The sequence below is a fragment of the Neovison vison genome, chromosome 2 (genome assembly GCF_020171115.1).
Source record: "Neovison vison isolate M4711 chromosome 2, ASM_NN_V1, whole genome shotgun sequence".
Classification (NCBI taxonomy): Eukaryota; Metazoa; Chordata; class Mammalia; order Carnivora; family Mustelidae; genus Neogale; species Neogale vison.
Window position 1 is genome coordinate 12422779 of NC_058092.1, and position 139525 is coordinate 12562303.

General features: G+C 56.9%; 1 protein-coding gene across 6 annotated transcripts; it reads left to right on the forward strand.

Moving 5' to 3' along the window:
* The first annotated feature begins 3990 nt into the window (after positions 1–3990).
* Positions 3991–104786, forward strand: ARHGEF10L (Rho guanine nucleotide exchange factor 10 like). Of its 6 annotated transcripts, XM_044237273.1 has the most exons (28): positions 3991–4071; positions 8866–9054; positions 9853–9886; positions 21165–21256; positions 22905–22988; positions 26901–27070; positions 32858–32974; positions 35704–35812; positions 38275–38381; positions 40446–40523; positions 41454–41633; positions 42645–42761; positions 43294–43386; positions 44130–44303; positions 48239–48384; positions 49969–49983; positions 50230–50411; positions 53616–53731; positions 54282–54409; positions 55792–55892; positions 63666–63787; positions 68517–68603; positions 70705–70925; positions 71341–71495; positions 75740–75888; positions 95516–95690; positions 102437–102559; positions 103766–104786. In XM_044237273.1, the coding sequence occupies exons 1-28, from the start codon at positions 4035–4037 to the stop codon at positions 104305–104307; spliced, it is 3843 nt and encodes a 1280-aa protein (XP_044093208.1). In that variant the 5' UTR covers positions 3991–4034; the 3' UTR covers positions 104308–104786. The 6 variants fall into 6 exon arrangements, with proteins under 6 accessions (XP_044093208.1, XP_044093209.1, XP_044093210.1 ...); XM_044237274.1 differs by lacking the exon at positions 49969–49983; XM_044237275.1 differs by lacking the exon at positions 32858–32974.
* The last annotated feature ends 34739 nt before the right edge of the window (positions 104787–139525 follow it).

Genomic DNA, 139525 nt, shown 5'->3' on the forward strand with positions numbered 1-139525 from the left:
TCTGCAGAAGGAGAGTTGCGGGCCCTTCCCTCCCAGGCTTGGCTTCCGCACCTGAAAAGCCAGAGTCCTGTTCAGCGTAAAGGCTTCCTGGTTCTGACCTGCTATGATGTTTTTGCCTTAATGTTCTTATTTATTTATTTTATTATTTTTTAAAGATTTTATTTATTTATTCGAGAGAGAGACAGTGAGAGAGAGCAAGAGAGGCGAGAAGGTCAGAGGGAGAAGCAGACTCTCCATGGAGCTGGGAGCGCGATGCAGGACTCGATCCCGGGACCCCGGGACCGTGACCCGAGCCGAAGGCAGTTGCTCAACCAACTGAGCCACCCAGGCGCCCTAATGTTCTTTTTTAAAACCTGGGAGCGGTTATTTTTGTTGTCCTTTCTTATAATGCTCACATTGTGAGCCCAACAGCCCTGCCATCTGCGGGGGTCTCCTTCCGGGCCTTTTCCTCTGTGCACTTTTCAGTCCACGTGGCTTCGGTACTCTGGGGGCTCCCTTTGGTTTCCCACTGGCTTGCCTTCAGCAGCCCGAAGGCGTCTTTTGCCAGAGACTGTCGTGGCAGGACGAGCCTTTTCAGAGGGACCCTCGTTTCAGAGAGCCTCACAACACCTTTCTTCTTGCTCAGACTCCCACCTTGAGAGCGCCAGACCATGCTTAGCTCAAGGAAGACTTAAAAAAAATAAAAATAAAAAAAAGGAAATAGCCAAGTGACTGCACCTGTTTGCTTAAGCACGTTCACGCCTCTGACCTGGCTCCTTGCTTGTGGCAGCCTGGGGGGAGGGTCTGCATGGGAGCCGTCCTGCCCATTTTACAGAGGGGAAGCCCGAGACTGGGAGAGGCTGAGGTCGCACTGAGAGGAGAGACAGTGCCCAGCCGCTTTCCCCAGGTCCCCGTAGTGAGCCTCCCCCCACTCCCGGGGCCCCCTCTCTCTTTTAGGGAGAGAGAGGCAGAGTCCGGGGTGGGGCAGAGAGAGAGAGGAAGAGAGAGAATCTTAAGCAGAGTCCATGTCCAGCGCAGATCCTGACGTGGGGCTCTGTCTCATGACCCTGAGATTATGACATGAGCCAAAATCAAAATCAAGAGTTGGACATTTAAAAAAAAGATTTTACTTATTTACTTGACATACAGAGTAAGCAGGAACACAAGCAGGGGGAGTGGGAGAGGGAGAAGCAGGCTCCCCACTGAGCAGGGATCCTGATGTGGGGCTCAATCCCAGGACCCCCGGGATCATGACCTGAGCCAAAGGCAGATGCTTAAGGACTGAGCCACCCAGGCGTCCCAAGAGTTGGACATTTAACCGACTGAGCCATCCAGGTGCCTGAGGTATCTACCTATTAGTCCCCATTTTGCAGATGAGTAAACTGAGGGCCAGACATGGGGGCTAAGTGATTCATCCAAGGTGTCACAGCTCCTGAGTGGGGAGACCAACATGGCGTCAGGTAGCCTGAACTTTCTCCTAACTGTTGGGCCATGAGGGTGTCTAGTGGCAGTGATGGTTGCCCTGAGAGACCCCTACTCCCTCCCCAGCACCCTTCTGAGGCTAGGGGCATGTGTGTACAAATGGTGACCACAGGGCTATGGACGTGCACGGAGCTTGCGGGTCCGTGTCCTCGCCTGGAGACCTCACTGCCCCAGATTAGCCTGAAGCAAACGCCCCCAGATTCCAGCGCCAAAGTCCGGAGAGGCGGTGTGGTTAAAGGGGGGAGAGAAGGGCTTAGAGCCAAGGCTCCTGCTGAATCCCCGTGTTATCACCTGTTCCCTTGCCTCTGGGACTTCAGGCAGATCCCTCCTTCTCTGTGCCTTGGTTTCCTCATCTGTAAATGCAGGCAGGCAGGTAAAGCTCTGGGCTCCATACATGCTGGGGTCTCTCTTCTTTCCTGGGGAAAGCCTTGGGCTTGGAACAGGGGATAGGAATCAACCCTAAAAGGCGAAGAAAAAGGGGAGGACAGCTTTCTGGGCTGGAGGGAAAGGATCCTGGGTTTCTGCATTATCAAAAAATTGTATCTGAGCAGCAGTTTGCATACGGGCTGGGACTAGGCACCTCTCTTTTCCCTCCTGTAAAATGGGCGTCAGTCTTCCTGTTCCTTCCTCAGTGGTTCCAAATGAGCCCCAGGGAGGAGGGGCCCTGCGTGAGGAGGGCTGTGTGGCTGTTGTGGGATCTTTTGACTCGCAAGGGAATTTGCAGACATTTTCGTTTGTTTCCCAAAGCCCTTTGCCGAAGATAAAATTTTAGTCTTGACAGTTCTGAGTTCGGGGCTACAGGGCACTGCCCCCTATGTAGTGGAAAGTGATTTGCGTCCAGCCAAAATGCAAATTGCATTCTCTTTGACCCAGCGATCCACTTCCAGGCTCGTGCCCCAGAGGCTCATGTATCCATTTGCTCAAGGCCCTGTGTATGGGGGACATGAGTCACTGCCTTGTTCAGATGGTCAAAACCCTGGGGACCCCTCGGCGTCCAGTGGTAGAGTTACATCAGTTACGATGGAGCCAAAACCAAAAAACAAAACAAAACAAAAAACCCCAAAACCCTGTACTACGCAGCCGTTCAGAAGAGTGAGGCTGATGTCTGTGTCCTGGTGTGAACTCATCACCACGGTTCTTAAGCTTAAAAAAAAAGGCAAGTGGATCACAGCAGGTGCAGTGCGCCCCTTCCCCCCGAAGTGGGAAACAAGACGGGGATGCAGGTACAGGGATAAGCAGGACACCCATGGAACATTCAGGACTCCTAAGGACCTAGTGAGGGCCGTCGCTTTGGGGGATTGGGGCAGACTGGGCGTACTTAAGTCGTCTGGGGTTTGAGAGGCCCTAGAGCGTGATGACCTAATGAGCATGGTGTCAGGGGCCCACGGCCTGTGTTCGAACCCCGGCTCTGCCACTCAGTAGATGTGTGATCTTGGGCGACTTAACCACTCTGGGCCTCATTTTCTTGTGGTTTGGATTAATAGCTGTTAATATTTATAAAGTGCTGAGAACAGCATCTGAGCCATGGTAGACGCTATGGGAACGTTTGCTGTTATTAATTAATTGCCATTTACATGCGTTTTACATTTTTTAGGAAGCCAGTTTAAAAAAAAAAAAAATAAAGGCTTTAGGATTGGAGAGGAAAGCAGGCATGTAGCCAGTGTGTGTCGGGGGCTGATTGGACTGGAGGGCTCCTGCTTTGCCTCCAGGACTGGCTCTCCTCTCCTCAGAAAGGCCTAGAAGGACAGCCCCTAGCTCAGGATGAGGGGTGCCAGGAATGAGTGGGAAGAGCCTTTCCCTCACTGCTGGGACTTTTGGCAAGGCTGGTGAAGCCCCCATTTCCAGGCCAGGAAACACTGGGCTCCCAGTCCAAGCTTTGGGATTCTGCCCCTTTCTCTGGCCATCTGCCTCTCTGCATCCCTTCACTTCCTATACACCCATGTGCCAAGGCCAGTGGCCCCTCACCAGCTGGTCAACCCGATGGGGCTGGACGGGGAGAGACAAAGAGAGAGTAAATATCCTTCGGTGGGGCTGCAGGTGGGGCTGGTGTGAGAGGCCCGACTCCGGGGAGCTGTGGTCACTGGGGGGAGCCGGGATGAGGATGTGTTCGGCCACGTCCGTGACAGTTCAGGCGTGATCCAGCTTCTGGAACACAGGGGCCAGAGCATAAGCCCGACCTCTGGGGCTGGAGTTCATCTGCAGGCCAGAAGGGAAGAAGGGGGTTATCCTAGTGGGCCCACCAGCGTCCCCAGGGTCTCTGGGCACTGAGCCAAGGGGAAGGTCTGTGGTGGCACAGGTTTTCTGGGAAGATGGGGTTATAGCTCTGCAGTTGCTGGTTTTCTGGGTTAATGATTTATGGGGGATGGGGGCTGGGCTTTTTCCGGCGCCTTCCTGCGCTCGGGCAGCTGCTGGGGAAGGCGTGGGAGAGTGGGTGAGCTGGAGTGCACAGACTGAGCCAATGACCCCTCTCTGCTTGTTGAAACTTTGCCCTCGAACTCCATCTAATTAGGTTTCTGGCCTTTTTTCACAGGTGAGCGGCTGGGACGGTGCTGGTTTGAGCTGGACCCTGTCTGATGGCTTCCTCCAGCCCTCCTCCGCAGACTGCTACAGGTACCGTACCCCAGGTTTCCTGCGCGGCCCTCCTCAGGTCGGGCCGCGGGGCTGGTGGTGGGCACAAGTTCTGGAGCAGGCTGAGCCTGCCTGTGAATCCTGCTCTGCCACCGGCTAGCTGTGCCCCCTTGGGCAGGTGACTGCCTCCTGCTGCCTCAGTTTCCTTGTCTGCAACATGGAAGTCATAATCTCCTTCTCCAAGAGGAGGCTGTAGACGAGGGATGGTTCTTTACCTGAGATCCCCTGGAGATTTTAAGCTTTTTTTTTTTTTAATTTTATTTATTTATTTGAGAGGGTGGGCGAGAGAGAGAGAGCACAAGCAGGGGCAGGGACACGGAGAGGGAGAAGCAGATTCCCCACTGAGCTGGGAGCCTGATGCGGGGCTCGATCCCAGGACCTCGAGATCGTGATATGAGCTAAAGGCAGAGGCTTAACGGACTGAGCCTCCCAGGCGGCCCTGCAGATTTTAAACTTTTAAGAGCACAACCCACAGACATGACAACAGGAGTGACGTGCTTGGGGGTGGTGAGGGTTGCGGGGAAGGGCCGGGTCATCAGCAGGGCAGTGTTGTCAGAGTTATGGGCCGCCTGACTTTGGATCGTCCTCTGGGGGCGCGGAGAGCAGACAGGTGGCCAGTAAAGGCTTTTCCACCAGCACAGCCCTGCTGCCGACACTGTGCACTTAGTCGAGCGACTTGGTGTCTGCATGGCTTTGCTTCCTCGCCCATAAACATGGGGACAGTAATGACACCCTCTGGGGTGCTATCGCAAGGCTTAACCACGGAAAGTGCTGGTGTGTGGTAATCAATTGCTCCATGAACAGGAGCTGTTATGCCTGTGGGTGTCGCAGGACAGGGGGCTGATGCTCTGCTCTGAGCCCGGGGCGGAGACCATGAGGGGCCCACTTTCTCCCCGAGCCTTCGTGTTCTTCTCCGAAGGGTGGGGGACCCACACAGTGAAGTCGTCTTCATGGCACACGGGTGGCTTCTCAGGTCTCCTGCCTCTGGGTTGGCTGTCCCTGGGCTGGGCCAGCTCTGGTCTAGCTGCCTGTCCAGATGGGCGGGAAGGGCTCAGTTCAGCCCTCAATTATCTAGGGAGGGAACTCCTGATTTTTCCTTCTGATAAGGAGCCTTGTCTGGACCGCCCAGTCTTAGGAGCACGGGAACAGAGCTGTGGGGAACAAGGGCATCTCCTGATGTGTGACTGTGACTTGGGTCCCAGGAGGCTCCCTGCTCTGTCTCCTGCTGTGGGCATTTTGCACCCTTTCTCCTATTCACCAAAAAGTGAGGGGCACCTGGGTGGCTCAGTGGGTTAAGCCTCTGCTTTCGGCTCAGTTCATGATCTCAGGGTCCTGGGATCGAGCCCCGCACTGGGCTCTCTGCCCAGCAGGGAGCCTGCTTCCCCTCTCTCTCTCTCTGCCAGCTTGTGATCTCTCCCTCTCTGTCAGATAAATAAATAAAATCTTAAAAAAAAAAAGTGAGAACAAAATGACCTTATGATTACATCAGCTCAGTTCCATTCAACAAACATCTGACCTTTATTGTTCCAGTTGTATTTGATATTGCTGGCTGGTATCATGTGCTTGAAAAGGGCTTTCTGCCATTTGCTGATGGTTGGAGAACTTCCTGCGGCCTTACCACGTAGAATTCAAATTCCCCCAAACACCTCTTCATGGTCCTACGGCTGCCAGCCTCTTTGCTTATCATGTCTTCGGCTCCCCTGGGTTCCAGGCCGCGTGTTCTCCCCTTCTGCTGTGGCTGCAGCCTGGGGTACCAGCCCCCGTCGTGAGCCTGGCAGACCTTTATTCATCCTGCGAGGCTCTGTGCAGGGGCGGCCCCGTGCCCAGCGTTGTGCCAGCCCCGGCCAGCGCAAGCCCCCGGATGTCCCTGGGCACAGCTCAGGCCCTGGGGTTCCAGGCTCATCTCTTGCCGTATTTGCCTGCCTCTCCCTGCAGTGAGCTCCTTGACACTGAGGGGCCGAGACTTACTCCTCTTTGAACCTCCTGGCCCTGGGGCCTGCTGGGAACAGTCCCCTGGATGCAGACGTGACTATGACCGTCTTGCCTGATGTCCCTCCACACAGTCCAGGGCCGGGGGCTCTGTGGCTGGGCCTGTGCCTGGGAAGGCCAGTGCATTTCCCCCAGAGCCCGGGTTGGGGCTCGGACTCATGGCAGTCACCATAATAATCGTAAGCATAACAAAGATAATGGTAACACCACGGCCGGCCCTGACAATGGGTGGGACCATTATTGGCAATGAGCCTGGGCCTCACACCTGGCTATCTCACGCTTCGCTCCCAACACCTGTTGGTTCATTCTGCCTTCTCCCTCCTGTCCCCTGTCTGGGCCTCCCAGCAAACCCGAGAGCCGGTCGCTATTCCTGTCCTCATTATAGGTCAGTAAGCTGCAGCCAGGGGGCTACTGAGACCCTGTGTTCATAGGTCGGCATCTAGGAGAGCTGGGGTTGGAGCCTGGTGGTCTGAATGACTCCCTGGTCACCACTTGATACCGGCCAGGCACATGGGGTCCCCACTGTGACTCAGGCCGATTTAAGTACGAGGGACCAAGGACACTGAGGCTCCTGGGGTCAGGGTGCATCTATGTGTGGTGTCAAGAAAATAATCGGTGGGGGACTTTGTAGTCTCATTCCACCATTTTTAAACTTATTTTGTTTTTGTTTTTTTTTTTTTTCAAGATTTAGAGTATGTGCGCGTGAGAGGGAGCTGGGGAGAGGGGCAGAGGGAGAGTGAGAGAAGCAGGCTCCCTGCTGAGTGGGGAGCCTGACGTAGGGCTCCATCCCAGGACCCTGAGATCCTGACCTGAGCCGAAACCAAGAGTTGGATGCTTCACCAACAGAGCCACCCCGGTGCTCCAGTGTTTTTAAACTTTTAAAACCACAACCCACAGGGGCGCCTGTGTGACTCCATTGGTTAACTGTCTGCCTTCAGCTCAGGTCATGATCCCGGGGTCCTAGGATTGAGCCCTGCATCAGGCCCCTTGCTCTGTGGGAAGCCTGCTTCTCCCTCTGCCTGCTGCTCCCCCTGCTTGTGTTCCTTCTCTCTCTCTCTCTGTCAAATGAATGAATGAAATCTTTAAAAAATAATAAAATAAAACCACAACCCACAGGCATGAGAACAGGAGTGTGCACACACATGTGTATGTGTGTGTGTGTGTGTGTGTTTTCAGCAAAGACTTACTGTGCACCTACCATGTGCCGCACACTGGAGTGTAACAGTGAGCAGGACAGACTGGAATCCTTCATGAGCTCACATTCTCGTTAGGACACAGTAAAATGCATGAAAGTGTCAGCCATCACCACTGACGAGGGCCATAGACAAAAGTAGAGTAGGCAGGGCCATCAGGGAGTCCAAGGGTGTCTCTGTGGGCTGTTTTGGTCATCTGGAGATGACCTAGAGTAAAGACCTGAAGGAGGTGAGAGCAGGAGAAGATCCCTGGGGAAGAGCATTCTGGACCTCAGGATGGAAGGTGCAAAGGTCCTGAGGCTAGAGCACATCTGGCACATTCATGGTGCACCAGGGAGACCAGTGTGGCTGCTGTGGCGTGAGCGAGGGGAGAGCGGTGGAAGATTCGACACCCCCTGTAGGTCACAAAAACAATTATTCCGGCTTCCAACTCAACCCCTGGATTTCCTTTATTAGTTCATCATCTCAGGGCCTGGTGTCCAAGGGCTCAGCCAGCTTCTGGAAGCAGCAGGGCTCAGTGGAGAATGTAGAATGGGAACGAAGACAGAACGAGCTCTGAGCTGGCTCCGCACTTACTCGATGTAAGATTGTGAGTGTGTCACTTCGCTGCTTGAATCTCTGTGGCCTCGTCTGTCCAGTGGGGGTGGTCGTGAGGCTTAGACCAGGAGATGCGTGGGGCTCATTTCAACCTTCTCAACCAGGGTTTGTGTCTCTGACTTGGGGAAGGAGCTTCAGCCACCGGCCACATCACTGTCTGTCGATGTTGGCCTGAGCTGTCCCCAGAGCTCCCAGGAGGAGAGGGGGGCCCCCACTCAGAGACCCCCATCTGGTGGGGAGGAAGCCTGAGCTCTGGGCTTCAGCTGCACTCCAGTAGCTGGGGAAGGGATCTGAGATCGGCCCAGGCATACAAACAAGCAAAAACACATTCTCACAGGTTATACGGGGAGGAATGGACACGTAGAAAACAAGGGGCTGCAACAGAGGGGGGCCATGGCGGGGGCGGGGCTCTGCTTCAGTTGAGCTTTGATGGACAGCAGGAGGGCACAGCTGGGCCTGGAATCTGGGGGCGCAGGCTCCTCGCCCCGCCCAGCAGGTCTGCGCCCTGGTCCCTGCAAAACGGCTTCCTTTGGGCTCCGAACACCCAGGCAGCTGTGTTTCATGTGGCTGGGCTGTGTGCAGGACAAGTGTGTACGCTCACTTACACGTGGGAAAAGCACGCAGGCACGCACACGAAGGGAAGGACGCACGCAGGTGTGTGCTCACGCACGCAGGTGTGTGCTCACACACACACGCGCAGGTGCAATGAAAAAGCCTCCTTGCTGACAAATGGGGAAAGAGGAAACATGAAAGGTGTACATCCAACCAGGATTTGCTCCCTTCTCTCGGTCTACTGCTGACCTCCTTAAAGCCCTCACCAACCACAGGTCACCCTTTAGAGAACAGGGAGGCCAGCCGGCCCGGGGAAGGGGTCTCCTCGAGTCCCTGGGAACTGCCGTCACGCTGTCCCTCAGGCCCACAGCAACTCCCCGTGGTAGCCATCGCCTTTGACCAAACCAAACCCCAGACCCTGCTTCTGCTAACTCCTCCCTTTCAGGAGATCAGCTGGTTCCGGGAGGCCCCGGCCCCTCCCCCGAGGCGGAGGACGACCCTGGAGAAGCTTTTGAGTTTGACGACAGTGACGATGACGAGGACACCAGCGCTGGCCTGGGTGTCCCAGGCGTTGCTCCAGAGAAGGACATCGAGGACGCCCCACTGATCCACTTGGACTCCGCCCCCATCACTGGTAAGGTGTTTTTGGGAGCCTTGGGTCCTCCCATTTCCGGGCCTCTGGGGCTACAGAAAGCCGCGAGCCTGGTGGAAGCTCCAGGCTCCCAGGGATGCCTCCCAGCCGCTCCACTGTCCCCAGAAGCAGGAAGGGAAAAACCACTGAGAAATTGCATTCCAAGGCTTCCCTCGGGAACTGGAGATTCCAAGCGTTCCTGCAGCGTCTGGCTTACTTTGACACATCAGTCATGGATGTGGTGGGCCCCTTGTTGGGCTTGGGGCACAGTCGCTGCCCAGGGCTTGTGTCTCCGAAGCCCCTCTTCCCTGGCAGCTTCTCCAAGGGAGTCACACCAGCTGGAGAAGCCAGCCCGCAGGCATCCAGGTGGCCCTAGGGGTGGGAGCGCCCTGATAAGGTGGTGTTAAATGGCAGCTTCTGGGCTCTTGGGTTGTGTCATCTGGGAGAGACTGGGGACCGGCCTGGCAGGAACTTCCTGCAGGCTTGGGGACAAGGGGCTCCTTGAGGAGCTGGGGGTGGGGGGCAGGGTCAGAGCAGGCAGGGCGGCTGATTCCGGTTGGAGTTGGGACGTGGGCCACAGTGGTGGGAGGGGAGGTGGTGCAGGTAGGACAGGTAGGGGAGCTTAATGACAGCGCAGTGGCGGGGGAGGGGGGAGGGAGACAGGAACCCAGCAGGCACCCAGGTTGGCCCAGGCCCCGTCTCCGGCACCCCAGGGAGGCTGGGAAAAGGGGGCGGGGATGGATTGAGTCCATAGGGACCAGCCTATGGTCTGACGGGCTCTTCTCTGCTCTCTTCCCACAGACCCAGACCCAGCAGCCTCACCACCCCAGACACAGTAAGTGAGCCTTCGCTTTGGTGATTGGAGAAAGAGGAGACAGGCAGGAGGTGTGGAGGAGGGTGGTGCTGTCCCCAGGATCACTCGGGCTTTGGCTGAAGCTCCATCAGCGCTTCTCTCCCTCTGTGGCCTCCTCAGCCAGCTTGGGGATGGGCTGCACGTCTGCGGCCTGGGCGCCGTAAAATCAGAGGCCTCTCAGGGTTTTGCTCACTGCTGCTTACTGCCTGGCTTTGGGGACCTGTGTGCTTAGAGAGTGGTGGGCCTGGCTTTAAATCCTGGCCACCCTGGCAGGGGAAGGGGGCTCCTTTGTCCCCTGGTGTGCTGAACCGGGGGGCCTGATTCTCAGGCTGGTGTCACCCAGCGGGAAAGCCCAGAAATGCAGTTTCCCGCCCCGGGTCCCTGGAGCCAAGGCAGATCTGGACTCTAGGGTCGGAGTCCCTGTATTTGCCATCTGGAGTGGGTGGGCCCTGGGAAGGTTTCTGCTGGGCCAGAGATAGGGATCGGCCTCTTGTCCCTGGCCGGGCCTGCCCACCTTCTCCTTGTGAGTCCTGGAGGCCAGGCTGGGTGTCTGGCTAGTGCTGGTGCAGTGCTGGGGTGGTCACTGATGGCTCGGAGAGCTGGGGTCATATCGTGCTGTTATTACCAGCCCTGCTGGTCAGATAGCTCAGAGAGTGTTTCTGGGAGAGGGGCACAGCCTCTGCCTTGAACCCACTGCCCACTCAGCTGTCCCTGGACTCGAGCTAGGGCAGCCCCAGCTCCCTTCCTGGCCACAGTGGGGTGTGAGCTCTGGAGGTTCAAATCCCCACCTAGCCCCTCCCTAGCTGGGTTGCTTTGGGCTGCCTGGGAACCTCTCTGAGCCCCAGTTTCCCTGTTTGTGTGATGGAAGTAATACCCATCTAGGAGCATTGTGGGGAGCGAGAGAGGCTGATCAAAGGACGAACCAGATGTGTACCCTGAGTTCATTTCCACTCCGCCTCCTGTCCTTACTGGGTGTTTCCAGTGATGGGGCAGGAGGGACGGAGTCCCTGTGCTTGGAGCGTCTGCCTCTCAGGGTCTGGATTGCAGGGTGGCTTGAATAAATGTACCTTTGAGTTCCCTTACTGGGCCAACACTGGATCTTGGCAGGAGTTCTCTGGAGCCTCCCTGCCTGCCTTTAGTTTCTCAGATGTGGAGATTGGGAGCAGGACTTGTCCAAGGCCACACGGTGAGATGCTGGCAGCCGTGGACTCCTCGTCCAGTGCTCTCTGTGTCTCCTGGCTGCACCCTTCCTCCCAGATCTCTGTTTACTTCAGTTCCAGCTTCTTCCCTGGGTGGTGATTTTCCACTCCGGAGTCTTCTGGGGGAAGAACCATTCAGATCTCCAGCCTTCTCCTTGTTATCCAAGAGAAAGGGAAACAAAAAAAATTGCTTTCTTTTCTTTTTCTTTTTTTAATTTTTTTTTCAGAGTTTCCTAAAGGTAGTCACTAAGCAAACACTGTTTTGAAAAAGCAAATCACCCACTGGAAGCCATTTCACCAAATCTTCCTGCATTTCCCCCCCTGGCCCCTGCCTGGAGGTTTGGAAGTGGCCCTGGCCTTTGCCTGGCTGCCTACCTGGCCTCTGGGGGCTCCTGATGATCCCAGATCTTGGCAGAGCTGCAGGCCCTGGGGGGTCTCACCCCCATCAGGACACTCACTCCCAGCTAGGGAGGGATGCAGGGTCGGTCGCATCCCACGTCCCCACAGGTGAGCCGCCAGGCAGGAGCATGTTGGGGAAGAGAGGCCTGGAGTCCGGGTCCTGGGACACCTGGGAACTTGGGCTCCGAGCCACAGGGAGCTGGCTTCAAGTCTTCCTCTGTGCTGGCTGCGCGTCTTTGAGCAAGTGGCTGCCTGTCCCGAGCCTCACTCCTGATCAGTAACGAGGGCATAATCAGCCTCCTTTCTTGCGGGACTCCGGGAGGCGTATGTGAGTTACTAGTTACCCCGCGCTCAGCTGGCCCGAGCCAGCTGCTCCAGATGTATTTGCTGTTGTTACTCTGGGTCCCGATTCAGATGTGGTTTTAGAGGGAGCTGCTTGGTACCCTAGTAGTCAGACAAACCCGGGTCTGACCTGGTTCTCGCGGCCGGCTGCCCCACCTCTCTGAGTCTGCCCAGGGAAGTGAGTCAGCCCTGTGGGGCGGCAGTGACGGGGCCGTCATAGGCTGACTGAACGTCCGGGTACCTCAGCAGGGGCATCGGGTCTGAGTCCAACTTTGAGGCCTGTGGACTCCGCTGTCCCTGTGCCTGCTCGGCTGGGGGAGGCAGCCAGGCTGCTGTGGGGCGTCTGTGAGGAGCCCCTGGGGTGATTTGAGGGTCAGGCCACACGGCTCAACTATCCAAGGAGCAAGCATGGCGGGGAGGTCACGTCCGTCCCTGCTGCTGGGCAAGGGAAACCTACCAAGGTGGCTTTCTCTTGGGTGCTTTCTCTTTCCGCAAGACACATCTGGTGCCAGGTAACAACAGCAACAGCAAAGATAATAGTAACGAGAATGATCGCGTTTACTCTGTCCCCCGGGGCTCCGTGCCCAGTCCCACAGATGCCTCTCTGCTGCCACATCCGTGGCACAGGTGGGGAAGCTGAGGCTCAGGGAGGCGTGGCGGCCAGGGTTCCATACGGAGAGGGCCCGTTCATTCAGAACAGGGGCTGGAACCTGGGCCTCTGTCCATGGGGGTGGGTGTTTGACTGCGGCGCTGCCCTCCAGGGACGTGCTGGGGACTCCCAGTCTGGACTCAGGACCTCAGACTTTGGCTCTTGGTGGGGGAGGGGTGCGGCCGGCTGCATAGGGACCATCGGGCTGTGTGTGTGTTTCCTGGGGGGAGCATTTTGCCTGCTAAGAGATTTAACTTTGCCTCCTACTTCTGAGGAGAGTCGTTTGCAAACAGTTGGTCAGAAACCCTAGAGCAGAGTGGCCTCAGCCTGTGATCCTGGGCGAGGCCCCTTCCCTTAAAATGGGAACAGAGTAGAAGCAGCCCCCTCTGCTCTGGGTGGAGCGCTTCCCCCCCACCCCGCCCCCGCACGCTGGCTCCCTGGAGCGCCCGTGTTTAGGGTAGGGGTGTGAGGTCTTATATTTGCTGCTGGTTTAGCACACTGCTTAGGGGAGTACCGAAGGCATTGTGTTGCATGAATCACGGGCCCTGGAGGACAGACGGACGAATGGGGTCTGTAAGGCAACTTCCAGTGTCTCTATGAAGAGGAGGAGGAGGAGGAACAGTGTGGAAATGGGGTCTCGGAACTCTGGCACTGATGGGGGCTGGGATGGAGGCCGGTGGGAGGCAGGCTCCTAGTGGCCGGATGGCCCGTCCCACCGATGCTGGCAGAGTCGGCGAGCTAAGAGCACGTGCTTGTGATCCTCTTTCCCGGCACCGCAGCCCCAAGAGATGGGGTGACCCGTCTTGCCACTGGAGCGTGGCCATGGGGGGCCGGTTGTGCCCTGGGGGACTCAGATGCGCATGCGCTCAAGCACTCTGCCCTCACGCTGGGGGCGTCTGGCTGGAGAAGCAGCCAGAGCACCAGCGGTTGCTGGAACGAGGGCGTGTGGGTCGCTGGCTTCCTGTGTTTTCCCTGGACTCAGGCCCGCATCTCTTCCCTCTGAGGGCACCGGCCCCCTCTGAAGTTGTTTGCTTTTCCTGTCCAGTTGTCCTGCCACCCCCAGAAGGCCCCCTGCAGCCTGAGTGTTTCCTGCCGGGTCAGGCTTCTGGCTCCTGTCCGGGCTGCAGGGATTCTTACCGGCTCCCGGGATGTGCCTGTCCTGCCCCGTCCTGGGTATCTAGCTAAGATGGGCTGGTCAGGGTCTCTCACCTGGGCCTGGACTCTGGGGAAGCAGCTGGGCAGTGGATTCCTGGAAGTGCCGAGAAGCCCTGTCCTCTCTGGACGCATCAGGCCCGGCTCAGGGAAGCAGCATTCGGACAGAATGGAAACAGAATGGAGGGCCTGTGGCTTCTGAGGCCCCTGGGTGTGGGGGGCATGTGGGTCTTGCGGGGGACAGCTGGACAGAGCCGGAGTGCCCCCAGCCCTGGAGGAACTTCTCGCTGGCAAAGTCAGTCACCGGCTTGTTACTCAGGGCTTTTCAGATGGCCAGAGCCCCAGCATGGAGTTGTTTGCAATCCCAGGCTTGCCCTTAATCTCACTGTTTCTGCCAATCTGGAGCATTTCTGGCCTCCTGTGTCCTGTCCTGGGGGCGGTCCATGTGGGGCCTGGATCTCTGCAGCCACAGGATGGTAAGCCGTAGCCTCAGCCATCCCTCATCCCTAGTGCCCGGCCCAAAGAAGTCCCAGTACTAATAGCTTACATGTGCATGACTTTATAGTTTCTCTGGTCCTTTCCACACATCTCACTGTGGGTCTCACAGCTGTGGTGGGCAGGGTAATGCAACCCCCTCCCACCCCTGCACCAAGTGCCATGTCCTAACCCCCAGCACCCGTGAACCTGTTACGGTCTATGGGAAAGGGATTTGGCAGATGCAAGATCTGAGAGGGGGAGATTGTCCTGGATTCTCCAGGTGGGCGCAGTGGAATCACATGGGTCCTTATGAGACAGGCAGGGGCGTCCATGTCAGAGGGAGATCGAAAGAGGCCATGCTGATGGCGTTGGAGATAGAGGAGGGGCCCTAAGTCAGGGGATACTGGCTGCTTCCGGAGGCTGGAAAAAGCCGAGGGAATGGCTTCTCCCCAGCGCCCCCCGAAGAGCAGAGCCCTGCCAACACCTTGCTTTTACCCTAGGGGAAACCGTTTTAAACGTCTGATCTCTACAACCACAGGATAATTCACCTGTGTTGTGATTTGTCGTAGTAGCAATAAGGAGACGAATGCAGCTGGAAAGGGGGCACTGTTATGGATCCTACTGTGCAGACCCAGAGGGGTGCAGCCCCTGGTGCGGGGCTGGTGGCCCCTGAGCTCACAGCCAGAGGACAGGGCTCCGTTTGCCCTCCCCCTGCAGCCCTCCTGGCCTGCCCAGGCTGGTGCCGGGGCCGCCCTTGGCCAGTATTCCACTGACTGGCTGGCTGGCTGGGAGCCCCTCGCCCTTCACCTCCGTCCTCCGTCGCTCCATCAGCTTTGCCGAGTGCCTCTGAGGCGCCAGGCCCCGCGGTGACCCAGCAGACGGTCCCTGCCCTTGGGGGAGGGGGCGCCCCCATTCTGTGCCTGGCTGTGTCATTTTTGTGGGTCCTGCCCCGTTCTTCAAGTTCTACGTGCCTTACCTCGTTTACCCTCAGGACACCCTCAGAGGCGGGCCCAGGGATAATGCCCGCTTCACAGATGCAAAACCAGGTCAGAGGGAACATGGTGTCAGCCTCGTGTCATCGCAGAGCTGAGGTGAGGCAGAGCCGGGCCTGAACCCACTAGGCTGGGCTTCCAGAACTGGTGTTTAACCCGCTGAGGTCTGCCTCACCGATCTGGTTTGGATCCCATCCGCCCTACACCTGAGCTCTGCAACCCGGGACGTGTGGGCGGCCTTACCTGCCTAACCCTCCCCTTCCTCCCTGTAAAGTGGGACAGACCAGCTGCCGGTGCCGTCAGGGGAGGAAATGAGACACAGGGACTGGATGCCTGGCCACAGAGCTGCTCTCCGTGGCTGTCCCCAAAGGGTGCTTGTATGTCTGGGGCCGACCCCAGGGCGCGCAGGACCCAGGCTGGCCAGCGTGCTGTTTAATGTTTCCAGAGATGCGTGTCCTTCCTCTTTTTCTTTCTTGGAACAGGCACACATATTTGTTGTAGAAAAATAAGAAAGTACAGAAGATGATTGACTCAGTCGAGCTTTAATCCCACGACGGTGCGTCCCTGTCGGGCTTCAGGGCTGTGCGGGTTCGGCAAGGACATATCGTTTTTTAGAACTGTGGTTTTATCGCACGTGCGGTTTCGTGGCTCGTTTTCTGTCCTCGTTGCAGATCATGAGCATTTTCCTGTGAGAACCTGCATGAATTAGTGCTGGGAGAGCGGTGCCTGCCACCATCTGACCTGAGCGCCGAGCCTGGGGTCCTCCAACGTCAGGGAGGCGCGTGCACCCCGGGGCGGAAGGCCAGAGGCAGGGTCTGGGTGGGTATCCGTGGCTGTGTGTCCAGAGGGGTGTCCCCTGGGGCCCTTGACGCTCGCTCCTCAGGGAGGACTGTGCTGTGGATAGCAAGTCGGGGGGCCCTCCCCAGACTTCCCCTGGCGTCACCTCACTACCCACTCAGGAAGTGGGTTTGTGACCATGTAGGGGGTGGCCCGGGACAGACGGACTGGGTCCCGGCACCCTTCGGTGGGAGGTGCATGGCCGGGCTGTGGCTGTGAGGAGACCCATGTGTGCAGACTGGGGGTGCTGCCATGTGCCCTTCCCCACCCCCCACTGGAGACCCTGTGCCTGGAGCAGGGATGGAGAGGAAGTAGCGTATCAAGAGCATGTGTCAAGCACCAGATCCCCTACTAAGTATTTCAAGTGCTTTCTTGATTTCCTCCTTAGCCGCACCCTGGGAGGGAGGCCGTGTTGCCCCATTTCACAGATGAGTTATCTCGTGAATCCTCACAGCAAGGAACAGAAGCTGTTACTCACCCCTCGGCACCTGTCCTGGCAGAGCCAAGGGGCAGAGCGGTGGTTTTGTCCCCGGTCTGTCCGCTCTGGAACAAAGTCTTCACCCCTCAATCCTGTGAGCCTGGTTCTTGACCCTGGCCTCACAGGGGGGCAGCGGGGTTTAGAAACACTGATCCAGGGCAGGTACCTCCCAACCACCGGCTCAGAATCTCAGGGCAGGGGCCCTGGCCGGTACCTGCTGGGAGCTTTTCGGGTGACGGCAGACACAGCTGCTTTGAGCCGTCTGACCAGACGATCTTTAAGGCCCTTCCAGCCTTCACGTGTTACGTAAACTGGAAAGCGGCCAGAGCTGAAAAGACATCTGGCAGTGGGGTTAATCTGGGTTTCATACTTGTCTTTCTTTTGTGTCTCTTGGACGTGGGGATAGTGGCAGATTTCTGGAGGGGTGACATTCTGCGTAGGACCGTCCTGGGCAAGCCCCGCTGTCCAGGCCTGATTCTGGTCCTTTCTCTTCCCCAAAGGTGGGATTTCTTCCTCCTTTACATTTTTCATTCCTTGTGCTGGAAAAGGCTCTGGGATGCCCCGTGTGTGCCTGAGGGTGTCCGGGTGCATGAGCACAGGGGTGTGAGCCCAACCTGCCAGGAATCCTCAGGCCGTTCGAGTTTGGGGGGTCGTCCCTGCTGTGTGGCCCCCAGGAAAGGCACCCTGTGGAATCTGCCATCCAGAAAGATTCACTAAGAAAATGGGGCCTGGACCAGCAGCTGTGGGGCTGGGGCACGGCTCTTCTCTGGACTGGAGCTTTCATCTAACACAGGCTAGGTTGGGCATCCGCCATCACTGAGTGTGGCTCCCGGAATGGGGCGGCCAGGACAGAGCGGGTCCCCACTCTCACAGGGTGTTCACTCCCCTCTCATCCCTGGCTTTTCCCTGTAGAGCAAGGAGGTGGGCACAGAGGGCACCTGGAGCTGCATGGTGGCCTTCCAGAGTGCTTGACCTCAGTCTGGTGGACAGGGGACACTGGTCTTGGGGGACCGGGAGGCATACTTTCTTCTGTCTCCCGTCCACTGGTTTTCAGCAAACTCCCTGTTTTCTGCTCCTCTCCGTGGGCTTGGCTCCTTTCCCCTGCATTTTGGGGGCAATGGGCTCACCTTGTGAGACTGCTGTCATCTCAGTGGCGGGCCTTATTCGGGTACGCCTGGAAGGTGCAGGAAGTCCAGATAAGCGTGAGATAAATGGCCTCTTAATGGCCTTTTCTGGCTCTTTGGTTATCGGGAACCTTTGGGGAGGCCCCCGGAGTGTGTGTTCTCAGCAGAATTGATGCCGGGCAGCAGCTGGGAGAGGCTGCCTTCTGGTGGATGTAAAGTGGGGCGGTGGCCTCGCTGGGCGGTGGGAAGGGGCAAGGGGAAGAAAGCGCCCCCAGCCTCATTGCTTGCCAAGTCCTGCTTTCCCTTGCCTGAGAGGTCTGTCTGCAGGGGAGACACCTGCTGGGGGCTGGGGGGCAGCGGAACCGCTTTTCCAGAGCTGGGCTTTGCAGGCCAGGCAGGCGACTTGGGGCAAGGCACTTTGCTCTTCTGGATCTCTGTTTTCTCCTCTGTAAAATAGTCACGATAATACATGCACTGGTGCTCACGGGTCCTCCTCGGGCGTTCAGCACGGCCCAGGGCCCAGGGCAGGTACCAGCCAAGTGTGGGGCAGGGGTGGGGGGTGGTCTGAGCCTGAGAAGGCCTGTGCACCTGTTGGCCCTGGCCCTTGCCTGCCCTCGGGGCTCCCCTTCTGTTTGTCTCAGCCATGGAGGCAGCGGGGGCTGTCACGAAGGTGGTTTCTCTGTGCTGTAAGATCCCCCACTCCTCAGCCCAGGACACCCAGACTAGCTTCTCTAATTGTGTAGCTGGTTCAGATCTACACTGTCCTCTTACAGTGGCCATTAGCCACAGGCGGCTATTTAAAATTAAATTACTTAAATAAAATAAAATCAGCTTCACTGTGATTTGGTGATGCTTAGCCTGGAGGCTCAGGTTTCAGCCACTCCCGGCTTTTAGTACGTCAGAAATTATTTCCAGATCCCTTCTAAAGCTGCCTGACCTCTCCTGAAAATACCCACTGCCCCTTGATGTCACCTTCAGAGTTTATTCAGGGCCTTCTCGAGAGTTCTCTGGTTGAACCGCACCACAGCCTTGGGGCTGGCTGTTAGGATTTCTCCTGGACAGAGACTTGAACTTGTGCATGCCCAGTATTATTTTTCTCCTTCCCTCTACAAAGAAGAATGTCTGAATAGCCAAGCAAGGTTCAGTGGCCTCGTGACACAGCAAATATGTGATGTGCTTGAATATATAAATGCCACCTCCCTCCTTCCAGGTGGTCTGGCTGGAAGATGACAGACTTTGTAGGCAGACAGCCTGGGCCGTAGGTCCCAGCTCCCTCTGATGCACTGAGTGAGCGAGTCTGGCTAAGCAGCTCCAAGTCTTTGTAAGTCTTCCTCCGTCTGTGGGATGAGGATGACAGTAACTGCCTCGTATGTGTTCCTGAAAATACAAAACAAAACAAGCGGCAAGGAATAGGTGCTTCTGAATGGTCCCAGATCGTCATGGGTGACCTGTCAGAGCAAAGAGAGCCAGTGGTTGGGACCAAGCTCATGTCAACTTGGGTTGGAAGGGCTCGGCTCTGTCTGAGTGGCTGGATTCAGCACCTTCAAGATGTCCGTGGGTGGGGTGCCTAGGTGCCTCAGGGGGTTAAAGCCTCTGCCTGTGGCTCAGATCATGATCCCAGAGTCCTGGGATGGAGCCCTACATAGGGCTCTCTGCTCAGCGGGAGGCCTGCTTCCCCCTCTCTCTCTACCTGCCCCTCTGCCTACTTGTGATCTGTGTCTATCGAATAAATAAATAAAATCTTTGGGAAAAAAAAAAAAAAAGATGTCCGTGGGTTGTGCCTGGGGGATGACATTGCTGACTCGGAAGTTTTCCTGCCGGAGCAGGAAAACCTGAGCAGAGATTTGCTCTGACAGTGGTGTAGGGCGACCAGACTGTCCTGTACGTGGCCACTAGCCACAGGTGGCTCTTGAAAATTAAATGACTTAAGGTGACACTATTCCAAATGAAGTTCTTTAGTGAGTTCCACTAATTAACTTCCACACGTTACATTCCAAGGGTGCAGTGGCCACACGTGGCTCAGGGGATGGCACAGACAGAATGTTTCCATCTTCCACCTGAGCTGCAGTTGGACGAGGCCCTCTGGGACCAGGCAGGCTGGCTTCTCGGTCTGGCTCTGCCATTCCGGCAGCGTGATCTTGGGCGGGCTCCTCTGCCCAACGCCAGCAGGTGGGAAGAAGGCAGGATCCACATTGTCCCAGCTGCTCATGGGAGATGCTCCCTGCTACCTGCACCCTCCTGGTGTGTGTCTCTCCCCCTCCTCTTGGGGCTTAGGGGCCAGGAAGTTGCCTTGAATTCTTGGCAGCAGTGGTTGCTGTCTTGGGCCTTTACAGGTGCCTCCCTTCTGGATTGGCAGGTATGGTCTTTTTTTTTTTTTAAAGATTTTATTTATTTGACAGAGATCACAAGTAGGCAGAGAGGCAGGCAGAGAGAGGGGGAAGCAGGCTCCCTGCTGAGCAGAGAGCCCAATGCGGGGCTTGATCCCAGGACCCTGAGATCATGACCTGAGCTGAAGGCAGAGGCTTAACCCACTGAGCCACCCAGGCGCCCCATGGTCTTTGTTTTTTTTTGAGGCTGGACTTAAAAACAAAGTCAACATTCACTCTGGCATAGTTTTAGATGGACAGAAAAGTCATCAGGGGTTCTGTGTACCCAACAGCCAGTTTTCCCCATGGTTCACATCTTAGGTGACCACGGAACGTTTCCCAGACCTGAGAAAGCCGGCTGGGCACACTACCATTCCTTGAACTCCAGGCTTTCTCCGGATTCCACGTTTTTCTTCTTATGCCCTTTACTGTTCTGGGATCGTGGGTTTAGCCCCTTCAGTGCCTCGCTTTGCGATCTTGGGAGATCTTGGGAGTGTCAGGGAGTAGCAGCGGGGGTTTGTAGAATGTCTGATAGAATGTCTGGGTTTGTCCTGCGCTCTTCCATGGTCAGACTGGGGTTGCGGGTGTGGGCTTATAGTGATGCGGAGGGGAGACACCCACTCATCCCAGCCTGTCAGTGTCTGCGCGCACGCGCAGCTGCCGCAGATAATCCACTTGGCCGCCTGGTGGAGCTGGTGAGAGCCGCCTCACTGGTTTTCCCATCCAGTCCCTGCTGCAGGGAAGCAGGCGAGGAGGTCCGGCTCCTTCTCACCTGTGGGGGCATGAAGCTTGGTCTCCCACATCTGGTCTAGTGAGGCTTTGCATGACCTTGTTTCTCACAGGAGGCAGGGGTCCCCCAACCCTCACCCCCACTTTGCACGTGGGACGATGGGAGATGGAGAGCCCCCGTGTCTGCCTTGGGATAGGGACGGGTGCCCTTGCAGGGGAAGTCCCCTGATCCTCATCACTGTGGTCTTACGCTGTCTTCTAAGGATGGGAAAATTCAGAGGGGAAGGGGCTTGTTCAAGGCCAGCCCAGCCTGGCCTCCCCAGCTCTCTGGACTCACAGCTCTGGGGGCGAGCGACTCCTGGCCCTCCACCCACCCCCCACCCTTGTGCCTTTCATGCCTTGCCCCTGGGTGCGGGGCGGCCAGAGGCTTCCTGGAGCCCGCTGTCCTGTCCCTCCCTGCTCGGCAGCCCTGTCCCAGTCCCTGCTGCCTCAATGACACTGTTTCTTGGCCCGCAGGGTGCCACCGGTGGTGAGCAACGGGCATGCTGTGGAAGCTGCTCTCTCCGGGGTCCGGCGCTCCAGCTGGAAGCGGAAGAGCTCCCGCCGGAGTAAGTGCCCCCCAGCCCCGTCATAGCCCAGGAGGGTGGACTGGGATAACCTCAGAGCCCCTTCTTCAGGCCCAGAGGGCCAGTGGGGGCTCTCATGAGCCATCGGGTCATCCTCATTGTGTGGGCTGCTGTGGGCTTGGTGGCAACTCTGAGAGGGACCGGCCACTGCCCATGCTGGGAGTTGTCCCCGTTTGTGGCCTGATGAGAGCCGTGGTCCAGGAGTTGGTCATTATTTGGCCGTTTATCTGCTCATCAAATACTCAGAAGCTCGTATATCAGGGCTGCTGGACTGGCAGTGGGGCCCACGATGAGGTCCCTCCAGGAGCGGAACCAGCCACATAGGCCGACAGTTACCTTGCAGAAGACAGGTGCCAGGAAGGGAAGGTGGGAGTGAGGGGAACCCAGGAGTCCTGGGGGCAGGGAAGAGAGAGCAGGGGTTGGGAAAAAGTGCATCCACACAGGGGGTGCCTGTGCGGGAGCCTGAGCCCCAGCCCCTGGGGGGAGAGGGGACCTGGGAAGCCACAGCCGCGGTGTGATAGAGGGTAGCACCCAAGCGATCAATGGGGGAGGCCAGGCTGCTGTGTCCCCAGCTCCTTCTGCACCTCCCAGCCATGCTTTTCTGAAGGCAACAGGGAACTACGAGAGTCAGGGGTTGGGGTGGGATGGGAGTGAAGCTGTTAGACAAGGCTGGGTGGGCTGCAGCCTAGGGAGGAGGCTGTCCGGGAGAGGGAGGCTGATGGCAGGAACTAGGGACCTGGAGAGAGTGAGCAGGTCTTAGAGCCATGCAGGAGGCAGAATCCTTCTGGGGGTGGCAGAGGGGTTGAGGGTGAGGCTTGCCTGGGCTCTGGGACACAGTGGGGATTTCAGAGCCCATCTGGCCCCTTATCTTCTCAGAAGGCCCATGGGGTGAAGACGCTCCCATCAGGGTGGGGACTGGTTTTCCAAACCCTAGCTCTCTGCTGGAAGGCACACCTCTAAAGAGGACAGAGCTTGGGGACACGGTTTTGAGGGGAGACCTCCTTAACTGGCACATCCTGGTAGCTGCTAATGGGGGTCAGAGTGGGCGCTGTGCCCTGCTCATTGCCCGCCCAGCAAAACGTTGGTAGAGGGATGTGTTCATTTGCTGAACTTTTCACCAGTCAGGACTCTGCGGGCTGAATTTTGGGGGGGGGGTGCTTTTCTTAACCCCACTCTCCAAATCCACCCCCCACCCCCTCATTCCCTATACTCAGGAGGGCTGCTTTGCCTGGCCCATCTCTAGGTGGGAGCTAGCTCTTTTTGCTAGTCCTGAGGGTCTGGGCTACTGAAGATGCTCTGGACCTCAGGGCACAGGTGCTGGGTCTGCTCCCTGAGGTCAGCCAGATGGGCAGGCTTGTGCAGGGCAGGGAGCTAGGTGGAGGTCTGTGGTCTTCGCTGGGAGGACGCCTCGCAGGGCTGGGGGGCAGGGAGAGGCAGGGGAACCGAGTCCTGGGAGAACCGCCGGCAGGGGCTCCCGAGGGGCCGGGCTCGGGCTGCTGGCGGAGCCGTCAGGCTGCGGGGTGGCGGCAGGGAGCGGCCAGCTGGTGCAGTCCTGCTGTCAGCCCGGCAGCCGCCTCCGCCCAGGCGCCACAGCCGCCTGAGCGCCCCTGTCCTCTCCGTTCGCTCCCAGTCGACCGGTTCACTTTCCCCGCCCTGGAAGAAGATGTGATTTACGACGACGTGCCGTGCGAGAACCTGGATGCCCATCAACCCGGTACGCCTCCTCCGTGCTTCCCCGCGGACTTCAGGGCCCGGGCGCGGGTCCGCTGGGGTGGGGGGGGGGCGGGTCCGGGGAGGGTCTGCTCCTGCTCTTTCGCTGCCCCGCCCCACCCGGCCATGCCCCTCCCTCTGGCTTTCGCCAACCACCGCCCGCGTCCTGGGAGCGGCTGGAGCCTGCTGGGGGCGTGGCCAGGCCCGGCAGGGGGGGCGGGGACCGCCTGGCTGCGGGGACCCCCTGGCTGCCGGGATTGCCCACTCCCGCGGGTGCGGGGCCCGGGCCAGTCATTTTACCTCCCCAAGACTGCATTTCCTGTCTCGGGAGAACCGGGAGGTAGCCCGGGCTTCCCAGGGCTGCTTGGGGAGAAAGTACAGCTCGTTAAACCTGACCGCTGGGGCAGAGAGGATTGCCTTCACCCCGCTCTGGGCCCGGGAGGCTGGGAGATTGTGGCTGTAGGGGGGTAGCAGTTGGGGGGTGGGTTAAGTCTGCCTGAGTTGGGCTGTCCCCCAGCCCCAGTATAGTCACCCAGCCGGAGAGAGCACCACCCGGACCCAGGGAGGCCTGCTTGCTAACTGTTCACCGTGAGAGCCATCTTTGCCTGAAACATGAGGCCCGCTACTCCTCACGCTTTGTTTGCTGGAATCTATTTAGAAACTTTGATCCGGGGTATCATGGCTCCATTGTACAGACAAGGAAAGAGGCGGGGCTGGGAGTTGAACCTGATTATTCTGACTCCCAAGTCCGCTGCTCTGTCCCCTACCCCAGGAGGGTTTGGGTGGCATCCTCTGAGAGAGGATGCAAGTTTGGTTAAGCCCTGGAGGTCTGCAGGGCAGGGCTTATGGCTCCCGGTAACGCTGGCATCAGAGAGGTTAAGCCACCAGCTGCTGATCACACAGCCTGTGTTGGAGGAGCTTCTAGTCTGATGAGGTGGCCATCACCATCGTTGGGCTGTGCACAGTCCAAAGGGAGAGCCACGCAGACAACGGGAGAAGGCCCCAGGGCCCTCAGAGCCACACTCCTGATTCCTGTTCCGGGAGCAGGGACAGGTGGGCCAATGATAAACTCACCCCTTCAGCAAGCCTGGGGGGTGCTTGATTATCCCTACCTGTTGCTCACTTGAATCCAGGCGGAGGAGCGGAAAGGCACACTGTTGGGAGGCAGTGAGGTCTTGTCGGAAGGTACCAGATCCCAGAGATGGGAGTGGCTTGGGGTCCACTGTTTCACCCCGTTGGGCTCTTTTCCCACCCGAATCAGATCAAGCAACTCCTCACTTGGCCTCAGACTCCACTGAACACTGAGATGCCATCGAGCACTTGTCCCTAACGTGGTGAAAAGGAGGTGGCCAAGAAGTAAGCTCTGAGCCCACCCATCCCACGGCTTCCACCCTCGGGGCTGCGGGAGGGTTGAGTCCCCTGAGGCTGTGGCTGGCCCTCCGGGTGGGTACCCTGCACAGGCAACACAGGTGCTGTTGGCATCACACCTGCCCAGGCCCAGCACTGACCTTCACGGACCGCTGGGGGCTCAGTGGGTGCTCAGAGAGGAGAGGAGGTTAAGTGACAAGGGGCAGGCCGCACATCCAGCCCTGGCTTCAGATCCCAGTTCTGCCATGCCACAGAGCTCAGTGCCTTTGGGCCCCGGCTTCTTCATATAAAATCATGATATCATCCTGACCTCATGGAATATCATCCTGATACTTTGGGGGGGGGGTCACACCAGAGAACTTCTGCTTTGTCTGTCTGGACCTCAGTCCATTTCATCTGTAGTATTGGGGCAATAATGGCGGCATCCTCGGTGGGTGAGGATGCCATGAGAAAATTGGCACAGAGCACTGAGCCAGTGGTGGGCCGTCCGTGGGAAGGGAAGGGAAGCTGTTAGTGAAGGCTGAGGCCCCAGGAAGCAGAGGGTGGGAACCAGGATCTCTGTAGGGTCCCCAAAGGCTGAGGATTTGGCTCAGGCTCAGGGATCTGGTGATGCTTTCTGCACTGGAGAGAGTCTTCCTTCCTTCCTTCTTTCCTTTTCTTCCTTCCTTCTTTCATTTATTTACTTTAGGGAGAGTGCAACTGTACAAGCAAGGCAGGGAGGGCAGAGAGGGAGGGAGAGGGACACGCAGACTCTGGGCTCAGTGCAGAGCCCGATCCGGGACTTGATTTCAGGACTCTGAGATCATGACCCGAACCAAAGCCAAGAGCTGATGAACCGACAGAGCCACCCAGGCGCCCCTGGAGAGAGTATTTCTAAATGAGCCTGGGGGATGGTAGGGTTGGCAGGCCTCAGCAGAAGGCAGTGTGGTGAATGGAGGGAGCCTGGCCTAGGAGTCTTCGGCCCCATCTCCCTGCTCTGTCTGGCCCCGGGCAAGCCACGTGTCCTCTCCAGGCCCCTGTTCTGTCTCCTTCCTAATGAGGAGGTGATTCCTTGTGCCCTGCCAACCAATCTTAGGGCTGCGGGGCGAATCCAGCAGGAGGCCTTACATACTGAAGATGTGGGTGGGTGGGAGGCGGGGTCTCCAGGAGGCGCGGGGAAGTAGGCACTCAGAGGCTGCCCGACTTCTTCCTCAGAGGGAGCCCCAAGACCTGGGCTCCGGCCCTTTGCTCACGGGTCATGGGCTCTTTGCTGCAGTAATAAGACAATCAGCCCAGCATTGTAAAGGTCACAGCCTGGTCACCAGCTGCTCCAGTCCCTGGAGACATTAGTCACTATTATCTTTTGCTTAAAAATAACCTAATGCTCCCTCATCTTGAGACCCGAGTCCTCAGCTAAGCCTCAGTGTGTCTGTTTGCTCTTTGGGCGACAATCTCCCGGTCCCCCTACTCCCTGGCTCCCGTGTGGGGTGGAGGTGGTGGCCCTGGGTCAGTGGGATGACACCCGGGCCCGCCCAGAAGGCCCGTGAGCAAGGACCAGCTGCTCTTTGCTGAGCGCCCGCCATGCGCTCGGCTCTTTGCTAGAAGCTCTCAGTTCATATTTTGTTTACTTGACCTTGACCTTTGGCTTATTATTATCACTGTCTGGCACAGAGAACTCCAGTAACCAAGCTCTCTGCTCTGGGCAGATGTTTTTTAACCCCTTGTGCCATATTTCTTGTGCATTGACAAGAGCATGTTCATCTTCGGGCACTTTTTGGGGTCTGGCCTCACGTTTGTGGGGCCTGCAGTTCAGTCCTTCAGGTGACAGGCCAGGAAGTGCAGCCCAGAGAGATGGGAGTGAAGCCCAAGGTCTCTGCGCTGCAGCTGGTCCTCCTTGGGCAGTGGCTTTTCCACCTCCATCCTGAAGCAGCCTCTCACTCCGCATGTGACAGGGAGCACGGGTGTGCTCCGGCCTTGGGGGTCCTGTCCCTCCTGGCCAATGGACTCTCAGCCCTTTGCCCTCCACTTCATCCGCGGAGCTTTGGAAGACGAGGGAACCCTCCTGGATGCTGGGCTAGGGGTGCCCCCTACTGGACCATCCCGAACCCCCATGGGAAACTCAGATTTGGGGTGAGGGGTCCGTCCCCCACTCATTTAATGGCCTAGCAATTTCTGTTTTGCCCCCGAGGTTGCTGGGGCTGGAGCTGAGGGCTGGAGTCAGGACTTGGTTCTAGATCTTCTGTTTCCCAGTAAAACATTCCCGGAGGCCCAGGATAAGCGCTCAGATCCCAGAAGAGTGTTACGGAGGAGTGGTGGGAAGGGATTAAGGAGACCTTTGTGTGCCCGACACATTTCGTGTGCCTTTCCACGTTTTCTCGTGTCCTCCTCCCTTACCAGGTGGATGCTGCGTGCTCATCACCTCTGTTTTATGGACGAGGAAGACGAGGTGGAGCCTCAGGGCTGAACCATGACCACCTCCCATCCCCCACCTGCCTTCCTGGGTCAGAAACTGGGTCTGGGGGGCTTGGCACGGGGGCCTCTGCTTACCACCCTGTCCCTTGGCCTGCAGGGGTGGAGAGGAACCTGCTCTATGAGGATGTGCACCGGGACGGAGGGCCCAGGGAGGCGGAGGACCTAGGCTGGAGCTCCAGTGAGTTCGAGAGCTACAGTGAGGACTCGGGGGAGGAGACCAAGCCCGAGGCAGAGCCTGCCAAGCACCGAGTGTCCTTCCAGCCCAAGGTAAGGGGATGGGCGTCTGTCATCCCAGCCAGGGCACTGCGACCCCTGGGGACTGGCTAAGGAGGGTGGTGAGGGCCAGACCTCAGACTCGTATCCAACCAGGGACCCCTGGGAATGTACAGTGAGCAAGTAGATGGCCCAGGTGTCACCAAAATAGAAAATGATCCACCGGCATTGCTGTTTGACCACGGAGAGCCTGCAGCCTGGAATGGGCGAGGTTAATACCTGGCTCAGGTCTCCCTCCCCCACCGCATTCCCATGGCAGACCAGGCAAGGGACCATGATGCTCATGGGCTCAGATCTGGCCGCAGGGGCCTCCTCAGGACAGGCTTCAGGCAGCCCAGCCTGCTGATGAGAGTTGGCTCTTAGATCAGGTCAGCTAGGTCTCCCTGCCCTCCAGGACGCATTCTGAGACCAGTCCTAGACCCATACAGTCCTCTGCCCTTGGGGAAGTGAGCAAGGGGCAGGGGGAGGGGGGCTGCTATGGTTAGGACACAGTTGCCCAGAAGGCCTCTTTCCAAGGTCTTTTAAAATGCCATCCATGCATTTGTTTCTGCCCAGAGCAGGGGTCATTCAGCTGGTTTCCGAGCCATGGAAGCCAAGAAGAGGATGGATTGTCTCCTTCCTCCTGAGACGGCCTGTTCCTCCCGTTTGTTCTATAGAAGCCACCAGAAAGCAGAGTCTAGCGGTGTGGGGTTTCATGGGGGAGTAGCTTCTTACAGGCAGGCCCAGCCCCACCAGAGGTGACTGGGTTCCATCAGCCTCCTTCTGAAAAGACACAGACAAGTAGACACCCAAAGGTGGTACAAGGAGAAGGCAGGGGCCCCAGGACGAGGCTGGGTTACAGGTACCTCCCGAGTCCTGCCTAGTGCCTCCTGTCCCTTTCTGAGTTTGAGGATCCCCTCTGGAGGGGAGTTGCTGGCCAGGGCAGCATCTGTACTTTGACTCTTCGGATAGACCTTCTTCCACCCAGGAGGGGCTTCCCAAGTTCCCGAGAAGCCTGGGAGTTGAGCCTGTCTCCTTTGAGCCCAGTCTTGTGGCTGCGCCTCCATCGGCTGGGCCACTGAAAGTGGCCTTGACATCTTGCTAGGATAAAGTTAAGCATCTGGTGATAGCTACTGTGTGCCCAGTCATTTCTGAGGTTGCGGGCAGGGGTGCATGGGACAGGAAGGCCCAACCCAATTGGCCAACCATTATGGTCTAGGAGGAGATACCAAATATGAAGCAATTTGTCAAAAATGAGGCCAAGAATGCCTTTCTGCAAACACGAGCCCAAGTATCTAAGGCCACATGTGGGACACGGGCTGATAGGGCTAGTCAGAGGGGGACTTCTCTGGCACAGAAGCCAGAGGCCTGGGAAGTGGTCCCAGGCTGGACTAATGGCCCAGGAGAAAGCCTGGGAAGAATCCTGTTCCTCTTCTGTCCTGGGAAGGGACAGCATGCCCTGCTTTAGGGGAGAAAGGGTCCAGGTTATGAAGCCAGCATTGTCCCCGGGCGCCCCCCCCAAGATGAGGGCAGGACTCGTGCCCCACGGCTTTGTTTGGTATACTGTGAGTGGGAAGTGCTGGAGGCCAGACTGACCCTCATTCTCAGCCTCTGGCAGTCTCCTCCTAGTCCCCGGCGGCAGCTTTGCCAACCCCTTGACTTCTTGCTGGGGACCTGGAGAGAAACATAGACATCTCTCAGAGGGCAGGAGGCAGGCGGATGCTGAATTCGGGCTCCTCAGGGCTGGTCCTCAGACTGGCCTAGACATCAGGACCACGAGGGATGCTGATTTTTTTTTTTTTAAAAGATTTTATTTACTTATTTGACAGACAGAGATCACAAGTAGGCAGAGAGGCAGGCAGAGAGAGAGAGAGAGAGAGGAGGAAGCAGGCTCCCTGCTGAGCAGAGAGCCTGATGTGGGGCTTGATCCCAGGACACTAGGATCATGACCTGAGCCGAAGGCAGAGGCTTAACCCACTGAGCCACCCAGGCGCCCCTCGAGGGATGCTGATTAAAATCACAGACCCCAGGGCCTTACCCTCAGGAACTCTGGTTTAGGGTCCAAGTCAGCCCACCTACCTGCTTTGAACCGGTGCTCTTGTTCCCAGGGGATGCGAGGGGCCAGGGAGAGAAATGCGGGGGCTGGCCCTCTCCATGGCTGGGCCCCAGGGGAGGAGTCTCTGGGGGGTTGCCCATTACCTCTTATCTGTGGACCCTCCAGCAAGGGGCTTCTTCGGACCCTTCCTCGGCAGGCAAACCTTGCAGCAGGGTTCTTGAATTTCTAATCATGAGGACATTTGCCTTGGCCATGGGGCAAGGCCTGTCTGTTCCCTGAACAAAAGGCTTCCAGCAAGACGGGGGGCTGTGGTGGCGGGAGGGAGCTTTCCTCTGGCGCCTACCTCTGCCCTGAACACCCCGCTGAGCCTTCTTTGCTGTGCTCTGCCCTCCTGAGCTGCTGGGGGTCCACCTGCTCCCATGCCTGGCCCTGCACTGGCTGCATGGTTTGGGGCCGCCATTGCTTGGCAATGTCTTGTGTGTGCTGTGGGGCATCAGGCAGCAGAGATCTGGTGGCATTTGACCCTGTCCTTGGAGTCTGATGGGGGGCCTGACTCCCCGTCCAGCTGCAGGAGAGCTAGTGTAGTCCCTCCTTCAGGGGTCTTTGAAGGGCAGCCCTCAGCGGGTGGATTTTTGCCAAAGAAAGTGACTGAAGGGTCTGCAGAAGGACCTCCTTGGAAGCCTCTGACCTAGATGTAAGCAGGGGCCTGATCCTGTTATGTTAATAAGTACCTGCTGGTTGTAAACCATGGTCAGTGGGATTCCCCCTGCCCCCCCAGTTGTAAAACAGGCTGCATTGGACTTTTCCTTTTTCTGACCATGACCTCTTCATAATTGAGGTTACCAGTGATCCAGCTGGCCAGGGCACTGGGCAGAAATGCCAGCTCTGACCTCAGCCTTGCTCACTCCTCTACTCGGATCTGGCCAGTCTGCCATTGACCTCTGATTCTGGTTCTTCTAATCCTGAGAGAGGCAGAGGGGCAGTGCAAAGCCAGGCCCTTTATGATTTTATTGTGTCAATTTACAGATGAAACAGGACTCAGTATAAACCCCAACTCTCACAGCTTTGGGGAGTCTGAGTAACTCTCAGAAGGACCTCTGTTCTGCTGTTTCTTTGCATTAATAGTAATAAGCAGTTACTTAGCGTGGTATGTTTACAAAGCAGTTCATGCAATTTTCCTAATACCCTAAAGTGGTTGGTATTATTTGCATTAAAAGTCTCATGTTATTGATCAGAGAAGTCAAGACAGAAGCTTAGAGGCAAAACGATATGGTTAGGGTCACCCAGGAAGTAAGTGGTAGAGCTGTAACTCAATATCACATCTGATTTGAAAGGAAATGCATCAACCTTCTGTCCATGCATGCATGCAACAATTAATCCATCCGTCTGTCCATCTAATCATCCATCCATCCATCCAAGTGTCTATCCCATTTTTCCACCTGCCCATCTATCCATCCAACCAAGTATCCATCCATCCATCCATCCATCCATCCATCCATCCATCCAGGTATCCATCCATCTGTCCATCCACCCATCCACCCAACTATCCATGCATGCATCCATCCATCCAAGTATCTGTCCATCCATCCATCCATCCATCCATCTACCTGTCTATCCATCCATCCATCCATCCATCCATCCAAGTATCCATCCATCCATCCATCCAAGTATCCGTCCATCCATCCACCCGTCTATCCATCCATCCATCCAGTATCCGTCCATCCATCCATCCATCCATCCATCCATCCAAGTATCTGTCCATCCGCCCGTCTATCCATCCATCCATCCAGTATCTTTCCATCCATCCATCCATCCATCCACCCATCTACCCATCCATCCATTTATCCATCCAAGTATCCGTCCATCCATCCAAGTATCTGTCCATCCATCCACCCGTCTATCCATCCATCCACCCATCTATCCATCCATCCATCCATGTATCCGTCCATCCATCCATCAATCCATTCAAGTATCTGTCCATCCATCCATCCATCCATCTATCCATCCAAGTATCCGTCCATCCACACATCCCTCCATCCCAGTATCTGTCCATCCACCTATCTATCCATCCATCCATCCATCCATCCAAGTATCTGTCCATCCATCCACCAGTCTATCCATCCATCCATCCATCCATCCATCCATCCATCCATCCAAGTATCCTTCCATCCATCCATCCATCCATCCAAGTATCCGTCCATCCATCCATCCATCCATCCATCCAAGTATCTGTCCATCCACCTATCTATCTATCCATCCATCCATCCATCCATCCATCCAAGTATCTGTCCATCCATCCATCCATCCATCCATCCATCCACCCATCCACCAGTCTATCCATCCATCCATCCATCCATCCATCCATCCATCCATCCACCCAAGTATCCGTCCATCCATCCATCCATCCATCCATCCATCTGACCAACTATCCATCCATTCAACACATATTGAGCACTTAGAATTTGTAAGGTAGTATAGTAACAGTTTCCATGTTTTGAGCACTTACTAAGTTCTGGCCTCTACATGTATTACCCATTTAATCTTCTCAGTAACTCTGTGAAGTAGTTACTATCCTGGCCACTTGACCAGTGAGGAATGTTAAGATACTTTAAAGAAGTAAAGATACTTTCCCAGCTAGTGAACTAGGGGGTGGTGATTTGAATGTAGACCTGCCTGCCTCCAGAGTTCATGCTCTTGGTCCCTTTACTTGTCTACCCCGGAATTAGTACTGTCTTGGTTTTCTGTATGCTTTACCAAATATCACTATTGCTCACACAATTTAGGCATTTGAATGTCTATCTGTTTGTCTCTCCACCCATCCATCTTCCCAGATAGTATATAAGCTAGTCAGCTACCCATCCTTCCATCCAACTGCCTACCTGCGCTCCCTCTGTCCCTCCCTCCCTCTCTCTGTTAACCCGTTCCTTCCTCCAGTGGTGTGCCAGAGCTGGCTCTTCCTCACTTACAAGATCTAGGAACCAATTGTACACTCACTTTCCAAGTCCACATTCAGTGACGTCACACCGGTAGTGTGAAATGCGGCACGGTAAGATCATTCACACCATGGAAATGCTACAAAGCAGCGCTTTTTCTCCTGGAGAAGCACGTGTTAAATATTTACCAGCACAGCATTGCTTCCATCCACCTACGAATCCCGCTGTGTCTTTATTCATTTATCTTACCGCTCACCTGTCCATTCATTTACCCAGTTCTGCGGTCATCCAGCTGTGTTTATGCATTTGCTCACCCATCCACTTATCTGTCCGTCCAGGCATCCATCATTCATCTGTCCACCCATCCTCTGTCTGTTGTCCATTCGCCTGTCCAATCATCCCTCCATTCACCGTTTTCCTATGCATTTGCCCCCCCCGATCCTGCCCACCCAGCCCACCACCCATCCATCTCACAAACTTGCTGAGAGCCTCCTATGTCATCAGCCCCAGGCTGGCCCCTGGGATGAGGGGATGCCTGAGACACAGTCCTTATTTTCCAAGTGCTGTTCCCCTTCCCTGAAGGGGGCCTAGCCGGTCCCTTCCTCCTGTCCTCACAGCAGCCAGGACACCGTCCCCGCTGCCCGTGTGTTGGGGTGGGACCCTGCTGGAGCCGATGCCTGGTGGGACCCCTCCCCACGCCCCACATCCCACCTCACCTGGTCTCCTTTCTCCTCTGTTGTCCTGTTTGTCTCCTCCCGTCCCGCCTGCTCCTCGCACCTGCTCTCCTTCTGCCTGGCTGCTTGGGGGCTCCAGCTTTCTCCAGACCTGACTAGGCTAAAGGAGAGATGCGCCAGGACTAAGAGAGACATCCTGGCTCTAAGAGCTGGGGGGAGAGACATGCAGGCGCTGAAGCACAAGTGCGACTGTAAGGTATTGTCCGTCTGTCCCCCTGCGTCCTGGCCGGGGCCCTGCAGAGGGGGACCTGAGCCCCTGGCACCCGCCCGACACGGGAGCCTGGCCGCATCTCATGTCCATGCTGGGACTGGCGCACTCCTTTCCACGTGCTTGCCTCTCTCTCTCTGAGCAAAAGCTTAGTGGTCTGCCAGCATTCCTGGGGGGTGGGGTCTGCACGCTCTCGAACCCTCCGCACCACCGGGGAGCCGACTCCTGAGCTCCGTCCCCAGAGAGGTTGATTCTGGAGGTCTGGCCTAAGGCCCAGGCACCTGCAGATTTGCGAACTCTGGCGGTGGGTGAGGGTGTGAGTGTGAGTGAGGGACGCTGGACATTCCTGCCCCTCTGAGCCGCTCACAGAGATCCAGGCTAAGGAAGGCTGTAGGAGAAATCACAGCACCTTCTTCTTAAATGGGACTCAGACTTCTGGATCATGGTGACATCGACAGCAGGGACTTCCCTTAATTGAGCACCTACTATGTGCTATGGGCTTTGGAGGCCTACAGGCCTGGCTTTGGATCCCAGTCCCACCACTTCCTCTCTGTGTGATCCTGGGCAGGCCTCTTGACCTCTCTGAGCCTTGGTTTCCTCACCTGTGAAATGGGGGCATTGACAGTACCAGTCCCCAGGTTGGATGGAAGGAAGGATTAGATGAGCTCAGATCTGTGAGGTGCTCCATGCTGCCTGGGAGGGTCAAAGTCCCTGTTACCTGTGCGCCTGTTGGTTTTGTCCCCAGAGCACCTGGGGAGGCAGCTATCTCTCTCTGCTGTCATTTGGCATCAGTGAGGCTGGTGAGTGAATCAGCGGGCTGGTCGTCACCACGCTGGGCAGTGGCAGAGCTGGGATTCAAACCTGGGTCTGTGCGTACCGCAGCTGAGTGGTATCCATCCTGGGCCACTGCTGGTTCCGACCGATCCTGAGACCTCCCGGGAAGAGGGGACAGACACTATAGTGTGCAGGGTCCTTGTATAGACATGCCACGGGGGGCCTGTGACCTAAATGGGGCGGCTTCACTTCTCAGAAGGCCAAGGCCCAGAGAAGAGCCGGGAGCTCATGAAGGGCAGAGTCCACCACTGGGGTTCCCGCCCTGACTGTGACCCTGGACTCGGACCCCCCCGCCCGGCCCCTGCACTGTGAAGGTGGGTGGAGGCAGCAGCTGACTTGGGGACACCTTCTGGGGTGTTCACTTGTTGCTCTTTTTTGCCCAGGAAAATGCCAAGAGAAGACCGCTTTGGGAGTTTGTAGGACAACTTCCTGCCTCGGCTCTCTGCCAGGAAGGAAGTGGGCTCAGAGCAGAGGTTTCTAATATGGGGCTTGTAACCCCTCCCACTGCTCCCCCAGAGGAGGGTGAGCATCTTTGTGCAGTTTCTGGAGTCGGTTTTTTGTCCTTCTCCTTAGATTATCAAGGCGGTTATGACCCCCTGACCCCTAACCCAAGAGGCCAAGAATCACTACTGAAGAATTGTGCCATTGAGATGCAGGGAGTCCCCCGGGGGACCTCCTCTTCCCCATGCTGGTTGTTTCCGGAAAGTCAGCATTGTTCCTGAAAAGCCACCACCCTGTGCCTAGGCCCAGCACCCCGTGGGTTTTTGCAAGCCAGAGAGCCAAGCAGTAGGGGGAGCTGGGGCTTGTTTGGAGGAAGGTGATAGGGAGAGCGGAGACCCGAGCCCCCCGCCCCACCCAAGGTGTGCTCTTGCCTTCCCCGCAGAGAGCCTCAGGGAGGAGGGAGTGCTCTGAGAACTCCCTGCTGGTTAGGACAGTCACGTGGCTGTTTACATTTAAATCAATTACAGTAAAATATAATCCGGACCTTGGGTCCTCAGCTGTACCAAGAGTTATTTGTTGGTGGACCCCCAGTGGGTATTTCCATCATTATAGGAAGTTCTTTCAGGGGGCGTTCTGTCGGGGAAGATGCTGGGGCTGGGGGCTGGGGACTGAGGGGCACAGGAATGACTTAGGGGCAGCAGCTCTGTGTGCAGGCCCCGGGCTCCCCCAGCACTCAGGGTGCCGGCTTCCCCCTCCCGGGTCCGCTTCCCGTTCTGCTCAGCTTGCTGCACGGTGTCTGTGGGTCCCTGCCTGCACAGGGAAGCTGCGCTCCGCTCTGTGGCCACTTCAGCCTTCCCCCACTTTCCTGGGCCTCAGCTCAGTAAGAATCTTGGCTGTTTGCGGGGGATGGGGGGGGTCCTCACTTGGGTTTGGCAGATGGGATGGGGGTGTGCACTCACGACCCCTGAAGTAACAGTGGGCGTGGTCGTTTTACTGTTTGACATGACTCCCTGGACCCCGTCTGTTAGTCCTCATAGATCTTGGCACATCTCAGTAGGGAAACTGAGGCTCAGTGAGGTTAAGTGACTTGTCCCGAGAGGTATAGCTGGGATCTGAACCCGGGCCTGGCTCTCCAGGCCTCAAGTCTTTTCCCAAAGGGAGACAATCGGGTTAAGACCCTTTTTTGCCGATTAAGAGGGTTCCTCCGGGGTGATCCCCAGAGAACGAAGGCCCCTTCTCACCTTGCCCCGGGATGTCTCAGGTGCCACTGCCTGGCTGTCCCTCTGGGCTTCTGCTGCCACCTCCCCTGGAACTGTATGGGCCCCAGGGTCTTGATGTGTGCCGCTCCATCTGGGAGGCCAGGGTGGGGCTGGTGGCCCTTGGTGGCAGGCATCCTGGGGTGTCCCTCAGCTTCTCTGATGAGCCCTTCTGCCTTTGCTCAGATGACCCAGCTCATGAGGGCGGCCAAGAGCGGGACCAAGGACGGGCTGGAGAAGACGAGGATCGCCGTCATGCGCAAAGTATCCTTTCTGCACAGGAAAGACGTTCTTGGTGAGGCACCGTGGACCTGGCCGGCAGGAGGCTGGGACTCAGCTCTGTGACAGCGGGGGCAGTGGGTGAAGCCACCTGGGGTCTGGCATCCTCTGGTGGTAGGGGATGGGGACTGACCCCCAAATATCTTGGCTGGTCCCAGTCAGGTTCCCCCCCTCTGGCAGGTATGACCCACCTCTTTTTGGGGGAGGTGGGGCCTCTCCCTTCAGTGTCCCTGCCCTTGGTCTCTGTCCTGGCAGTCTTGGCCTCCTGCCTCCCACGCTGTTCAGCTCACCTGACTTCATCTTTGAACGTTCCCGCTCTTTCCTTTGTCCATCGCCCATCTGTCCACCAGCCAATATTTATTGAATACCCCCGAAGTGCTGCACCCCATGCTGGGTATAGGGCCACCAAGACTAACAAAGCAGCATTTCCTCTGGGAGTTCCGGGCTCATATAAACAGGAAGTGACCACAGAAGCTGACAAGCAACCATGGGGAGCCGGGGAGGAGGGGAATGGAGGAGAGGGGGAGGGAGGGACAGGAGCTTGGAGGAGCGAGATGCAAACAAGTGGTCAGGGATGGGCTGGGAGCAGGAGGGGGATGGACCCAGGTCAGTCAGGTGTCGGGGAGTGGGGCAGGAAACTGGTGTTCTGGGCGGAGGCATCAGCGTGTGCAAAGGCCCTGGAGCTGGGCAGTAGGAGATGTTCAAGAAACGATTTTCGTGAGGGTCAACATTTATCAAGGATTTACTGTGTCTGGGCACCCTCTTATGATCCTTACAGTTCCTTGCTTAATCCTTACAGACACACCAGACAGTCCACAGGACTGCCCTGTTCCCATGTGGAGATGAGCTAACAGGCACAGAGAGGTTCAGTGACTCGCCTGGGGACACACAGGCATGGAGAGGATGGCCGGGGCTCCATGTGGCTGGAGTAAGGGGTGGGGCGTGAGAGGCTGGAGCCAGGTCAGCACAGATATTCAAGCCAGGGAGAACTCCGAGACTCTGTGCCCTCTTGAAAAGTTATGCGCTTTCCCTTCTCTCTGCTTCCATTTTCTCATCCGTGCAGTGGGGCCCCTGTGGCCTCTGTCTCAGGGGCCACGGTGAGAATGACCGAGGCAGTGTGTGGACAGAGCTCCTGGTTCTGCTGTGATGCATGTCATTCTCTGGGGGCAGTCACTGAGTGGAGGTGTTTGGGGCTGGGGCGACGTCTCGCCGGTGTGGGTTCAGATCCCGGCTCCACAGCCTCCTGGCTTCACGACCTTGCATCATTCTCAACGGGGGCTGGTTCCTCATCCATGAATTGGGTTCAGCCCCACCACTGCTTGCACCTGCTCCAGCACGGAACCTTTGGGGAAGCCACCGGCCCCTGACGAGGAGCCCTTCCAGGCTTAGTGGGGTGGCCTGGAGGAGGGACAGGGTAGACAGGCTGGTCGGCTGGGAGCTGCTCCTGGTCACCCTCCCCACCCCCAGACTGGCCAGGCTGCCAGCAGGCTCTCCCTAAGCCCTCCCCACCCCGCCCGCCAGCCCAGAGCCTTGCCTAAAGTGACCCTCCCACTAGCGGCGTTATTAATAGCCGCGGCAGGGCTCGGATCGCTGGCCAAGAATGTTACCCAGTGGCGCGTGGGGGAAGAGGAAGCCGCGGGGCCGGCGGCTGGGGTGGGTGCGGAGTGATGCCCGGGGTACCATGTGGGCCAGGCAGGAGGGCCTTCACCACCCCCACCCCCACACTGTGGTCCGCTGTCCCTCCTCCTCCTCCTCTTCTGTCTCCTGTTCAGGTAAGGGCCTGCCTGGGTGTCCCTGCTCCCTCGGCTCCGGCTCAAGGGTCACTGCTACCTCCTCCTTCCGAGCTTCCTGACTGCCCACGACCGCCACCACTGGGTTTCAGGCCCAGAGCAGCTGGGGTCCCGTCTCCCTGTGCCCGCATCTCTCTTGAGGGGACAGAGCCTTCCAAGGCCAGATCCCTGCACTCTGCCTGACCTCCCTCTTTCTCTCTGCCCGAGGCTCTGTCTGTCTCCTGCCCTCTGTCCAACAGCTGCCCCCACTCATGTCTGCACTGTCCCCTTGAACTTTTTTTTCCCCTTTGGGGAAAAAAGTTTTTTTTTTTTTAATGAAAAGAAGAAAACAGCTAAATAGCCCCGTTCTTCTTGGGGCTTACTTTCTTCCCCCTTTTGGGCATCCAGAAGAAAACTATTTTTAGTGCCTAGTGATGGAGACACGGGCCGCCTGGCTTTCACCGGGCCAGAGGCAGACCGGTCTGAGCGGGGACCGTGACTTCTGGCAGAGTCCATGCTGAGGGACGCCGCTCTGTGCGGCCCTGCTCGCTCCCCTTTATTTCTGGCTGGACACATCTAGCAGAGTACAGCAGTGCGTGACCCTCTGTGGCCCCGGGACCCCGGCCCAGGGGGGTGCCCAGCTCCTGGGGGCTGAGCAGGGTACGGTATCCTCACTTCTCATATGTCACCAGCCCATCTGACTTTCCAGGTGACTCGGAAGAGGAAGACATGGGGCTCCTGGAGGTCAGCGTTACGGACATCAAGCCCCCGGCCCCGGAGCTGGGCCCCATGCCCGATGGCCTGAGCCCTCAGCAGGTCTGTGTGCAGAGCTGGTTGGTGGGGGCCTTCAGGGGGAGGGGTGGTCAGGGGCCTTGTGAGTCTGGGTCTTGAAGGGAAAGTGTCGAGTGGGGCCTCCCGGTGGAGCCTCAGCTTCTTGTCTCACCAGCTACACAGCCTTCCAGACTGGACCCCGCAGGCACCATGCCATTGTCCCAGGGCGGTGGGCCCCCAAGCCTTGGGAGTGCTTGCTTCCCAGCCCTGGGGGACCGGGGCATTCTCGCTTAACTGTTTCACAGGGAGGTGTTGTTCGCAGGAAGGGGCTGCTGTGACGGGAGGGTTGAGGGGCATTAAGCTCATCCAGCTTAGGGGGACGTGGAGGGGCCAGCCTGCCCTCTGTCCATGGGCTTCTCCCAGGCACTGGGGGCCTTGGGCGATGCCTCCCTTCTCCCTCAGTGTCACCCTGGGACCGAGACCGGGTGACCTTGCTCTAGGCCTCTGTCAGGGGCATGTTGTCACATTAGCTGTCCCAGCCACGAAACGGGGAGAGACTCGCAGCCTTCTCTGGGTGTGGGGATGCTGAGCAAGTCGTGTCAGGGCGGCAAGTGCCAAGAAGGGGTTTGCCCCTCTTGGGTCTGGCAGAAAATCCTGATGTTTGGCCTCTTTAGAAAACCAGGGAGATGACCTGTGGCCACACCTCGTGTCTCAGGAGTCCGTCTGCCCGCTTTTCTCATGTCTGTTACCCCTGCCTCAGGCACCGAGGTGGTGATGCTCGCCACCGGGCAGCAAGCCCCTGCCAGAGCATTCGGAGCTGGACTCACGATGCTGGGCTCCTCTCCCTGGCGCTGGCCGGGCCTCTGTCCTCAGGAGACTCCTGGGTCCGGCTCAAGCAATGTTCATTACTCCTCACCACTGGCTCTCAGCCGAGGCGATTTTACCCCCCAGGGCAGTTGGCCACATCTGGTGACATTTATGGTTGTCACAGCTGGAGGTGTCCTTGGAACCTAGCGGGTAGGGGCCAGGGATGTGGCTCAGTGTCCTACACTGGCCAGGCCCCACAACTGAGACTCACTGGCCCCAGGCGTCAGGGTGCTGAGGTTGGGAACTCTGCTCTGGGACTAGCTCGGGCCCCCGGGGATCGCAGACGACGCATCCAGCCATGCGGTTGTGTGGGCCGTGGTCGGGCCCGGGGCCTGTGGGACTTGATGAGAAGGGTGTGCCAGAGGCAGAGTGGAGGTGTCCCAGGGGAGCAGGGGAGATGGCGGCGTTGGGGACCTGGATCGCTGCTCAGGATGGCTGTCGGGGCACTACGACAGTTGGTCCTCCTCTCAGCCATGGACCATGGTGGATGGGCTCCCGCCTCAGACACCTGTCCCACAACACCTTTCATGACCTCTGGCCTGGCTTTGGGTCACCCGGGATGCTCTAAAAACCCCAGTACCCGGGTGGTGCCCCGTACTGCCTCTATCAGACTATAGGGGCTGGTGGCTGGGGGGCGGGGGGCAGTAGTTTCAAAGACACCATTCGAGGCCGCTGAGCAGCCGAGTGTGCCGCCGCCCCTGTTGTCTCTGAGCTGCTGACCAGGGGAGGTCTGTTGGACTGGGGCTGGTCAGGCTGCGCCTGAGCGTGTGTGGACTTGGGCTGAGGAGAGAAGGCGCCAGCAGGAGGGGGCGCGATGTTTGGCCTGCAGTGGAGCCCCCTCGGGGGGGGGTGTGAGGGCACCCTATGACCCGCCTGTGGGAGATGGATTGGTGGGGGGTGGGATCTGCAAGGCATGGGTGCTGAGATCTCTCTTCCATCTAAGAATCTCCTAATCGAGTTGCCCGGGGAGGGGCCTGCCTGACCCCGTGCAGGGGAGGTGGTGATTCCCTGTACCTGGATGTCTGCAGGCAGAGGTGTGGCAGGGCGCTGGGGCCCCAGCACCCGCAGCCCCACCTGCAGTCTGGGCTCTGTGGGGAAGTGGACGCCTGCGGCTCCCAGTGCTCCCCGGGGCGGGCTCTGGCACCGAGGCTTCTTTTCCCGGCACGCTGGGCCCGGCACCTGTCCTCACTCAGCCCGTGGGGCGGCAGGTGCAGGCGCTGACCATGCTCTCTGGCCGCGCAGGTGGTCCGGAGGCACATCCTGGGCTCCATCGTGCAGAGCGAAGGCAGCTACGTGGAGTCTTTGAAGCGGGTGCTCCAGGTATGACTCCAGGGGCCTCTGGGGAGACAGCAGGGGGGACCCCAGAGGGACACTTTGTGATGAGTGTTGGGGACAGTTCTAAGGGGAAGGGGCCACAGGCCACCGCTTTTGTGGGGACAGCAGGAATTCCTGACACCTCAGTGTTCATGGGGTTCTGCATTTTGGATACAAAGTTGGGGGTCTGTGAAGGGAGGCATGTCCTTTAGGGCGGAGGGTGCCGTGCCTTCCTTGCCCCTCTAGGAGCCCTGGGCAGGGTCGTGTCTCCGAGCCTCCTGGGGCCACCCCGAGGCTGGAGCAGGTGTACCTCCTCTGGCAGTCAGGATACCTGGTGTCACTGTGTCAACTCTGGTACCAGCCTGGTCTGGGGTCGGCACTCCTGACGTCCTGAACCCTCTGGGATACCGTGGCCTTGGGAAAGGCCAATAGGGAGGCCATTTTTGGGGTTGTGGGTGTTGGTGACACCCTTCTCCTCCCCTCCTGAGTTTGGATCCACAGAAGGGGAGCCCAGGCGTCAGGCAGGGAGACGTGGAAATATCACCGTGTTAGCGGGTTGGGGCTAGCTCTGAGTCTAGGGGCCATGGGAGCTAGCTGGGACATCACTGCCACCTCTCCTTTGGGGGACTGGCTCAGTCATAGGCAGAGCTGGATAGGGCCAGCTGGGGCCTCAGGGCCTTGCCTCCATGGGGCTCCGTGTGGGTGTCTTCCTCCCACCCCCGCTTCACGCCCAAGTCCAGGGGTAGGTGTGGGTTGTGGGCAAAGAGGGGCCAGGTGTGTTACATCCATGGAGATCCTTCCAGAAGGATGAGGAGTGAGGAAGGTCTGCCTGTGGCCTGCCGAGTCCTGCAGGGGCCTTGTCCAGGTTGCCCATGGGGCAGGTTGGGGGAGGGGCCGTGGCGGGGCTCCGGGGCACTGACCGCCTGGGCCCTGCAGGACTACCGCAACCCCCTGATGGAGATGGAGCCGAAGGTGCTGAGCGCCCGCAAGTGCCAGGCGGTGTTCTTCCGCGTGAAGGAGATCCTGCACTGCCACTCCATGTTCCAGATAGCCTTGTCCTCCCGCGTGGCTGAGTGGGACGCCACCGAGAAGATCGGGGACCTCTTCGTGGCTTCGGTACGTATCCCCAAACTCTCAGGTGCAAACCGCAGCCCTGACCTGGGTACCATCCGGGCCGGCTTCCTGCCGCCACCTGGTCACCTCTCCAAGCCGGCAGGAGCCAGGGGTCGCAGGGCCTGGGTCTGCCTGGCCCTAGATGGGGTGGGCGTGTCACTTTCCAGTAGGTCCTTGGAGGCATCCACGGCTCTGGTACCGGTGAAGCCTGCTCGCTGTTCTGGCCCTGGCCTCGTGGCAGCCCCTGCAGGAGGCCAGACAAAGTGGGCAGCCACCCAGCTGGTCCACAGCTTCCCTACTGAGTGCTTGCGGGGTGCCCAAGGTCAGCCCTGCTGGTGTAGGCCGTGGCCTTGGCCCCCAGAGGACGCTGCGGGGCATTGGGCGAGCGCAGTGGATTGCGCTCCAGGAGGCCTGCCTGGGTCCTAGCTTGGTTTTGTCCCCTAGGGCGGCTCCAGGCTCTCTCTGGGTTCGGGTCCACAGCTGAGGGGGGCTCTTGTGAGCCCCAGAGCCATTCATGGAGTGTGAGGGGGGTCAAGTTGGGGGAACTCCACTTTGATCTGTTGTAGGTCATTGGGTTTTTCTAAAAGAAAAAAAAAATCGTTGTTTTGAAAATCCCAGCACTCAACAGATCTGATGCCCTGGGCAGTGTGGACAGGGCCTGGGGGCAGGGGTGCCGTCCTTGGGGCTGGAGGGCCAGGGTGTGGTGAGGAAGGGCACGTGGTGAGGGGTGTCAGGCGTGTCCCCAGCCCCCCCTTCTCCTCCCTTCGCCTTTCAGGGCTGCCCTGCTGGGGGCGGGGGAGGGTCCCTGGTCTCTTGGCCCTCTTCCTCCCTGGGACCGCGGGCATCTCTCCATCTCTCGGAGCCTGGTTTGCTCCTCTCAGTGGGGTGACAGGTTTTCCTGACCTCAAGGCTGATTGTGAGCCTCCGGGAAGCCAGTACGGAGGGCGGGGGTGCTCGCCACCCTTCCCCTCACGTCGTGGTGACCCTCCCTCTCTGCGCTCGTGTCCGTCCCAGTTCTCCAAGTCCATGGTGCTAGATGTGTACAGTGACTACGTGAACAACTTCACCAACGCCATGTCCATCATCAAGAAGGCCTGTCTCACCAAGCCCGCCTTCCTCGAGTTCCTCAAGGTGGGCCCGCGGGGGTCGAGGGCGCCTCTCAGTGGGTTTCTGGGAGGGAGAGGGCACTGGGACCCAAGCTTGGGGGTCGCATCGTTGCTGTGGCCTGGGTGCCTCCCCTCTTTCCTTTGGGACAGCCCCAGTGCCATGGGAAGAAAATCGGTCTCTTGTGCCCCCCAGGAGGAGGCTGATAATGAGTTAGAGGGTCTGTCCGCAGCTTGGGAAGCTGGAGTTGGGCCAGGTGGAAGTAGGGGTGGTCTCCCGGTTATGGTGTTAGTCCAGAGGCCTTAGCCTGACTGCTCCAGCCTGCCAGGACTGGGGGGCTGTGTGGGGGGATCCCGTGGTGACAGAGAGCCCTGGCTGCAGAACCAGGGACCCCCAGGCTCTTCTCTCAGGGCCGAGGCTGAGCAGGGTCCTGGACCCTGGGTGGTGGCGGGGAGAGCCCAGGATGGGCGGTGTCTTCCCTCTGGGATGCTCGGCACCCTCTGCAGATGGGGTAGGGGGCAGGGGGGTCGGTGAATGAGTCCACCTGCTGTCCCAACAGCGGCGACAGGTGTGCAGCCCAGACCGCGTCACACTCTACGGGCTGATGGTGAAGCCCATCCAGAGGTTCCCCCAGTTCATCCTCCTGCTTCAGGTACGGCTCGGGACTGGCCTCCGGGGACCTGCAGGGTGTGGCCTGGGCGGGCGAGCCTCCTGGGGTGGGGGCTTCTCATCTGTCATCCACAGCCCATCTGTCTGCTGGACCTCTAGCCCGCGGTCCCTGCTTTCTCTGCTCCCAGAGTGGCGCTGATCATGTTGGACAGCTTATTGTCCACCTCCCCGGCGTGGAGAGCTGGGCCACTGGTGGTGGCGGGAGCCGCAGTTGCAGGAAGGGAATGAGGGCACATGGGCTCCCAGGCCCTCGGGGGTCCTGGCAGCGGGGAGATGCTCAGTAAGTGAGCTGACTTTGGCCACTTCAGGACCCTAGAGAGAGCGTTAGTCCCCTCACTGGGCCCTGAGAGCTTGGGACACCTCCCCTGATGGCTGAGGGCCCTTAGTCGGGGTAAGCCCCCTGCCACCGAGCTGGGCAGGGGGGCTGCCAGGCCACGGACCCCCGTGGCACTTTCCTCTCTGTCCTCAGAGTTGTCAGCTGCAGGAGGGGGCTTTCATCTCAGCAAACTGCTGATCAGTGAATTAGAGATTGAGCCATATATGTATTTTATTTTTTCATACATTATGAAATTTCTATTTCTTGAGGCCTTGCTATATGTCAGGTACACCTGTCTTGGCCAAAAGCAGGACACCTTCAGCCCCAGTCTCTGCAGGAGGTGGGAGGGTCCCTGGCCAGGGGAGGGTCTGCTGGGGTTCTCAGCCCTGGCTCTCTCGGGGTCCTGGCAGGACATGCTGAAGAACACTCCCAGAGGCCACCCGGACAGGCTGTCCCTGCAGCTCGCCCTCACAGAGCTGGAGACGCTGGCTGAGAAGCTCAATGAGCAGAAGCGGCTGGCCGACCAGGTGGCCGAGATCCAGCAGCTGACCAAGAGCGTCAGTGACCGCAGCAGCCTCAACAAGGTGAGTGCCAGGGTCCCCCCAACTGCTCTGAGAGCCTTTACCTGCTCTGAGGCCTTTAACACCTGTCCCTGGGCCTCCTCCCATCGGCCGCCCACTAGGTGGCAGTGTTCTCAGAGGGCGGGGAGTCCTTGTTTCTCTCTGAGCCCACGGACCTTACCAGATGAGAGTCTACACTGCACCCCCACATTCATTATTATCCGTTATTTTAGGATAAAAGCTGATTTTGTCCACCAGAGTCGTTGCCAGGAAAGACACCAGAAATGACAGTCTAGCTTCATGCGTATACAAGCAGGCTCTGGGGTCAGACTCTGGGTTTGAATCCAGATTTTGCCAGTGGTAGTCACTCTGTGGCCTCAGGGGAATCACCCAACCTCTCTGAACCTCACTTGCTCCCTCTGAAAGGAGGAGAACTCAGTGGTGCCGGACCCCAAGGCTACTGCGAGGCGAACAGAGGAATCCTTAAGATAAGGTGGCTGTTGTTGTTACTAGTGTTATTTGTAAAAAAGAAAGAGGAAAAATCCATGCCGTGTTTTGGGGTTGCAACTCAGGAACATTCTAGTAAAAAAAAAAACCAAAAAACCCAACAAAACCTTGGAAAACTTGCAGATGAGTCCATATAGAACCTTGTGTTTTCAGAACACAAAGCCGGTACTGAAAAGCATCATTCCCTCGAGTCACCTGTTGGTGCACATGACGTGAGGCGCCAGAGGCCGCACCCAGACCCGGGAGGCCCTGCACCCTGGGCCGCCCCGTTTTGACCGCTGGAGGGTGGAGGTTGGTGGGGATGACTCAGGGTGAGGCAACCGCATCTCAGGGCACAGGGGCAGGGACACTGGCTGTTTGGAGGGCAGAGACTTTGTGGTGTCTTCACGGGGAGGTGTTTAAATCTTTCGGGGAAAAACTGGGAGTCTCCTGGGCCTCAAAAGCAGAAGTATGGCCCGTGACGAAGACCAGTGAGATTTCAGCTACACGGGGTGGAACTTTCTGATAGTGCAGGAAGCTTTGCCCAGAGGACAACAGCCCTGTCCAGGTGGCCTGCACTTCACAGCGTGTGACACTGACCTATGCTGCCATTTTTCATCGCTGCCGCAGGCCTGTGAAGCCTGGACGGGAGAGTCTGTGGGCTGTTCTGAGCTTCAGGGGTTCAACATCTTTTATTTTTTTCTTTTCCCCCAAGGATTTTATTTATTTATTTGTCCGAGAGAGAGAGAAAGAGCAAACAAGCGGGGGGAGCAGCAGGCAGAGGGAGAGGGGGAAGCAGGCTTCCTGCTGAGCAGGGAGCCCGACGTGGGGCTCGATCCCAGGACCCTGAGACCATGACCTGAGCCAAAGGCAGAGGCTTACCGGACTGAGTCACCCAGGTGCCCCCAGGGGCCCTGCATCTGAAGAGTCTCCTTCCTCAGGCTACCTTCAGGCTGTACATGTGCTTTTAGGCCCACACACTATTTTTAAGAAGATGGAATCAGTTGCTGTCACTTAAAAATGGAAAGCTGTCTCATAAAATCCAGACTGGTAGGTCTTCTCGAAGCGTTGGAAGAGCCAGCCCGCCTTCTTGCAGGCCACTGGCCACCTGAGAAGCAGCTGCCGAGGCCCTCTCAGTCCCCAGTCCCTCCCCGCCTCCAGGCAGGGCTCCCTAACCAGCCCCATGCCAGACCTCTATATTGGAATGTCTCTAGAAAAACAGCCCGGCAGCTGCGCTGGTATCTGAGGGCGTCTGCCCTTGGGAGGTGTCCTCTTCTATCCCTCCCTGGGTCCCCTTCACTGTAACCGAGAGGATTTCACCGGGGCGGGAGCCGGGGGAAGCTGGGCAGGTGGATGTCCTCTGTGGCACCTGCTTGGGGGCAGACCCACTGCTCTCTTCTGCGCTGTCCCCCCCAGGGACCCGGGCAGTAAAAGGCTGTGGTCACTGGCCGGATGTCAGGAAGACCTGTTTGGTGTTGGGCAAGGAACTGAAAGCCCCGAGCCTCAGTTTCTCCACATGTCCAATGGGGGGCATTTTCGAGATGTGTGGGATGCAGTTGTGGCTGTGATGTGGCTGCACACTGTGCATACCCCTGGCCAGGGCCCCCCTTGAGCAATCTTGGCCGGTTCTGAGACCGGTCCGGTGATGTTCCTCTTGCCGTCTGTCACCCAGGGAAAAGCAGAACTGAAACCGGGTGCGTCCCAAACGGAACCCTGCCGGCTGTTTCAAAATGTGCCTGCTCAGGACTCTCCAGGGGAGTGTTTGTGCAATACCCGGCTTCCCCCCCACCCCCCTTTTATCTGCCTACGGGGCAGGGGCATGATTGCCAGCAGCCCAGGGGACTTCCAGGTTTTAGGTCATGGCACATGTGGCAGTCTTCAGCGGAGCCTGCTGTCTTCGGGGTTCCAGCCTTGTCTCTGGGAGCTGGCGTCAGCTTGCTGGCGGAGGGGGTAGTGTAAGGCAGCCCAGCCTTAGCCATGATGAGAGCCGCCCCCCCTCCCCCCAGGGGACCCTGAGTCATTGTTGTGTTAGGGGCCGCGGGGCCTCCCAGACCCCTGTCACGCCCGGCTGGCCGCCCGGTGCTGGTGACAGTGCACACGCCTGGCTGTGTCCCGTGCCACTGCTTGGCAAGCTGCTTTACCTCTGGGCTTTTGGCTTCCTCCTCTGGGCATGGGGATGGCCTCAGGGGCTGCGGAGCTGCTTAGACGGGAAGTGGGATCCTCAGTGCCCAGCGCAGTGCCTGGCAGGCAGTGGGCAGTTCAGGCCTTTGTGGCAATCTGGGACACATGGTTCTAGGGAGAATGACAGGGCCGTCTCTCCCAGGGGGAGGCTTAGGGTAATCTGCCCTTTCCCAGCAGGGGTGAGGAGGGAGGGAAGGATGACTTTTATCATCAGAGTCATGGGTTTTGGGAATGAATTTTGCTGAATGTTTTTCTCCCCTCTGAAAAAAAAAAAGTCCCTCTCAGTAAAAAGTTATTTTCCCGCTACGTCCCTGAGTGGGATGGTGGTCCCAACGCCGTCAGGGGCTTCTTGGGGTCCAGCCTGAGATCGGCAAACGCCTGCTCAGATGCCTGAGGCTTGAAGGTTTTTAGCCTCTTCGAGGGTCACCTCATTGACGGGCAGATCAGTGCCGGCCCCCTCGTGTGGCGAGGCTGATGGATTGTTCAGTTGAGGGTGCAGGGCTGGGACCTCTTCCGGGCCGAGGTCTCCCTGAGCGAGGCCACACCTCTTCATGGCAAAGACCATCGCAGACAGCACAGCTGTGGGGACGGCAGCGTCCCCGTCGATGGAGTACGCACAGACAGGGCCAGGCCGTTGGACACGTGACCGGGGCTGTGGGGACGGCAGCGTCCCCGTCGATGGAGTACGCACAGACAGGGCCAGGCCGTTGGACACGTGACCGGGGCTGTCGTGCACGGTGGGCGCTCAGCAGGGCCCCACACTTGGTGTCGTGTTCTCTGCTGTCACTGTCCTAAAATCCTTAATAATATTTGCACGAGGGCCGCATTTTCATCTTGCACCGGGCTCCGAAACGCCAGGCCCGGTAGTGCGTTACGTGGCGCTCTGAGCGGTGGCTCCCCACCCCACTTGACAGCTGGGGAAGCTGGGCGGCGGGCACGCGAAGTGACCTGCCAGGGTCCTGTGTAGCTGGTGTGCGGGGAGCCAGGGTGCAAGCCAGTGTCTGCGACTGCAGAGTTTGTGTCGCTGGTGGCGGCCACTGTGGAGAGGGGCGTCCGGGGCTGGCACACCTGAGAACGGGTGCTGGCCTTGGGCCAGCAGTCAGAGACCCCGGTGTGCAGTCCTCTGGCCTCCTCCCCGGTGCCTCTCGCCACTCACCACCTTTCTCCTCTGCCTCTCCCGGCCCCGGTCTCTTCTGCGTGCTTCGAGAGGATTCTGCCTCTTGGGCGCGGTGACGTCCGCGTGGCAGCGGGCGCGTTGCTGGTGTTCACTCTGCTCTGTCTCCCTCTCGCAGCTCTTGACCTCGGGTCAGCGGCAGCTGCTCCTGTGTGAGACGCTGACAGAGACCGTGTACGGCGACCGTGGGCAGCTGATCAAGTCCAAGGAGCGCAGGGTCTTCCTGCTCAACGACATGCTGGTCTGCGCCAACATCAATTTCAAGTAGGTGGACTTGGGTCGTAGCTCCGCTGCAGGGACTGTCCCCACCCCCGCTGTTGTGTCCCAGTTGCTGGAGTGGCCTCTCTGCGAGGGACTGGCCGTCCCTGCGAGGGGCTTGATTTGGGTTTCAGACATTCTGGCTTCCTCTCCCATCCCTTTTGGCCTGCTCTGTCCCTATTTCCCTGAGCCTCTGGAGTGGTTGTTCGGGGCCACCCCTGGCCTTTGGGCTAGCGGCTGTCCATCTTGCAGAGTGGTCTGTTCTAGAACTCTGCTGTTAGTCACTGAACAGCTTCCCGGGTTTCAACCACCCTGGGATTCAAGAGATTTTGCCACCACTGCCCCGGGCACTGTCTCCCCCATGGAGCCTGGCCTCCTGTCTGAGACTGAGGTGGTGGAAATGCCCGGAGCTGGGCTTCCAGGCTGTGCCCGAAAGAACTAGAACCTGGGTGGGGTGAGGGCCGTTGTGCCCCCGGCTAGTGTCAGGCCTCCAGAGGTCTTTTACTGGGGCTCACACAGGGAGTTCACGCAAAGACGGAGACATTTTTGACTTCTCTTGAATATTTGAAGAGCCAGCATTCCAGGCCCACCTTGCCCAGGGCCACAGGGGCCTGTCACTGGGTCACACGGCCTCCTTGCTGGGTCTCGTGCTCTGCCAGCTTCTCGGTCCCCACCTGGCGCCATTCACTCACTTGCGTCCCCTGCTTGAGCCTGTGGCCAAGGGATTGTGCTAGATGCACTCGGGCTGGGGCCAGTGCGGCTGGGGCTCTTAACCCCTGGAGTGGAGGAGACTCCGCTCCCGGTAGCTGACAGAGCTTTAAAAATCCTCGCGGAAACACCGATACGAAGACGGTAACTGAGATCCAAAGGGGCGTTACCTGTACCTCTCGGCTGGAGCCCCTGAGGTTAGCTCTGCACCCAGAGTCGGCCAGGGTGGGCATGGCCACGGAGCAGATTTGGGGACAGTCCCCATGGCTGTGGCTCAGGCACCCGGAGCAGCGCTGTCCGGGGACTCCCAGGCTCACTCACCCTCCGACCACCCATCCGTCCGTCCATCCACCAGACTTACTGGGATCTACCTTTCTGCCAGTTCGCAGGTCTGGAGGAGACCTGGCACTGGTAGGGGACTCAGGGGAAGAAGCTTCTGTCCCCACTCACTGTGGTGGTGCTTAAGGCTCGCTCATTCCCTCCCTCCCTGACTCCTGCGCTGTGATTTTTCAGGCACTCTTTCTGGAGAACACCTGCTCTGCCCCCTGCCGCTCGGGGTCTAGCCTGGTGTGAGTGGGTCAGGGCGGGCTGGCGGCCCATGTTGGGGGGTGGGAGGGATCAGCTTAGGTGACATTGGTGTGAGTCACGTGACCTGTCCGCTCGTTGGTGTCCTTGTCTGGATGAATACAGGCTTCCTAGTAGGGCCCTTGTGGGAATCACAGGTGACTGGAGGCCAGTGGCCAGCTCCGGGAGAAGGCCTTCCTGTGGTCCCCGATGTGCATGCCTGGCCCAGCCCCGTGGCTGGCCTCCACTGGTCGCAGCCCCCTAGAGATCACTCAGTAACAGGAATGACCTTCCTTTCCATTTTGTCTTTTTCCTCAGGCCTGCCAACAACAGGTATGGGTTTGGGGGCTCGGGGCCTCGGGGCATGTGATTCTGGATCTGGGCTGGGGCCTGGGTACCCCGGGGCTTGCGCCTCATCCATGGCTCCCTGCTCCTCCCAGCTTGGTTTGGGCCCGAGGTCTTGTGCTTGTGCGGCGAGGGGGCCTGGCTGAGCTGGCGTGCTGAGGAGTGTGTTCTGGGCTGGCCCTGGGCCTGGGCTGCTGCGGGCTCTCCAGGGCCGCCTCCTGTCTGTCCTGGCAGGGGCCAGCTGGAGATCAGCAGCCTGGTGCCCCTGGGGCCCAAGTACGTGGTGAAGTGGAACACGGCGCTGCCCCAGGTGCAGGTGGTGGAGGTGGGCCAGGAGAGCGGCTCCTACGACAAGGACAACGTGCTCATCCAGCATGCGGGCGCCAAGAAGGCCTCTGCCGTGGGCCAGGCCCAGAGTGAGTACCCGGCCCGCGGCTGCCCGTGGGACACCTGCCCAGGCCTGGGGGCCCGGTGTCCGAGCCCCGGACCGATGGGCCCCCTGGCCGAGAGGCTTCGACCGGTTCGCCGCCCCATCCTACACAGAGCATACCCAGACCCCCAGCTGCTCGTGCGCACTCCAGAGTCACCCCTCCATCCTGTGCACTGGACACTGTCCCTGCTCCCCACCACGACACCCCCCTGCACCTGTGTGCCTACACATGTGTCTACACGAGCGTACATGCGTGATGTTCGTCTATACAAGTGCACATGCGTGATGCATGCCTACACATGTGCCTACATGAGTGCACACACTCGTGTTGGTGCTTGACCATTGCCTGCCCCCATGGGACCTCAGTGGATGGCCCTCCTCTCTGTGTCGTAGTTCCCCTGTCTGTGCAGTGAGGGGCCCAGGTAACACTCCCCTAGGCTCCTCGACCCTCAGGGCCCAGGCTCAGAGCTGTCTGCCTCCGCCTTTTCTGGTCCGAGAGGAATGAGAACTCGGAGGGAGGACCTGGGCAGCCTCTCGGCTGTGCGCCTCTGTCCATCTCTGTGGTGGCCGTCACCAGCACGCCTGGTCTGGTGCAGGAGGCTCCTGGGGGCTGTTCTTCCCCAAGTCTTTGCCCCCTTCCTCTCCGTACTCCACCCTTCCCCTGGTGTGGCCACACCCACCTCTCTGTTCCTGAGGGGCAGAGCCCCTCCGGCCCTCGGGCCTTCTCCCAGCCTCCGCCCTTCTGCGGACACTTCGGCTGTCCTACTTCGGTCTAGTTTGCCTTTACTCAGCTTAGCTTAGATGACACCTCTGCAGGGAAGCCTTTCCTGATTCCTTTGGATTGGGCCAGGCCCCCTGTCCTGAGCGCTCAAGGCCCGGTTCTGTGGTCACCTTCCCCGGTGATGGTTTGGCGGCAGCCCTCTCCTGGGGCCGGTGGGCAGGGGGTGTTGACCGCTGTTTGTTGAGTGAAGGGAAGACCCCAGCTGCAGGGCTGGCAGGGAGGAGCTGGGCTGGAGGCCCCTTCCACAGGCGCTGGCTCCCCTGCCCACCGGCCCGGCTCTGTCTAGGGTCTGATCTGGGACGGTGCCTCTCTGGGCTGCGGGCAATTCTGGCAATAGAGCGGGAGGGATAGCACCGTGCAGTGTCGCTCTCTGAGGGCCAGGCTGGCCGGTTGCACCCACCCCCAGTTGCTGGGTCCCTTCTCCTGGGTCTGTGAGCAGGAAGGGCTATTTCGTGGTTTCCAGAAGCACCCTCCCCCTCCCCCACCCCCAGCGAAGGGCTTCCTTTGTCCTCCCCAGAGATGCCTTCAGCCCTAGCTTGACCCAACCTTATGGCTACCAGCCACCCTGGGGCCCCTCCATCACTGCCGTGTTTCTTGAACGAGATTACTACGCGGCCTGACTCCTTTCAAGGGAAAAAGAAAGAATTCTTCATTCTTCTTTTTTTTCCCTTTCTTTTTTAAGATTTTATTTATTTACTTGACAGAGAGATCACAAGTAGGCAGAGAGGCAGGCAGAGAGAGAGGGGGAAACAGGCTCCCTGCTGGGCAGAGAGCCCAATGCGGGGCTCGATCCTGGAACCCTGAGATCATGATCCGAGCCGAAGGCAGAGGCTTAACCCACTGAGCCACCCAGGCACCCTAGAAAGAATTCTTCTTGAATCCTAGTTGGCCTTGAATGATTTTTTATTCAGATATGCGCAAAGACAAGACTAGGTGTGAGAAAGTTCTGATGCTTCTATCCCTTGGACAACCATAAAACCAAAACAGAATCAGAAGTGGGATGACCGTGAAGCTACAACACATCACGATTCAAATTAACGGCATTCGTTTAATGTGGCGGATGCCGTTGTTTTGCGGGAACCCCGTTGCTCACGACGTGGCTATGGACCTCTTCGGGGGCAGGTTCTCTCAGGGCCTCTGGAACTCTCCCCTAGGGTGCCCTATGGTGACCAGAGCTGCCCACTAGCTTGCCCACTAGGCTCACCGCAAGTCGGTCTTTGCTCTTTGGGTGTGAGGCATCACTTCCCTGCCAGGCCCCCTTGTTCCCTGCTCGTTACTTGGAGACCATCTAGGCGCTCCTTGCTCTTGACCAGAGTCTGCTGGGGCCCTGACCCTGTGCAGCAAAACGTGGCCTGAAAGTCACCACATCCAGGAGACTCAGGAAGTACATCTGTTTTTCACACCGTCCTCTAGATGAAAACCCCAAGTAAGCCCTCCCCCCAGGGTTCCATAAGACCCCAGCTCGAGAGACTGGGGCCTCAAGAATACAGCCCAAAGTCCCTAGCACAGCATTCAAGGACTTCCCCTCCTGGCCTGCTGCTCCTCTTGCTGCTCGTCTCCCGTGCCCCAGCACCACATCTGTATCATCCCCAGAGACCCGGGCACCCTCACTGTCCCCTTGGCCTGATATCTTTCCTCCTAGTGCCTTTCTTCAGTTGTGATTGTTAATTATTCCCCCTTTTCCCCTTCACCTAGGTGATAAGTTCTCTAAGAACAGGGATCCTGGGGCCCCTGGTGGCTCAGTGGGTTAAAGCCTCTGCCTTCAGCTCAGGTCATGATCTCAGGGTTCTGGGATTGAGCCCCATATTGGGCTCTTTGCTTAGTGGGGAGCCTGCCTCTCTCTCTGCCTGCCTCTATGCCTACTTGTGATCTTTATCTGTCAAATAAATAAATAAAATCTTTAAAAAAAAATGAAAAAAAAAAAAAAAGAACAGGGGTCCTTTCTGTCTTATTTACAGCTATCTAACAGTTGGAATGGAACCTGGCACACAGTAGGTCCTCAGTACATCTGTGAACACTTCGCTGTCTGTGGGCTTCCTCAAACCACAGTCCCTTTGCATATGCTGTTCTCCTTTTATGGCAGCATGCCCACCACATGCCTGGCCCTATGAAGGTTCCTTACTTCTTGCCAGCATAGTTGCTTCTTAGTCTTCTGGCCTCCTGTGACTCTTTGAGAGTGGCCTGGACCCAGATGCTAGACTACCTATGATTAGATCTGTGCCCCCTTCCCCCCCTTGCCACACAGACTGGGAACTCCACCAGGTCAAGAGCCTGGCAATGTCTCCTCCTGTGTCTGTAGTGCCATATCTCCAGGGTGACAGGTCTTCCTTTTTCCAGTGAATGGACACTTGGGTCCTAGTTAACCCCTCCTCCACCCGTGAAGTTGAGTTGGGTCTCTTCTCTGCCCAGATAAGGTGTATTTCGGCCCCCCGCGCCTCTTCCAGGAGCTGCAGGACCTGCAGAAAGATCTGGCTGTGGTTGAGCAGATAACCTTTCTCATCAGCACACTGCACGGCACCTACCAGGTACCCAAGCCCGGCCCGGTTCTGTGGGGTTTGGGCTCCTCCCTTGGGCAGTGCCCAGCCTCAGCAGGCAGGGTGGGAGAGGGCTCAGGTCTTAGCTCAGGCCCCAGGCATGCTCCTGGTTTCTGAACCCTGCAGGCAGAAGGAGCAGCTACAGCTAGCTCCCTACTGCTACCTGGACGCCTGGTAGGTGGCCTCTGGTTCAGGGTGAAGCTCCGATGGGGGTTAAGTGGGGTCTGGGTGCGTGGTGATTTTTTGTTCTCTGCACAGTGACCAGTCAGCCTCGCAGCCCCTTCCTGGACCTCACCCCAAAGCTGGAGAGGAAGCTGGCTGGGAGGTTGTATCCCTCTCGAAGGAGGGGAGCCAGGTGGGGTCTGAATGAGGGCTGGGAAGCCTGTCTGGGCCTGCAGCCCAGGGGGCCATCCACCTGCCGTGGCTGAGTCAGGGGTCCCTGTCGAGCTCCCCAGCTCCTCCCCCCGGGGCCCCCTGAATGCTCTAGGCTCCCGTGTGGCTTTGGGCCTTGTGGTGATCTCATTGGCATCCTCGACCCTAGAACCTGAACATGACCGTGGCTCAAGACTGGTGCTTGGCCCTGCAGAGGCTAATGCGGGTGAAGGAGGAGGAGATCCACTCGGCCAACAAGTGTCGTCTCAGGCTCCTGCTTCCTGGAAAACCCGACAAGTGAGATGGGGAATGGCCACTGTGGGAGGTGGGGGGACGTGGGGAAGGGTCACCCAGAGCGGACCTCTTCATCAGGGTGGTCGTGGGCGTGGCTGTGTACACCCTGCGGGCCCTGCCCCAGCACGGCATTTGGCATGGAGGGGGTGCTTATGATCCAATGAATGAATGAATGAATGAATGTCCAGTTCGTACCCGGCTTAAGCCCATCCTCTGTTAGGAGACTCAGGACTTAGATGCTCTGCTGTTGGTTGGTTCCATTTATGCTGTGACCTTTTTCCTGCAGATGGCACAGAGCCCTGAGACAAGGCCCTGGGTCCTCCATGGACCCAACCTCCCCCTGACCCCCCCGGCATGGGCCCTGGCCCCAAATGCCTTGTAGATCCTCAGCTGATGTTTGTGGAATTGATGACAGGTGTGACAGAGACAGGGAAGGCTAGCTGAACGCCAGTTTGCCGATGAGGGCGGGGAGGCTCCAAGAGTCGGATAGCCCCCACGCCGCCGGCCGCAGAGTAGGAGGTCAAGCCGGGCTCTGACCTGAAGCCTGGGCTGATGCCGCTTGGGGGCTCACAGCCTGGATTTGAACTTGAGGATGGGGCACTTGGGGGACAGAGCATTACAGGCACACTGGCTGCAGGGCTGGGAAGGTTGGAGCACTGTCGTTTGAGGTAAGGCCACAAGCCCAGGAGCCCAAGATATGAGGCTCCAGGCTGGAGTCTCAGAGGCAGAGGGGCAGGGCTCTGAGCTGGGATCCGGCTGCCATTCCCCTGATGCAGCCCCTTCCTGCCCCTGCATCCCTTTCTCCCATGGGAGAGTCAGTGACACTGGCACCGTCTCCCTCCCTGAACCGCCCCCCCCACCATAGAGAACAGGCCCCAGAGGACCCTGAGGGACCCACTGCTTTGAGATGAGAGGACAGTAGTGTGACAACAGTGACCTCTAGCTGCCCAAGCCCATTGCAAGCTCATTCGTTCACATGTCCATTGTGCACACATCGCGGAACACCCACACTGGGCGCTGGGAGCGGGCCGACGGGAGTCTGTTTCTCCCGGCAGAGGCTCCCAGTCGGATGTGTACGTGTGTCTGGTGAGGCCCGAGGAAAACTGACTGGGGAGCCCTGGAAGGGCCTCTCGAGTCGCTAGGCCCACCCCAAGCCTGGGGGTGGGGGACTGGGCTGGGGAGCATGGCCTGGTGGCTTTGCGGAGAGACCGCCATGGTTGGTGGAGGGACTCTGCCCGCAGGGGACGGAGGCTTGGCTGGGCTCCAGCCTTTCTGGCCTCGCAGTGATGCTCTGAGCGGAGCTGGTACCACGGCCGGTGCCCGTGGCGGAGGCAACAACCAGGAGCTAGTTCTGGGCACTCATACTCCTCGCCCTCTTGCCGCAGGTCCGGCCGCCCCATCAGCTTCATGGTGGTCTTCATCACCCCCAACCCCCTGAGCAAGATCTCCTGGGTCAACAGGTTGCACTTGGCCAAGATCGGACTCCGTGAGTAAAGCCCTGGGGAGAGTGCGTCAGGGGCAAGGGGTGCGGAGCAGGGAGGCTTGGGGTGTGCATGCGTGGGTGCTGGGGGCAGGGACGCTTCTGAGTTGGAGGTAGGCCGTGCCAAGGAGGAACACGGGAGCCAGGGTCCTGAGTCCTGAGGCTCTGCCTAGTAACCCTGCACAAGTCACGGCCGCTGTCTGAGCCTCAGTTTCCCTGTCTATAAAGTGATGGCAACCGACGATGTCGATGAGCAGTTGTCAGGGCCCTGGGGGGGCTGGTCAGGGCGTGGCTGCTGAGAGACTTTCTTTCCGTGGGGTGATGCGAATGTTTCAAACCTAGGTAGTGCGGAGTATGCTAGAAACCTTGACGCGAAGACTTTAAAAGGGTGGGCTTTATGGTAACCGGACTCTTTCTCAATCAAACTGTTACCCAAAGGAAAAAACAAAGCAGTGCAGGTTAGATTAAACTGATTCTCAACCAGGTCCTCTTTGTTATTTTTCTTTTGTCTTGTGCATCCCGTAATGATTACTTAGATAAACAAGACAATGTTTACAGAGTGCTTCCTACGTGGTTGACGGTTTTCTAAGCATTTTACGCATCTCTTTCTTTTCACATTGATGATAACTCTTGAAGGTAGGTTCTGTTGTGGACCCCCTTGTACAGTGGAGGGCTCTGAGACTCAGAGAGGTGCAGTGACTTGCCCGAGCTCACACAGCAGGAAGGGGCAGAGCTGTGCTCCTGTGCTCCGACCCTGGGCAATCTGCCAGAGTCCACTTGGGACCACCGTCCCTCTGCCAACCCCCACTGGGAGAGTTTCTGTCTGCAAACCGCAAGTTTGTCCAGCTGTAAGGACTTTATACTTGCCCGTTAGAGCTACTAGTTCCTGCGGTGTACCAGAATTCCCGTTTGCTGCTTCTGGCCAATAACGGGGACATTTTTTGTTTCATTGTTGTTGTTTTTTCGGTGTGATCTTATTATAGGCTTTGAGATGTTTCTGGAAAGAAGTGAGGACCTTTGACCCTGGCTTTCATCAATTAAAAAAATAATTATGGAATGAGTCTTTACTGTGATTTTGGGCGTGGGGAAAAGAGCAATGACAAAAACTGAAAGATCCCTGCTCTCAGGGAAGCTCTGATTTATGAGGGGCAGATAGGCATTACATGAGGAGCAAATCAGCAGGGAGAGGTGGGGCCATTTAGGGAACAGAGTTGGGTGATGTGCCTGTCACTGAGCCTGGGGGTCAGGACTGCTATCAGGGAGGGCCCCTGGGAAGGGACATCTAAAGCCAATGGAAATCTGGCAAAGCAGTCTAGGCTTCAGAACAGCAAGTGCAAAGGTCCTGTGGTGGCCAGAGCTGATGAATCATGGGGAGAGAAGTAGGCAGTTGGAAGGACAGGCAGGTTTTCCAGAAAGCCAGGGAGAGATGTAGGGAGCTTTTTCTGAGTGTGATGGCCAGCTGTTCCTTGTAGTGGTGAGAGCTGGGCGGCATCTGGTCTGGTTTCCACTTGAGTGGATTGTTCTGCCCGCTGTGCTGAGAGGGCCTATGGAGGCGGGAGGAAATGGGGAGGAGTTTGTGGCTTTGAAGGAGCCAGGGTCAGAGGCCTTCTTGATCTGGTGCTGACGTGGCACAAGCCTCTGCTGGATGTTTCCGGGCGGCCAAGAGAGCTGCAGAGGGAGGAGAGAGGATATTAAGCAGAGACAGCCCCAGCTTTGGCAGCGGACCGCTAGCCCCAGGGAAGGCTGACGTGGTTCCCCTGCTGACCCATGGAGCAGTTCAGTCTCGGGCATGCCAGAGCCCGATTGTACACCTGCTCTAAAGGCAGGTCGGTCTCCAGTTTGAGGCCCAGCTGCTCTGCCGAGTGGGGCTTGGTGTTGGAGGCAGTGGAGCCGAGTGGTGTGGACCTCTCCTTTCTTGGCTGCCTGTGACGCGCTCAGCTGCTTTATCTCCACGCGGGTTTCACTGCAGCAGAAGTTTTAATGGAAGGAGAGTCATTTGAAATCTTATTTGAATGCCTGGGTTCCCCTGGGGCTTGAATAATTTGTTCCTTTTATTTTGCCAGTTTTTTTTTTTTTTTTTTCTTAAACCTGCAGTGCTTGGTCGGGTGTGGTGGGGAATAATACGAGCCTTTTGGTAATAGAATATGTTAAAAACATTTATTCACAAAGGATGTGATTCCTTTCATTTTTTTTTTTTTTTTGATCTTTCTCTTTTCCCGACTACCACATATGGAGATCATAATCCACTGAACATTGAGGAAGGAGAGGGCTGGACTGGGGGTGCCTGGGATCCAGAATGGGGGGGGTCAGTTCTGCCCCTAGGGAGGAAAGGGCAGGGTGTCCTGGGGAATCTGGGGCCAGCTTCACATCCCAGCGGGGCTTCTCCAGTGCCGTGGGGTCAAGGGAAAGGCCTCTGGGAGGTGACTCAGACTGGAGCTCTAGGGGTCCTCTCCCCCTTACATTTGGGGATCTTAGGACCTCATGAAATGGATCCAGGCTGTCTGGGGTCAGTTTTTGGTTCTGTCCCTTCCCAGCTCTGTGATCTCGGACAAATGATTTAGCCTTTACTTGCCTTTCCCCAACAGAAAGTGGGGATAATGTCAGTGCCCCTCTCATGGGGCTCCTATAGGGAGATGGGCGTGGAAGCGCCCTGGGACAGCCAGCACCTGGCCTGTGGAGGAAGCTCCTAGGATGGGAGAGCCTGCATCTCACGGATGGGGAAGTGACCCGTCTACGGTCGCATGTGATTCAGTGCCGAACAGGGAGGGGACACACCACCCTCTCACCCCTCTGCCAATTAGTCTCCTATTCAGAAAGGCTCCAGGAAAGGCCCCAGAGAAGGAAGAGGCATGGCCGGGGGCTTTCAGCACTCCCTGCCTGTGTCCCCTCACCCGAAGCTCTTTGAGTGCTGTGTTTGTGGCTCTTACACCCCCCGGTCACTGGAGCCTTTCCCATCACAACTCTCCATATTCCCTCCTTCCCAGAGGACCTGGGCTGGGCAGGCTGCGGGCTGGTCCCAAGCTCCCAGGGACACATCCTCGCAGGACATGGCCTGGCCCCCCTTCTGCCTCTGACTTGGCTATAAGTCCTCCCAGTGACCCCCGTCCTTCTCCTGGTGACAGTCGAGTGGAGGGTCCTGAGCGCGGCCCAGGCAGCGTGCTGAGCTCATTCTGGCTCTCTTCTCCTCTGGCTCTCAACATGGACATGGGCACTGGGACCTGCCCAAGCCCTTAGCTGGCAGTAGTGGGTCACCCACCCCAGCTGGGTGACCACGGCCATTCGCCTGGCCTTCCCCGGGCACCGGTGTCTCTCTGTCCCTGTGGGCAGATGTTTGCAATGTCTGTGGCCTTGGCCAGTGGCCTCTCCATGGCTCTGTGTGTAAGGGGAGCTTTGAAGGCAGTCTCGGATTTAGAAAGTAGAGAAGGTTGGCCCAGGAGGCCGCCCTGGAGTATCATAGCAGCGGTGGGAAAGTCGCAGCGCCAGGTGTGAGCACAGGGTCTTTGGGAGGCCGGGCAGGGTCGGGGAGCAGGGCGGGGCCGGGGGCTCAGCCCAGTGGAGGGGCGGTGGCCACCCTCAAGCCCCCGGTTAGGCAGACTCCTCAACGCCAAGACCGCGATCTCCCGATGTCTTGAGGGCCTGGCATATACTACTTTCTGTCCCCCAGCACTCACAGTGACCCTTGAATGGTTGGAATAATTTCCTGCGTTTTCCGGAGGGGCCAGCGGACTCAGAGAGGTTCAGTGTCTGGCTCTGCGTCACACAGGAAGGGAGCTGGAGGCCGAGTTGGGATCCGCTGCAGTCGGCGTCCTGCCGCCAGTGGGGATGCGCTGAGGGCGCGGAGGTCGGGGGAGTGGAAGGGGCCGCGGCCTCCAGCCCTCGAGCTCCCCCCGCTGCCCCACGGGGTGCTGCTACGTTCGGTGGGTGCTGGCAAACAGAGCCGGGCGCTGAATAAGCCCCCACTTAATGTCACCTGGAAACCTGGGCTCTGCCGACGGTGCCGGTGCTTAATGTCACTTATCCCAAGCGGGCTTTCAATTTTCAACTGCAACAGCCTTCTAATTTGGTCTCAGCTGCCGTGGTTTTGTGACAGGAACAATGGCAATGGCAGATGGGGAGCTACAACTCCATTTTCCTTTAACGCTCCCGATCGCAGGCAGGGAAGGCACCATCTGGAAGGAGAAGGTCAGATCATTAAAAAATATATATCATAATAAAGTGCCAGGACTTGATAGGCTGTGGGCATGGGGGGAAGGAGAGAAGAGGGGCTCGGGCGGCGTGGTGACGGAGGGGGGCTATGTTCACAGACCAAGCTCTGGGAAGGAGCTGGAGCTTCAGGGACAGTTGCATTTGAGCTGTCTGTTGGGCTCTGGGGCGGAAGGGGCCTGATCAGGTAGGGGCCTGAGAGCAGGGCAGGCTCAAGTCCCGCCTGGCTTTGCTCACCATCCAGGGGTTTGTCTGGGAGGCAGCACAGTGGTCGCGATGTCAGCACCTGCCCGGGGGAAGGGTGCTGTCCCTCGGCGGGCTCTCTGGGCTGTCACCCCGTGCTCGGTCCACTCTCCGGCTCCTGGGCCGAGCATTTGATGTCCCCTGGCCTCCGGTTCCCCGGGTAAGAGGGGGATGCCAACTCCCACCCCTCCTGGCGGCCCTGAGGGTGAAATGAGGCCTCCCGTGGGACAGAGCTTTGTAAACTGTGGAGTGTGGTGTAAATGGCTGGTCTGTTATGATGGCGCCTGTCCTGTGCTGCGGCTGTCCGTTCCGTGACGGCCTTGCCTCCTTGGTGAGCTGTCCTTTGCTGTGACTCTGCCTCCAGGACCCAGTGGGGCGGAGACCCGACGCTGGGGCTGCCTCTGTGCCCGTTGGGGAGTGAGCCCCCCACGCAGCCGGGGGACTGCTGGCCGGGTGGGCTCCCCGGGCACGTGGGCTGGAGCCTCTGCCGAAGCAGGCTGGTCACGTCGTAATGCCTGACATTTGTGGATGTCTTTCACTTCTCAGACAGCATCCTCTGTGCCCCCTCGTCCCAGCTCCTCCTGCCACAGCTGGCACCGGGAAGACAGCTTTCTCCGGTGGCAGGGCATTGGTTAAAGCCATGTTATTGGGGTGTGATTGACATGCCTCATAGAGAACACAGGTGAAGGTGGGGAGCCTGTGGGCACATATGCACGTATACACTCACGCATGTACTCTCATGGACACACACACTTCACGCACACATGCACTCACGCACACTTACACACTGGCGCACACTCTGTTATGGGCACACACACACTCATGTACACAACCCATGCACACACTCACGCAACACTTATGCACACCCACACTCACACACTCTCATGGGCACACACACACACACTCAGGTATGCACACAGGCACATGCACACTCACACTCGTGCACACTCTCATGGGCACACGCACTCATGCACACACATGCACATTTACACACTGGTGCACACTCTCTTATGGGCACACATGCACACTCATGTACACAACCCATGCACACACTCATGCAACACTTACGTACACTCACACTCACACACTCTCATGGGCACACACACTCATGCACACTCAGGTATACACACGCAACACACTCCTGCACACTCACACTCATACACATACGGGCACACACACTCATGCACACACACACACGCACACACATACTCATGCACACACAGAGGAAAAAATAGGCAAACCAACAAGAGTGGAAAACTGTTCAGGGCCATGACGGGCTAACAGGGGCTGAGACAGAAAGTGGTGGAGGGGAGGGGTGGGTGGTGGTCAGCTGAGGTCACTCCCAGAAGGTAGACAAGTAACCTGAGCCTCGGGGAGGATTGGAGCCGGCCCTGGGACAGAGAGGGCAGCACTCTGGAGGGAGGGAACATCCCAGACTCGTAAGTGGCTGAGGAAAGCCTAGTGCAGTGGCCTGGGAGTGAGGGATGAGGCCGGGAGGGGAGGATCAGCCTCACTGTTCTGGAAAAGTCTAGATTTGATTCCAAGAGGATAAGACTCACTGGACGTGGGAATGGCGACGTCCGGCGGAAGTTGTGGGCTGGCCCTGGCTGTTGTGGGGAGGACTCACGGTAGGGAGCAGTGGTTGGCGCAGGACCCCAGTCTGGAGGCCCTGTGGCTGGTGAGCCCCCTCGGGCAGAGCTGACCCTTGCTCGGCTGGGCCAGTGTGGGCCCGGGTCCCTGCTCCTCCTGGCCACTGAGTAGACACGTGGGGGTGGGCGGTCTGCGTCACGACTGTTCCGTGGCAGACCGCTCCTCCCATCCCTGAAGCTCCAGGTGCCCTTCGGCTGGATGTCATTGTGTTGAGGGGCGCCTCTCACCCGGGGCGCCCCGTCCCATCCTCTGGCTCTCCCTCTCCAGGGCGGAGCTACCTCCTGGGTGTCCAGCGTCATTCATGCACCTCAGCGGGGGCGGGAGGGGTGTTGGTTGCCGGGAGACAGCACAGGAGTCCAGCAGACCCAGGTCCCCGTCTGGACTCTGCCACCAGCCACGCGCATGACCTAGTCAATTACTTCATCCCCGAGTGTCGGCCTCATTGTCCATAAAGGGAAAAATCACGCTTCTCACTGAGCCGGTTACTGTGAGAACGAGAAGCCGGGAACACGTCTGTGGCCCCTCCATGTGCTTGCGTGTGGATGCACAGTAGGTGTCTTCACCATGCCCTGCCCGGGCTGACGGCATTCCTGGCAGGCGGCCCCCCAAGGGAGCGCGGAGAAGGATGGGCTCTTGAGTAGGGAGACTTCTCCGGGAGGGATGGTGGGATGGTAGTTACCTGCTCAGTCACGCCCTCTCTTCATTTACCCTTTCAGCTTGTCCCTGCTGAGCACTCACTGTGTGCAGGCAGTGGGCCGGGCACCAGGGAGACTGCGGCAAACCAGACAGCCCAGGTCTTGCCGGCCCGAGCTTACGTTCTAGAGATGTGTGCAGAGAGACCGTGAACAAGGAAATAGACAAAGTGATTCTAGATTGTGGTGCAGGCTGTGCGGGGAATAAGAGGTGATCTTTAGACTGGTTTCTGAGAGAGGGGACCGCCATAGCCAGGGTGGTCAGGGAGGACTTCTTGGAGGTGGTGGCATGTGAGGGAGCCCTGACCCACGCGAAGGAGACGTTGCAGAATGTGGTTTACAGATGCTCTCGAACACCGCGGTTTCCAGACCTGAGTCCGCAGTCCGGGCCCTTGTTCTTCTCACAGGCCCCCAAGGGCCTCAGTGTCCAACTAGACTGGAAATGTGGAGGCCAAGGACCACCTGGGTCTCAGGGTGGGTCTTAAAGGAAGCAGGAGAGGGTCATACTCTTGACCATTGTCATCAGAGTCAAGTGTAGAGCGGCAAGGATGTGTCACCTTGTCTTCTGGCTTAGTTTTGGCCTCGAGAAGCCCCTCTAGATCTCTAGGTCAAGGAAGCAGGGCCTGGTCTGTGCTCAGCATCGCAACATTTTGAAACCCTTTCTCATCGACTATTTCACTGGATCCCCACAACGACTTCAAGACAAAGGCATTTTTATGCCCCTGTCTCATGGGTGATGAAATCGAGGCTTAGAGTTGGGGGGATTTGCACAAGGCTGCTCAGCGAGAGGGTGGGCGAGCCAGGACTCAACTGTTAGGTTTCCCAGCTCGCTGCCGGGATGCACGGCCATGACCATGGAGCAGGGCCGGGTTTCATCTGGGCTGGGCAGGCGTGGAGCCGGGGGCAGTCCCCTGGGCTCGCAGGGCTGCTCACTGCCCGCTTGGTCTGCGGACTCTGACCGGCTTCCCCCTCCTCCTTGCTCTTGCTGTAGGGGAGGAGAACCAGCCAGGCTGGCTGTGTCCGGATGAGGACAAGAAGAGCAAAGGCCCGTTCTGGTGCCCCATCCTGGCCTGCTGCATCCCCGCCTTCTCTTCGCGGGGCCTCAGTCTGCAGGTGAGTGGAATGGATCTTGCTGGTGACTCGTGGGACAACTGGGACTTCTGGCCTGTACCCCCGGCAGGAGGGGGCCGGGGTGTGGTCCCAGCTTCTCTACCTCTTACGGATGGAGTCGCCCAAGATGCTTTGATGCGGCAGGAGTCCGCTTCCCCACCAAAACTATGCGGATAGATGCCCTCTGTGGGTCAAGGGAATGGAAAAATCCTGTGATTTTGAGCTGAGAGATAGCAATGATCTCATCCGCGGATGGCGTGACTCCAGCTCAGAAGAGAGGCCGCAACACGCCCGAGGTGCTCCGCCAGACCACGGGTTGGCTCCTGGCTGATGCTGCCAGGCCAGGCGGGAGCCGACGCTGGCCCCGTGGCCGCCCTCCCTCTGTCTGTCAAGTACCTACCACATTTCCCCAGTGCTTTGCCACCACTGTCTTGTTTTGATATTTATAAGAACCCCATGAATAGATGTTTCTAGATCTGTTTCCCAGGTTAGAAACCAAGGCTCAGACAGGTGACATGATTTTCTAAAAACACAACCTGTAGTGAGGGGTCCGGGAATTGGCACCTTGCTTAGTCTGATTCCAGCACCCACGTGCCCCACCACTGGCATGCTCCCCCCGCTGTCACCTGTCCCCGATGTCCTGGCTGCGCTCACCCCTCCCTCTGGAGTCCTTACTGCCATCCTCTTCCCTAGGAGAGGAACTCATGTGAGCTCTGGGGAGGGGGAAGCACAGGCTTGGGACTTAGATACATAAGCCCTAAGAGACAAACTGATTGGGCTGTAGCTTGGGGCTCTGAACAGCGACAAGTGCATGCCCTTGAGTCGTCCGTTCAGTTATTAGTTCATTCACTTGTCTGTTCTGCACATAATTTTGAGCACCTACTACATACCAGGTCCTGTGTCAGACACGGGGTGTGTAGTGGGGACCCGCCCTCCTGTCGCTTTCAGTTGGACAGAGACAGCTGTACCTGCGGGGGACGCAGGAGGGCGATGTGTGTTACGTCAGCTAGGGTAGATACAGGGGTGGGGATCCGTGGTCACGGGGCCGAGAGGGCCTCTTGGCGGGGGTGGCAGACATGAGTGGCGAGAAGGCCCGATCCCCTGCAGGCCCGGGGGGTGAGTATCCCAGACAGACCGAGGGGCACAGAGCAGGGGCAGCCTGGGACACTGCAGCCCCGAGAGCTGGGAGGACAGGCTGGAGCTCAGGACAGACGGACAGGTCCTGTGTGGACGCACCGGGCCATGCCAGCTTCCCGGGCTGGTCCTGGTGGGGTTTCATTCTCAGGGCCATGACACACCCAAGGATGGCTCCACGCGGGGGACCAGCACCCTGTGATGTACATTTTGGAAAGATCATCCAGTCCTTCTGGCTGTGGTGTGGGAGAGTGAACCGTGGCCCCTGGGGGGACAAGACTGGTGACCGAGAGAGCCACACAGTCCTCGGTGCAGGGGTCCCGCCGAGCCTTGGCAGGACTCGGCTGCGGGTAGAGGCAGGGCCAGGCGGGGGCGAGGCACGTGGGACAGTCACCTAATCCCAGTCATCACGATGAGTGGAATTTGAATGCAATACTTCCAAAATCAAATCAGCAAATTGTGGCCTTGGTTTGGCTGCTGTTTTGGGGGGTAAGTAACGGGCTGGGGTGGGGGTGGGGCAGGGCCATGCAGGGTCTGTTTCTGTGTGTATTTAACATCTTACTAATTGCTCATCATGGATTTTTTTGCATGAATTTTTATTGCCAAATTTGTGTTATAATATTCCTTTGGATGCTGGGGTGTTTTGGCCCCACTCTCTCCCTCTCATCCTGGTCCTAGAGAAGGGGACAGGGGCAGGGGACATGGGGATGCGTTCGGGGAGCGTACAGGGGTAGGGTTGGCCATGTGGATGGCAGGAAGGACGGACCCGGCTCCTGAGTGTGTGCACCTGGAGGACACCTGGAGGAGGTGTCAGGGGTGGTGGAATGTTCCCTGTGCCACAGCCTGATTTAGGGGGTGCAGTCAGATTCCCAGCATGGCTCGGTGGCCAGTGGCCCGGGGGGCAGCAACAGCAATGGGGTAGCGAGCCCTTTCCAGAGGCATCCGTGCCAGGCTCTGCTCAAGGCGCTTCACCTTCAGTAACTCGGGTCCTCCCCGCTGCCCGCAGACCATCAGAGGTATGGTCTGCCCGCACTCTCTGGGGAAGGAGGGTCTTTTGGACTTATTTCTGGCTGGGGAGGCCAGATGCTGTTCATCCCCGTAGGGTTCAGGGAAGCCGGCCTTTGTTGGCCTTCAGACCTCATTGATTGATTAATAGGGAGGAGTCTCGTGTGCTCCTTCCCAGCACAGGGTGGAGGTTCCCAGGGGCCTCGGGGCCAGGATGGGTTGGGGACTCTACTCAGGTAGAGTCTGTGGGGTGGGGATTTTTCGGGGGCCACCCCGTCTATGGCTTCCTGGCCCTAGGTAAGCCTCTCCTGTGGAGAAGGCTGACCCCAGGATGACGTCTGTCACCCCCGATGGCCTTAGTCCTCTGGAGAATACGGGACTCAGGCCACGGCCTGACAGGCCGCTCCTGGGTGGTGAGGTCACAGACAAGCTGCTGCCTCAGGGCCTCCCTGAAAGACACCCACCCCCCTGGGGAGCCGTCTTCTGCCTCATCCCTGGGGACACACGTCTGTGAAGTCCCTCATGTAGAAGGGGGAGAGCTCAGTGCAAACCTGTCCCCCTGAGCCGCGGTCCAGCCTGGGAGCCTGTCTGGGGACTGGAGCTTGGGGAAAGGGTGCTGAGATGCTCCACGATGAGCACCTCGGGGGCCGGGGGCTAGAGCCCAGACCTGCTGAGGGTCTGCTCCAGGCTCATTAGCCAGAGCTGCTCGCTGTCTGTGGGGTTCCCTGCCCGCTGGCTCTGCCCCAGCCCGCCCCTCCTGGCCTGGTGCCGCAGGTGAGACAGGGTGGCGCATGTAGAAGGCCAGCATGTCCCACAGGAAGTGCCCGGCCCCATGCCAAGTGCCCTATATCTGCCTCTCCGGTCCCCACGACCATTCGGTGAGGCTTCAGGTTCTCCGTGACCATGAGGAACTGGCTGCGGGGGTCCCCGGCTGGTAGCAGCTGAGCTGGTCCCGGAGCCCCGGCTGGCTGCGCCCACAGCCTGTCCCCGTCCTCCAGCTCGAGCCACTCTCCTCTGCGCAACCCGGGGCACCTTGATTTGGGAGAGTCGGCTTCCTGACCCCGGTGGGACTCCTGGGGCCAAGGAGCCATTGGAGCTTTTGCCATCAGTTTGGCCCAGGGCTCTGTGGGCAAGGCTGACATCCGGGCCCCCTGGCGTTGCCATGGAAACGTTGGACTCAGGGTTGCAGTTTCCCCTTCCGGTCCGTGGGAGGACAGGAGCAGTGGCCTGGCAGGAGGGACTGGGCAGCCTCTGCTGCGTGTGGCCCACCATGAAGTGAGATGCCGAGGAGCAGGGGCCTGAGGGTGCGTGGGGAGGTGGGGGGAAGGGCGAGGGGAGCCTCCTGCTCGGGCGCCTGCACCTGTGCTCCCCGCTGCACACAACTGGGTGCCGGGAGCCCTGAGGCCTGCACGAGGGCAGCCGGGCCTCTGGGGAGAATTCAGCTAGGGTGGGAAGGGCGCTGGGCCGGGAGTGGGACTTGGAATTCCAGCCCCGACTCTGCTGCCAACTTGCTGTGTGACCTTGAGTTAGTCGTGTCCCCTCCCCCACGCCCAAACATCAGAATTTGCCAACTGCTAAACAAGGGGAGTGGATGAGGTGACCTCCCTGGGCTTCCTCATCTTCAACCATTAGACACTTGGTTAGGACCTCCTGCCTCTGCCGGGGCCCGCTGGGGCCCGCAGCACCAGCAGAGGGCAGCACCTGCCTAGCAGAGACGGGGAGAGGGTGGGGGAGTGGGGTGGCTGAGGTCCTCCCTGGGGCGCCTCCAACTCTCCTCTATGGGCCTCCTTTGCCTTCCTACTGGCCAGGGGTTCCAGCAGGGTTCGAGACAGGGCCGGGCCACCTCCGTGCACTGCTGTCCTGGCCAGAGAGACCGACTGGTGGGGTTCAGCTCAGGGAACAGGCCCCAGAGAGCCATCTGGCCTGTGGTTTGGGGCAGCAGGTGCAGGAGGAGTGAGCAGCTAGTGGCTCTTGATGACAGCCGGTCAAAGACAGAGACCCTGGCCCCCACAGGCAGCCTTGCCAGCCCCTCAGCCTTCCGGTGCTGGCGGGCTTGTCTGCGGAGTGGTTCTGTTGTTGAGGGGGGTGGAACCAGATGTCCAGCACCCCTTCCTTCCTCCGCTGTGCTTTTCTGGAGGAATGCAGGGAGATCTAGGAGGGAGACTGGGGTGCAGGCCAGGCCCTGTCGTCATCTTCCCGTGGCTTAGGGCATTCATGTGTCCACCATGAGCCTCATTTCCTCATCTGTAAAATAAAGCGGGGTGGGTGTTAGTGGTTTTCATCAAATCTTATCCAGATGTTGCTTAGTTTGGGAAAAATCGGTGGCGGGCCCAGAGTATCATTCAGGCGCCTCCTTGCCAGAAGGTTCTAGGAGAGCGCTGGTCAAATGTGAGTACATAGGCATTGCCTGGTGGTCCTGTGAAACCTGTCACTTTCCGGTCTCCGAGGATTCTCATTCGGGACCTGCATGGGGCGCCCAAATCTGCAGGTTTGACAGCCCCCACAGGTGGTTTGGACAGAGGTCCTGCTGCCAAACATTGGCATCTCTGACACCTTGATGCTTAGCCCCTGTGTGCCTTCTGTGTCTCCGCAGCTTGGGGCCCTGGTCCACAGTCCTGTCAGCTGTCCCCTGCTGGGCTTCTCAGCGGTCAGCACGTCCCTTCCACAGGGCTACCTCTGGGTAAGTCACTCCTGAGCCCAGCCAGGGATTGTGGCCTCAGGACAGAGGCAGGGAGGGCAGCAGTGGGAAGGCTATGCTGGAAAATGCTGCCTGCTGGCCCCGTCACGTGCACCTTCACCCAGAAGGTCTTCCTGGGAACCTCCGTGCCAGGCTCTTAGTCCTCTGACAGGCCGCTCCTGGGTGGTGGGGTCACCACCAACTCTGTGCTCAGAGTTGGCAGACGTGGGTTCACCCAAGGCAGCAGAAGAGAGGGGACAAGAAGGGAGCGTGACTCTTGCAAATGGTCATGTGCCATGAAGGAAATGAATGAAGTTGTGCAGAATACCTGGGTGGCAGGGGCTTCACCCTGGGGGTCAGGAAGCAGGGCTGGTATTGCCCAATTCTGAGAGCGATCCCAGCCGCCTTCTCTCCCCCTGGGATTCCTGGCAGAGCCTCTTTTCATTCAAATAGGCCCCCGATTGCTCTTTGTGGCGCAGACGGTGCTTTCCCAGGGACTCCCGAGGGTCCACCTCCCCATCCCTCTGGCCACCTTTCAGCTCCTGCTTATTCCTGTCTCCAGGCCCTCAGGCAGGAAAACTCTGGCTCACCCTTTAGAGTCCATCCCAAATATTGTCTCCGAGGGAGATTTGTTCCTCGTTGTTTCCCCGGTATCTAGCATGTGGTATATCCATCCATCGATCAATCAGATGATTGATTGATCGATCCATCTATCCATCAATTATCCATATAATCATCCATCCATCCGTCCATCCATCCATATAATCATCTACTACCCGTCTGTCCATCCACTTATCCATAATAATCATCCATCGGTCCATCCGTCCATCCATCCATCTGTCCATCCATCCATAATATCATCCATCTCTCAGTCCATCCACTTATCCATTATAATCATCCATCTGTCCACCCACCCATCCATTCGTCCATCCATCCATATAATCATCTACTACCCGTCTGTCCATCCACTTATCCATAATAATCATCCATCGGTCCATCCGTCCATCCATCCATCTGTCCATCCATCCATAATATCATCCATCTCTCAGTCCATCCACTTATCCATTATAATCATCCATCTGTCCACCCACCCATCCATTCGTCCATCCATCCATATAATCATCTACTACCCGTCTGTCCATCCACTTATCCATAATAATCATCCATCGGTCCATCCGTCCATCCATCCATCTATCCATCCATCCATAATATCATCCATCTGTCAGTCCATCCACTTATCCATTATAATCATCCATCTGTCCACCCACCCATCCATTCGTCCATCCATCCATATAATCATCTACTACCCGTCTGTCCATCCACTTATCCATAATAATCATCCATCGGTCCATCCGTCCATCCATCCATCTATCCATCCATCCATAATATCATCCATCTGTCAGTCCATCCACTTATCCATTATAATCATCCATCTGTCCACCCACCCATCCATTCGTCCATCCATCCATATAATCATCGTCCCATCCATCCACTTATCCATAATAATCATCCATTGGCCTGTCCATCCATCCATCCATCTGTCCATCCATCTGTATAATCATCCAATCATCCATTCACTTGCCCATAGAATCATCCATCCATCCATCCGTTCACTTTCATATCATCATCCGTCCATCTGTCCATGCATCTACCCACTCTTCTCTCCTTCCTTCCATCCATCCATTTATCTGTCTGTTCATCTGTTCAGCGAGTGTACATTAAGTGCTTGCCACTGGCTAAGCATAGAGGTGGAATGGTGAACCAGACAGAGGAGGACATTGTAAAGGGGCAGACGTATGTTCACTATTTGTTGGATGAAATTCACTCTAAAGTTGGAGAAATAGAGAGCTGACGGGTATCTGGTCTACCCTGGCTCCTTGCCCGAGTTCCTTTGGGCCCTGACTCTAATCTGTTGCCATGGCAGCTGGGGAAGAGTGACCTTCAGGGACAGCGCGATGTGTGGGGGCAGGAGAGGGGACACTTTTCCCGATGCCTAACCTCAGTATGAGTAGAAATTTGGGACAGGTCACCGGGAAGGCAGGCTCCGAGCTCTGTCCCCGCCCTGGTGGCTGTGCCTGATGGCCTGTCTGGGTCTCCACTGCAGGTCGGGGGCGGGCAGGAAGGTGCAGGGGGCCAGGTTGAGATCTTCTCCTTGAACCGGCCCTCGCCCCGCACGGTCAAGTCCTTCCCGCTGGCGGCCCCTGTGCTCTGCATGGAGTACATTCCCGAGCCAGAAGAAGGGGAGAATGGAGACGAGAGCCGCATGGCTCCTGACCCCTCGACCACAGTGCATCCGACCATCTGTCTCGGGCTCCAGGATGGCAGGTGAGGGGCCTGGGGCAGAGGAGCACGGCACTGCTTCATTTCTATCTGTGGCCGTGAGGCCGGCATCATTGCCCCATTCTGGGGGGGAAACAGGGGTAGCAGCCTGGGGGGTCAGCTAGAAGACGGCATGTCTGGGTTCCCACTTGGGTCTGTGTGGTCCTGAGGACAGTCCTCTTAGCACCTCTGTCTGCCCCCTCTCCAGCCTCCCACCGGGTCCTCCCTGGGGCAGGGGTGGGGAGGGCGCCATTGGCAAGACCCTGGGAAAGCCCAGCCTCCTGAAGGCAGAACAGCAGCCTCTTGGTAGGGGAGGGAGGCCTCTCCGGAGGGCCTGCAGGGCAGTGGGGGCGGGGTCTCCATGAGTCACTCAGGTCTCCTACACCGCAACCCCCCCCCCCCCCCCCCCCCGCTCCTACAGCATCCTGGTTTACGGCAGTGTGGACACGGGTACCCAGTGCCTGGCGACCTGCAGGAGCCCCGGTCTGCAGCCTGTGCTCTGCCTATGCCACAGCCCCTTCCACCTGTTTGCTGGTCTGCAGGATGGGACCCTCGCCGCCTACCCTCGGACCAGCGGTGAGGAGGCTGGGGGTGGTGGGGGCAACCCTGGGGACTGACTAGGAGCCTGTACCAGCACAGTCGTGGGAGGCAGGCTGAGGAGGCAGCTCGGAAACAAATCAGGGAATCTGGGGGTACTTGGAGATCCCTGATCCCCACTGGGGTCCCTGAGCGAACGGGGTGCTCACTGCCATGCAGGCAGCTCCCCCCTCCGCCCCATTGGCAGGAGGCGGCTGTGTCCAGTGGTTAGCAAATTGCTTTGCGCCTGGGTCTTCTCATCTGTAAAATGGGTGTGGTGTCAGTACCACGGCTCACGGGTCCCAGTGGGTTCAACAACTCAGTGAAGGCACAGCCTTGGGCCTGGCAGAGTGAGTGCTTACTGACGTTAAGCATTTGCACCTATGATGTTACTGAGCCACCGGCCACGGGATGGGTTCAAGGGTGATGTCTGGAAGGCAAGGCTGGCGGTGTCCAGTGTTCGGTGTTCAGCTGCTGAGTCCCGGGAACATTCAGAGCTTAATGTGTGCACGTTCTCTGAGTTCTCACCACCGCCTGCGAGAATGGCTAAAGCTGCGACCCTGGGAGGGGACACGGCCCGTGCAGTCCCTGTCCCGTCCGCCAGCTCAGCTCCTACGGTTCCGGTTCCGAGATATGTGCTGGGGGGAGGGCAGACGCCCCCATTGCGCCCAGAGAGGGCTGAGGAGTCTGAAGCTCCCCAACCCACAGGCACCATCCTCCCTCCTCTTCCTCCCCTGCCTCTCCTCCCCTCCCTCCTCCTTTCTCCCCTTCCCTCCTCCTCCCTCTTCTTCCTCTTCTCTCCCTTCCTTCTATTCCTCTCTCCCCCTTCCCCCTCCCTTCTCCCTCCCCCCTCCCCTCTCCCTCCCCCCTCCTTCGAGCCTCTAATTGCTGCGTCATCACTGCCTGTTGCAGGGTTATAAACGGATATTTGTACTGAGCTATTTTTTTTGCCACTTGGCACTGTGTTGGTATTTTTAATTAGCTTTTGATAAGGCATTTATAGTTTTTAATTAAAGGGGGAAGAGGGAGGGAAAAAATCCCTCTCCCCGACAGACACTGCATGTGTGTCAGTGTAAATACGGGCTCCAGGTTTTGGAGGTTTGGATGTGGTTTCCAAAGGGACCCCCCCTTCCCTGGCTCCCCCCGAATCCTGTGAGCCCGCCTTCTGCTCTGGCCTCCTGGTCCCCACTTTGGACCCTTTGCCCTTTGCCCCTTGGTTCCTGACTTGTCGGTTTGGGCACAGGGGTGCGGGGTTGAGACGGTGTCTCCGATGGCTACGGCCACCATAACAAAATGTCACCCACTGAGTTTATTTATTTATTTTTAAAATTTCATTTATTTATTTGTCAGAGGGAGAGAGCGCGTGAGCATTAGCAGGGAGAGCCAGAGCGGCAGCAGGCAGAGGGAGAAGCAGGCTCCCCACTGAGCAGGAAGCCTGACACAGGGCTGGATCCCAGGATCCTGGGATCGTGACCTGAGCCGAGGGGCGGACCGAGTGAGCCACCCCGTTGCCCCCACCAGCTGAGTTTAAATAACATGAATGTATTGGGGAAAACTGGGGGAAAACAAGGCCCAGCAAGGGAAGCCTATTGGAGCTTTGTCCTCTAATGGGGGGCATCCGTCCCTTGTCCTTTTTGATATAAAATATCACTGTTATTAAATTTTACCAGTTTATCATTCTGTCCTGGAGTCAGGACTTCCTGGGGCATGTCTGAGATGCCAGCATGGGGAGGAGCGATCAGCACGCATGTGACCCTCAGGGGTGTCAGACCCTAGCCCCTTCCCCCAGCCACCATGACCACTCTCTGTGCCGGAGAAGTATAGGGAGACAGTACAAGGGCTCTGGTGGTCAAAACTTCTGTGCCCCCAGGGCAGAGCCCCCACCTCCCTGTTTTCGGGTGTGGTCCCAGCATCCCCAGCTGCTTCCTCACTGGGAGAGGTCACCCTCGCCCGCCTCCTGCCAGAGTGGCACCGGTTCTGGCCAAGCACATGCAGTACTTACCTCTGGCCACTGGGAGGCGCCAAAGCCTTGTGTTTTGTGGTTCTGGCATCGGGGTTGGGGGGTCAGTGTCCCCCCCCAGTGGAGGCCTGGCCACCTTGTGGTCACTCACCGCCCTGGCTCCAGAGCCCTTTGGGAACTCTGGGAAACTGAGAGGGCAGCAAGGGTTGGGAAGGAGGCTGGGGCCAGTCAGCACGGTTCACATCCTGCTTGGCCTGTCACCCCTTGGGTGGCTCTGCAGCTTTGTTCTCCAGGAGTCCGTTGTCACATTCGTCAGGTGGCCTCTGCACCTGCCCGCGCAGACCACTGTGCTGTGGCCAATGACACCAAACAGGAGCTCATGGGCGCCGGATACTTTCTGGCCCTGTCACCGGGACTGGTTGTTTAAACTCTGCGTCTGTTTTCTCAGCGTAACACAGGATAAGAATAGAGTCTTCCACGTAGACTTGCCAGGAGTTAGGGAAATAATTCACGGAAAGAGTGGCGCGTGCCAGCATTCAGCAGCGCCAGCGACAGCTGCTGGTGGCCCTTGCCATGGGCCTACCCTGTGTTCAGCATTCCCCACGTGGTCCCCGGCCCCGCAGCCCCAGCAGCGGGCAGGCACAGTCATGCCCCTTGGACAGGTGAGGCTCTGAGAGGTGAAGCCACCGGCCCAGGGTCTGGCAGATGTTTGGGGGCCGCGGCCGGGATTCTGGCCCAGTCTGCTTCCCAGGTGCTCATGTTCACGGGCCGGGAAGACCCTATGCCCAGGCTCCTAGCTGAGCGGGGAGTCTGCCCATTTTAAGTAGGACGGAAGGGCAAGGGGAGAACCTGTTTCATGGGTGGGGAAGGCAGAGGGAGAGGGAAAGCCCAGGGCAGGGGAGTGGTAGGAGGTGTGGTTTTTCCTCTGAGGGCTCCTCCCAAGACCACCCCGCCCCAAGCAGCGGCTTTCGCTACTCTGTTCCCCGCTGTGCCCCCAGCACCTGGCCCACAGGGACAGTCTGTGCTAGGGTTCCTTCGGACTCCTTCCAGGGGCTGGTGGGGAGCATGTGGGATGGCTGGGCTCTGAGAAACCAGCCCCAGGCTCTGTCCTCCTCCCAGGCCCCAGCCACTGCTGCCTGTGTCCAGAGTATGGGCCCCCGTTCCCTTACCTGGCACGCGGGCAGGACAGGGCGGCTGCTGGGGCTCTGTGTGGCATTGGGTGTGACCTCGGAGAAACAGCAGCCTCTGTGGGCACTGCTCACATGCCAGGGAACATTCTTGGCACATTCTTGGGTGGGCTGAGCCTCCTGGGGTGGGGAGGAGAGAATTTTGTTCCGAACCAGGCCAGGTCCCTTGGTGTGCTCGGTTTTCAGGGGCAGTAGACTGGGCCTCTGAGACTTCTTTTTCCGCCCCTGGAGGTGGCAGCCTCTCTGGCAGAGGAAGGGCATCGGAGATCTTGGCAAAGGGGACAGAGTGCCCCAGAGGTGGCAAGATCTCTGAGTTGGCAAGCGTCAGCCAGAAACATCTAGTAAAAATCCTCAGAGACAGTCTGGGTGGTTCTCCCCATTTTACAGATGGGGAGACTGAGGCCTTGAGAACAGGGAGACGTGTGCTCCAAGTCCCAATTGAGTTTCTAGGAGAACCTGGGCCAGCTCAGGGCATTCCCACCATGCTGAGCTGCCTCCTTGGCCAGCCACGAGGATGCTGCGTCTTCTGGGAAGCCTCTCCGGATTGCCCCCACCGCCTCCCCGACAGAGGGTACTGTCTGTCTCAGCACTCCTCGAGGCCCCTGTGCTCGCCTGCTCATCTGTGCTTGGCAGCTTGGGTGGGGACTGCTGACTAGCCCCGTGGTCTCTCCGGCCATAAGGGTTTTCTTGGAGGGCAGGGTCTGTGTCAGACTCCTTCCTGTCCTCACCGTACCCACACCCGGCTTGGCCTGGGTTGGTGCTCACTTAGTGCGTGGGTGGAACGAAGGAACAGGATGGCAGGGGGCGGGGAGGGGGAATCCATGTGGAAAAGAGAGGCATAGAGGAGGGAAGGAGAGTGAATTGGGGGGTACAGCCCTGGGGGGGCATAATGGAGGCAGATAGGAACAGCCCCGTCCCTTTGGAGGAGGGAGAGGGGCCGTAGAGAAGGGTGAGAGGGTGTATTGGGGCTGCTGGGCCCCCTGCTGAGGGTTCCTGTCAGTTCCCAAGGGTTGAGGAGCCCTGGGTCCCTGTGTGCCATTCCCTCCCCTGCCTGCCCCCCCACCCCATCCTGACCTGCTGCTTTCCTCTCCCTGCAGGAGGTGTCCCCTGGGACCTGGAGAGCCCTCCTGTGTGCCTGACTGTGGGGACAGGACCCATCCGCACCCTGCTGAGCCTGGAGGACGCTGTGTGGGCCAGCTGTGGGCCTCGGGTCACCGTGGTGGATGCCACTAGCTTGCAGACTCAGGTACTGGCCTCACCTTGTGGCTCAAGGCCGCAGGCCTCCAGGCCACCTGCCGGGCACATCCTCGTGGTTGTCCTCCCTGGCCTCTCGTGCCCTCCCTGGCGTCGTGCTCGGGCCCAGCTGCGTCTCAGGGAGCTGAGTTTGTTGAGAAGCACAGTGGGTCCCATGTCGCTGCTGGGCCCTGCCATCCGCCCCAACATGCATCCCTAGGGCTGCCTGGAGGGGAAGAGTCCCGACCACTGGGCTGAGCCGTGATCTGGTCCCTGGCCTGGGTCTCTTGCTGCCTGTGGGGCAGGGACTGGGAGCCCAGCCTCACACCGTACCCAGGACCCGGCTGTGCTGAGGGGAGGCTGGTGGATGCAGCCAACCTGGAGGCTGGGCTCTTTAATTTCCTTTTCTAGGATTTACTTATTTACTTACTTGAGAGAGAGAGAAAGAGGGAGGGAGAGGGAATGAGAGCAGGCAGAGGGAGAGAGGGAAATGGTCAAGCAGACTCGCTGCTGAGCACGGAGCCTGACACGGGGCTCCATCTCACGACCCCAAGATCACCTGATCACAATCTGAGCCAAAATCAAGAGTGGGATGCTTAACCGACTGAGCCAGCCAGGCGCCCTGGACTCTTTGATCAGTGTGGAGGGGGATGCTGCTGGGTCCTCCTTGCCCTGCTGTGAGCTGAGTGCCACCTGTGCCTTGGACATCCGGATGGGGCCTGGTCCCACGGCTCCCGCCCCGCTCACCCTGGGCCCGTGCCTGTAACTGACCCACAGCATTGCCCGCCCTGCTTCCCCACACCGCAGGGCCCACCCTGGGCCTCAGGCGTGGACGAGGGCGTGGGCGCCCTCTCCCCCACCCCCGCATCCCCGCCGTGGTATTTTGGTGATGTTTGCCTTCATTTGATTTGTTTGGATTGTGAGCTTGGTGTGGGGCCTTGGTAATCGGGCCCGGAGTAGAGGTCTGGTTACAGGCTCGGGTTCGGAGCAGACAGGCCCCCGGGTGAGCTGCTGTGAGGTCACGATGGCCGTTTGCCCGCCGGCCCGCCTCTGTGGATGGGCTGTGAGCTGGCTACATGACAGCCAGGGGAGAACACCACGGGAATCCTGCCTCTGAAGGATCGCAGGTTGAGGGCTGGATCAGATGGGGAAACTGAGGCCTAGGGAGCTGTGAGCGAGCCCTGGGACCCTGTCTTGAGTCTCCAGATCATGGTGCTCACTTTCCCATGTTTGTTGGAACCCGAGGGGCAGTCCTGGAGCTGTAGGCGGCCGGCTCTGCGACCCAGCACGGCCGCTCACCAGCTGGTGACTTGTTAGGACCCCATTTGTGAACCCCGGTTTCCCGTTGGTGAAAGGGGGCTCTGTGTCGCTTCCTGGGGGTCCTCTCGTGCCCTGAAGTAATGCTTGGGTGCCGCCGTCCGGGTCAGGGCTGGTGCTGGGACACGTTTCATGAGAGGCCCCTCTTGGTGCAGGGCACAGAGGAGGAGGGATTACCGGCTGGCCCGTGAGCCGGGGAGGGGGTGCGGGGGGAGACAGTGCTCTGGGCAGAACTGGAGGGTTTAGGCTTTGAGCTGTCATCATCCTTTAGGCAGCAGCCTCCCCAAGTGCTGTCGAGGACCAGTGACTTCACTGGTGCTGTTGGGCCGGGCTGGTGGGCGGGGGGCTTCTGGGGAGGGCCAGGGAGGCCTTAAGAGGAAGAATGTTGCCGGTCTTCTTTTTCCTGAGGGGAAGCCAGAGTGGGGGGGAGAGCCCTGAGCAGCTGTAGCCACAGACCCCCTTCCCAGCCCCTGGTTTGCTTTGGGGGGCCTGCCTGCTACCCCTCCCCACAAACCGGCCCCCAAGTCCCTCTCACCTGGTCCACCTGCTGAGAGGAAGGAGAGCAGAGAGAGCTGGTCCCCCCAGGGTCTTTGGGGTCACTGAGCCTCCTGGGTCTCAAGCCACTTGGCAGGAGGGAGGACGAGGCCCGTCCGATTCCCTGGCCACCCCCCTGCGGCTCCTCCCCCGCTGTCCCTGCTTTGTCCTTACATCAGGCCCGGGTGTCTTCCTGGCTTTCTCCTGCTAGTAGTACCCTGCGTGACTTCCAGTTCTTGCGGAGGAGAGCTGCGGTGAGCACCGGGGTCCAGCTGAGGGCAGCTGGGGAAGGGGGGAGGGGCCCCAGTCCTGCACATGGCAGCCTCCAGACTGCCGGGGGAGACCCAGGCCTGCCCGGGAGGGCCTCCCATCTGAAGGCGGAGACACGCCTGCCCTTGAGGGCCTCCAGTCTGGTGGAGAGACACAAACTCTACTGTCTGTGTGGGAAGAGTGAGCCCAGAGACACGAAGACGTCAAGAGCGGACGGAGGATAAGGTGGAAACGGGCCGAGCAGGCCCTCCGAGGGCCCTGTTGGCCCAAGGACGCTCTCAGCGCTGCCAGCGGGGGCAACGGAGGGAGAGGGAGGAGGCAGCTGGGGACTCTGGGAGGCAGCCTGTGAACCAAGAGGTCTCTCTAAAGGAGACTTGTGTAAGGAAGGGTCCAGAGGACCCAGGAACCACATGGGAGCCAGCGGCTCATGGTCGCTAGGGAGTTGTGAGCCACAGGACCTAAGCCTTGGTGCAAGCTGGGTCCCCTGTGCTCCCCACCCCAGGGCCCTGCGACTTTCTGGAGGGGTTGGATTGGGAGGCATCACCCAGGGCCATGGCCCCCATCTCTGTCCTGGCCGTGCCCCTCTTGGGTTCCCTGGACACCCCACTCCCTTGGAGGTGTGGTTGGCTGCTGGCTGCTTCAGATGGCCCTGGCTGTGTTCTGCCAAGCTCTGAACCCTTGGACAAGGCACTGAGCCCTCCCGGGCCTCAGTGGCACCATCTAGAGAATGCGATGCTGGTAGGACCCCACTGAGGGTTGAATGAGAGCACTTAGGTGCAGAAGGGCTGGTTCCCACAGGACCCTGCACGCGGCACGTGCTCAGGGATCGTGCTCAGGGATCGCTGGTTGTCACTGTAATTACTTGGCCTTACTTACATCCTTCCTTCTTCCCGTATACAGGGCTTACTTGCAGATTCAAACTCCCTTTGAGTTGGTGTTGCTGGTGGGTGTGGGGCGTGCGTCCGTGTGCGGGTCTGCCATCCAGGCTTTGCTGACAGCTGTCCTGGGAGCGTGAAACGGACGGATGAAGGGCAGGACGGGGACGGGGCTGGGGCTTGGCTCTTCCTCCCCTGCTCCTGCCGCTCACCCGCCGCAGTGCAGTCCTGCCCGGCCCCGAAGCTCAGCTCTGGCCCCACCGTCCCTGGGGCCGAGCAGCCACCAGGCTCCAGCTCGAGGCTGCGATGATTTAAGATTAGTTCTGGACCAGCTGCTCTCAAGAAGGGGATCAATATGGCCTTCTACCTGCTTTGCACGCCGCAGAGGACATTGGGAGGGCATTGGGTGCGGGGAGGCAGGACGGAGGAAGGGGTGGCGGGTCGGAGGGAGCACACACCCCCTCTGCAGCTGGGGAAATTGAAAAGTTTGTGTGCTGCACAGTGTGGGCAGCTCACCCTCAGTACACACCGCGTTCGGCAGGGTAACGAGGTGATTGCCATGCATATTTAATGAGGCTGCACGCCCGCCACTGCTTAGAAGAGAGGAAGCCTGCCCACCTTCGCGCTGGGGTTCTGGAAATAGCCCTGTCTGGCTGCTGCCTAATGATGCCATCCGTGGGGCCCGGCTCGAGGCTGGCCGGGCCTGGAGGAGCAGCCGGAGAGCCGGCTGCCATCCCAGGGCTCAGCGCACATCTTTGCAGAAGGTTTTACTTCAGAGGAAGGGCTTTGCTTATCCGTGGTGACGTGGTTCCTTCTCCCCAGGCCAGAGAAAAGCCTCCGTGGGGATTTGACATGCTCAGAGCTAACTGCTCCGTGCTCCGGGCCAAGAGGCCCGGGAGTGTGCCCGTGGCTGAAGGCGTGCCTAGCGGGGCCCTGGCCCAAATGTGGAGACCTAGGGAGTTAATCCAGGGATTGTGTTAACTCCAAGGAGCTTTCCCTGATTTTTATCACTCCCGGGAAAATCATACTAACCAGCATATACGGATCAGGGATGGGGTTTAAGTACTTTACCGGTATTAACTTGTTTCATCTTCAAATCACCCTATGAGATGAGCATTATTATTATTCCCACACTATGGATGAGGAAACAGAGGTACAGAGAGGTTAAGTGACTTGCCCCAGGTCACACAGCTAGAAGGAGGCATAAAAGGGAGCTGAACATGGCCATCTGACTCCTGAGTCTGCTCTTGATCTCGGTGTTGGCTGCCTGGGCAGGCAGAAGGCTGCGTCCTTCAGGCCGCATTTGTCCCCTGCAGTTTCTTTCCTACCACATGTAACTCCTCAGAACTCTTATTTGCTGACGCACATGCCTTTCCCACTAATGCGGCTCCCGGCCAAGAGTTTCGGCCTGTTCATTTTCCTTTCCCCTGCGCCTGGCTTAACATCGTGGTGCTCAGAGTTAGTAGTCACAGTGGATGGACAGATGGGTGTCCTGATCCCCAGGCCTTCTGTGTGGGGGTACTGGAGGGATGGACACGAGTATGACCTGGTCTCAGCTCCTTGGGAGCTCAGAGTCCAGTGTGGGGAGCAGACCCAGGAGGCTCAGGGTCAGCCCAGGGTGAGGAGACTGCCGGGGGGCAAGCCCACGCCCAGTGGGAACCCAGGGGAGGCACGAGGGCTGTCAGATCCAGCCAGAGGAGGGAAAGGAGCAGGAGAGGTTCCTGGAGGTCAGGAGCCCTGAGCGGGACTGGCCAGGTGTGTGGCTGTGGGGAGCGCAGGAGAACAGGAGGCCCGGAGGATGCTCGGAGCAGAGAAGGCCCCAGGAGCTGGGTCAGGGTCGGCCCCACAGAGCACAGACGATGTTTGGAGGGTTCCCTGGGGACAGGCCTCTGCCTGCACCTCTGCCCCCACCAGCTGTTTCTATTTAGGTCCACTTGGACCCCCGCAGCCACCCCTGACCTTGCCGAGCCTGCCCCCTGCGGAGCCAGCGCCCACAGTGTGTCGCCCCAGGTTTGACGCTTGCCCACCAACGGCTTGTTCGGCTCCTTGGTCCCAGTGGAGCAGCCGCGAGACCTGTTAAATAATAACGTAGCTCGCCAGGGCCTGTGTCAACACCGCATCCTCGTGTTCATTATCTAGATCGGCACCTTCAAAGTCTAATCCAGTCCTGCGGAGTTCATCTGAACCGATTGCTGGAGGGGAAGCCAGCTGTGGGATGATTGTCGCATCTTAATTAAAGGATAAGCTTATTGGGGACAGGTCGCCTGAAAAGTGCCAGAACACAGGGCAGGTCGCGTCAGTATTTGTGCACGGGGCGGCCCCCGTCCCGCAGGACTGTGGCGAGGGTTCATCGGGGCAACCTCTGTCTCATGAGACCCCAGCTCCCCCTGGCTGGCGGACAAGTCTGTGTGGACCACCTCCCCTCCTCCACACGTGCTGGGTCACACCGCCCCCACCCACCCCCGCCCCGTGACCCGCCACTGCAGCGCTGAGCTCCTTCACAGCCCTGGCCACAGTGGCACGATGACATTTTGGGGACAGTTACCGGATTAACGACACCGAGGCTGTGTCGGGCAGGACCACGCCTGGTGGGCTCCCAGCGCACCCCCAGGTGCTGAGACCAGGCCGATGTGCAGCGGGGGCTGCTCAGCGCAGGGCTCTGATGGGCAGTTTCCCTCGGGGGAGTGGGCTCTGGCGGAGGTGGGCGGGGAGGGGAGATCTGGGCAGGTTGTGTGCTGTTAATCTGCTTCAGAGCTCAGGGCAGAGCCCAGGAAGGATGCTTCCTGCTTCCTGGAGTGCTGCTGTCACTAATCCCACCTTGCTCTGCTCCTGTACCTCCTGCTGCCGCCACACCCTCGGCGCCCCACCGCTGGCCTCCTCTACCGGCACTGATGCGGACTGTCATCAGGCATGCCCCAAAAGAAACTTCCCTGGATTCCTGAACACCAGCAGCCCCCAGAAGTCCCCCTGCCCGCCCCCACCTAGCGCCGCCTTCCCCACCCTTAATTTTCACGTTTAGTGCCCAAACTTAGTTTGCATGTATTAGCTGTTGTAAATCTATCATAACAGTGTGACGTGGCATGAATAATGCATCGCTGGGCTGTATTAGTTTTCTGTCTTCTATCTTATTTATGACACGAAACTGGTGGGAATTTGCAAAAGCGAAATCTAGGCGCAAGGCTTCTTGGGTAATGGTATGCAAATTGGCGTGAGGGCGGAAAGATTCACCCAGTCCTCGGGGTGCCCGCGCCCCAGCATGTGGGCCACCTGGGCGAGCAGGGCAGGGCTCCTGTCACTGCAGGGGAGTCATCCCTGTCCCACAGTTTTGTCTTAATTTTTTGTAAGTGTGTGTGTCCCTGCTGCTGTCATCCCATTATGTCTTAAAAATGAAAAGTTGGCAGGTGAAACTCGAGACATTGATTGTCTAAAGGTTGCGGAGACTTCCCGGGAGGTTCAGACAAGGAGTGTTTTCCAGCAGCAGGAAGAATTGAGGTTGGACTTGCAGAAGACCTTCCTTTCAGGAAGCTTGTGAAGGATGGGGATGCGGGGGGTTTGGGGGATCCGTGGGGCCCCCTCCTGGGGGGGTTGTTGAGGAGCCAGGCGTGGCTCAGGGCCCGCTCTGCTCAGGGGTCTAGGGGTTGTGAGGAGGGAGGTATGTCGACGGAGGCCCTGGGGAGGGGCTGGGGCTGCCTAAGGGGCAGGGCTCCAGGCCCCCTGTCTCTGCACCGGGATGAGCTCAGAGCTTTCCTGTATCCCATATTTGGTCTCCCCCTGTCCTGGAAGACTTAGGTTGGTAAAGGATCTCGTGGTGTAAAAAACAAGTGGTTTGAAGCTGTCGGCTCAGGGAGCAGGTTCTGTGAAGCCGCGGAGAAGCCTAGGGAAGTGGTGGGGAGAAGCCAGATGGAGGAGGATGTTGTGGAGGGACCAGATGGGGGACAGGAGGTGAGGGAGGGGCAGGCGACAGGTGGCAGTCCTTGGCCTAGGAGCCTCTGCCCCCCCCATGAGAATCTCTGGCTGTCAGTCTGTCCTTCCATCCATGTAGCTCTCCTATGTCCCCCCCCACTCCTCTGTGGCCACTCTCCCCTCTGAACCCTGCTACAGCGGGAGTGGGGGATGGACACCTTCGGAGGAGCTGCCCAGCCCCCTAGAAGCTGGCAAAGATACACGAGGTCATGGATGGACCCCTGAATGCCAGGCCCTGGGCTGAGCCTTCCTACAGGGGAGGCTGGGAGCCTGCGCCCAGGACGGTTTGAGTGAGATCACACAGGGAGGGGCTCAGACCAGCGTCTGCCGCACTCAGACCGTGACGTGACAGTCCTTTCACGCCAGGCAGCCGGGCATGGGGAGGGTCTGCCCGGCTGGAAGCTGTAAGGGGGCAGTTCTGCTGCCGTGTCTGAGTGGGCTCGCATGGCGTTCAGTGTGGGCTCGGGAGCTGGGCTGGCTGGCTTCGGCCCCCGGCTCCACCACCGTGTGCCTCCATTTCCCCACCTGTAAAATGGGGATAATTATAGAACTGGCTCCCCCTCCCCCCGGCTAAGCAGCTGGATGCATGTGAAGCACCACGTGTCACAGCTGTTTTACGGGGAAAGACTTGGTCAGAATCACGTGGGGCACCCGGTGGTGGCACCGGGATCTCCAGCTCCTCACTCCAGGGCTCGGTCCCAAAGCCCGGGGTCCGCCGTGTCAGGCTCGAATGGCCAGAGGTAAAGGGCCAGCTGTCGGCTCCCCTGGATACCTGGGGAGAGAGGGCAGTGGGGTGAGACAGTGGCCAGCCCAAGTCCTGACCCAGAGTGGATGTCCCCTGCGCCGGTGCTCTGCTGTGGGGGCAGACGTGCCTTCCACTGAGCCCAGGAGCCCTGGAGAGAAGTGACAGTGTGGCCGGTGGGGAACCAGGCTTCCTGGAGCAGGTTCAGTGAGAGCGGGTATGAGCAGAGGCCGGGGGAGAGGACAGCTTGTGTGTGTGAACGTGTGTGTGCACCTGCACGTGTGTGCAAGCGAGAGGGGAAATGGGTCGATTATATTCACCCCATTTAGTCCTTGGCTGTAGCTAGAATCCTGCTGACCGCATCCCGTCGGGCTCTGGAGTCCTGGGTCAAGCCTGGAATCATGCCCTGATCCCCGTGCTTCCCCTTCCCCCACCCAGCAGTCTTGGGTGTAGATCTGGGCCTGGTACTGAGACGTGAGCCTTCCTGGAGCCCCTCACACCCTCAGCAGGAGGGCAGCACAGCGACCTTGGCCGAGCCTGCTCACTTCTGCTGCTGTGGCCAAGGGGAGTCCAGAACAGTGGGAAGAGGTCATATGTGCTTAGTGACAAGCAGGTGTCATGTGGGGATTTTTAACTTTTGGGGGGGCAGGATGGTTTTCAGGCTCTTTGGAGATGTTGGCAAAAGCGGTAGACCCTCTTTCCAGAAGAATGTACCAAAGGTGCCAAATATTTCACACTTAGTTCCAAAATGGGTTGTTACAAGTTTGGAACAGGTTGTCCTTCTTGGAGCAGGCAGGGCCGTCCATCTGTCTGTCCCTTTTCAGTACCCATGTGGCCCTGAGCTGGAAGAGGCCGGCACCAGGTCAGGTCTCTTGTAACCCTCCCCCCTCCACTCTAGAGCTGAGCCAGCTGAGCCCCAGAGACGCTGACTGACGTGCTGGTGAGAGGTGGATGTGGATGTCACATCTGAAGGCACCCCCCCCCACCGCCAAGAAATGCCCCGGAAGGACCCCACTGCTTCTGGCACATGATCCCTTGGTCGTGACCAGGTCGGACTTCAAAGGCAGGGTGCGGAGGCCTGGGACGGAGCCCACATAAAGGTGTCTCTGTGTGTGACTCGAAGACTGGGTGTGGGCTGTGGCGTCCTACCAGGGTGACCGTCTGTCCCGGCTTGCTCAGGATGGGGTGTCCGGCTTCTGGTGCTACCACCGTCCCTCCCCCCGCAAACTGGCTGGTCACCAGCTGGAATCCTGGCGCCCCCCCCCCCCAGCATTTCCTGCACAGTGACTTTGTGAGTGTCATTCAGCATCTCTGTTTGTTTCCTCAGCTGCGAAATGTTGATAAGAGTAAGATAAAGAAGGGAAGGGAGTTGTGCCGATTGCCTTAAACCACAGACTGCGCCTGCCCACCTGCCCAGAGCAGCCGCTTGGAGGGGCATCCCCGTGTCTTCACCCCCGCCTGTCCCCTGGCTGGCGGACTGAGCCCGCACCGCGGATCTCTCTCTCTCTCTTTTTTTTTTTTTAAAGATTTTATTTATTTGACAGACAGATATCACAAGTAGGCAGAGAGGCAGGCAGAGACAGGAAGGGAAGCAGGCTCCCTGCAGAGCAGAGAGCCAGATGTGGGGCTCAGTCCCAGGACCCTGGGATCATGACCTGAGCTGAAGGCAGAGGCTTAACCCACTGAGCCACACAGGTGCCCCCTCGAATCTCTCTTGAAGCCTGCCAGTTCGATGAGGAAGGCAGGCCCCAGGCGTCTGGGGCATGGCCCGGAGGTGGGGCTGGCCAAGGGGCAGGCAGGGGCTCTGTGGGTGATCTCTGGGCCAGGCAGCCCACGCAGGTGACTGGGCAGGGAGCCACATGGAGAGCTCCTGTGTGCCCACCCCGCTCTGTTGCGGCACCGGTAGGAGATGCCTGGGGGGGAGTGTCCCAAGCTTGGAGTCTGGGGGTCAGGACCACGCCCAGCTCTGCCCCTGCCCTGCGGTGCCACCTGGACTCAGGGTTTGGCCCCTTTTCTCTCGTAAAGGTCTCAGGCAGGAGGAAATGCTGTGGCATGGGGAGGGCCGGGCACCCAGTAGGTACCCAGCAGGCCGGAGCTGTGCCAGCCTTCTGCTATTTCTCTGTCAGCCCCCGGCCGGCCCTGAGCGCCCCAGCACTGCTTCCCGGCTCCTTGGCCTCCTCTCAGCTCTAATGACTTTGAGTGCTGAGCGGCTCACCCTGGGAATTTACAGAAACCGAGCACCGAAGCGTCACTTGGAGGCACATAAATACTGTACGATGGAGGCTGGGCTGTGTCAGCACGATTAGGAGCAGCGTCACTCACCTGAAACCCTCGGTGCACGTGCCCGCAGCCGGGCGAGGGGGACAGGTGGGCTGGTGCTGGATCCCCGGTCTCTTCCCAGCTCCCCGGCCAGCTCCTCACCGCAGATGGCGTGCACAGAGCCCTGGTGGTGGCCAGCCCTGCCCACGGAGCCTCCCGGGACCCCAGAGGCAGGGGAGCGAGGAGAGCCAGTTACGGGGCCAGAGTGAGCCAGGAGCTGGGCGTCAGACCCAGGCCCTTCCCTCTGGCTGCCAGCTTTTTAAAAAAATTTTAATTTTTAAATTAAAAAAATTTTTTTTGTCTCCCCCCCAACTTTTTATTTAAAGAAATTTCCAAATCACAGTAAAGTTGAAAGAGTAGTACAATAAACACACCAATATCCTCTACCTCGTTAACCGACTGTTAGCATTCTGCTGTAATCTCCCGTATTATTCGCACTCTCCTTTTGCTGGCTACACCATTTAGAAGTCGGTGGCAGACATTATTACTCTTCACTCCTAAGTCGGGAAGGGTAGCAGGGCTGTCCTGCATAACTTCTGTACATTGTGGAATTGTGTCCATAGTGTCCAGTGGAGAGGAATGGGAAACCAGCCCTGAGCCCTGCAGGCAGCAAGGTCTGGGCGTCCCTGCTGCCTGCCTCCCTCCCACAGGAGTAGCGGGATCCATGCTGCCCGCAGGCCGCCCACTCTGCCCTGTGTCCCCCAGGAGGCCCCAACCAGGACTCCCAGGACCTGGCACCAAGAACGGGCTCCTGGCGTGGGGAGGGGTCCTGGGCAGCTGGGAGATCATGGAGGAGGGAGGGGCTGGAGCGGCCGTGCTGTTGCTCACGCATCGCGCCCTTTCCCCCACCCGTGGACCACTTGGCAGGTTTGCACGGGCCTCGTGTAAAGCCCTCCGGACCTGGGGGAAGACTTGTTACGCCCCTGGAGAAACGAGGCTGGGTTTCCACTGCTGACTTCGCTTTTAACTGGATTCTGACAGCAGCACGCAGGCCGGGGCGGCGGCAGACTCCGGTTCCGCTTTCCGCGGCTCGAGGCCTCTGGGTTCCAGTGCGGTCTGGTCTTGTCGGAGGCCAGAGGTGCTTCTGAGCCTCCCCCTGGAGCGGGGCGGGCATCCTGCTGCATGGGGCGAGCTCGCACGCCTTCCTGTTGGCGTGCGTGTGTGCATGTGTGTGCGTGTGTGTGCCGTGTTGGAGGAAAGTCTGCAGACAAAAGTCTGTCGTGACAAATCCCCCTTCCACCTGCTGTCCCTCCGTTTGTCCGTCTGCTCATTGATGGCGGGCCCCGTGGGAAGTCAGGTCCAGCCTCAGTGGCTCACCCGTGACGGGGCTTGGTGGCTCCCCTGCTGGCCTTTCCCGGCGAGGCTGGGAGGCGTCCTGTTGGGACCTGGGGCTCTGCCTGCGTCTGGGCCTGCGGGAATGTGGTCTTGAGTACCGGCTGGTTTGGGGAGATAATCTGCACCCCACCCTGCTCCCCGCTCCCCGCAGGGTTTCCTGGAAGGACTAAGGAGAACAAAGCCAGCAGGACCCGGGCTGTGGTCAGCAGGCTTGGGGGCGAAGGCCCAGAGGATGGAGGTTGCTCGTCTCCCCTTGCACCGGGTGGACTGGGCCCAGCTTGAGGAGGCTGGGAGGGGCCTGGCCTCCCTCTAAATCCCAGAGACTCATGGGCGGAGCCTCCAGGGCTGGGACATCACTGGGGTGGGGGTGGGGTGCTGAGGAAAGGGGAGCCGCCCCCGCCTGCGCCATGTGTGCGTCCTCTGAATGTGCCATACCTCATACGAGACCCTGCGGAGCCCCCACTTTGATGGAGACAACATACCCCTGCCCTTGGTGAACTTCCGGGTGAGAGGGAGCTGCAACTCCTGTCTCAGGGTCCCCCCGGTTGGGGGGTGAGCTGTGCCAAAGAACCCTGCCTCCCAGGAGCAGCCTGGCACTCGGGGAGGAGAGGGTGTTGCTGGGTCCCTGAGGTTCCTGTCTCTATCAGCCTATACCCCCTCGCCCCCTGCCAGGCCACATGCAGAGCTCAGCCACCAGGGGCTGGCTGGGAAAAGCCATTGTGTTGGCTGCTTCACAGTCACAGGCCTGGTTCCCCATGGAGACCCCCCTCCCCTACCAGCCAGCTTCCTTCCCTCTGGGAAACTTCTTGGTGATTTGAGCTGAGGGGAGCCAGGGCCAGCCCTCACCCCCTAAGCTGGCGCAATGCCCACACCTCCGGGCCCTGCCACACCGCTGTCAGAGGGACCGTCCTTCAGAGGTAAACCGGCCCATGTCACTTACAAGCCTAGCCCCTGAGGCACTTAAGTGCTGGTCAGCCTTCACCGTGGACAGCAACGGCCTGGGGTGCTCCGGCCCTGCCCACCTCTCCCCGTCCATCTGTCCCCGGGCCCCACCCTGACACCTTTCTGTTTCTCACACCCGCTGTGCCCGATCCTGCAGGGTCTTCCCACTCCCCCACCTCAGCCCTGCTCCCTGGGACAGAACACACCTGTTCTGTTCCTGACTCCAATCTGCTCTGCTCGCTCTTTCTCCTTTTGGTTTTTTAAAAAAATTCAAGCCCAGAGTCCAAGTGAGAGGGCCTCCACATGACCAGTGCCTGACATCCCATAATTATTTTAATTCTGTAACTTTGCGGTGTACAACGTTACAATTTGACATCTGTATGCGCCACCAAGCCTGGTTACCATCCATCAGTACCAGCTGAGCCCTGACCCTTTCTGCCCGCACCCTCAAACGCCTTCCCCTCTGGTAGGTGCTCGTCTGTTCTCTGCATCTGTGAGTTTGTTTTTGTTTTATTTTGTTCATTTGCTTGTTTTGGTTTTTTAGATTCCACAGTAGGAGTGAACTACTGCGATATTTGTCTTTCTCTGACTTAGTTCGCTTAGTGTATTTCCTTGTAGGTCCATCGGCGTTGCAGACGCTTATGCCATTGTTCTTACGGCTGAGTCGTCTTCCGTGCTCTCTACACACCACGTCCTCTTTATCCGTCCAGCAACCGATGGACACGTAGGTTGTATCGCATCATGGCTATCGTAAACAATACTTCAGTGAGCATAGGGGTGTGCGTATCTGAATTAGCTGTTACATTCTTTGAATAAACACCCACAAGTGGAATGGCTGGGTCATAGTGTCGTTCTATTCTTAGTTTTTTGAGGAACCTCCATGCTGGTTTCCACAGCGGCCGTACCCGTGTGCATTCCCAGCAATGGTGCACGAGAATCCCCTTGTCTCCACATCCTTGCCAACACTGCCATTCTAATAGGTGTGAGATGATAGCTCACTGTGGTTTTGATTTATATTTCCCAGACTAACTGGTGATGTTGAATGTCTACTCAGGTGTCTGTTGGCCATCTGGAGGTCTTCTCTGGAAATATGTCTATTAAGATCCTCTGCCCATTTTAAAAATTGGGTTGTTGGGATTTTTGTTGTTGTTGTTCGTGTTGAGTTGTATGTGTTCTTTATATATTTTGGATACTGGGTTGTTGGGATTTTTGTTGTTGTTGTTCTTGTTGAGTTGTATGTGTTCTTTATATATTTTGAATACTAACCCCTCTCCTGTTCAGCAGGTTGCCTTTTTGTTTTGATGATGGGTTTCCTTGCTGCACAGAAACTTGTTAGCCCCCCTTGTTTATTTTTACTTTTGTTTCCCTTTCCTTTGGAGTGAGATCCACAGAGATGTCACTAAGACCCATGCTAGGGAGCCTACCTGTTTTCTTCTGGGAATTTTACAGTTTCAGGTCTTACATTCAAGTCTTTCAAACATTTTGAGTTCATTTTTGTGTCTGATACAAAGTATGGGTCCCATTTCTTTCTTTTGCATGTGGTTGTCTAGTTTTCCCAGAACCCCGTTTATTGAAGAGGCAGTCCTTTCTTTCTCCTTTGTGTGTCCTCAGCTCCTTTGGCATAGATACATTGTCTGTATGGGTGTAGGTTTCTTTCTGGGCTCTCAGTTCTGTTCTGTTGACCTGCGTAGTTTCCTTTTGTACCAATGCTGTACAGTCTTGATTATAGCTTTGTAGTGTAGGTTGAAATCAGGGAGCATGATACCTCCAGCATTGTTTTACTGTTTCAAGATTGTTTTGACTATTTGGGATCTTTTGTGGTTCTGTACAAATTTTAGAATTATTTGTTGTAGTCCTGCAAAGTGCATTTGAACTTTGATAGGGATTGCATTAAATCTGTAGATTGCTTTGGGTAGGAGGGACTTTTTAAAAAAGATTAATATTTTTATTTATTTGTTTATTTTGAGAGAGACAGAGATAGCAAGACAGCGAGTGAGAGCATGAGTAGGGAGGAGAGGAAGAAGGAGGCTCCATGCTGAGCAGGGAGCCCAACACAGGGCTCGATCCCAGGACTCTGGGATCTTGACTTGAGCCAAGGGCAGACACTTAACCAACTGTGCCACCCAGGTGCTCCAGATGGACATTTTTATATAATATTCTTCCAATCCATGAGCATAGAATATCTTTCCATCTATTCATGTCTTCTTTAATTTCTTTAATTAATGCCTCATAGTTTTCAGTGTACAAGTCTTTCACTTTCTTGGCTAAATTTATTCCTAGGTGTTTTATTCTTTTTGATACAATTGTCAATGGGATCGTTTTCTTATTTTCTCTCTCTGATGAATCGTTATTAGTGCACAGAAATGCTGTGAATGTTCTGTATATTGATTTCGTATCTTGCAACTTTACTGAATTCATTTATTAGGTGTAGTGGTTTTCTGGTGTATTCTTTAAGGTTTTCTATTTAGAGTATCATATTCTCTGCAAATAGTGGCAGTTTTACTTCTTCCTTTCTGATTTGGATGTCTTTTATTTCTTTTGTTGCCTAATTGTTGTGACTAGGGCTTCTAGTACTGTGTTGAATAAAAGTGGTGAGAGTGGGCATCCCTGTCTTGTTTCTGTTATTACAGGAAAAGCTTTTAGCTTCTCACGTTTGAGGGTGGTGTTCACTGCAGGATTGTCATACATCCTTTATTATGTTGAGGCACATTTCTTCTATACCCACTTTGTTTTGAGAGGTTTTCGACATCACAAACGTATATTGAATTTTGTCAAACTCTTTTTCTGCATCTATTGAGATGATCATATGATCATCGTCTTTCATTTTGTTAATGTGCTTTATCCCATTAATTGATTGGCAGATGTCGAACATCCTAGTATCCCTGGAGTAAATCCCCCTTGGTCGTGGCATATGACCCTTTTAATATATCGTTGTGTTCAGTTTGCTGACATTTGATTGAGGATTTTTACATCTGTGTTCCTGGCCAGTAATTGGTATCAGGGCTGGTTTGGGCATAGGGGGTGATACAGGCTTTATAAAATACGTTGGAAAACTTCCCTTCCCTTCAATTTTTGGGAGGAGTTTGAGAAAGGCAGGTATTAAATCTTCCTTGAATGTTGGTAGAGTTCACCCACAAGGCTACCTTGTTCTGGCCTTTTGTTTGCTGGGAGGCTTCTGATTGCTGTTAAAATCTCCTTGCTCCAGTAATCATTCTGTTCAGATTTTCTATTTCTTCAGGATCCAATCTTGGAAGTTTATATGTTTCTAGGAATTTATCCATTTTTTTTTTCTAGGCTAGGAAACCCATTTTCTCCAGGTTGTTCAGGGTGTCAGCACATCATAAGTCCCTGACGATCCCTTGTGTTTCTGTGGTTTGAGCCCCACATCTCCCCTCTCATTTCTGATTTTAGTTATATGGGTCCTCTCTCTCTTCTCCTTGGTTAGTCTGGCTAAGGCTTGTCAGTTTGGTTTATTTTTTCCAAAGAACCAGCTCCTGGCCTCATTAATCTTATATACTGTCTATTTAGTCCCCATTTCACTTTTTTCTGTTCCGGTCGAAGATTTTCTTTCCACTAATTTTGAGGTCTGTTTCTTCCCCCTCCCCCCCGGTTCCTTTAGGTGTAAAGTTATATTGTTTATTTGAGATTTTTTCCTGTTTGTTGAGGTCGGCCTGCAATGCCACAGACTTCTGTCTTAGAACTGCCTCTACTCTCCCCTCTCCCTCCGATTTTGATGTGCTGTATTTTTGTTTTCATTTGTCTCTAGGTATTTGTATTTTTTCTTTGATTCCTTTTTCCACCCATTGGTTTTCTGGTAGCATGTTTTTTAATCTTCCTATTTTTGTGTTTTTTCTCATTTTCTTCTTGTGATTGATTTGTGGTTTTATACCATTGTGGTTGGAAAAAGTGCTTGATAACATCGGTTTTCTTGAATTTGTGGAGACTTCTTTTGTGCCCCACCTGTGATCTATCCTGGAGAATGTTCATGTGCCCTTGAGAAGAATGTGTTTGCTGCTGCTTTGGGGTGGAATGTTCTGTAAATATCCATTGAGTCCATCTGGTCTAATGTGTCATTTAAGGCCGATGTTTCCTTATTCTTTGTTGTTGATGATCTATCCATTGATGAAAGTGGGGTATTAAAGTCTTCTACTAGTATTGCATTGCTGTCAATTTCTCCCTCTAGGTGTGTTAAAATTTGTTTTATATATTTTGGTACTCCCTGTTGGATGCATATGTATTAGGAAAAGTTACATTTTCTGGATTGACCTCTTCATCATTGCGTCGTTCTCCTGTTTGCCTTCCATCACAGTCTTTGTCCGCGGGTCTATCTTGTGTAAATATCGCTACCCCAGCTCTTTTGATTTCCATTTGCATGGAATATCCTTTTCTATCCCTTCGCTTTCAGCCTGTGGGTGTCCTTACTTCGACATCAGTTTTCGTAGGCAGTGTATAGATGGGTCTTGGTGTTTATCCATTCAGCCACTGTATGGCTTTTGACTAAAGCCCTTAGTCCATTTACATTTAAAGTAATTATCGATGAGTGTATACTTCTTGCCATTTTGTTAATTGCATTCTGGCTTTTTTTGCAGTTGCTCTCTGTTCTTTTCTTCTCTTGCTTTCTTCCCTTGTGGTTTGATGGCTTTCTCCTATTAGGTTTAGATTCCTTTCTCATTTTCTTTTGTGTATTTGCTATAAGTTTTCCCTACGTGAACCTTGAGGTTCACATAAAATCTCCTATGACAATAGCAGTCTTTAAACTTTAAACACATTCTAAAGCTTTAACTTTTATTTCTCACCCCTGATGTTTTATATTTTTGATGACACATTTTACATTTTTTGATTTTGTGCTTCGAACTAATTATTGTGATTTTAGTAATTTTACCAGTCATGTCTTTTCATCTTTACAGTTGCTTTGTAAGTGATTGATTCACTATCTTTGCCATATATTTACCTTTTCCAGTGAGATTTTTACTTTTGTATGTTTTGTACTTGTAATTAGTGCCATTTCTTTTAAGCTAAAAGGAGCATCCCTTTAACATTTTTGGTAGGACTGGTTTAGTGGTGATGAACTCCTTTAACTTTTGCTTATCTGAAAAGCTCTTAATCTCTCCTTCAGTTCTGAATGATAATCTTGGTTGGAAGGTTTTTCTTTGAGCACTTTAAATGAGTCATGCCTTTTCTTTTTGGCCTGGAAAGTTTCTGCTGAGAAGTCTGCTAATAGCCTTGTGGGGTTTCCCTTGTACATAACAAGTTTTTCTCTTGTTCCTTTTTGGATTCTCTCTTTATCCTTAACTTTTACCATCTTAATTACAACATGTCTTGGTGTGGATCCTTTTCAGTTAATCTCACTTAGAACTCTGGGTTTTTCAGACCAAGATGTCTGATTCCTTCCCCAGATTAGGGATGTTTTCAGTCATTATTTCTTCTTTTCTGGACCTTTCGCTCTCTCTTCTCCTTCAGGGGTTCCTGTAACATGAATGTCACTTCACTCGATGTTTTTCCAAAGGTCCCTTCAGATGACTTTACTTTTCTTAATTCTTTTTTCATTTTGCTGCTCTGTTTGGGTGTTTTTTCATTGCTCTGTTTCCCAGCTCGCTGATTTGTTCTGTTTCATCCAGTCTGCCACTGGACTCCACTAGTTTATTTTTCAGTTCAGTTATAACTTCCGTTTGGTATTTTCCTGTGTTCTCTGTCTCTTTGTTGATGTTCGTACTGTGTTCACCCATTCTTCTCCCGAATTAGGCAGCATCTTTATGACCATCACTTTGAACTCTTTATCAGGTGGATTGCTTATCTCTGTTTCATTTAATTCTTTCTTTAAGGTTTTATCTTGTTTTTAAATTTGTAACATATTCCTCTGTTTCTTCATTTTGCCTTGCTCTGTGTTTATTTCTGTGTATTAGGTGAGTCACCAACCTCTCCCAGTCTTAAATGAATAGCTTTATATAGGGGTTGACCTATGGGGCCTGGAAGTGCAATCTTCTTGGTCACCAGAGCCAGGTGCTTAAGGGGTGTCTCCCTTGTGGGCTGTGTGTGCTCTCCTGTTGTGGGGGGCTATGGCTGTGGCTCATTGATGAGTGGGGCTGGCTCCTGGCCTGGTTAGGGGTGTGCCCGTGGCTGCTGGGGTATGTTGGTGGAGAGTCTGTCAGTGGAGTGCACTCACTGGCACTCACAGGTTATAGGGAGAATCCAAAATGGTGCCTACCCGTACCTGTGTTAGTAAGGTGGACTGAGATGCTCCTACCAATGGCTCCAACCTCAGCCCACTGGGAGAGCTCCTGATGTTTTCTGCCACTCTGGCAGACCCTTTAAGTTTGTGAGTAAATGGATCTTCTTCATCTGAGGTGTATGCTTTTTTCAAGTTGGTGTTTTTGACTGGCTTCCAGCTTGAGTGAGTCTGTGCAAGCCCTGTAAGAGTGAGTTTTCTGTTCCCTTCAGTTTTCTAGCGTTCCTGGATGTAATCCCCATTGACTTCCAAAACCTGGCATTTGGGGGAATCGTCTTTCCTGGGCAGGATCTAAGGGTTGGGGTGCCTGAGGTTGGAACTCGAATTCCTCATTCCTCAGGGGAGTTCTGTACCTTTGCTACCCCTCCCAATAGTGACGGGCCATGGTGGGGCTTCTCCCTGGGGAGTCTGTGTCTCTGCCTCTCATCTTATCTTGACACTGTCCTTTTACCTTTGGTCGTGGAGGCTCTGTTCGTTTCAGTTCTCAGGTCCCTTTCCGAGGGAATTATTCCACGAGTGGGTGTAGATTTTCGTGTCCATGGGAGGAGGGGAGTTCGGAATCTTGTTACTCCGCCATCCTGAACCCAATTCCCTGCTGTTTCTTGGTTTACCAATTTTTGGACATTATGTTGTGCATCCCTGCTGGAAAAGGCTAGGATTTGACTCTCACTACCCACCATCCTTCCCGGATCGTTCTGTTTGTTGCACTGTTAACTCTTGATAATGTACATAAGCTGGCCTGTCCTGTTGCATCGACTTTCGGCTGACTCTCCCTTGTGTCATGGGGGTGTGGTAGAGCCTGGTGCATCAGCTCCTGAGAGCTGGCTGTGTATGATCGCTTTCCTAGCTGCTTGTGCAGTGGTGTCCTGTGGAGAGCCGGCGACAGGCCACTTAGAAGTATTTACACCACAGGAATCAGCCAACATGACAAACCAGGATTCCCTACCCGTTGTTAAACACTTGTCTTCAGCACACGGCTGCTGGGCCCCTGACAGTCCCTTCTGGCCCTGAGCCTGGTTCAGGCCGAGGCTGAATTAGCTTGGCCCGCACCCCCCCGCCCCCGAGGCTCAGCCAGCGGGTCCAGCCCAGCAACAACACCCTTCTCTCTGTGACCCAGCAAAGCTTCGAGGCGCATCAGGATGAGACTGTGAGTGTGACGCATATGGTGAAGGCGGGCAGCGGCGTCTGGATGGCCTTCTCCTCTGGCTCCTCCATCCGCCTCTTCCACACCGAGACGCTGGAGCATCTGCAGGAGATCAACATCGCCACCCGGACCACCTTCCTCCTGCCGGGTGAGTCTGCTGCTGGGCCTCGTGCCCTGCTGTCCTGGGTCTGGCTGGGGAGGAGCTGACCTTCGTGGAGCACCTGCCGTGGCCAGGCAGAGCCGTGTCCTGGCCAGCCCAGGTTGTTAACCCTCATGGCCATGTCTGGCCAGCTTTGAAAACTGGGCATCCAAGAGAGGAGGCGGTGAGGCCGGGATTCAAACTCAGGGCTTTCGTTCCCAGACCTCTCTTGCTGTCGTCACTCTTCCGTCTCCCTTCTCGCGGGAAGTGAGATTCCGAGCTCAACAGACTCTCCCAATTCGGGCTGCTGCTGAAAAGTCATACTGGGTGGGAACCCAGGCCCATCCACACCTGCCACTTCTCAGGCCATCCAGAATCCCAGTTCTGCCTCATGTCATGTACAGATTGTAAAGCGAGGGGAAAGAGAGAAGGCTGACCGGAGGTTTCTTTCTTTAGAGGTTCTCCTAAGAAAGGCAACAGTCTTGGTTTGCTGGCTGGGGTTTGGAGGCAGGAGCAGAGTGAAGGGCTTGGATGTCGTCCCCTCGGGGCCTTGCTTCCTCCTGCTGAGCCACTGGTGTTACTTGGAGAAGGGGGAGATCGGAGCCCACCTAACACTGCTACTCCCTGCGTCGGCCCAAGGCCCCCATGGAATTGGCTCTAGGCAACCCCCTTGCCATCTGCTGCCCAAGATGCTGCCCAGAGCCCACTGGCTGCGCCGGAGGGAGCCAGGCCAGACACCTGCTCAGGGCCCCTTCCCACCCCAGCCGGCTTTAGCGCTTGGCCCCACTTCCACCAGACAGACTGGTTTGCAAAGATACAGAGGCTGTGTTCTGTCCAAGCTGGGCCGGGTTCAGCAGCTGGGAGAGCTGAGGGGCCCTGGGGCGAGGACATGGGGCTGGTCTGGCAGGTGGGGAGCTAATTGTTACAAGGACTCAGCAGATGGGCCACGGGGAGGCCAGGGTGACCACGTGCTGAGCTGGGGGACTGATCTCCCCATCCTATGAGGCCGGGCCAAGGGCAGGCATATTAGCCAGAACCTAAGGGACTCTGGGGGCCCCTGTCTCACCAGAGGCCTTGTCCCTGACTCCAGCTAGGGGACCCAGAGATCACCCTGGGTCCTGCTTCTTCCCGGCCAGTCACAGTAGCGGTCCCCGAGTCTGGACTGGTGGTGATGGGGCTGGGCGGTTGCTAAGCCCAAGATCAGCAGTGGCAGTGACCGAGTGTGACAGCCATCTGCTGCACACCCTGGCCCAGCCCTGCATGGAGCTGGGCCCGAAGGTTTCAGATACGGGGTCTCACTTCACAGGAACCCACGGAGCAGGGGTGGTCCTCATCGTACACATGTGGAAGCTGTGGTTTGCTCAGCAGGAAAACATGGCTTGTCTGTGGTCCTGCGGCGGGCCAGAGGCAGGGCTGGGAGGCCTCTGAGAGTCCTACCATGGGGAATGGGGAGAGATGGTTTCAGAGGTGGCCAGAGTCCCGGCTTGGCCACTGTAGGGCTCGGTTGGCTCTCACTGCCCCCAGCAGCTTGTGGTCCCTCTGTGGGACCAGAGGTGGTTCCCGGCGCCAGATAAATGCCTTCAGGCGTGGGAAGATACCTTGCCCAGGCTTGGAGCATGGCAGGTGCATGAGGAGAATAAATGCGCTTTCTGGGATGTGCTGTGTGGGCTCGGTAGGACCTCAGTTAAGGCTCTCGTCCTGCTCTTTTCTTATTCCTTCCTAACCAGCCTTTCTTCCTTCCCTCCCCTGTTCCATCTTCCTTCAGTTTCATTGTATTTCACAGTATTTAGCCATTATACAAGGTAAATCCATTTTAACTACAATAAAGATTTCTTTATATCACAGAACTATCTCCATTTACGCTGATAGCTAAATTATTTCAGGCTAGCAAAACAACAAAAAAAGTGGGCCTTTTAAATTTTTGCGGGGCAAGGGAGGGGAGAGAGAGGATCCATCTGTTGTATGGTCGGAGGTCATCGGTGGGACTTGCGGGGAGACCCGGCTGCGGGTCCACGATCGCAGCCCCTCCGCATGGCTGTGGCTTTACTGTGTCAGCTTCAAATGCATCTGCTTGTCCACGGGCTTCCTCGTCCTTGGCTGTTCCCCTTTAAGAAGGAAGGGCATCCGCTGTCCTCATGACTATGTCCGAGACAGGGAAATGGAGACCCGGGAGGTGAAATGACCAGGGTTCACTGCCGAGGAGACCAGAGCCAGCATCCAAATTGCAGCCTCGCAGACTTACTGTATACCATTCCTGGTCCCGGGCCTCAGTTTCCCCATCTATACAGGGAGGAGCCAAGATCCAAGTGAGAGCTCGGTTGTGGGGCATAGAACAGACCAGAGGTGGAATCAGGTTGGCTCTGTAGCCCTCCAGCCCCATGATGGACAGTGACAGGGAATCCTGGGGATCCCTGGTCCCTGTCTCCCAGGGAGGTTGGGCTCCATCTGAGGCAGTGCAAGGACAGTGCCCTGCAGTCCCAATTCCTGGTGGGTAACACCACCAGCATCATCTCCATCCTCATCCTCGGGGCCATCCCTGGCCCTCCCTACACCTGCTCTGTGGGCCACACCTTGCTGCTCGGCCCCACGGTCTCGTCCATGTCCTTCCGCTGCACCTGCTATGTCCAGCAGACAGAAGCCACTTCTCACTCACTAGACTTCCCCGGGGCTGGCACATCGGGGACAGAGGCTGAGGTCCCCAGGTGCAGGGCCTCCCCGGTGGTCCCCAGGGGTTACTGCCCTGGGCCCCCGTCCCCAAGCCTGGCAGTTCCTAGTCAGCCACAACAGCCCGGCCAAGAGCCCTGCAGCCTGAGAGGAGCAGGGCCAGGGCTGCCGCAGGGGAGGGCGGCTTCTGCACCCCGAGGCCGTGCCCCGGCCAGAGGACAACAGCACAGGAACCTTCAATTCTTTATTAGAGATATTCTAAAAAAGGCTTTTAAGTATTTTTTCTTCCCCTATACCACCAAATGAAATAATTGCATAATTAGTAATACATTTGTTCCTCTTCTAAGTGTGGATTTTTTTAAGGGCGTGTTAAAAATTTATCGCGCTTCCTTCCCCCGACCCCTTTCTTCCACTCATGTACCCGACTGGTATTAATGCGTTTTTGAACCCAAACTCCCCCCTCCTCTTAACTAGACAGGTCATTAATAAAATGTTCTCCGGGAGCCTGAGCTTTTTAAAGTTGTCTGTCTGCAGATAGATGGCTTGGGTGAGTTGAACACCGCCGCATTAAGTCTCTGTGATAAAATATTTATCCACCATTAGAATTTTTTTTCTCTTTCGGACTGTTTGTGGAGTGTCTTGCTCTTTTCCTCGAGGCAGAGGAAAGGCTTCAGAACGAGGTCTGCAGATGAAGTCGTTTCTCAGTTCCGGCGCCTGCTGCCCTCCTCGGTGTTGGCGGGGTCTCGGTTGACCGGTGGGGGCCAGGGAGACACGGGGGGCAGTGGGGAGTGGTCTCTCATGGGGGCTCACGGCCCCAGGGGGTCCTGGAGAAGGAGGTGAGGCAGCGAGATGAAAATGTGCCTCTGTTTGCTCTCTCGGCTTCATTATTTTTGTGGGTTTATGGCTCTGATGGAGCCGATGATAAGCCACAAGCCCAGGTCCTTTCCATAATCACAGACGTTATCCCAACGGCCTCTTTTCATTGATTGCGCTCGCTGGGCTCAGAGCTGGGCCCACTGTGTGTCTGCATTACACACACATGTATAATTCTAATAATCATAAAACGCGGCGAGGTCGGTTCCTAATCCTCCCTGACAGATGAGAGAAAGAAGGCGGCTCATCAGCTTGCACATCTAGTATGTAACATCAACACCCGCGTCCTTTGTCACTTTCCTGCTCACCTCTGTTTGTCCTGGTACTTGTTCCCTCGTGAGCTCGGCAGGTGCGTGGCTGCCCTCGCCAGGCTTCCCTCTGGGGAGCCAGCAGTGAGAGAGAGATGGGGCCACAGATACCTTGACCCAGCCCAGCAGGGAACCAGGTTGGTGGAGGGGGGAGGGGTGGCAGCCTGCGTGGGCTCCAGGAGGGCGGGGAGCACCTGCGCTGGCCTGCAGCCTGCTTGGCGGGCTTGGCGGCTTCAACTTCTGAACCTATCTAGGCGTGGGGCCAAGTCCCAGCTCCACAGACACCCAGCCCCGTTTGTGAAATCGCCCTTGCTGTCCAGAGACGACCTGGCTTTTCTGGCCGAGTTCGCAGCCCCACATTTGTTCAGGCCCACGAAGAGGGCTCTCTGAGTTTGGGCCCCGTTGCCTGGAGCATCTGTCCCACTGCCTGCTGTCACTTGCATGTGCCTCTTAAGCTGCACATCTAGGCGACAATGTGGCCTTCCACCCAGGCTTGCTCCCCGATCTGAGTCCGAGGCACTGCCATGCACCCAGCTGCTCGAGACAGAGCACCTCGATTCCTGTCCCCTCTCCCTACCCACTCGAGTCTGTCAGTGGGTCTGTCCATCTGCTTCAAAATGGATCTCGAATGCGCCGGCTTCTCATCTTCTTCTAGGACTTCTCTGCCTGGCTGGTCTGTTTGCTCCCTCCCTTCCTGTCCTTCATCACTCTGTGGCTAAAGTGTTCCTCCAAACCAGTTCACCCACTCCTCGGCTCAGACCTTCCAGTAGCTTCTCACCTTGCTCAGAGTGAACAGTCTGGTCCTTACCCTGGTCCACCTGCTCTCTAGCTGTCTGGAATTTGCTCCCATCCCCAAGCTGGGCTGGCTATAGTCTGCTCCTGCCACCCACTCGTTCTTGCCCCGGGGCCTTTGCATGTGCTATGCCCCAATCCTTAGCTGTGACCTGGCTTGGCTGCGTCTTCCTTGCCCTCCCGACCTCACACCCCCACACCTGCTACCCCATCCTTCCAGAAGGTAGGGTGAGGCAGGAGACTTGGGAATCCTCCTGCCCACTCCCTGCCCCATCCCCCATTTGAATTCTCTTCCTGATGTCTATATTCCTTGTTTATATTTTCACTTCCCCTTTCCCCTCTCCGGACAGCGCTAATGCGATAGCCACTACTACAGTGAAAACTGAATGACATGAAACGTTCAGTGCCTCCGTCCACCAGCCACACTCCCTGTGCTCGCTAGCCACGTGTGGCTAATGGCTGCAGAACTGAGCCTCGTGGTCAGTGAAATTTCCATCACTAGGGAGAGTCCTAGAGTGTTTGCTCCCCAAGCCAGACTGTGTGCGGCTCCTGCCATACCTGCAGCCCTGGGCGCCCAGTCCCACGCCCAGGAGGCCCTGGGATGTTCTGGGGTGCCGGGTGAACGGGTCAGTGGTGGGAGAGCACACGGTGATGGACAGTGCTATGTGAACCCCAACATGGTAACCCTGGGGAGCCCCCCATTCTGCTTGGAGAAAGCCCACACCCCCACCCGTGGGGAACTGCAGTCATTTGCTCAAGCGTAGAGAGGCGGCCGCAGGGTAGACGGTCATTGGCGCGCGGGAGCTCAGCTGGGTGACCGCTTTGGACCTTAGTATCCGCCTCTGGAAAATGGGCACACCGCTCCTGTCCTGCACATCTCCCAGCCGTCGCGAGGCTTCCGTCAGACCGGAGCAGGGGTACGTGTGCTGTAGATGGTCCAAAGCAGCGTTTCTCCAAGTGTGGTCCCTGGACCAGCTGCAGCTGCGTCACCTGCATACTTGCTGGAAATGCAATTTAGGGGCTCACCTCCGGGGGCGGGGGGGGTGAGCCCAGCCAGGGGTGCGGATGCCTGCCCAGTTTGGTGGCTGCTGCTCCAGGCATTGTTTCACACATCCCGTGGTGTGGATGTGGATTTCCTTTCAGGGAGGCGTGAGCCCCTTTTGGGGGGGGGGCAGAAGGATTCAGCCCTTTAGAAAGGGCTCGCTGCTGCGAACAGGCCCTCGCTCCTGCCCCTTCCCCTTGCCCAGAACTTTTAACAACAGGACAGCAGTAGTAGTGGCCGGTGATGCCTGTCTGTGTGCGCCGTGGCCCAGGCATGGGGTTCAGTGGTTTACGTTCATTCATTGACTCATGTAATCCTCGGGACGAGGCTGTGGAAGAGCATCACCGTCCCCTTGTGCTGCTGAGGAAATGGCAGAGAGAGGCTTAGGGACTGGCCTGGGTCGCATAGCTGGGAAGTGGTAGCACCGGGCCCTGGAGCCCACACCGTGTGCCACCCCCCTTCCCCGTAAAGAGTGGAGGGACCCCAGCGTTCTCCCTGCCACCGCCCATCTCGCTAAAATGAAGAGACAGCAGCAGCGGCAGAGCCAGACAAGAGCTAATGTGGACCGACATCAGCAGTCTGCCCGCTCCTGGTGCGGAGTCGTCCGCAGCACTGGCGGGGGGCCGGGAGCTGCTGGGGCGCTCGGCCTGCACCCAGGGGAAGGACCCACATGGGCAGGATGGCAAGCCTGCGCTGGAAACCGAGGAGCCAGCCCTCCCATCCCGCTGCTTGTATCCACAGGGGCCCCCGCCCTGTGCGTCTGCATCTCCTTCACCCTCAAAGCCGTGCCCCCCATGGAGCGCCCCCATGGGCCAGCACTGGGCTCTGTGGCGCTACCCCCTCCCGTCCTCACACAGCCCCACTGTATCCAGGTGGAAACTGAGGCTCGGGGCTGCAAGGGCCAGATCCCAGCCAGGTCAGCCAGTCAAGCCCGAGTCCTAACCACAGCCCCATCCAGTTTCCTGCTTGTCTCACGGGAAAAGCCAGACCACGCCCCTGCCTCACCCTGAAGCCCCCAGAACCCACTGCCATCCCCCCAGGAGGGGTGTAGCTCATGCTGGCTTCTTTCCTCACAGGCCAGAAGCACCTGTGTGTCACCAGCCTCCTGATCTGCCAGGGTCTGCTCTGGGTAGGCACTGACCAGGGTGTCATCGTCTTGTTGCCTGTGCCTCGGCTGGAAGGCATCCCCAAGATCACAGGTGAGGCTCCGGAACTGGTCTTGGCAGGGCCTGGCAGTCAGCTGCAGATGGCTGGGGAGGGGGAGCCTTGTGCCCAGAGGTTTACGCTCTCTTCTGACGTGGGGATCATTCTCCAGTGTCCCCTGTCATCACAGGAGGCCCTGTGGCACAGTGGAGTTATGTCACCCCACCCCAAGGTCTCCTAGCTGCTCTCTGGGTCTCAGTTTTCTAATCTGGCCAATAGGCACAGTAGCGTGTGAGGGTCAAGGGGCTTCAGGATTGGTGGAGGCCCCTGACTAATGGCTGGCCCCCTCCTAGTCCCTCCCCACAGCAGCTTCAAAATGTCCAGGTTCCAGAGACCGACATAACAAGGCTCCTGGGGACGGGGTCTGCATGCAGATGTGTTCCTACGGAGCAGCGGGAGGTCTGCCCTGACGGGTGGTGCTAGGGCCAGGAGAACAAGGGCGGGATCAAGGAGGACCCAGAACCCTGGGCCCCTCTCTGCCTCCGCCCCGAGAGTGATGAGCAAGGGGTCTCCTCCAGCTGCAGGGCTGGGGTGGGCAGGGTGGGAGGGGGAAGCCCTGGGGAGGTCCCACTCAGCCAGAACAGGAGCATCCCCTCTTCCTAAATCCCAAAGTCACCTGTTTTCATCACCCAGGTCATTTGGTTCCCCATGGTGTTGGTCCTCGGGTGGTAGGGAGGCATCAGGCAGAGACCATGTCCCCCAGTGCTGACCATCTGCTGGAGGCGGCCGAGGTCCGGCTTGTGGGGGGACAGGTGCTAGGAGAGCGGGTGTTTGGGGCCAGAGACCGGGGAGCTGGGCAGGCTGTGGGCGGAGTCAAGAAGGATGTGCTGTGGAGGAGCCCGAATTGGGCTTGAGGGGATGGGGTGTAGCATCAGGTGGCTGGGGAAGGCTCTGCGGGCAAGGTCAATGGCTTGAGTGAGGGCACGCAGATGTGCAGCTGGCACAGGCAGGGGCTGCGGGCCCTGTCACACTGACGGTCCCCCCGGTGGTTCATAAGGTCACTCCTGTTCCCTGTCCCACCCCTGCACAGCAAGTAGCCCTACAGTGTGGGAGAGCCCTTCCTCAGACCCAAGGCCTTCTGGAACGTTCCGACAAATGTTCCAAAACAATAACCACCAGCCAGAAAGTTCTCTGAGAGAGGTGGGGTGCCTCCTATCAAGCCCTGGGCCTTTGGGCCTCTTCTCCCCGTTCCTTTCATCCAGGGAAAGGCATGGTGTCGCTCAACGGTCACTGCGGGCCTGTGGCCTTCCTGGCCGTGGCTACCAGCATCTTGGCCCCCGACATCCTGCGGAGCGACCAGGAGGAAGCCGAGGGGCCACAGGCAGAGGAGGACAAGCTGGACGGGCCGGCGCCCGAGCCCACGCCTACGCCGGCGAGCCACGTGGGCCGAGAGCTGACCCGCAAGAAGGGCGTCCTCCTGCAGTACCGCCTGCGCTCCACCGCGCACCTGCCGGGCCCGCTGCTGTCCGTGCGGGAGCCGGCGCCCGCCGACGCCTCGGCCCTGGAGCACAGCGAGGAGGACGGCTCCATCTACGAGATGGCCGACGACCCTGATGTCTGGGTGCGCAGCCGGCCCTGCACCCGCGATGCCCACCGCAAGGAGATCTGCTCTGTGGCCATCATCTCGGGAGGGCAGGGCTACCGTAACTTCGGCAGCGCCCCCCCGGGGGGCAGTGGGAGGCCGGCCCCGTGCGGGGAGACGGACAGCGCCCTCCTCATCTGGCAGGTGCCCTTGACGCTATAGCCCTTGGCCGGGCGGGCACATGGCCACAGGCTGCAGGGGGCTCTGGGCCGCTGGGGGCCCCTCCTGCCTTCTGGGCCCCCGTGCCGGCAGGACGGGGTAGACTCGCCTTCCAGGGACAGCAAGGATGGGCCCCCATCTCCTGGAACTACCTTGGCAGAGGGGAACTTCATCCTTTTTTTAAAAAAAGAATATTTCAGAGTGTTCAGGGAAGGAATCTGGGTTTGGGGAGAGGATCCCTCTGGAGGAAATGGCCTTCTTTTTAAAAGCAAAAAAAAAAGAAAAAACACAAAACCTCGAGACTTCCTGGCAAGGCCGAGGGGCTCCAGGAAGGGCGTGTGCGCGGGAGTGTCTGCAAGCGCGTGGGCTGCTGTGTGGACATGTATAAATACGTACATACATACGGTGTATAATATGTGTATAAATGAGGTCTGTACATATTGGAGCTCTGGGAGATGCTGGAATAAAACAGAATAACGTGAGCTCTTGGGTTGACTTTCTGTCTTCTGAGATGTGATGGGGAAGCGACAGCTGTCCGGCCACGGGGCTGTTCAGGAAGCGGGAGCGCCAGGGAGACCTCACCCCGCGGCACGGGCCCTCGAAGGAGCTGTGCGATGCCCTCGCCGGTGGCCGCGTGTCGTTTTCTACTTTTGTAATTCAAGAAAAGGAAATAAAGTCACAGATTCGGTTCCTGATCCCACAGGTGCTTCTCCAGTGTGTCTCGAAGAGCCCCAGCCACGAGCTGCGTGCCAGCCATCCTGGACAATACAGACCTGTTTCCATCATCCCGGAAAGTTCTGTTTTATCGAGAAGAGACTCGGAAGCTTCTTTTCTGAATAGTTTTTGGGGAGAAGGCTGCCCCCCTCCCCTGTGCTCTGGGGGGCGGTGGAGGCAGGTGGCCTTGGCACCTGTCCCTACTTCCCTGGGAGGGAAGACATCGGAAGGGCTTCACCTCGGGGAGAATGGGGGTCGGGGGCTATTGCTGTGGGCGATGGGGCGAGGCAGGGAGGGGGGTGGGAGAGGAGGGGGTGAGTTCCAGGCGGTGGTGGCAGCGCCCAGGCTATGGGAGGGACGCTTGGGGCCCTGGCTTCCTTCTGCTGGCTCAGTCTCCATCCTTAGATTTCTAGAGCTTCCTTCGGGGTGGGGTGGGGGGACAAAGTCAATACCCACCACCCAAAAGGGAAGTATTTTCTCCAACCTCCCACCTACCACCTCGCTGGCATCTGTTCCCGTGTCTGTCCACCCACCACCCACCCACCTGTGGGGCCTCCCTATCACGCTCACTGGCGGCGGCGCCGGGTGGTGGGGGTGGGGGGAAGCAGAGATCAGCGGGGGTGGGAGGCAGCCCTGTCAATGGGACCCGGCTGGGCAGCTCCATGGGCTTCCATGGACGCTCTGGGAACTCGGGGGAGAGCCACCATGGCGGGGGGAGGCCACTTCAGCCAGGTGCTAACCCTCTGGTGGGGTCTGTCCACTGGAGAAGCCACGCCCTCATTCCTCTCTTTCACACCCCCCCCCCGGGCTCCCGTTCTCCTTAGACACCCTATTAGCCAAGCCAAAGGCAGGTGTCAGGGCCAGCGGCTAAGGGCTTGGAGGAGGCCACGGGTGCTGCAGAGGAAGGGGAAGGGCCTTCAGGAGGGAACAGCCTGTGCCAAGGTGGGCTGTGCAGGGGCTGATTTATTCCCATAAGCAAGCAGTCTGGCATGGGTCCCCTGGAAGAGGAGCAGGGAGCTGTGTCCGGGTGTGGGGGGGACCACGGGGTGGGGACCACAGCCCTGGACGCTGAGCCTTCAGGACCTGGATATGTTCTGTTCCGGGTATGCCCATCTTCTCTGGACGTCAGTTCCCCTTTTAGTATCCAAGGGAGACTCACCAGTGTCCTGCCTGCTGCTTGTGGGAGAGGAACTCACGTGCCTTGATCCCCTGAATCAAATGCTGGTTGAGACTTTTCCTAGAGCAGTCACCGGGAAGTTGCAGCCACTCGGGGCACCGAGCGAGCCTGGGGGCTGGGATCTGGCAGGTCTGCGTCCGTAGAAGACCTGTCGTGTATCTTCCAGCGCGTGCCTTCAGCACCAGGCCTCAGTCTCCTCATCTCTGTAGTGGGTATGATGACACCTCAGTGAACTGCTGAAGGCAAGTGGCAAACCTCCTCATAGCCTGTTTCAGATGACTTAGGCAGACTGTCCTGGCAAGAGGTTCCCCCTTGTGTGTAGGAACGGGTGTCTGGGAACTCTGCGGTTCTCTGAGATCTAGACCTACAGATCGCTCAGCGGAAGGGGACCCGGGAAACCTGTCACCGAGAAACTGGCGGACTTAGCGACGATCATGAAATTATCGTATCTGTCAACGGCCCCTCTCCCGAGTCTCTGCCAGCAGAGCGAGGGGGTGTCGGAAAGGGCTCCGGAGACGTGAAAACGTGTGGAGGACCTGCCTGACATGGGAGGGACGCCTTTGCTTTAGGTATTGATTAGAGAATCAGTAACCGTGGCACTTTGGGTGGGATCATTCATTCCCACGGCTGCTCCCCTGCCGTGCTCCCCTCATTCTGCAAGTGGGGGACCCAGGGCTTATTCACTCAAGTAACTCCTTGAGGAAGCATCAGGGCCAGATTCTTCCCACCCAGGCCACTCCGCCTCCAAAAGCAAAACTTCGGAGAAAGATGGACCAGAGTTCCCAGTATACTATCCCCACTGTGTGTCCCCACTTACTGGCCGTGTGATGTCAGGCAAAAACACCTTAAATTCTCTGTGTCTAAGGACAGAACAACAGTCTAGGCCATGGGAACTGAGTGCTATTCTTTCGGCATTTATGGAAAGCCTGCTTTGTGCTAGGGTAGACTGTGCTCTGGAGAGGGAACATGGGGACTGCAGGGAAAAATGTTGGGGAGGGGGCTGAAGATGTGGAGCGTGGTGTCCGGGGAGGCCACACTGAGGAGGTGACCTCTGAGCCAAGACCTGAAGGAGGAGCAGACATCAGGCCATAGAATGTTCTGGACAGAGGGAACAGCATGTGCAAGGTGCCGAGGCAGGAACTGGGGTTGCGGGAGTGGGGGACGGTCATGAGTTCTGGGTTGGGTCACAGAGGGACTTTGTCTTTACCTTGGTGACATGGGAGGTCGTCAGGAGATTTTGAGCAGAAGAATGACACTACCCAACAATTCTTTTGGCTGCTTAGTGGAGGCTAATCTGCAGGGGGCAAGGGTAGAATTGTGGGAACCAGAAGACCACCGAGGAAGCCGTTGCAATATCCTGGGGCACGCTGCGGCTGGCGGGGCCAAGGCGGCCACGGCTGGTGTGTTGGATTCTGACGCCAGGGTCCATAGGTTTTGCGGATGGGTGGGCAGGAAGTAGAGAAGGGGAGTCAAGGTTGACCCCAGGTGTCTGGCCCTGAGAGGCTAGAAGGACAGAGTTGCCGTTTCCTGGGGCAGGAGGTGGGGGGGATTGGGAATTGGGTTTGGGGCCTGTTATACTGAGTTGCCGCTGATCATTTCCTGCAGATAGGACAGTGACTGAGTTTGGAGCTCAAGGGGGAGAGTCCAGGTGAGAGAGAGGAGTGAGCCGGCCCAGATCTCCAGGGAGCAGAGGAGGCCGGGGCTTAACGTGCTGGAAGCCGAGTGTTGAGTATTGGAGGGAGGAGGGAGCTATCTTCTGGCTCTGGTGCCAGAACTGACCTTGGGAGCAGCGGGGGCCTGGGTGTGGTCCGAGGCCGAGGTGGGCTCTGTGCCTTTGTCCCCTGCTCCTTGCCAGAGAGGGAAAAGTGCATTTTCTTCATCCAGATGAATAGGCACAGTGGGGACCTGTGGAGAGGAGGCAGGTGCTCCCGACCCACCTTCCAGCTGGGATTCTGCACAGCTGCCCATGGGGACTCTCGGGCTGAGGGCAGGTGGCTCGCCCTCCACCTATGGGGAACCCAGTCGCCGTGCCCTCCTGCTGCCCTCCCACACCCCCAAGCCCCAGAACTCTCACCAGCTAGGGCATCTCAGACCCACAGGCCCAGCCCTCCTCTGCCCTGCTCTCCCTCCCTGTGGGCCATGCAGGGAACACCGCACCCTGCCCATAGTGCTCTGCCCCCTTCAGGCTTCCCGACTTTCTCCTGGACGGGTGAGGGCTTCAGGTGTGGGGTGGGGGTGCCTTTTTCTGCCCAGGAGCCCCGGTAGTCCTCAGGCCTGTTCCCTCAAGTCTGTCCTGTTTCCCACTCACTGCAGAAACTGGGATTTCTTGCCTGGGACAGTGGCTCAGCAGCCCACAGGCATCTCTGTGCTCAGACACTCTTGCTTCGTAAAAGGAAGCGGCTTGGCCTGCGTTCCCCCAGAAGCCGATCTGGAGACAAGGATTTTGATTCAAATCATTTATTAGGGAGGTGAGGCCAGGGCCTGGCAGGAGGGGATGTGTGTGGGACAGGGAAGCGAAGGGAGCCAGAACAGGGCATGCTGTGTGCGGGCCACCTGTGGAGGGGAGAGACAGTACAGGGCATGCCTCTGAGTCACCCCAGCTGCAGGGTGAGGACACGGCTCCGTGTGCCTCAGCTGCCGTCAGGATGTCCCCAGTGGGGGCTTCATTGAGAAGCACTTGCTCCTGGCGCTCCAGTCTGCCTCCTGACTCAGCCAAAGAGAGAGCGGCTCCCAGTGGCTCCCGGGCCATGGTGCACTGCCAGAGGGGACACGGGGGAGCTGGCTTTTAGGACTTTAAAATGTTTTCTTCTGGGGCACCTGGGTGGCTCAGTGGGTTAAAGCCTCTGCCTTCAGCTCAGATCATGATCTCAGGGTCCTGGAATTGAGCCCCGCATCGGGCTCTCTGCTCAGCGGGGAGCCTGCTTCCCCCTCCCCTCTCTCTGCCTGCTCTCTGCCTACTTGTGATCTCTGTCTGTCAAATAAATAAATAAAATCTTTAAAAAAAAATGTTTTCTTCTTCAGCAAAGCCAGGCTTCGAGGGGATAGAGTCATGCTATGGACAGAAAAATATGACATTTAGAACTCAACGCTGGTTTTCTGTTCTAGGCTGTAATCCCTGTCTCCGCCCGCTCCGGCTGCTGTAACAAATTACAATTTGTTTCTCCCAGGTCTGCAAGCGGGGGAGTCCAAAATCAAGGTGGTGGCTGATTTGGCGTCTGGTGAGAGCCCTTCTCCTGGCTTGCAGATCCTACCTTCTTGCTGTGTCCTCCCCTAAGGGAGAGAGAGGAAGCTCTGGTCTCTCTTCCCTTTCTTCCAAGGGCACGGATCCCATCACAGGGTTCCCCCTCATGACCTCATCACCCCCCCAAAGACCCAACGTCCAAATACCTTCACAGCGGCGGGGTGTGTGTGTGTGTGTTAGGGCTTCTACACATGAACTTTGGGTGGGGGGGTTACGGATGGCGGGGGTGGGGTCTGCAACTCGAAGGGAGCTCCAGTTCTGGAAGGGACAGGCTGGTCTGGCTAGTTTCCAAACCCTGGACCCAATAGGAGAGCCCAGCTGTCCCTCCCTGGGGCCAGGTCAATTGTCAGGCTTCTGGGGACAGGCTTTTTGCCCTGTCCAAGAGGGACTAGTCCTTCTGCCACCCACAGGATTTGTGTGACTGCCGTCTGGCCCCCAGCCCTGTGAAAACCGATACACACAATTACAGGACAAGGACCTGTGTCCCTGTTCTGTGGTGGTCGCAGCCTCCCCAGCCTGTCTTCTGTGGGCCCGATACCTGCTTTCTTTGCATTGCAAAGCTTGTGCATGTGTGTTCACATGTGGTGGTCACACGGGATAGAACCTGAGCTTCTGCGACACACCATGGGGTATTAATAGCGCTGGACGTGCTAGTCTGATGGGTGAGACAGAGCCACTAACCTGCGACGTTCCAAATCTGATGGGGGAGATCCAGCCCTCCTCTCACAGCCTGATGGAGAAGACATAGTGTCTGCTTAGAAACCCTGGTCTGATTGGGGAGATACATTCCTGTCTTCAGAGCTCCCCAGTCAGATGGTGGAGACTCCCAGGCTGAAGTGGGAGATAAGTCCTTTGCCCTTGGCGAGCTCCCAGTCCAAGAGGGGAGACAGGACCCTCCACCGTGAAGAGACCTAATAATGAGGCACACAACAGAAACTTTTTAAAACAATGCCGACCTAATTACAGCGCTGCTGAACCACTCAAACTCCTCATTTACACATTCCTGGGGAAATGGCAAATAGCAAGAATGTGTAAATTGAGGAAAATTAATATAATTACCCGAGCTATTTCTTGTCATCTTTTCATATCAACAGAAACCACAAACCTTTCCTGGTGAGAAGTGTGGCCATTACAGGCTCTCTCCTGGAAGCACACAGCTGGCTCCCCCTCCACAGGGAACAGGTGCTTACAGGTGCCCGGTGCACCTGCAAGCCAGCCCCGCCAGGTGTGCCGGGGAGCATGGTGGAGAGGGCTCTGGGCCTGGAATCGGGAGACGTGGTGCGAGTTTTGGCTCTGCCACTGGTTTGCATGGGATCCACGGGTCCCTGCGCCTCTGGGAGCTGAAGTCCTGGCTGGTACTAGTCCAAGCGTACTAATCCCTCTATTGGGTCCGGGCCTCGTGTCAACTGCTTTGTACCCGTGACCCCAGTGAATCATCACAACCTTGCCCAGAGGGCTTCTTTATTACATTCGCTTTACAGACAAGGAAACCGAGGCTCGGGGAGGGGAAGTCACATGCCAAGGGTCACACAACACAGAAGAGGACGCCAGGATAACAGCCTCAATGCCCATACCCTTGACCCTGCACTATCTGTCCCCCATCCTCAGTGGTAGATCGGGGCCCGTTTCCCGGCCCTGCCCCTCCACTGCGTCCCCTGAGGATGCTGTGCGAAAACAGGGGCACGTATGCCGATCCTGCAAGCTACTGTTTGCAAACCCTTGGCCTTGGTGTGCTCTTCGGAACATGGGGATATTAAAAGCATTGTGTGAATGGGCTGTTTTGAGGATGAAAGGAGTTAATTCATATAAAAAATCAGAACAGCTCCTGGCCCATGGTGTCTGGATCCGAGATGCTCCTCTTCAGAGTCGTAAATGGCCCAGGCATGCAGAGAAGCCTTTCGTACCTTCTTTAGAGACGCATAGCTGTTTCCGCCGGCTTGGAGAACCCAACAATGTGTGCAGAAACTTCTATCTGTTCTATTGGCTTAGGGCACACAAATACCAATACAGCTCATCAAGCTCTTTTAGAAAATAGTAGCAAAGGGCCATACACACTGTACTGAGAAATGGGCATCTCATCGTGGGCCGTTTAGTGGTTCCAGAAAACAGACCATGGACGTTCACAGAAAATGTGCTTTAGTTTGAGCCAGTGGTCCTTCAGCAAGTGTCTGCTGCTGGCGCCTGGGTGCCGGCTTCCCGGGGTGGGGGGTGGAGCCCTGGGGCCTGTGCAGCGAATGCGTGGACACGGTCCCTGGCTTCCTGGAGCTGAGCGCCCAGCCTCACGGGAATAGAGCTCTGAAAAGATGAGGTTCCACGGGGTGTCTGGGCTGCTCAGTGGGTTAAGTGTCTGACTCTTGCTTTTGGCTCAGGTCATGTTCTCAGGGTCCGGGGATCGATCCCTGTATCAGACTCCGTGCTTAGCGGGGAGTCTGCTTAAGATTCTCTCTCTCGGGCGCCTGGGTGGCTCAGTTGGTTAAGCAACTGCCTTCAGCTCCGGTCATGATCCCGGAGTCCAAGGATCGAGTCCCACATTGGGCTCCCTGCTCAGCAGGGAGTCTGCTTCTCCCTCTGACCTTCTTCCGTCTCATGTTCTCTCTCTCACATAAATATAATCTTTAAAAAAAGATTCTTTCCCTCTACCCCTCCCCTTCCTTGCTTGCTCACTCTTTTGCTCTCTCTGAAAATTAATAAATAAATCTTAAAAAAAAAAAAGACGAGGTTCCTGCAGGTCCAATATGTAGGGAAGAGAAAACTGGTTTTGGGGGGTCTCACAGATGTGGAGTCTCTCACTCAGTGGCCTCCGTTTCTCAGCTGTAATACTAACAGTCCTTGATCCCAGGATGTGTGTAACGTGCTCAGTCCAGGGTCTGCTCACATAGTGCAAGCACTTTTTTTTTAAGAGACAGAGAGAGTGAGTGGAGGGGAGGGGCAGAGGGAGAGGGAGAGAGAAAGACTCTGCAGCAGGCTCCACGCTCAGTGCAGAGCCCAATGTGGGGCTCGATCCCACGACCTGAGATCATGACCTGAGCTGAAATCAAGAGTCAGACGCTTAACCGACGGAGCCCCCCAGGTGCCCCCAGTGTGACTCTTTCGAATAGTGATGACATTGACATGAGGCCTGACCAGCAGGGAGCAGGTGGCTTTAGGTGGACGGGGCCGTCAGGGGAGCGTCCCCTCCCAGGGCCCCATCTGGGGGGAAGGGAGATTCGGGGGGCTCAGCTACAGGGGAACTGGCTGGTCTCCGTGGAGGCCTCCATGGAGCACTACCCTTGGGAGCAGCTGGAGAAGGTCACCTTGCTGCAGGTATGGCTGGGCCCGCATGATACTGGCCGTCCCACCGTGGTGATGACTCCCCGCAGCCTAGTTCTGTTGGTCTCTCTACTCGGCTCAGAGGTAGACGTGGAAGGACGAAAAACTAATATCTTCACACACACGGCCCAAGTTCTATGAAAACCGTTGACCTCCCTTGGAAGGTAAGGGTGATTGAAAGGCCCAGCTTTAAAACGAAAAACAAAACCACAACTGCACACTGGCACCACCGTGAAGCTAGACTGTGCTGGCAAACCCAGCCTGGGGGATCCTGCTTGCACGGGTTGGGGTGCCCGTGGCCCAGGTGGCCAGAGACCCCTGAGCGCCATTCCAGAAGGTCTCCTGAGTTCTTTCCAGCCTGAACCTAACTCAGACACGATGGACATGACGCCATCTTCTTCCCCTGTTGTTTCTGTTAAATGAGGTGACCAGGCCCTTTACTTTGGCAAATCCGGGGATGTGCATTTGCATGCTGTTTTGCATAATCAGGGAATCATTTGCATTCATTTGCATGTTTCTCAGGATGTGAGATTCAAGGGCCCCAAAACTCAATGTGTGTAAAAGGAAATAAGTATGTTGAGACCGGCTCTTCAACTCCTACAAGCTGGCCTGAACCGCACAGGCTGGGACGAAGGAGTTCAGACAGCTGCTGGTCTCTGGGCGCTGGTCAGGCCAGGGAAGGCCTAGGGCTTGCTCTCTCTAGGGATGCTTGGGAGGGAGGTAGGAAGGAGACCAAAGAAGCTAAAGAAGATGACACTGTAGGGCAGAGTGTCCTCATGGGCCTGGAGCAGCCCCTTGAACAGGTGCATGCAAGGGGGAGTGACGGAAACACTTCAGCCGCGTCCGCATGATCCAGCAGCTTCTATGTGCCAGGCACTGTGCTAGACTTCTCTCACAGATTGGCTCATTTTCTCCTTAGAGCCTTACAAGGTGGGTTGTTGTTGACCCCTTCTAGATGAGGAAAGGACGGTGTGGAGAGCTGAGGTGACCCATTCAAGATCCTGTGACTGGTCTTTGGAGGTCCTGGACTCAAATACAGGCCAGTTTATTTCTAGAACCTTCCTGCCCTGGTTAAGGAGAGTGAGAAACCCAGACTTTGGCAGCTCCAGGAGCATCTCTCTCTCCCAGACAAAGCTCTCTCCTCTTTCCAGTGTTTCAAGGGATTTTCTCCTGAGGAGGGAGCCCGAGGGCCCCTGCACCTCCAGAATGGCTTGGTTTCCATAGCAACAGAGGTGCACAGGCCAAGTCACAGGCCGACCCCAGGGAGTGGGTGGCGGGGCATCTCCCTTGGAGGGAAGGAACTCGAGCCCCTGGTACAGACCTGGCACTGAGCAGGGTCTCCGTGAGTGCTGCTTGAGTCATTCACAGATGCCTAGACATTAGGGGCGTCCCTATTGCCATTGTTTGTCCCACACTCCGATGGTGGGGGGGTGGCCGGGAGGTGGTGGTCAAAGGTGGTGAAGATTCTTCGTCACTTCTTCCACTGAGCAGTGGAATTTCCTCTTGAGTCCGGATTTGTCTCCATTTGGGGGCCCCTAGTTGCCACGTGAGAAGTCCAGCTACCCTGATGGAGACACCACGGGGACACACCCGTGGAGACAGACAGGGTCTGAGAGACAGTCCTGGCCACGGGCGCCACGCACGCCACCGAGCCATCTCGGACACGCCGCCTGGTCGTGTCCCCAGGTAACCACAGATCCGGACTACGTCTTGTCCAACAGAAGACCCACCCGCTTCTGGCAACCGGAAGAATCATGAGACATGGTAGCAAAGCGCGTAGCGTCAAGATGCTGAGTTTGGGGGTGGCTTATTTCCTATAACCAAAGGCCCCTGCCTCTTCCAGTAGGAAAAGCAAGCTTTTGGGATGCTGTCGCACCTGCTTACCTGGAGGGGAAGAGGTGCCCGTCATAACAATACCTAGTTCTCCAGTCACAGGAGTGGGTTGGGACCCAGCCCTGGTCGGTACGCTGTCTCACCCCCTGACAATAGTGACTGCACCGGAGAAAAGCCTCTGTCTCTAGACAGACCCATCGGGGTCCTTCCCCGGGCTTTCTAGACTGCTGCTGGGGAGAGAAGCTCTGTTTCTTCTGGCCTGGCTAGGCTGGGGGGACGTCACCTGGAAGCTGTCTGTGGTCCCGTTCCCCACCCGCATCCCTACGTGGGCTCAGTGTGAAGCTTGCCCAGCCACAGTGGGGCGGAAGGAGGTGAGGCAGGGACAGAGGAGGTGGTGTGGTGACTCCTTTGGGTTCTTGGCATCTCTGGACAAGCTCTCCCTCTGGACTTCCCGGTTTCATGAGCCAATAAGGGTTCTCTTTGCTTTAAGCTGATTTGAGTTGATTTCTGTCATTTGAACGGATGGGACACACATCACACAGACTCTATTTCCTTGCCTCATCAAACTTAGAGATAGCACGGGCTGTTCAGATCTGTGCCGCATCCCAGAGGTTCAGTTCTCCTGGGAGAGGCAAGGAAAAATACACCAGCTCTGTCCGAGTCTGCAGCACTGGGTGCGTTCCTCTCTTCTCTCCCTAAACTCACCACTCCCTGGCTTTGAGGGTGTGGGTGGCTCCTGACCCTCTTACAAGGTGGGGGCTGATCAGAAGCCGAGTGGCAGAGCCACATCGATCCTCTCTCCACGTGGCAGAGTGAGGCAGAGACCAAGGGGGACGGCGTGGAGGGGGGAGGCAAGGGAATCCCATTAATTTTTCCATCCCTAAATCAATTTAATGGGAGCCTCCGATGGCTCTGATTTGATTTTTCATTTTCAGTATTACAATTATCAGCTGATATTCCCGGCAGCTCAGGCTTGAAATGGGCTAGCACAGTAGAGGTTGTCAAAAAGGGAATAGTCTCAGATTACACCAATTACCTAATATTTTGCTAATTAGACACCCAAAGCTTCTCTCTCATTTACAGCAAGGAAAAAAAAAATCCTTCACACTATCATTGTTATTCTTCTTTGCTGATCGGCGGTTATCACGTACCCCAGCTTGGAGATTTTGCATCCCGAGGAGAAATTCGGTGTTCGGGATCCTGCTTCCCCACGATACTGCCTCTTGCAGAGTGTCGGGAACCCCCGCTGTCTGCACTCAGTCCTTCTTGCTGCTCTCTGCGGGGATGGAGCACGGGTGGCTCTCAGCCCCCGTGGGATGGCCTTGGGCGGGGAGGCAGAACACACGGGGAGAAATTTCGGGCATCCTCAGACCAAAGAACAGGTGGCTCAGAGGAAAACCCGGGGAAGGAATGGGGCTTAAAAGGTGTCAAGAGGCAGAAGCCTGCCTTGCCTTTTACAGGTGGGGAAGGAGGCTCTGAGAGGGGCGTGGCTTGGCTAAGGGGCCACAGACAGCTGCTGCAGAGCTGTGCCCGAGCCGAGCCTTGGGTATCCTGATCCCCAATCTAACACCAGCTGGGGCCAGGCTGTGCTCAGTGTTGTTTGTTTCCTGTGTAGCTGCCTGGATTGGTAAGCAAAGCCGGCTCAGAGGGAACGCAGAAGCATCAGGTGTGCTCAGGAACAGGGCCAGCCCGTTGGCTCACATATCTTCGGAGGGGCCCTCCCTTTGCTTTGAGTTCAAATCTTATATTCACCACTTCCCAGCTACATAACCTTGACCAAATTCTTCAACCCTTTGAACCCCAAAGGGAACAGAAAGCCCAGCATGAGAGGCACCTCATGAAAATCGGGAGCTGATGATTTATCTGAAAGAACCATTTCCCAAATGCGCACTCAAGGTCAGTGTGGGGAGGCTTCCATTTTTTTTATTTTGGTAATATGAATAATGGCTCTTATTTACGGAGGACCCGCTATGAACTCCAGGCTCGGGAGAAATGCCTTACGTGTATGACTTCATTCAGTATCAGTGCTCGGAGGCGGGATCGTCATGCCCATTTTACAGCTGAGAACAGAGGCTTTTAGAGGTCAGCACATAGCAAAGCCAGGATCCAGACCCAGCTAGTTTCCAGAGACCTTTAGGACAAGAGAGCCTTTAGGACAAGGTCCTTCAGACTCCATGAGGCTGAAATGCAAGGAGGGGGATGGTGGGCAGGGGAGGGACTGTGAGCCCCCCACAGCGTTGCCTGCAAACCCCCTCACCCCGCCCCATATCCTGATTCCTAGAGCTCAGGCCTCAGGGCAGCTGCTCCTGGAAACGTGGTCAGCTCTGCTCTGCTGAACTTCATTATCTTTATCAAATTAATTTACACAAGCCAGTGTGGCCACCTAATGAAGACGTTTCCCGGGGCCCTGTGCCGGCTGCTTAATGAGGCGGGAGCGGCTGGACTCAGGTCCTGGGTGAGGAGGGGAGGAGGCGTCCGAGTGTGACCTGACCGCTGTGGGGATTCCTGCTCCGCCGCAGTCCGGGGCTGTGTGTGACTCCCTCCGGTCATTCCGGCCATTCCCCTGCCACTGTGCCCGCTCGGCTCGCCAGCTGTCCTCGGGGAGGACGGTGGGCTGTGGTCTGCAGGGGCCAAGCTCCTCGCGGTTAATTGTGTAAGTGACTAAGATAAGACTTTCTTTGGTGCGTGATAAAGGATCAGCCCTGCGGTGGAATGCCTTGGATTTGGTTAATGAACTTCTTTTCTTTCTCTAAGTGAGGTTTTTGAGGGGGAAGGGCAGGGTGAGTGGGTAAGGAGGCCATGGGGTTCCAGGTGAGCGAGGGACAGTTGCCGGGGAGGGGTTGCTGACCCCTGGAGAGCTGCTCCACAGGAGGTGGGCTGGACGGGGTGGGGGGGTGCGGGGAGGATCAGGGATGGCACCCTCCTTTCTGGTTTGCATAAGGGGACAGAGCTGTCAGCCTGCCCGTCCAGTCTTCCCTTCATTTACTCATTCATCCAACACACACATGCACAATCACACACACACGCACACGCACACACACACACACACACACACCCCTCACCTCTATGCCAACCCCTGGCTGCCCGTCCTGGGGATACAATCATGAACAAAACAGACCAAATTCCTGTCCTTCCACAGCTGACATTCTAGGACCCATCGGTCTTCACCTCGTGAACATTTAGGATCTTAAAATCTGGAGCCCTGGGTTCACTGAATCTGAAAACCAGACTCTTCACAGTAAGCAGCTTCTGCTGAGCGAGGGCTGACCTCAGGCGAGATCTCATTTGGTCCTTGCAGAGCCCCTGGGGGTGGATGCCCGGGTTATTTCCGGGTTAGCAGGAGGTGCCGGTGAGGCCCCGGGGGGCACCCCGTTTTGTGACGCTGTCCCTCAGTGGCTGAGGGCAGGATCGCCCCAGGCCTATCTGAACCCTCTCCACCCCCCCGGACAAATTGTGGGAACTTCCAGCAGACGTGCTCCGGCCTCCCAGAGCATATCCTGCGTGCCCTCCCGAGGCCCTCGGCGGCACATCTTCAATACGTCGTGTGACCCCACTTGGTTGCCTGTACGTCCTTGGCCTGATCCTTGAGCCCTCAGGGCCCCTCCTCCCCGGCTCACCCCCTTCCTCGCCTTTCTACCTTCTCTGCCTCCAGCCGCTGGGGCTCCTTCTCTTCCTGTCTCAGCCAGATCCCTGTAACGGGCATCCCCCTCGGGACAAGCACAACCCTCCGGCCAGCCCTGACTGTGGGCTGACTCCGTGCATGCCCCGCCCGCCTCACTTACCCCTACCGGTGACTCCACCGGCTAGGCGCTGCCCGGACTGCCGTTCTATGGCTCTGGAATCGAGGTCCAGGGCCACCCAGCTCGTGAGCGGCAAAGCTGGGATTTAAGCTCACGGCTGTGGCTGTAGAGCTCACCCCCTTAACCTATGTTGTACAGAGTCAGGAAGCTGGGAGAGAAATTCCCGAGGGTGAGCCCGGGCGAGAGGACTCTGATCGGCGAACACCTGCCGGGTCTGCAGTGAAGGGAGGAGGCGGGGAGGGGGCTGAGCGGGGAGAAGCCTAGGGCAACCTCTGATAGAGCCGTCCGCCTGGTGTCAGCACGGACTGTGGCCAAAGCCACCTTCTCATATGGATACCGTTATGATGTCATCCCCCGGGCTCCCCTGAGCTAATGGAGGCTTCCTTCCCTTTAAAAAAAAAGATTTTTTTTAAAGGTTTATTTTTTATTTTAGAAAGGGAGAAAGAATCTCAAGCAGGTTCTGTGCTGAGTGCAGAGCCTGACACGGGGCTCGATCCCACGACCCTGAGACCAGGTCCTGAGCTGAAACCAAGAGTCGGACACTTAAGTGACTCCGGGCCCCACCCCAGGCGCCCCCACCATGGGTTTTTATAGCGCTGATCATTATCTAAAACTGTCAGGACCTGTTTCCTTGTTTTTTCTCCCTCTGGAATGTAAGCTCCAGGAGGGCAAGGCTGTCATCTCGTTGGCTGAATCCCCGGCACCTCTGATCCCGTGTTGGTCGCGTGTTTACCTGCACAGAGGAGGATGTATTTTCCGTTTTCCTAAAAGGGTTTATTTATTTTAGGGGGGCAGGGGAGGCCGGGGGAGGGAGACTCTCCAGCAGACTCTGCACTGATGCAGCCCCCGACGCGGGGCTCGATCCCAGGACTCTGAGATCACGACCTGAGCCGAAATCGAGAGGTGGGCGCTTCACCGACTGAGCCACTTGGGCGGCTCAGGATGTATTTTCTTCGAAAGAGACAAAATATCCAAGCCCCTTGACTGTGGTACGGTCTAGATGTGGGCCTGCTTCCAACCGATCGTTTCAGGGCAAATGGTTACAAACAAAAGAGAAGCAACCATCCGCTGGGGCCACCCCGTCACCTTCTTTCCATCCCAGACTCAGCGCTGTCTCCTCCTACCTGTCCCATGCGAGCCCCTCCCCCGGCTACCATGTCAGGGTGGCTTCCCCTGGGATCTCAGCTTGATTGGCCTTTAAATTTTACAACCTTGTTTACGCAGCTCAGGGCCCCGTGCACTAAAGACCACATGGTCCACTGCACATTTATGGCTGCAAATGGCTCTCGGCATGGGCAAGGGAGGGGACTGGGGGGTCTGGGGGAGACCTCCCGGCTCTCAGTCTTGGCTGCTCCCTCTCGGAAGTCATCCCTTGGCTGACTCACTAAATCTTTTACTCGATGGCACTTACTCACATCCCCAGGTGGCCTGTGTCTGGACACCGTGCTGAGCGTGGGGGTAGAGGGAAGCGTGGCCTTCGCCACTGTCTCGGGTGGCTGCTGGAGATGAGGATTTCGGTGCAGGGCAGGGGAAGGGAGGCCGGGGATGGGGACTGGGCATCCAGGCCGGCGTGTGATTTCAGGCAAAGCCCCACAGAAAGTGGCCTCAGCCAGATCCTGTAGGAGCTCTGGAGTGTGAGTTACACCTCAGAGTTGATCCTGGCTGGAGACCTGTGCATCGCTGGCCGAGGACCAGCCTTGGGGCCATGGACTCACACACAGCTCAGCTCCCCGTAGATTCGGGCTAAGCCCACCAAGTGTCTGCGGAAGACCCGCAGGTGCGGACACTGGCCGGCCGGCTCGCAGCAGCAGTGAAAAGCCCCTGCAGGGCTTCTGGGAAAACACCCGACAGGCGTCCCTACAGGTGTTGGTGAGTTCAGGGGCAGGTGGCGAAAGGTCATCAAGACGATATCGTGAGACACTCGGGGCTGCTGATAAAAACCACTCAGGATAAAGATCCTGGGGCCAGGCTATGTGCAGAACCTGGTTGTCACACCTCACAGACCTCCACAGCAGACACGGTCACCTTCATTATACAGGTGAGGACACGGCCATGCAGAGAGGTCATGTCACTGGCCCGAAGACAAACAGCTAGTCTGTGTAGAGCCGAGGCTTGAACCCCAGAGCCTACGCCTTTTCCTGGACATTTCTGGGTTTTAAGGAAGCTTCTGTGGGGGGCCTTTAACTCAGCCTGGGTAGAGGGTCAGGGAACTCTTCCTGGGGGAGGGGGTGTCAGGTGGCAACTCCCTGGACCCTGGTTTTCCCTGTCAGTCAGTCAGTCATTCAACAATTATTCACGGAGATCTGAGAACATGTCAGGCCCTGCTCTAGGCCCCTGGGGGGACAGTGGGGAAAAATGCCTAGAAAATGACCCTCCAGGACACAGACATTCCTGATTCTGGGTTCTGGGAAGGGGCAGCGATGGTGTCCCGGGAGCCTCACCTTGTGGATGGGGAGGGACACACAGGCTTGGGCTTGGTATGGGGAGGGGACCCGGAGACTTTGGCTGCCCTTTTTTATTATTATTATTTTTTTGGTACTAGGAACCATCCTCAAAACAGACCGTGTTGCTTTGTCTCTGCTGTTCCAGGTGAGGAAATGGGGCTACGAGGGGTGGAGACGGTGAGATCGTGCCCTGCGCGGCGCGGCTGGCTGGGAGCTGAGCTGGCTGCTGGGGGGGGGGTGCGGGGAGGGCAGAGGGCACTGGGGGGCCTCCACGGGCCAGGGTGCAGGAAGCCCGAGACAGGAAGGTACATAAGGTCAAACTGCTTTTGGAGGTGCTGGGTGTCTGCAGATGGTCCCCTGTGTCCCCAGTGCTTGTAAATGACCTCTGTCAGGCTCCAAGAAGCAGAGTGTCCCTGCCTCGTGTTTCCACATCCAGGGAAGCTCTGGGCCCTCCTGACCTTGGCAGACACTCAGGCCCACGCGGGGTGGTGGCCGAGGTCTCCTCTTGGTAGTGGGAGGTCAGAGTCTGGGGTCACCCAGGAAGGACCAGCAGCGGGGACAGAGTGCCTTCTAACATCTACGCTGCCTCCTGCCAGCGGGGTGGCCAGGAGAGGCTGTGATCCTCTCTGAACCTCAGTGTCCTCCTCTGTCCATCAGATATCCAGGGCCTCGCAGGCCTACTGCCGCCTTACCGAGGGAGCCAGGTCTCCCATCTTGGGCCTTGGAGACACGTGTGGCAACCAAACACCGGAAGTCTTGGCGCAGGTACTCGTGAGCGAGGCCTGGGAGGGACAGGACCCGCCCCCCGCCCCCACACGTTCACAGTGGGTGCAAGAGTTGGGGTGAATGAGCTGCCTGGAATGGAAGCAGTGGGGTCCCAGGCCCAAGCGCCTCACTGTCCTGCCCAGCTTCCCAGGAGCCAGAGAGACTCAGAGCCCTTGGCTCCTCACTCCCCGACTCTCGTCTGCCTGAGCCCCCTCCCTGCTCGTACTCCTGGCCATTTGCTTTCCCCCAGCTCTACCACTTTTTCTCAAGCTGAAGCAACCATCTAATATTATGTATAAACCACCACCAACAGTATTGACGAATGCCCTGTTAATATTTGCCTCTAAACCACCGTCCCGTCGGCTCTGGGTCTGCCTTTGCCACTTTACCCACTGGGTGTGGCACTGGCTCATTGGTACTTTTCACCAACAGGAATGCCAGCTTATGGGCTCTGGGGTCCTACAGACCCAAGTTCAAATGCTGGTTCTCCCACGGCCCCTGTGGCTCTGGAGCCTTTGACCTCCCCATCACCATGTGGGTCCCGGTCTGTCCAAAGAGGAGAATAGTCATGACTTACTCGTAGGTGTTGTAATTCTTAGACTCAGGCCTGATGATTCACCGATGCATCAGCAAGGGATTTGGGACACACGGCTTACCTACCCACCCCCTGCAGGGCGCAGAGGGTCCCAGCCCTGCTTTTGGGGAACTTGCCTCCAGGTCCAAGGAGGCAACATGCAACGTGCAACCAACAAGCACGCTGTGATTCAGGTTGCTGTAACAGACACACAGGGCAACACAGACTTGGCCTGATGCCCGAGGAGCTCACTGCCAAGCCTGGGAGAAAGGTAGTAATGAACATTGCTGTTAAAATAATACCGTTAATAAATAATAACAGTTCGTTAAGTATTTACGATGGACTGGGGCTTTCAAGTATTTCCGTGGATTTTATTTTAATTCTCACAACAGCCTGAGAAGGCAGGTGTTACCGCCCTCAGGGAGGTGAAGCTGATTGAAACCCCATGGGTCTGTTCTGTGCCTCTGTGTACAAGCTTCTTTCTGTTCAGGAGGCAGGGGTCTCCTGAGTGCCCTCTGTGAGCCAAACCAGGCACTTTCCCTGCAGGAATGCACATCTTCAATACTGTAATTTGCATTGCAAGTGAGCTTAAATAATAAAGGGAATTTATTGGCTTACAGAACTCAAAATGAGACAGGGCCTGTTTCAGGCAAGGTTTGATCCAGCCTCTACACACTGATTGGTAGGCATAGGACCAATGCATTTTCCCTTTATCCCTTTCTTGGCTCCAAGTCCTTGGTGTCTCATCATTTACCTCAAACCTGTCCCTCAGCCTCTGGGACGGCTGCCAGCAACTTCTTCCTTTACATCTGTGAGTAGACAAGAGGCTATGTCACCTACCAGCTCAATCCAAGTCCCAGAATTGGGCTTGTGGGCACTTGGGTCCTGTGCTCACTCCTGCACCAATCACTCTCCCAGGGAGATGGAAGACATTGATTGGTCTAAGCCAGTCAAACTCTCCCTCGACCAAACCACGTTGCCAGGATATTAGGCCAATGGGCGGGAGAGGGATGAGGAAAGAGAAAACCAAGGACGTAGACTACACATACATACCCACTACTTCCTTCCTACAGGACAGATGTCATTCTCCCCACTTCATGGATTCAGAAACTGAGGATCAGAGTAGCCCAGTGACGGGATGGTGCTCTCTGCGGGGGGAGGGAGTGTTCCCAGGGTGTCTTATGTCAGAAATCCTGTGCACACACTCGTGTTTAACAAGGTTCGTGTAACCCGATCTCTCTGGCTTTCCCAAAGCGCCTGGGGCTGGGGAGACCCTCACTCTACTAACCAGAGAATGCAGATGGAGACAATGGCCCAGTTAGTCTTTGGCCCATCAGATTGGCATAGGTGGACAAAATGATGTCCCTTGAAGATGCAGAGTGAGGAGTGAGGCAGGCTGTTTGTCCCTGGCTGGGGCCGGAGGTAGCAGCTGGTCCAAGCTTTCTGGAAGAGAGTGTCTATAGCTAAGATCCTGGAGTGGATAGTATCTTTTGACTTCAGCCATTGCACTTCCAGGGACACATCCTTGCATGATGGGAGACGGGCATCTCCGATAATGCTGTTTCCTGAGGCGGGGGAGACCCCGCGACACCAGAATCTCAGATTTTTGCACCTGTTCATTTTTGTTTGGAGGCATCTTGTCCATCAACGGCAGCGTGAAAAAATTCAACCTTCTTTATTGTTCTCAAAGTGAGCTTCAATTTCGATTTCAAGTTTCCATCCAACCAGGGGCAGAAACCTAATCTCTGTTAGCTCAGGCTCCCCATGTCTTCCCCACCAACACCCCCCCTTTCCTTCCTTGGGTTGTTTTTCTTCTTGTATGGTTGTTAGTTCATGATCTGTCTAGTCACTGCCTTTCCCCTCCCCGTTCTGCTTTCCTTTTTAATTTTTTTTATTTTAAGATTTTAAAGATTTATTTTATTTTAAGATTTTATTTTTAAGTCATCTGTACACCCAGCCTGGGACTCAAACCCACAACCCTGAGATCAAGAGTCACATGCTCTACTGACTGAGCTAGCCTGGTGCTCCTCTGCCCCCCATTCCTGATCCTACAGGCTCTCCTGGCCTTTATGGGCGGGGAATTCTCTCCTTCTGAGAAGAGGTTGCCTAAGAGGTAGTAAGCTCAGGTTTTCTGCCTGGACCCTGCGGGCAGGCATTTCTTCTGCTCTCATTCTGTGTCAATGTAGGGAACTCGGAGTCTCCTTGCCTCCCCGAAAGGAGCAGCACGGGCCTTCTCTGTCCTTAGACCCCCATACTTTGGTGGGGGATCCAGCAGAATCTAAGTGTCTTCCTGTCCTCTCTGATACTCCCAAGCTTAGCTCAGAGATGCCTTGGCTGGTCTCGGGTAGGAATCCTTGCTTTGATACCCTCTGCTTTCTTCCACGTCTTTGCCTTCTGTCAGAAGCCCAGGCAATTAGCACCATTGCCTGGACATGATATGGGGTTTGGGCAGGTGCTGGTGCATGAAGGAGGACTGTGCGGGGGAGCCTTGGTTATAACCCCAAATAAGGACAGCTAACACGAGGGGCAGTGGCACTTGGGTGGCTCAACCAGTGAAGCGTCCGACTCTTGATTTCAGCTCAGGTCATGATCTCAGGGTTGTGAGATCGAGGCCCCCGGTTGGGCTCTGTGCTGGGCATGGAGCCTGCTCAAGATTCTCTCTCTGTGTCCCTCTGCCCCTCCCCATCTCTTACAAAAACCAAACCAAACCAAACCAAACCAAACCAAAAAACCCTCCACAAACCCAACAACAAAAAACCAGCTAGTATGTATTGAGCACTTACTGTGCTGGACTCTACTCTGAGGGGGGTGAGCTCCCTCCCACTTCTGAGCATGCCTGTGAGCCCTGCTGCAGCTTCACGGAAGTGAGGGGTCAGTGTCCTCTGCGCTGGGACGGGGCCCCTGCAGGAACCTGCTGGAAGCAGCAGTGGCTTGAGAGGGCTGGAGGAAGGTGGGGGAATCTGGAGGATTTGCGGAGACACTGAAGAAGTGTCTGCTACTTCCATCTCTGTCTCACCTTGACATTCCCTGGGGCACCGCGGGGGGACCCTGCTCTGCCAATGGTCTGGAGGCAGAGATCATGGCCGGGCTTCTGTCATTTTGTGTCTCTCTTCCTGTGCGCCTGTTCTGTTCCAGGCTCTGAGCTCAGTATTTTAACATCTTAGCTGGTCCTCATAATCCTACAGGGAGGCACGGTACTTCCCCTGCCCCCCACAACAGGCTCAGAGAGGTGAAGGCGTGTGCCCCGGATCACACAGCTGGGAAGAGTGGGGACCAGGTTGGCAGCTGGAGCTCTTGCCTGCTGCCCCTGTCCATTGGCTGGTGCTGACTCCCTGTCCCTGCGGCTCAGCTTCTGGGTCTGCTCCCCTCCCCCGCATCCCCATCCTCCCTGTGGCTGGGCCAGACTTCCCAGTGGGAGTCAGGTAATGGATTTTTTGAGGGAGAAAGCCAGGGGGAGGCACTGGGTTGGAAGGAGGTGAAGTGGGGGGATGTGAGAGGATCCGCCAGGTGGGGCCACATCCTCTCTTTGTCCGGATCCCCTCCCCATCGTGTGGCGTGTGGCGTTGGATCCCATCTCCCCATCCCCCACCTTCACCCCCTTAGTCTCCTAGAGGGAGCGTCACAGCTCCTCTAGTCCAGGCTTTCAACAGACTCCTGGGAAGTCATGAGAGTCTTTGTAGAAATGACATCAGACTTGAACTCCAGCACATCATGCAGGTAAAAGCGAGTGGTCTGGGGGCAGCTGAGGGTCCAGCCTAGGACCCCCACTTTCTCTTCCTCCCCGTTAGGAATGCCCCTGAAGCCCTTCCAGGGAGCTTTGGGGGTCCCAAGGTTTGCACTTTGAAAACCCCTAATCTCAACCATACCCTTCTTGAGCAGATGGGGTAAAGGAACCCCAGGGAAGTCACCTGCCTCGCTTGTGGAGTCAGAGGCAGAGGCGAGGCCTGGACTGCGTGGCATCCGTGGCATGTGTCCTCTGCGTCCTCTACGCCGCCGGGGGCTCCGCAGAGCCACCCCCAGCCGCACTTTGTAAGATTCCCTATGCAAATGCCACGCGTACCCTGGCGCGGTGTTTGCTCAAGGCTGCGGGGGCTGGCGTTGGCAAATCCTTATCGCTAAAGCAGGGATCGTCATTCTGGGCCTCCCCCCACCCGGCTCTCCAGGCTGAGATAAGGGGCATTATCTGTCTCAGAGAACGGAGCTCCAGAAGCGGCAGAGGTAATAAATGGTGTTTGCTGATCAGCACCGTGTTCGGCTGAATCTCCTTGAAGAAAAGACACAGAAATTGCTCAGCGGGCCCCGAATGCCCCAAAACCTGACTTGCCCTGGAGATGTGGGGCCGTGGCAGCAGACCCCTGCCATGGCTGGGCCCCCTTCTCAGCAGGAGCCTGTAAGGAAGCCTCAACAACTCCAGGGTGAGCTGGGTGACCAGCACGTGGGGAGAGTACCCCTTGTCCAGTCAGCCCTCAGCCAGCTATGTGCTCTTAAGTCTCTGCACTCCTGTGGGCCTCAGTTTCCCCACCTGTACCAGAAGCAGCTGGTCTAGATCATCCTTCTAAACCCCAGGCTGGCTTGGGCTGCCCACCGTCCTGCATGCAGGTGAATCCCGTGGGCTCCGCAGCCTGGCCCGCTTCCCTCGTCTCACACCTGTTCCCCTCCTGGAGGCCTGACTCTAAAGGAAGCCGGTCCTTTGTCAGCAGAGCTCCTCGCCTGGCAAAGGGGCTTTCATCTCTGTGAGCAGGACTTCCTGCTGCATCAGCAGAAACTTCTGGCTGGGGAAGAAACTGGCTCTGGCTCCGAAGAGAGACTCCCGGGATCCCAGCCTCTTGTCCTCTGGAGTATCAGGGCTGGACCCGGTGGCTGGAAGCTGGCACGCCGGCGTGGCTCAGTGGGTAAGGGCATGGACCTGCGAGTGAAACAGACCTGGCCTTGAATTCTGGCTCTGCCACTTATTTGCTGTATGACCTTGGGCTGGTCGCTTCATTTTCACATAACAGCTTCCCAAACTGGATCCTGGGGGCTGAAAATAGGGCCGAATTAAATGATAGGAACGGTTCGAGAAATAAATAACAAGTATAAAATATTCAGCACATTGCCTGAAACTTGGTAAAGACTCTGTTGTGATAAATCATTAACAACTCCGATGTTTTCAGACTTCCTTGTACCTCCGCCCTTTGCAATGAGACCTTGCAGCTGTCCCCAAAGGCAGAGCCTGCAATGCCTTCCCTTGTCCCCACTCTGGCTTTGTGATCTGCCTTGGCCAAAGGGGGGCAGCACCACTCCGGTTCCAAGTCTGCATCTTGCACGTGGCTCCCTTGCTTCTGCCTTTGTCACAAAAGCATACCCCCCCCCCCCCCGCCCCTGTCCCCCGGGCTAGCCCTCCGGAGGATGGAGACATGCAGGGAGGGATCTGCACTGGCCTGCTTGCTCAGCCGATCTCGCCAGCTGACCTCAGACACAGGAGCCCCGCCCAGCCTGGAGCCGCTCGAATGACCCACAGGCTCACGCGCTAAACACACCCTTGTTTCAGGCCACTGAGTCTGGGGATGGTTTGTTACACGGCATTAACGTGACACTAGGGATCCCCGAGGCAGGTGTGCGTGTGATTGAACTTAGAGCACCCCAGGTAGCCGTGGACTGCCTTGCTGTGGGGCGTTGGGGAAGTTCTATCTTCCTGAACTCTGCCTTCCTGTTGGCTAGGTGGTGGCAAAACCCCCCAGGGCTTTTGTGGTGACAGCTGTGGCTTCCGTGCTAGACTGAGGCTGAGGTTTGAGCCCTAGCTCTTCCGCTCTTTCTTCCCCCTTCTCTTGTCTTCTCTCCTCTTGGTTCTCCCCTCCTCTCTTCTCTCTTCTCTTTTCCCTTTTCTTTTTCTGAAGATTTTAGTTACTTATTTGAGAGAGAAAGAATGAGAGAGAGAGAGAGCGAGCATGGGGAGGGGAGGGTCAGAGGGAGAAGCAGACTCCCCGCAGAGCACGGAGCCCCGTGTGGGACTTGATCCCGGGACGATGACCAGAGCCAAAGGCAGTCAGTCGCTCAACCAACGGAGTCACCCAGGCACCTGCCCTTCTCTTTTCTTTTAAAAAAAAATCTTTGCAGTGTTATTTGTCACAGGATTCTTTACTCCCCTGACTTTCTTAACCCCTGACCTTGAAACACTTGACCTGAGCTTCAGGCTCTTTCTGCATTGAGTACAAACCCATCCCAAGCCTGGGTCAGTCGAAAGAATGTGTGACTCCTGACCTCGGGGTCTTGAATTCGAGCCCTACACTGGGCAGAGAGATTGCGTGCATAAATAAATAAACTCAAAAAAAAAAAAAAACCAAAAAAACCCCACCACCAACAAACAAACCAAAACCCATCTCAAAAGGATTGTCACGAAGATTAGAGCTTGTACCAGAGGTTGAACTTATATCAGGGATTTGGCACAGAGGAGGGACCTGCTTTGGTTATCTGTTGCTTCTTCACAGAACATGCCCGATTTAGAGATTAAAACCATTTGTTGACTATCTCGCTTGACCCCATGAACTGACAGATGGGTTTTTCTGCTCCATCTGTTTCTGGCAGGGTGACCACAGCAGGGGACATGTTTCTGGTAGTGGGACTTCTCTGGGCTGAAACTAGGAGGGTCCCAGGCAAACTGAGCTGAGCTGGTCGCTGTTGCTGTCTGGGTCGCTCACACGGTGGTGGGCTTGGCTGGCTGGGACGTCCAGGATGGTTTCCCTCACGCGGCTGGACAGGCTACTGGCTGGGGGCTGGAAGCTCAGCTGGGGTTCCTTGCTGGGGCTTCTAGTTTCTTCTTGGTAGTCCGGGCTTCCTTTCAGCCTGGGCGCATCAAGGTAGCCTTCCGAGAGGAGGTGTCCCAAGACAAAAAGCCCCAAATTGCAAGGATCTATAGAGCTTTTTCTCTCTCATCCTTGCTCATGTCCTGCTGGCCAAAGTGAGGCACATGGCCTAACCCAGAGTCAGAGCAGGAGGGATAGGAATATAAGGCAGGAACACCAGGAGCCGTGATCGCTGGGGGCCGCCGGTGTACTGGTCTACCACGGGCTTGGCGGTGGTTTGGGTCGTTGCTGTGATTCTTACAGATATAGTGAGAGGCCTGGATTAATGATCGCTGAGGTCCCTCGCATCACCTCCCACCGGCTGCCGTGTTCTGTGACCCGGGAGGATGAATGACTCGCCCAGGGCCACACAGGGAGGTGGGGGCAGAAGCCGATAAGTCATGGAACTCACGTAAGCGGCACTATTGATAAAGCAATCAGAAGCGACAGAAACATAAAACATCATCCACGGGAGCATTTGCTAAGGGTTTTCAATGGGGCAGGACCAGCATGGGGCCAAGCCCCTCTGTAACCCGTGTTCTTGCAGCCAGGGAGGGGCTGGGGAAAAACTCAGGGGAGCCTGGGACAATGCGGAGGGGGGCGACTGTCACACAAACAGTAGCCCCTTCCCCTGACTGTGTACACACCGCGCTGGAGGGGCTGTGTTTTTAAACGGAGGCCCAGAGAGGTCAAGTCACTTGCCCAAGGCTGCATAGTTAGGACATGGCCGACCCGGGATTCGAACCAGGACTGTCTGGTTACAAAGCCCAGGGTGTACTCGTGGAACCAAGCTGCCTCTGGGCTTCGTACCGTAGCAGCCTGCATCAGGACCGACGGTTGGAGTTGTGTGGGTCCCAGCCTTCTACCTCTCCTCTCTGAAAAGAGGCCACGAGGAAGCCCATCCAGTGTGTCTACGGGTCAGGAAATCCCAGTTAATTGCATTTTTGACCCTGACGCCCTTCTAGTCAGTAGTCTGGTGGGTGGTTAAGGTCAGACACTGGATTGGGGTAAGTCCCTTGCTAGCTGTGGGACTTTGGGCAAGGACCCTAAGGCTAAGGTCCCTGGGCCTCAGTTTCCCGAGACAGCCGTAAGGATAAGAAGAGACAGTGCACAGTGAACCCCGAACCCGGCACCTGACTCCCGGCAACCCCCCTGTAGAGCTCGCTGGTATCCTGCATCGAAACTCTGAGATCCTACCTGGCAGGGGCGGAAGGGACGGGATGACAGATGACCGCTCCAGGCCTCCTTCAGACAGGAGTCTCCCCACCAGGCCCAGCAAAGTGAGTGCAGACATGCCCGCCTCCCCCAACCCCTGGAAGCCCCACCCCCCTCCCCAGGGCCCCACAGATCAGAAAGGAACCGAGAGTGAGACAGCACGGTTGGTTGGCCAGTGGTACCAGCTGCTGATTTATTCTTGGGAAGGGCCCCGCGTCCCCTGGAACGGTGACCTCTATTAGTGTTGACGTGTTCAAAAGCCACATATTGGGATGCAGCGCGCCTCTCCTGTCCCCTTAAAGAACCTGCTGTTCAGTTTCAAAGACCCTGGCCGAGCGTGAGTAGTGTCTGAGAGTGCAATTCCTCGAGGAGGAATCTTCCATCAAACGCCGCGTGATAAATGGGGGCCCGAGCCACCGTAGACACTCACTTTGGAGGAGCGGAGACTTCACTCGCAGGGATAAAAGGAGATTCATTCCAAACGGAATGGCTGAACAAACAGCGGGTGGCTGTGTGTGCCTTCCGCCTCCCCCTCCTTCAACGCAGCTCCACCCCCCTCCTCCCCGCTCTCCCCCGGCCCTGCTCAGCTGGGGCAGACACCATGGCATGTCCTGGGGGGGCCCTCTGTGTGCCCAGGATGAGCGGAGTGCCTTGCACACCCCATCTCCGTGGACTCCCACCACTTTCGGCCTGGGGGGAGTGACCATCCTCCTTCTGCAGAAGCATGAGGAACCCAGAGGGTTTGGGGGACTTGCCTGAGGTCACACAGCCCAGGAAGCCAGGAGCCAGGGACCTGGGTACCTTGTACTGCTCAGAAGGCCAGCCCCGGGGGGACTCTCGGAAGCAAAGCTGTACCAACCACAGCACCCCATGGCGGGGAATCAGAGGCCCAGATGGGGGCATGTGACTTGTCCAAGGTCCCACGGCCAGTTTGGTAGAGAGGATTTTTCTAGAAGTCAGCAGAGAAAGGAAGGGGAGCTGCCGGGCTGCGGTAGTCACTTCGTGCAGTTCTATTTTGTGGAAGTCTCGTTTCCTTCGCTCTCTCCCTCCCCTTCCTCCTCCTTTCTGTAGCCAGGGCCAAGGGAGGGAGGAGGAATCACCTGACGAGAGAGAAAAGTCACGAGGTGGGGAGAGCCTCTGGGTCACCCAGCTGCCCTGGGTTGGAGCTGGGTTTCACTGAGTCTCCCTTTCATACACACAAGTCCTGCGGACAAGAGTCAGTTGTTGGGAGTGTGGGGGGTGGTGGTCCAGAGTTGTGTTCTGTGGGTTCCCCGCAGAGGACATGTGGCTTCCCAAGGGCTAGGCCCCAGACCCCCGGAGCATGGGTGGGTGATCAGTATCACCCGGAGCCCAACTCGCCCTCTCTCCCCTCAGTGACCCGTCCCGGACAGAAAGTCTAGAAACAACTTAAAGTGCCTTTAGCACTTTCTCATTGCTCACAGGAGAACATGGCAGGGGATGTGGTGAGGGTCCCCTTTTGCCGCTGAAGGGCAGCCGCTGGTCACCGCACATGCAGCCGGCTCCTTCCCATCCCGCCCCTGCTCACCCTGCTCCTCGGACAGGGTCGTCTCCCTCGCTCCCTGCCTGAGGCCTACCTCAGTGCCCAGCATAGGGGCTGCCCCCTCCTTGGCCCTTCACCCAGGGCCTGGGCCCCTCCTCTGGTCTCCTGCAGCGCCCAGGCTGACTTCTCTGAGAGCCCTCATCCCCGGGCAGTGATGCCCTACTCTGCGCCTCTCCTCTCAGACTGGACTGTGAGACCCCGGGGGTCCGTTCACCTCGGCGGCTCCAGGGCCCAGCACGTGAACAGGTGTTTCGTAAACATCAGGGTAGCTCCACTGCGTTGGGGCCGTCACCCCTCCACTGGCAGCTGTCCATGGGACATGGGCATGGCTGTGTGAGTGTGTGAGGGTGCAGGGGTGTGTGTGTGTGTGTGTGTGTGTAAGGCCCTATCGTCCCAGCTGCTTCTTTGGCAAAAGTCCCAGGAGTCATGGTTCAGGTCTGACGGGCCTTTAGGTTCCTCTCCCAAACCCTGTGCAGGGACGAGTCCATGGGGACCAAGCTGGGGTCGAAATCTGGTCCCTCTGGCCTCTGTTCGTCACACCCCTAAGCTCCCCATCCAACTGGCTTCTAATGTGCCCAAGGATTGATATTCTTTTCTTGGCCTGGCCAAGGGCTAGATTGATTCTTGTCTTAAAGGCACAAGCCTCCCTTCAGAGCCCTCAACTGGGCATTTTGTGGAGGTGGTTATTTAAAAATACAGCACCTTTCACTTTGTTCTTGACTCAGAAACCCCGCAGGCTTTCACGCGCTGTCCCTGGGCGCAGGGCTGCACGGGGCTTGGTGCTGCCAGTGGATTATCTCATTTAATCTCTCGATGACCATTCGAGATGGGTCATGATGACCCCCTTCTGGATGGAGGCATGGAAGCTTAGGCTGATGCGGGAAGCTTGTCTAAGGGGTGGTGTTGGGACTGGGACCCCATTTCTCTGACAGTGGGTCCATAAGCGTGGTGTGGACCGGACCCCGCTTGGGCAAAACCATGTTGCTTGGAGGGGATGGCGCTCTGTACGGGTATTCAGGAGGGTGGCTGTGAGGTCTGGTAAGACCCCTGCCAGTCTGTGAGCTCCCGCCTGCAGAGGCAGGGGCTCGAGTGGGACCTGGCACAGGACGGCGTCCACGAAGGGAAACACGGAATGGCTCAGGATCCTCTTTGGCGCCTGGTTCCTCCTAACTGTGGTGGCGAGGAGGGTCTGCTTTGGTGGGAGAGGAGCGGGGGGACCCTTTTCCTCGTGAAAGGAACCAGGCTGGCCTTGATGCTGAAGGGAGAAGAGAAGCTGAACCCTGCAACCTGGGCTCTAGCCCAGGATGTTCTTTTCTGTGGCTTGAGGAGGTACGGGACTTGGAATCCAGAGTTGGCAGGACTGTGTGGAAGCCCGGCTCTACCACTTGAAACCAGCGGACAAGGGATTTGCCTTTATTGAGCCCCTGTCCTCCTCTGTGAACCGCGGCCTCCAGCAGGAGTACAGACGTCGTGAGTTGATGGAGAGGACATGAGTCGGTCTGCGGCAGGGTATCCAACAAGCCGAAGTCGGTGTCCTGTAAGTGTTAGTGGTCATTATTTCATTTGACCTTTACATCAGATGGCTGCAAGGGGTCACTGGGAAACTGGGGATCAGAGATGGGGAGTAACTGGTCCAGGTCACACAGGGGTCTGGAGAGAGCTCCGAACCCCAGAGCCTTGCATGGTGCTGCCTCTCTTGAGGGCAGGGGCCCAGGGCTGTGGCTCTCCCCTTTGTCTCTGGCTCATCCCATGACCTTGAACAAGTCCCTTCATCTGGCGGGGTCTCCGCTGTTCCATCTTTAAGATGCTCATATTCCTTCTGTTGAATAAAGGCAGTTGGCTTGATTTGACGGAATGGATGAGCCTGGAAGAAACAATCCAGTCTCCTTCTGTTCTTCGTGGTCACTGAAGCCCAGAGAGCAGCGTTTCCAGAATCGCACAACACTGAGGATAGAGCCAGAACTAGAAGATTCCACCTTCCAGGGCAAGAGCCCAGGAGATGATACCCGGTGGCTCTTCCTCTGGGTGGGTGAGTTCCAGGTCTGCCCCAGCTGGCAGGGGTGTAAACCGCCCCCCACCCCCAACCCCCCCGCCCAGCTGCAGGCTCCCTGCTGCTTGTTCCTGCCCCCAACTTTGGCCTCTTCCTGTGGGTCACACCTGTTAGAGGCTGTGCCTTTCTGTGGAGGGCTGGGGTTCTAGTGCCTTCACCCTTGCCCACCCCATCCCCACCCAGAGCTGGGATGCACACCCCGCCCTCCCCACCAAGAACCAATGTTCTGACTGGATCATCATGAAACAGGTGCGCTGACCAGGAGGGAGACTTGTGCTTTGCCAGGAGAATGCCCAGTCCTCGGAGCCCGTCAGCAACATGGGGGGCAGAGGAGGAAGCGTTTTGGAGTCTATAGGACCCACCCTCTCCCCATGTCTCAGGGACCTGAAGAAAGGCCTATGGAACAGGCTCCATTTGGCAAATGGGATGGGAAGTACGGAAAGGGATGTCACAGGAAGTAGAGAGAAACATCTGGAAATAAATGATGACCTTTCTGACCTGATCCCGAAAATAAGACTGGAATCCCACCCCTGGAGATGGCAGTTCCAATCCTGCTGGTCTCCTGTGGATCCTGGGTTATTGATACCCCAGAAGGTTCGTGTCCTTGGAATACTGATATTTAAGGGTCACTGGAACCCCGATCTCTGGGGACTGTGATTGTGACCATGTTAGTCATCCAAGAATACCACTCTTCAGGGACTGCTGGGTCTCCCATTCCAGAAAGCCTACCTCCCAGCGTATTAATTCACTGTGTTGTTGATGGCCCAGGAATGGTCATTTCTCACGCCCAGGCTCTCAGCCACCTGGCTCTCTTGGAAGCTCATTTTAGGTCTGCTGGCCTCCCTGTGAGAGATCTCCTCCCTGGAGAGGTTTTGGAGAAACCCTTCTAGAGCATGACCCTCTCCATGGGCTGATCACAAACTCCCCCCCTGCCACCGCTGGCAGTGCTTCCTAAAGCACACAGCCAGGGTGCATCCCCAGAATTTCAGACACAGCAAGTCTCAAGGCCCCAGAATTTACCTTCCTCACAAGTTCCCAGGTGACATGCATGTTACGGTCCAGGGATCCCACCGTGAACACCGCTGTTCCAGAATTTAGATGCTGGCTCCAGGGCCCCTACTCTGAGAAAGTGATTCAGTTGAGCTGGGATGGGGCAGGTAATTTGAAAAGTTCTCTAGATGATTCTAGCGTGAGGTCAAGAGATGAGAACCACTGGTCTCAGCCAGACTTGGGGCAGAGTGAGTGAACGGCAGTCACCTTCTGCTAAATGTTCTGAGATGGGAGAGAGACAAAGACATTCCCTGGAGCTTTGGGGGAGATCCTTGGCTTTGCTCCCACTCAAGGTCCAGCCCAGACTCAGGGCCCAGGCAGCCCCCAGACCTTCCTCTTGGAGCTCCTGGGATCACTGCTCCTGGATGTGGCCCGGCTAGGGGGTCTGTTCATTCATCCACCCATATTCCATCGACATGTATTGGGCACCTACTAGGGGCACTGTTTAGACCCTGGGGCATACAGCCGTGAATGAAACGGACCAAGATCCCTGCCTTCAGGAACCTCATGCCCCAGTTCATAACACCGATGCAGCAAAGTGCGGTCCAAATTGCCTTGGCCCTGAGCATCTCCGTTCATACTCATGACTGGCAAAATGAGGGGACCTGAAGATTGGCCGGGTGGTGGGGTCAGGGCTGCACACAGGGGCAGTGGGGGAGGCTTCCAGCACTCCGTCAGTTGTAGTTTCTCCAAAACCTGGTCAAGCAAGGGGTGGGGGTGTCATTCTCTTTCCGGGGTTCCAACTCCTCTTGGCAGACCTTGGTTCAGCATCTAGATGTAGGCATCTCAGGCCCCTCCAGGGCTCCCATCTGCATCCAGCAAAGCTGACATCTCGACTTGTTTCCCTCCTTCTAGCTGCGGATGCTGAATGCCCTCCCTGGCCAGGGCGTGCGGAACAGATTGTGATGTCCCGTTCGGGCCCGAAGGTGGGGTGGGGAGGACCTACTGAAGGGTCAGAGTCCCCGTTGAGCAGGCTCCGATCTTGGTTGGGTCAGGAAGCCCAGCCCTCTAGTCTGGTTAGGCCAGTGTTCCTGCCTCGTTCTCTGACACATTAATTCAGTGAACATTTATTGGCTGCTTATGATGTTCCAGGCGCTGAGATGGGCAGATAAATAAACCATAGTCCTTCCTGTAAGGACTCAAGTGAATAATGTTTAAAGTGTCATTCATCTACCTTTCTGTTTTTTTTTTTTTTTTTGTCATTCATTCGCTTATCCGTTCATTCATTCACTGACTACTGACCACCCAGTGTGGCACAGAGGCAAGGGGGTATAGGAATGAACCTGAGACTGGCTTTGCCTTCCAAGTCATCCCCTCCCATCCCCCAGTGGGAAAGACAGATAAGCAAATGGACAGTTAAGGGGCTCTGAGCTCTGGGCTCTCCCTGGATTCCAGACCTAGGTGACCAGACCTCTTCTTGAGCTGATCAGGTGGTAGACCAGGTGGGCTGGGGATGGACAAGCACCACAGGTCTGGCTCAGGGACTACGTGGGGCTGCCCTGACCCAGGGTTGTGGAGGGAGTGTGGGGGGTTGGGAAATGGTGTCTGTGACCCTGACGTGCTATCAAGTCCCGCTGAGCTGGGGAAGGGTTAGGAGCTATGGCCCAGACCCTGTTCTAAAATGTGCCCCTTAATGCCTTGATGATGTGCATAAGAATGCAAAACGCCTGCCATGGGGAAGGGGAGGAAATCCATTTCCCAGCTAGGAAATTATTGAATATTTAGGACCCAGAGCAGATCGTTTAGAGGGGGAAATGAATTTCTCTAGCTTCCTCTGGCTGAGATAAATCAGCCCAGATGCTCTTGTGCTTTCATTTACCCCCATGGAACGGGTCTGGATGGGTGTTTATACAGCGTGAAAGTGATCGTTCTTCCAGAAGTGCTAACGACTGCTTGCAGAGCTATCAGCTCCCTCTTAACGCTGGCGCAGTGGACCCCACTGGTCAGCCCCTCCCTGTGCACATCCCTGAGCCCAGGAAGGGAAGGGACGAGGCTGACTGTCCATGGTACCATCTTCAATTCCGATGGTTGGGGTCTTTTAGGCGTGAGGGGGCATTGAGCAAGATCCAGGTCTCAGCCAATAACAATGCGAGACCCAACCAAGTGCCCAGGGTGGAGCCCAGGGTCTGAGCTGTGAGGCAGGAGGTTTGGGGCTGTGAGATTTAGGTAAATTTTAAGGAAGGACTTATGTTGACAGAGAGTGATTGTGGTATTGGTCACCCTGGGTGATTGGTCGGAGCAGAAGAGACCATCATCTATGGGGAAAAGAGGCAGAGGACGGACTGAATGGCCTCTGAATCCTGAAAGACCCAGTTTTCTGTGATGTCCAGATTACCAACCTGTAAACGTCTTAGAGACTCCTGCCTTGGCACTGGACACTAACTTTTCCTTTACAAAGTTATGTTTTTCTAGACCAGAGCAGACTTTTTGGAAGGGGCCAAATGGTAAGTATTTTTTGTTTCTGTAGGCCATACAATTTCTGTCACAACTACTCATCTCTGAGGTTGTAGGACTAAAGCGGCTATAGACAATACAAAAGGAATGGGGGCTGTTGTGTTCTAATAAAGCTTTATTTATAAAAACCGGTGGTGGGCCAGATTTGGACTTGGACCTCCTGCCGTAATTTACTATCTCCTCTCTAGACCACTCAGTTGTCAAACAGATGGGTTTCTGGTTCTCGTCTGTTTTTAAAATAGCTCTGTCTCATTTCCTGATCCGGAAAGTAATGTTTACTTACAGTGGAAACGTATATATAATATATTAAAGGGTGAAAGTCATTGGTAACCCTCTTCCTTCTCAAAAACAGCCACTGTTCACAGTTTGGTGTCTGTGTATATTTTTATGCTTAACGTTGTATTCTTTTTAAAGGTCATCTTGTGCAGACCGTATTTTTTTAAAAAAAGATTTTATTTATTTATTTGACAGAGAGAGACACAGGGAGAGAGGGAACACAAGTAGGGGGAGTGGGAGAGGGAGAAGCAGGCTTCCCGCTGAGCAGGGGACCTCCCCCACAATGTGGGGCTTAATCTCAGGACCTGGGGATCATGACCTGATCAGGTCATGATCCCCTGAGCCGAAGATAGATGCTTAATGATTGAGTCACCCAGACGCCCCTTACGCAGACCTATTTAGGGAGTTTCTTATATTTTGAGTTCCAGGTTGACTTGTGTTGACAAGAAAGCTGGAGACGGCCACTGGCAGGTGAGCCCAGAGAGATAGGAAATGGACCATGTGGACTTTTCTTTCTGGGAATGTTCCCTCCTGGGAACTGTGTGGTGTTGCTGATGCCTGCTGTGTGCCAGGCAGAGGAGGGAAAGAGCCAGGGTGGGGGGTGGAGGGGATGGGGGGAGGGAGCCAGGCCGGCTCTGTCTGGCCAGTGGGAGGTCTGACGTCCCTCAGAAGAACTTGCTGAACCAGAAGGAATCCTGAGCCATCCAAGGTTCAGCTCCTTCGGCTGCTCCAAGGGGTTCTCCCAGATGGGGACGCTAGGACATGGGTTGATCTGCCCACTTCCAGAGGAGCAAGAGTGTCCTTTCCAGAAAATCCCTCAAATATGGGGGAAAAGCTCCACTCCTTACCCTCCCCTGTCATTCCCCTTGAGTAAAAATACATTTAAAAATGGGAAAAAAATGAGACTGCAAGGAGGGAGAGAGAAGTCTGGTTTTGAATAAGGGCTGCCGTGGTCCCCCAAGGCTCCCGTGCTTCCTGGGTTTGGGGGGATGGGGAACCTGACTCCCCTTGTAGATCCTAACACCACCTGATCTCTGAAACAGGAACCCAGATCCCCAAACGCTGGCTTTCTTCAGCCTCCATTCCACGGAAGAGAAAATGTCCTTTCGCTACAGTGACAAGATGGAGAAGAAAGGCGAGAACAAAGTGCCACTAGGAGAGCTGTGCCCCCCCCCTTGCAGTCAGGGCCAAGGCCAGACTAGTGCCCACCAATCTCCGTGGCTACCAACGCACATCCTGGCCCTCACTCTCATTCCTAGTCCCAGGCGTTCTGGGATCACACTGAGGTCTGATCCTGGTGTGGGGAAGGGTCCAGGGCGCCACGGTTCTCTATGAGAGGCAGAGAAGCCTGGTGGTGACGAGAACAGGTTTGGGGATCACTCGGGTCTGGGTTCAAGTCCCAGCTTTGTTTCTTTCTCACCATAGGCAACTTTTGTCCGTTTGAACCTCAGTTTTCTCATCTGTAAAATGGGTATAATATTAACACCCTAAAGATGGGATGGGATGATCCTTGTAAAGTGCCTGGTGTGGGTCTTGTCTTTTTGTCCTTTGATAAAATGTCATTAGGGACAATGGCATAATCTTGCACCAAGTCTTGGGCTGATAGGTCTGGGAAAAATCCTGACCATGAACAGTTCATCTTTTATTTTATTTTATTTTTAAATTTTTTTCTGTCTAAAATTTTAAGAGTCTCAGTGAGTAAGTCAGATGGCAAACTCCCTGGACAAAAACCCTGATTGGCTTGCTCTTGGCTGCCTCTCCACTGCCTGCCAGGGCCCGGCGCCCAGGAGGTGCTCATAAGCTGTTGCAGGAAGAAAGAAGGCATCGAAGGTGCCCAAGGAAGCGGGTTCTCTGCAGCCGGAGTTTGAGAGGCAGAAACACTGAGCGGAGACCTCTAGCCCCCACCCCCCCCCGCCCCGGCCTCTTCTTGCCTCTCT

Coding starts and splice junctions, on each gene's coding strand:
- ARHGEF10L (XM_044237273.1), top strand. CDS start 4,035: ATGGCTTCCTCCAGCCCTCCTCCGCAGACTGCTACAG. Junction 32,975..35,703: donor AGCACAAGTGCGACTGTAAG/GTATTGTCCGTC, acceptor GCCTTTGCTCAG/ATGACCCAGCTCATGAGGGC. Junction 71,496..75,739: donor CGCCTACCCTCGGACCAGCG/GTGAGGAGGCTG, acceptor CTCTCCCTGCAG/GAGGTGTCCCCTGGGACCTG.